At 39.1% G+C, this 104,101-nt stretch overlaps 4 protein-coding genes across 6 annotated transcripts; 1 reads left to right on the top strand and 3 right to left on the bottom strand.

The window, feature by feature from the left end:
• Positions 1–15,379: 15,379 nt before the first annotated feature.
• On the bottom strand, positions 15,380–17,381 carry LOC104590495 (flavonoid 3',5'-hydroxylase 2-like). The gene is made up of 2 exons (XM_088892430.1): positions 16,443–17,381; positions 15,380–16,183 (listed from the first exon to the last, which is right to left on the bottom strand). The coding sequence occupies exons 1-2, from the start codon at positions 17,334–17,336 to the stop codon at positions 15,554–15,556; spliced, it is 1,524 nt and encodes a 507-aa protein (XP_088748556.1). The 5' UTR covers positions 17,337–17,381; the 3' UTR covers positions 15,380–15,553.
• Positions 17,382–35,745: 18,364 nt separating this feature from the next.
• Positions 35,746–36,566, bottom strand: LOC104590492 (RNA-binding (RRM/RBD/RNP motifs) family protein). Its single transcript, XM_010249178.3, has one exon. It carries the CDS (start codon positions 36,336–36,338, stop codon positions 35,964–35,966), a length of 375 nt encoding a protein of 124 aa, XP_010247480.1. The 5' UTR covers positions 36,339–36,566; the 3' UTR covers positions 35,746–35,963.
• A 1,604-nt stretch (positions 36,567–38,170) lies between these two features.
• Positions 38,171–40,595, top strand: LOC148790195 (uncharacterized). 2 transcript variants are annotated; one of them, XM_088891258.1, is made up of 3 exons: positions 38,171–38,314; positions 39,515–39,721; positions 40,349–40,595. In XM_088891258.1, the coding sequence occupies exons 1-3, from the start codon at positions 38,186–38,188 to the stop codon at positions 40,409–40,411; spliced, it is 399 nt and encodes a 132-aa protein (XP_088747384.1). In that variant the 5' UTR covers positions 38,171–38,185; the 3' UTR covers positions 40,412–40,595. The 2 variants fall into 2 exon arrangements, with proteins under 2 accessions (XP_088747384.1, XP_088747385.1); XM_088891259.1 differs by having other exon boundaries at positions 38,190–38,314; positions 39,518–39,721.
• On the bottom strand, positions 39,940–96,463 carry PYD2 (pyrimidine 2). 2 transcript variants are annotated; one of them, XM_010249180.3, is made up of 14 exons: positions 95,940–96,463; positions 95,685–95,840; positions 93,798–93,849; positions 82,872–83,141; positions 82,514–82,725; positions 80,664–80,784; positions 71,423–71,510; positions 71,254–71,332; positions 62,794–62,881; positions 62,639–62,679; positions 62,477–62,529; positions 60,816–60,972; positions 41,388–41,467; positions 39,940–40,245 (listed from the first exon to the last, which is right to left on the bottom strand). In XM_010249180.3, exons 1-14 carry the CDS (start codon positions 96,090–96,092, stop codon positions 40,242–40,244), a joined length of 1,554 nt encoding a protein of 517 aa, XP_010247482.1. In that variant the 5' UTR covers positions 96,093–96,463; the 3' UTR covers positions 39,940–40,241. The 2 variants fall into 2 exon arrangements, with proteins under 2 accessions (XP_010247482.1, XP_010247481.1); XM_010249179.3 differs by lacking the exon at positions 39,940–40,245 and having other exon boundaries at positions 41,022–41,467.
• Positions 96,464–104,101: the final 7,638 nt, after the last annotated feature.

The raw sequence follows: 104,101 nt of genomic DNA on the forward strand, positions 1-104,101 counted from the left end.
GCAACATTGATAGATGTCAAGTGTGCTCACTTTGTTCCATCTATAGATAGAACAAAAAAATTATCTAATATAGTCTCACCTAAAATACAATCATCAAATAGAATACCCCATAAAAACTCTTTCTTTCACTCACCTAACTCTCTTTAAGAAAGTGCTTAAGGCATGGATGTACCAAATGCATATCCAAGTGAGCCTTTCAACATACTTATTATTATTGTTGTTGTTGTCAGTATTATTATTATTATTACTATTATTATTATTATTATTATTAAAAGTGTAAATAAGAGTGTGGAACTTTTGTTTGACTAAAATACTCTAATTTTTGAAATTGGTCTCTCTATAATTATAAAGACAAAAATGTAATTTGATCAACTACCTTTCTCTTCATTCAAATCCCCCTCATTAAGTCTTATATTTATGGTATTAATTTCTATTCTTCCATTTAACCATATATTAATCAAACATATTAAAGAAAAATAAGTGTGACAAGGAATAAGTGTTATTAGTGATGGTAGAAATAAAATATAAATTTAAAACCAACCCAAAAAATGAAGTTATTTTCTAGGTGTCAAGTCAACAATTCAACATTCTGGGTCAAATGTATCAACCTTTGATATCATAATTAAATAATAATAAAAATTAAAAAGGATGAAAACACACAAAAGTATAACAAACTATAAATAAATTTGTAAAAACCATGGGCACATCTCTAATATTGTATATTCATTATACTAAACAAAAGAAAGTGTGACAAATAAGAATAATTTTTATAGACATAGAAATACAAAAAAATATAGAAATTTTAGAAACATATTATTTACTATCATCACCAATAATTGGAGTTCGAATCTCCTGCCCACACAAACTCTGTCCACGTTTATCGCAACTACACATTGAGAACATCTCATCCTCTACATAATATTATGCAGGGGAGATGTTTCCAATTCACGGGGGTAGTGTATTGTGGGTAGACATGGGCAGAGTTCTCATGGGCGGCTGATCCGGAGTCCAAAAATTGTTACTTGAAAAGCACATGCATACTGACTAATCTCATAAAATGTACAAATTAGTTGTTCAACTTTCCAAAACCCCATTGTCCATTAACTACATTCCTTCCCTCTTTGCATGCCATTATTTCAGTAGGTCCACCAACTCATCAATCGAGACAATTCACACAATGGACCACCTCATGAATGAGCCAAATGTAATTAATTAATTAATCATGTCTATTTCTCTTTTCAAAAGATCTACAACTTATGGTTACTAAATTGTAAAAGACCAACAACAGTGACTCACCATGTTAATTACATTCAATCAAACACAAAAAAATGATAATTGAGCCTATCCATATTGCAAAAAGGACTAAGGCTCCATTTGGAAGGAATATAAATATAAATATGTAGAGTGTAAAACTTTATATTTTATATTATTTTGTATATATTTATACTGTACATATTTGCATTTCTATTCCTTCCAAATTGAGCTTAAGAAACTAAATATTAGCATTTTTTTTTGAATTAGAAACTTTGATTGTCAGAGACTCAAAAGTGGTGATAGGATGACTTAAAAAGGAAGACAATGGCATGCTTTATTTTATTAATGAATGGAAACAATTCAAATGGTGGATTGAAGGGATGGAAGTGAAACTGCAATGCGTTAAAAGGTGTGCTAATTTATTTACAGATTCACCGGCCAAACAAGGGGTGGGAAGAAATCAATTGTTCTGTGATTTGTTGTAGCTCTTTTGTTTTCTCGGTTTTGGGGGAGAGTTAACACAGTTTACCTCTCTCCGCCTCTATAATTCCATAATCTTTTTTTTTTAATGAAATGATATGTTATTGATCAAAGAAAAATTGAGCTTATCCATATCCCTTTGCTGGGTATTCCAGTAAATTTAAAGTTGTAAGTACAAAATGGGAAAAATAAAAAACCAAAAGGAATCACACTATAGCAACATTAAGACTCTAAGATTAATTTAGTTGAGATCTTCTGTCAATAAAACATGTTGTAATACTCTACCAACTTGATCTAATACCGTATTATGGCAAAACATGTTCCAACCCTCTACCAACTTGATTTAACACCGCATCTCTCACTATGAGACTGAGACCCAGACTCGCCATGCATGAAATTATGTGGTATGAGATTATGGTAGAGGATTAGAACATGTTTTATTGGCAGGTGATCCGAATTCTCTAAGATTTCTATTTGTCAAATAGATGGGTGAGCTTGTGTCGTGCGTTGAAATTTTGATGTTTTGGCCACTATTATTTCCATATTTATCACATCTTATAGGAAGAGTCTTAGATGAATTTAGAAGGGAATACTCCACTTTTGAACTGATGCCATTTATTATGTGATGTTAGCTGCCTTTTAAATTTAATTAATCGGCTGGAATCTCTTCTATATTAGAGATATTCTTTTAGTAGTTGAGTCTTAAACTGAGAAATAATCTTTGTTTTGGCAAGGATTTATTCATAGTTTTTTCCTTCTTCAAAAGATTTGAAATTTGGATACCAAGATCTGCATGCATATCTGTTTTGAATTTTAATAGATTGGTTAGCCATTTGAAGGATCCACCCTAGGGACAAACGGTTTATACCCTTCAAGACCTGGGATCCTGGCATCCTGCTATAAAACACTAGGCCTGGGCGTGGCCCAACCCAAGGTAAAGCCCATGTTTTCCAACCCAGGCCCAACCTGAGCTCAATCAACACATTTAGGGCTGGGCTTGATCTTGGGCAGGTTTGTAGGTATTTTTTGAATATAGTTCATCTTTCTTTGGTCTTTGTAGCCCAATTTCTGGCTAGAATAGATTGAAAATATGCACAAATATCATTTGTAAGTGCATATGCACATAATTATACATGTATACATGTAGGTATATATACAGGTAAGCAAATATATTTTTATACAAATAAAATGCACAACATGTGTGTATTTGTATATGTTTGTGCACGTCTATGAGTTTATACTAATCATACACAGTTACACATATTACAAATAGCTAAATATAGTTTAGACCATATATATATATATATAATATATACATTTATATTTATATTTATACAAAATGTTAGGTGGTCTCGTTGAGTTTAGTTCAGGACTGAGTTTTATTGCCTAGGCCCAGTCTGGGCCCCGAAAACTCAAGCCTAATTCATGCAAAAGATTGTTGAGCCCGCCCAAGTTGCACTCCTAATAAACAGTAAACTAACTATAAGTCAACCCAAGTTAAATAAACACATCAATTGAGGTGGGACAATCACCAATAGTGAAACTAATAAGTTGTAAGGCAATCACAACCGTAATGATACAACACCATAAACAAATAATGAAAACTGTAAGAATAAATCATTAAGGATATGTTTGGGAGTATTTATGTTAAAAATAAGTGCTTATTCAAATAAGTACTTATTTGTATTTGGCATCCAACTTTTTCAAGTGCTTATTTAAAAAAAAAGCACTTATTTCATATTAGGCATTTGGTAGTTTTTTTCTCCAATAAACACTTAAATAATCATTCATGACTAATTTGCCTTCCGTTTTCTTTCAAACTTTACGAAAGCACTTTTATAAAAGTATTTTTACAAAAGCACTTTTATAAAAATACTTTTTAAAAGCACTTTTATAAAAATACTTTTTAAAAGCACTTTTATAGAAGTACTTTTCCAAAAGCACTTTTATATAGGGATAATTTTGGAAGAAAAAGCTGAAAATTTGAACTTAAAAAATAAGCCATTGTTTTTAAAATAAACACTTATTTCCCAAACACCGATAAATGCTTAATTGTGTAGTTCCAACCCAAATAAACACTTATTTTTAAGCAGTCCCTCATAAACCTCAATTAAGGTGAGACAATTACCAAACACCCCATTATACTCTTCCTTTCAAGAGGTCGTTCATGCATATTCTCTGGTTATGGTTGATCTAGTAATATGATATTCATATATATTTCCATAATAACGTCCCCAAATAATTGATCTCAACCCTCTCAAATGATAGATATGATGTTTCAATACCAAACCCTACAGATAAGGATCATATGGTAAAGATTTATTGGAAAAATGTACTTGAAAATAAAAGTCATGGAAACCATAAGAAAAATCTAAAGAAAATTGACTCAGCACTCAAATTTTCTTCTATCTATTTTATTTAACCAAGTTAATGTATGCAACCAACATTGTAGTTTAATTGTGCTGCACCGGTATATATTCATGATTAAAAAATTCATAATTGTTCTTCATTTCCTCCTTTCAATCAACTAAGGAGTTTATCAGAGAAAGATCTCTCTCCCCCTGTCCTCTCTCCGTCTCTCAACATATCCGAAGAGAGATACACACATAAATATCACAAGAGATAAATAATTGAAATGATCAAAGAGTAAAAACTGAAGAAGCAAAATTAAAACGTGGTTGATTATTATATGCTTCGCTAATATGCCAAAAGCCTTAAGATTGATGGAATGCATCAACCCAACCACTTTAATTATTTAGGACCGTAACATACCACCATGGTTCCATAGCCAACATCTCGGTGGCTTCACTCTAGGTAGTTCTCACTCTAATGGTAAGTAGTCATCTTCACGACGGTTCTCATTCAGGCAATAGGTAGCCTTTTCCATGATAGTTCACACTTTAGCAACAGGTAGCACTTTTCCTTTGGCGATTTTCACTATGCTCTAGATAGCCCTTTTCGTTATAGGTTTCACTCTACTCTAGGTAGTCTTTTCCATGATAGCTTTCGCTCTACTCTAAGTAGCCCTTTCCATGATTCAAATTTGAGACGTGGTTGTAGGTTCTGATTCCAAATGTTATGTACTTGACCAATGCGTTAAGAGCCTTAAGATTGATGGAATACGTCAAGCCAAGCACTTTAACCATTTAGGGCCATAACATAATCATAAAAATTATAGAATAAAATCACATAAAAATTAGTAGTAACAATTAGAAATTTGAAAATTATATTACCATTAATTTCAGACTATAGAGTCCATGCAAGTTGAGTAGAACGGAGGGGAAGTACTAACATTTTGGTGTTTAGACAGGCAAGGTTCAAAACATCGATACAAGATGATATGCCCGTAGGGCATATAGCCCTCTATCGGTACTATTTCTTGTGTTTTTTTTTTTTTTTTTTCGAAACTAGTTTATAGGGGACGGTTTAAGGCCGATCTACCTTTTAAACCATTTGCTGACCCGAAACACCCCTTATGGGGGTGTATTAGGAAGGCTCCGATATGATATGTATCGGCCGATATACGGGCTGATATGTGATGAAATTTTAATCCCTGCACAGGCAATATGTGATGAAATTTTAATCCCAACCATTTAATCTTTGGGAAGCTTGCTGCTATTTTGAAGTTTACAGTTGTTGAGACTTGGGGCATAAAGATATTCTAATTGGGATGCAAGGTCCAATTCTCTCACATGTAAAAGTCGTCATATCGGCTGCTCAGGTGTATGTTGTATGTTGATTTCTTAACTGAAACAGTATTGACAATAATTTGTCAATGGCATCTGCAATCAAGGTTTACAAACTTTTTGGCAGGTCAAGTATTTCTTCCTGGGCATGCTATAAAAATAACATGTTTTAGTTTTTAATTTTTAAACGGATGGTTGGATGAGTGAGTATTAATTGCATGTACCATGATAGGTCATAGGGTCCATTTAGTTTATAGTTGGAATCAAAATCAAAATCCCTCAAAATTAGAATTGGAATTATCTACTCATGGTCTGTTTTATTCAGATAGAGATTAGAAACTTCTGAAATGAAAATTTCATTCCAAAGGCTGAGTTTGGAAGGAGTATAGATGCAAATATGTAGAGTGAAAAACCTTATATTTTGTATGTATTTATGCTGTACATATTTGTATTTATACTTTTTCCAAACTGATTTAGAGGGGCAAATGGGGGAATGACATTCCACCACAAAATGGGAATCTTCTGCTCAACTAAACAATTGGAATTATGGGTGTTCATGGTTCGGTTATCCAAACTGTAGGTTTTTTTTTTTTAAACCAAACCAATTTGGTCGATTTTGTAAAAATTTAAACCAAAACTAAACCGAACTAACCGATTAACCACGGTTCATTTTTTTGCACTTAAAATCAAGAAAAAAAAAGGGAAAAAATTATGGCAGAGCTGCAGAGATGAGAAATGAGAAAAACAGCGACAGAGCCTAGGAGGTGGCGGTCTTGGCGGAGTTGAGGCGGTGATCGGTCTTGGCGGAGTTGAAGAAAGAGAAATATTTGCCGGTAAACATTTGGATGTGGTGTAAATACACAAGTACACCGTTGTATTTGGAAAACGGCCCACCACGTAAGAGAATGAATTCACATTACGATGAAAGTGTTTTCATGTAACTTGGTAAGAGATCATAAAAAATTAGAAATTAGTCCTTTTAGAATTCAGTACATCTCAAATTCATTAATTAATTCTCCAAATGTATTTATCCTCACCCCTAGAAATAATATCCCCTGAATTGGGAATTCCCTCCCCCATAGAAATATTAGTTAAATTGTTGGATTTTTTTTTTTTTTTTATTTAGGAGTCAGTTTTAAGCTTCATACAAGTGGGTTTATATTCATTTTTCAATGAAGTCAAGTTTATTTTCCTTTATTAATAATTTTATAATATTATTTTGATAATTTTTAGTTAATTCTTCTAAAACAATTAGGGGTTTTTTATTGTTCAGTCATTGATAAGTTATTTAGCCAAAAAGTCAAAAAGTGAGAATAGTATTATGATACTAGAAAGACATGAGATTTGTAAAATCTGTGACTAAATACCGTTTGGCTGTGTTTGTACAGATTTCTTACCATTCCCTCCTTACTCTACCTTTTCCTTCACAAACCAAACACAAATATAAAAGAGAATCTAAATACTCAAAGACAGAAGCAGCTGTAATTGTCCTTAAAAGAAGTAAAATTAGTTACTAAATATCATTAAAACAGAGGTAACAAATCCATCCTCTAACTCTAAGCCAGTGCATTTCATTCCGAAGATATCATTCGAAAAACAGAAAACGATGCCAATGGAAATGGTGAGTCACCTTTGCTATAGAAGCTAACAGACCTATTTGTCATGGTCAACAACCTCCGCGCAAGAAAATGGAGACGACGTTGAGGATCAATCCTTTTGAGACGGGGGAAAAATCTATGTTGCAGAAAAACCCCAAGAAAACCAATTCGAAATGACACTCAAGCGAAAATAAAACAGAAATAAAAAGAAAACAAATATAGAGAATACACAGATTTATGTGGTTCGGTTTATAATCTACGTTCACGGGCGAACGAAAAACATAAATCCACTATGTAGGAGGTAGTGGAGAAGAAATACAGAGTTGTGCTCTCACAGAAAAACCCCAAGTCCCAAATACACCAAATGTCTCACTCCTCTCTTACAAGACTTAGACTTCTGTATACAATAGAGAAAACCCCCGAAATACATGACTTTTCGTATTTGGTTCGGACCTATAAGATGAATATGGGTTGGGTCCATAACGCCCTACGCATCCACCACAAACCACTATGAAATTTTGTCTTTGCGTTTTTCTCAAATTAATTTGGAGCAGATTTATGAAGCAAGTTGCTACAAAGAATTCAAAGCACAAACATAACAAATCTCCACCTTAGCTTGAATTCTCTAAAGCATCACAAAACAATAATCTCCCTCCACCTCCAACAAAAGCCCTAATGAGCAAACTCAAATGCTGCAAACACCAATCAAGTCCAAGCAATGCTTGAACTTAGCCACAGGAAGAGGCTTTGTTAACATATCAGTTGGGTTACCTGTAGTACCAATCTTCTTTACATTGATATCTCCTTGTTCTACAATATCGCAAACAAAATGGTACCTCACATTAATGTGTTTCGTCCTCTCATGGTACATTTGATCCTTAGTCAAATGAATAGCACTCAGACTATCACAGTAGACAACAACCACTTTTGGACCCAAACTGAGTTCACCAAACAAACCTCTCAACCAAATAGCTTATTTAATTGCCTAAATCATTGCCATATACTCAACTTCAGTGGTACATAAAGCAACTATAGACTGTAAAGTAGCTTTCCAACTAACAAAACAACCACCAATAGAAAATACATAACGTGTGAGTGATCTTCTCCTGTCAAGATCACCTGTATAATCTGAATCAACATAACCCATCAAATTGTCACTACTCCCAAACTCCAAACAAGTATCTGATGTACCTTTCAAGTATCTGAAAATCCACTTCACTGCCCACCAATGTGTCTTGTTAGGACATGACATATATCCGCTCACCATACTAACTGCATGTGAAATGTCAGGACGTGTGCAAACCATGGCATACATAATACTCCCAACTACATTGGAATATGGGACATGTGACAATTTTTCTTCTTCATCTGTTTGTGGTGACAAATTTGCTTAAAGTCTGAAGTGGGCTGCAATAGAAGTACTTACTGGTTTAGCATCTTTCATGCCAAATACAACTTCCCTACTTTTCGATCCCTCTGAATCTCTATGTCAAGAATTTTCTTTGTTGCACCCAAATATTTTATTTCAAACTCACCACTCAATTGTGTTTTTAATTTGTTGATCTCAGATATTTCTCTTGTTACAATAAGCATATCATCAACATAAAGCAACAAAACAGAAGAATCATCTGCAAGTTTCTTGAAATAAACACAACTATCATACTTGCATCTAGAATATCCAAGAGCCATTATAAAAGAGTCAAATCTTCTATACCATTGTCTAGGAGACTGTTTTAAGCCATATAGAGATTTCTTTAACAAGCAAACATGGTCTTTCATCCCTTCAACAACAAAACCCTAGGATTAATGCATATAAATATGTTCATCAAGTTCTCCATGCAAGAAAGCAGTTTTAACATCTAATTGTTTTAATTACACATTATGCATGGTAACCAAAGCAAGAAAAACACGAATGGAGCTATGTCTAACAACTGGTGAGAAAACATCATTAAAATCAACACCTTGTACTTGACTGTAGCCTTTTGCAACTAATCGTGCCTTATATCTAACATCCTCTACACCCGGAGTACATTCTTTTCTTTTGAAGATCCATTTGCATCCAACAATCTTCTTTCCTTTAGGTGGTCTTACCAACTCCCAAGTTTGGTTCTTATGCAAGGATTCAATCTCTTCATGCATAGCTATCAACCACTTAGCAGAATTAACAAATGAGATAGGTTCTGCATATGTATTGGGTTCTGTAACATCAACATTCTCTGCAACTGACAATGCATAGGCAACCGAATCAGCATAACCATATCTCTAGGGTGGTATAGTCTCTCTCCTTGTTCTGCCTCTAGCAATAGAATGCTGCTCCTCCTCTTCTTCCTCTTGTACATGTTCTTCTATCTCAGTAGAAATGGGTATCTGGACTGATGTAAACTAAGGTGAGGAAGCACTTTTAACTTTTAACTCCACCTTGTTCTGCCTCTAGATATAGAATGCTGCTCCTCCTCTTCTTCCTCTTGTACATGTTCTTCCATCTCAATAGAAATGGGTACCTGGACTGATGTAAACTGAGGTGAGGAAGCACTTTTAACTTTTAACTCCACATTCTTTCCTAAATCTTGTGTTTTATTTGCATCACAAGAATTTGAAGACTCATTTCTTGGGTGAAGCATAGCAGATTCATCAAAAGTAACACCTCTGCTAACTATAAATTTTGGTGATTTTGGATTAGGGCACCACAATCTGTATCCCTTCACACCTGAAGCATAACCAAGAAATATGCACTTCTTGGCCCTAGCTCAAGCTTGCCTTCATTAACATGTGCATATGTCGGACAACCAAATATTTTCAAATTTGAATAATTAGAAAGGTTGCCAGACCATACTTCTTCTAGAGTCTTACATTCAATGGTTGTAGATGGAGATCGATTTACCAGGTGGCAAGCCATATTAACTGCTTCTGCCAAAAAATCCTTTAAGGGCCCAACATTTGACAACATGCACCTTGCTCTCTCTAGTAGAGTTCTATTCATACATTCTACAACTCCATTCTATTATAGTGTTTTGACAATAGTACGATGCCTTACAATACATTCATTTTTTTGCAAAACTCATTAAATTCATTTTCACAAAACTCTAAACCATTATCTGTTCTTAACCGCTTGACCTATTTTCTTGTTTGCTTTTCAAGGAAAGTTTTTCATTGTTTAAAAGTCACAAATACATCACTCTTATGCTTTAGAAAATAAACCCATACCTTCCTAGAGTAGTCATCGATGATGCTAAGAAGATATTGAGCACCACCCTTTGATGGAACGTATGAAGGTCCCCATAGATCTGAGTGAACATAATCCAAAGTGCCATTTGTCCTGTGAACGACTGTATTTGATGAGGGCGGATTTGGCCCTCAGTGAAATTGTGACACCTAGCACCTCATGCCAATTAAGTGTAGCCTCTTGACAACTAGACAACTCGAGCTCACCACAGGCAGCTCGCCACAAGCAGCTCGCCATAGGCAGCTCGCCACAGGCAGCTCGTTATCAGGTAGCTCGACGTCTTGTGGAAAGCTTCCTACCTGACAGAACCGTACCTGCCAATCCTGAAGACTACACCCACGACCCTCGCCTGGCGGCATAGTATCTGCCAACTCTGAGGACTGCACTCATATCTCTCGCCTGGCGGCGCCGTGCCTGCCAACCCTGGAGGTTGTCCCCTGCCTGGCGGGACCGTACAATGGTCACATTAGCCCACCTGCTCCCCAGTTCTGATAAGGACGGTTAGTCACTCCGAAATGTTACCTGACAACGGATCCCGCCGTAGCAGGGATTTGCGATCAGCCCCACCAAATCCGTCAGGGCACCAGTATATAAAGACTCTAGCTTCCTAGGGGAAAAGGTATCGCATATTCATCACTCTCTAGCTCTTATCTTCTTGCATACTCATTCTCTTTCTTAGCTCGCTACCGAGTTCTAACTTAAGCATCGTAGAGTCCCCATCAGGTGTTCAACCCCAGGTCCCTTCGTCCTTCTCGCAGGTATCTCTTGCCCGTCGCCTGCTAGAAGCCTCGTCACTTCCAGCTAGGAGTGGCCGGATTGCGCATCATCATTTGGCGCCGTTTATGGGAAACATTTCAAAAGGCTTCTCTACCAAACTTTCACCAGCATCAATGACGTCTTCTAGCAACGCCGGGCTTAACAACGGAACAAACACCTCTGGGGGGCACCTCCAAGCTCCCACTGTACGTATTGGACAGTTTATTGTACCCCTCAACACCTTCGGAGTTCCCACACTGGACCTACCCTAGGTCGCCGAAGCTGTGAACTCCCCACTCCCTTCTGCGGTGAACACCACCTTCGCTAAACCCGTCGTGGTCCCCCCCGCGGTGGGGCAGAGCCAGCTTGGTGACTTACTGCAGTGCGTACAAGAGGACCAACAGCCCCCGCCGCCTCGCAGCAACAAGGCAGGTCGGGGAGAGCCCACCCCACCAAGGCTGGTCCATCCCGGCACGTGCAACCGGAAGCCTCATTGACGGGCAACCAGTTCGAAGTCCTGGCGACAAACTTTGGGCGAAGTCCTTCAGCTTGCGAAAGCTAGTTTCAGTCAGACTCTCACCTAGCCAAGGCCCAACCTAGCAGCACCAAAACAACCAGCACTAGCGCGGACTCAGCCAAAAGGCAGCGGAGGTGGCGTCCCAAAGCCCACCGTGCACTAATCCCTGAACAGCTCGCGGAGCTCGACCTGCTCGAGCAGCCCAAAGGTAAGGCTGGAGCGGACTCGGGGGTCACGAAGGCCGCACCCCTCCTTTCGGTACCATCTCCCCTCTCTCCTGACCTCCTAACGAATCCCATGCCAAAAGGCTTTAAAATTCCCCCTCTGGACAAGTACGATGGGTCGTTCGATCCGAATGACCATGTGGACTCCTTTCAGTCCCAGATGCACCTCGCCGGAGTTAGCGAAGCCTGCATGTGTGTCGCTTTCTCCACGATCTTCAGAGGAGTAGTGTGCACATGGTATAGAAATCTCCCATCCGGGACAATCCGGAGCTGGGCGTAGTTCGTGCAAGCGTTCACCTCGCACTTCATCACTAGCAAGAAGTGTCTGAGGTCGCCGGAAAGCCTTCTCAGCATCATCCAGAAAGAGGGAGAGTCCATCCGGAGCTACTTCAAGTGCTTCAACGACACCTGCCTTTTGATCCTGAACTTGGACCCCGCGGTTAGACTCGCTGTGGCCAAAGGAGGAGTCACTCACCGGGAGTTCAAGTGGCACGTTGAATCGAACAGGCCTAAGGACATCACTGCATTCCTCAAGCTCGCTGACCAATTCATCGAGACTGAGGAGGAAATTAAAAAGCCGGAGCTCCAACAGAGAAGAGGAGGAGAGACAACGGCAAAGACCGCGGCACCGCATAAGTCCCAGTCGCCTCTTTGGCATGGGAAAAGCCTAGGAGTGGACTACGAGTCGCTCCTCGAAGCCTAAGGGCCACGCTACTGCTTAAGACCCATTCGCCTCTACGGCATGGGCAAAGTCCAGGAGTGGACTACGAGTCGCTCCCCGAAGCCTAAGGGCAACAATACTACTGCTAAAGACCCAGTCGCCTCTACGGCATGAGCAACAACACTATTGCTTAAGACCCAATCGCCTCTACGGCATGGGAAACAATACTGCTGAAAGACCTAGTCGCCTCTACGACATGGGCAACACTGCTGCTTAAGACCCAGTCGCCTCTTCGGCATGGGCAAACGTCCAAGAGTGCACCATGAGTCGCTCCCAAGGCCTAAAGGCCACAATACTGCTTAAGACTTAGCCGCCTCTACGGCATGGGCAACACTACAGCTTAAGACCCAGTCGCCTCTACGGCATGGGCCACACTACTGCTCAAGACCCAGCCGCCTCGTCGGCATGGGCCACACTACTGCTCAAGACCCAGCCGCCTCGTTGGCATGGGCGAAATCAACAAAAGTGGACTATAAGTTGCCCCTAGAGCCTAAGGGCTACAGTACTGAACTGGTAGAGACCTCCTCACCTTACGGGCAGCTCGCCACTATAAGGTAGCTCGCCACTTACAGGCAGCTCGCCACTTGCAAGCAACTCGCCACTTGCAGGCAGCTCGCCACTATAAGGCAGCTCGCCACTTACAGGCAGCTCCCAGAGCCTAAGAAATTAGATCAGTGCTTACTAGCTTGTCGACTTACGGGCCAAAAGGAGAAATCTACTCCCTTCGCCGAGTTACTCTCAGCTCAGGAGTGGGGGGCAAATGATGAGGGCGGATTTGTCCCTCCAGTTAAATTGTGACACCTATCACCTCATGCCAATTAAGTGCAGCGTCTTAACAATTAGACAGCTCAAGCTCGTCATAGGCAGCTCACCATAGGTAGCTCGTCATAGGCAGCTCGCCACATGCAGCTCGTTATCAGGTAGCCTGGCGTCTTGTGGAAAGCTTCCTACCTGATAGAACCGTACCTGCCAACCCTGAAGACTGCACCCATGACCCTCGCTTGGCGGTGCTGTATCTGCCAACTCTGAGGACTGCACTCATGTCTCTCGCCTGGCGGCGCCGTGCCTGCCAACCCTGGAGGTTGTCCCCTGCCTGGCGGGACTGTACCTTACAACGGTCGCATTAGCCCACCTGCTCCTCAGTTCTGATAAGGACGGTCAGTCACTCCAAAACGTTACCTGACAATGGATCCCGTCGCAGCAGGGATTTGCGATCAACCCCACCAAATCTGCCAGGGCACCAGTATATAAAGACTCTAGCTCCCCCAGGGGAAAATGTATCGCATATTCACCACTCTCTATCTCTTATCTTCTTGCATACTCATTCTCTTTCTTAGCTCGCTACCGAGTTCTAACTTAAGCATCGGAGAGTCCTCGCCAGGTGTTCAACCCCGGGTTCCTTCGTCCTTCTCGCAGGTATCTCTTGCCCGTCGCCAGCTAGAAGCCTCGTCACTTCCATCTAGGAGTGGCCGGATTGCGCATCATCAGTACTAAAACTGGTTCTTTTCTGTTTCTCGAAAACACAATGTTCACAGAAGTCAAGATTTCCTATACTTTTGCCACAAAAACGACATTTCCTACATAACATAATAAGTCCCCTTTCACTCATTTGTCCTAGCCTCATATGCTATAATTTGGTGGTGTCAGACTTAGATAGAGATAATGTAGAAATTGCAATTGAACCTGTGATAGTAGTACCCTGTAGCACATACAGACTTCCTATCCTCATGCCTTTCATCACAACAAGAGTACCCTTATTGGTTTTTAGAACTCCACTTCCTGAATATTTACACCCTTCAACATCTAGAGTACCAAGAGATATGAGATTTTTCTTTAAGTCCGGTACATGCAGTATTTGTTAATGTTCTCACAACACTATCATGCACTCTGATTCGAATTGTTCATTTTCCCACAGTTTTACAAGAGGCATTATTACCCATCAATACAACTCCACCATTAATAGATTCGTAGGTGGAGAACCAGTCCTTGTTGGGACACATATGGTAGAAACAACCTGAATCTAGAATCCATTCATCCTTGGATCTGGTTCTATCATTTGTCATTAAGAGAACATCCACATTCTCATCCTCAACCACACTAGCCTCTGCAGAGTTATTCTTTTTCTTTTCTTCATTCTGGTTTTTATTTTTCAACTTATAACATTCTGACTTAATGTGCCTTTTCTTGTGACAATAGTTACAGGTCAAATTCTTATGTCTAAATTTTGATATAGACTTTGGTTTACTATTTGAGCCCTTATTCTTAAACCTCCTTCTTGAAAACAATTCAAGTCTTGACTATCACCCTTATTCATAGTCAAGTCTTTATCAGTCGTGTCTTTGACAAGGAGTACTGTCTAATTTAACCATTTCTTGGATAGTGCGCCTAATAATAACTTCTAAGATTTGTTAATTTTGTTTTCTTTTTCTTTTTTTTTTCTAATGTTTGTTGATCGAAACAAAGTGCTTTTTGGCTCTTACTTTTTTTACTTTTTTGAAATACACACTTGCTTTTCATAACCAATGCTAAGGGATAAAAAAATAAACAAGAAGCCACACAACCATTTTACATTGTTATTTTCAGAAAGCAAAAGAAAAAAAAAAAGAAAAAGGACAGAATTCTCATTTAAAAAAAATGGTAGCATACGATTCTCGAACTATACCACCCTATTTTACAACATAAACTTACCAACCATTCACCATTAATATTGCTCGGGGCTAAGAACTTCATTAATATAAATCTGCATTTTTTGTCTTAAAGCCACTTCAACCATTCACCATATATATATATATATATATCATGTGTCATGTTCATGTGATGTCACATGACACAAAACTGAGTTCTCAAACTATTTATATATATATGTTTGATTGATTTCGTTTACTCCTTACAAAAAGTCATTACTAGAGAGTAGAGAGTCTAGAGACAACCATTTATAGCACATAAATTAAGACGATGATTAAGACAACTTCCAAACTTAATTTGACATAAAGCAATAAAGAAGAAGAAATTGAAAAAGAACAGGACAACCATGCAAAACAAGAGCAGAATCGATCCATCCAAGCAGCTTGTTAATTACTGGGCGGGGCCGGGGTCAAGCGGCATAAGCGGTAGGGGCCAATCTAGGGGTCACCATGGCTGAGAGCGGCACAGCCTTCTGGAGAGCCAACCCGAAGGCCTCGTCCAAGTTTAGCTCAACCCCATCTGGCATTCTCCAGTCAAATGAGTGCACGAGTGTGCCTAGTATGTACTCCACTAGCACAATTCCCATCCGAGTCCCTGCACATATCCTTCTTCCTGCTCCAAACGGGATCAGCTCGAAGTCGTTTCCACGAGGATCAATCTTTGCATTTCTGCCGCTCAAGAACCTCTCCGGGGTGAAGCTCAGGGGGTTCTCCCACACGACTGGGTCCCGCCCAATTCCCCATATGTTGACACTCAGCCTTGTGCCCTTGGGTATGTAGTACCCATTCACCTCGCATGCTTCGATCGCTACTCTTGGGAGATTGAGCGGCGTCGACGGGTGCTTCCTGAATGTTTCCTTGCAGATGGCCTGTAAGTATGGCAGCTTGGCTATGTCGGATTCCTCCAGCCTGCGGTTCCTGCCGATCACTTGATCCATCTCTTCATGTGCACGTCTCAGAATGCTGGGGTTGTTCAGCATCTCCGCCAGCGCCCATTCGATTATACTCGATGATGTGTCCGTCCCGGCCGAGAACAAATTCTACCAAACATAATAAGAATTAATTAATGAAGCAATTAAGTTGTAAGCTAAAGAACTGTAAAAAGCTATATAGAAAATTAAAGAATGTTTAGGGATAATTTGTTGCTGTAACCCACATGCCGGAATTAACACAAATATCCTACGCATTACGCAAACAATAAATGAGATAACAAGAAACCACATATATATATATATATATATATATAGATGAAGCTAGATGCAAGTGGTGGCGTGAGAACATCATATTCATATTTCATACCAATAGTAGGGCCTTGATGTTGGTTTCAGTGAGCCTCTCTCCGTCCGAGTTATCCCTGTTGGCGTAAATTACATCAAGAAAGTCTGGCTTTCCCTTGCGTTCGTGAGCCGTGGCTTTGTGCTCGAATATCATCTTCGAGATGAGGCCGTCCCACCTCTTGTGCAGCTTCTTCATCCCCCCTTCGATCCCCTGCAAGTCCATCCAAGCAATCGATGGAATGAAGTCGCCGATGTTGAATAGCCCGGCCTTTGTCATCAGCTCCACGACCATGTCCTTGAACTCGTTAGATTCCGACCCCTTGGTCGCAAACACACGTCGGCTAAGTATGACCTGCCCTATCATGTTGGCCATGGCATACGTTAGCATCTCCGGAACGACAACTGGTTCGCCTCGGCGGCATGCGTCGTTCATGGCCCGGAGCATGTGGCCTAGTTCAATGGTCCTTACTTGAGCCCAGTCATCAAGGGCCTTGCCACCGAGCATGTGTAGATTGCTCAGTTTACGTAGCAATTTCCACCTCGGTCCGTAGTCGGCGAAGACCATGTCCTGAGCGTTGTAGGCAAGGTGAGTGGCTCCTGCATTGGGGGGGCGGTTGGAGAAGTTGAGATCGAGGGTCTTGAGGAATGCACGGGCAGCGTCCGGCGTTGAAGCCACAGCCATTCCGCAAGTACCCATCTTGAGGTACATGACGGGGCCATATTGCTTGGCCATTCGGGCTAGTGCGACATGGGGCATGCCGCCTAGCAGTGGGAGCGCCCCAATGATCGGCCACCCTTTGGGGCCGGGCGGAAGCTTTCGTGGCTTGGAGATGACTCGGCGTATGAAAAGGCGTGTAACGAAGAAGAGGATTGCCGCTGCGACAAGCTCTTGAGCAAGGACTATGTCGAAAGCCATGCTTATTGCGGCTTTACCGTAACTCGGCTGGTCTGGTCTGGTGTGTGTCGCTCGGACTAGGTTTATAAGGTTGGGGAAGGGTGGAAGTTGGGCACGTGGGGGGTTTCCTTCTCTCATCTACTTGTCTAGGGAAGAGTCCAATTTCCTGTACTTGCAGAAGGGAGATAGATAAAAGCTCCCTTTAGGATTTAGGTTGGACATGGATGTGGAAGATTTATGGATAAAAAATTAAATGGGGGCAGCAAAATGGGAAAGTCAAAAGTGGGTGGTTACACTTATTGGACTCGTCGTAGAGTAGAGATTTGAGAAAGCGTGGGGCATGCATGTCATCCAATGGTTAGCAATTAATATATCTGAATCTGATCAGAGCGAGTTCATCTATCTATGGATAAAGAGAGTTGATATAGAAACTTGTTTAGTACAATCTGTGTGGTCCTTGTACTTGGGATTCTTGATCCTTTATGCTATGTTTGGTTTGAAGGAAAAAGCAAGGAAAGGAAATACATAGATTGTAAAGGTTTCCTATCTTTCCCTTTCTTTCCCATCTTTTCCTTCAAACCAAACATAACCTATGAAGCATTTATTCACATCACCTATGCAATATGACTCGCTGCTTTCTTTTTCCCTCTTACTGCATGGACAGTCGGTTTTCACTTGGCAGCTTCTAGCTTGGTAAGATGGGCCCAGCTGGAATATATTTGTTGAAAATCCCAATCCCGAATACACTTTTAACTGAATTAATAAATTGGCCTCAAGGTGAAGCTAGTTTAGGGGTTCCTTTGGTTTATAGTAAGAATCAGAATCAAAATCTTTGAAATGAGATTTAGAATGGTCTATTCTCATAATTTGTTAGTTCAGACAGGAATGAAATAGAAATTGAAATCTGTAGAGATGGGATTCCATTCCTAAGGGAAGGAACGGGTAGAGAATGGCCATTATCTTAAATTTCCACTAGGAATAAAAATGAAATTTCAATTCTGATTTCAAACCACTATTCCTGCAAACCAAACAAGGCCTCAGTACGTAGTTTTTTCAAATAAGGTGTCAATATGGATTAGGTTTGGGTTGATCCCTTTCCCAATCAAAACCAATTTTGAACAGACTGGATGGTCCAATAACATATATTGAATCAGACCAATCCACCATTCTCTAATAACCAATGAACTCTGATCCATCGTCAGCACTCAGCACCCCCCGCCTTCTTGTGCCACCAACCACTTGTCGGGTTTCTCTTTGAAACAGGTATTTATTGCTCCGAACTTACTTCCACTTGCGATTCTACACCACTACCACTAGTATTCCCCTCTTCCATTATCTTACAAATGTTTTGTTTTTTTTAGCACGGTAGAATGCTTGAAATTTCTAGATTGAAGACTGAATAGTTGATTACTCATTCATCGATAAAATTTTGAAAGAAAAATCGGTGATATAATTCCTAGCAAATGTTGGAAAAAATTATAATATAATTTTGGTTAAAGATATCCTATTAACATGTTTGAAGAAAGTACAATAAACATTCGGTGAAAAATTTTCGACGAAAAATGTTGGAAAAAAGTTAGAACTAAAATTTGGTGAAATAAACCTATCAAATGTTGGAAAAAAGGATAATATAATTTCGGTGATAAGAATATTAAGCTATAAAATTTGGGGATAAATAATTAAATATACTATGAAAAGTTGGGAAAAAAATATAAGATAATTTCGATGATGGGTATCATATGAAAGGTAGAAAAATTAGAATATTAAGGTAAAAATATAACAATAAAATCATATTAAATGTTGGAATTATTTAATATAAGATTAAGGGATAATTATAAAAACAAAATTAGAATATAAGTTTGGTGATAATCAAATCAGTATAAAAAATCATACATTATATCCTATGAAATTTTAGAAAATAAAATATAATCATTCTTAACAAAGAAAAAACACCACACCTTACATACCAAAAATAGTGGAAAAAATAAATCACACATTATGTCCTATGATATGTTTGGATGAAATAATTTAAATTCAGTGTAATAAATCCGAATTTATTAGCTTGGATTTGCTTGAATGGTAGAATTTAAATTCATCGAAATAAGTCCAAATTTATCTACTCAATTGGGTAGATGAATTTACTAAACATGATATTCAGCTAGCCCGACACAGAATGACTATACAACCCATCATCAACACATATGACATCATGTAATACAAAGGCGTGCCTAATTACACATGTCGGACATTGTATTGCTTGCATGTTGTTGATGCAGCATATTTTGCTTAGTTCTTCTTATCTATTTTATTGTAGTGGTTCTATTATTTTTGTGTAAATATTAGTTGTAATTTTGAGTTTTTTTGGTGGTTTTATTAATACATTAGTATGTATGACCAATGGAACCAATATTTCGATGCTATTCTTATCTAAACCAATATTTCACTTGCTCATTTTTTTCATAAATATTTCTTTTAAAATTTTAGTTTATTTTTAATTATTTTCTAATTTTAAATAATTTAATAATTTTATGAATATAAATATCTTAAACGATTATCAATATAAATTTATGTTTAAATTACTTTTATTATTGTTTTTTGTTAAACTAATTTTTATTGGTTAACATGAAATTATTGATACTTTTTCTAATTTATTTTGGATTTAAAGTATAAGAATTATTCATTTATGGTCGACTATGTAGATTATCTCACAAGTTGTATGTGAGATGAATGGAATCAAAACATGTGATATAAATTGATCCACACCACACTTACAGAATGCCCCTATGGGTGTAAGCTAGTACTCTCGACAAGTTTGTTTATAGTTTATAATAGTTGTGGGCTGTGATATAGTGTGGATTGATACCTGCCATATTGGTGTGATATGAATCAATTAATACCCACCAATTTCTCATCTACGTAATAGATTACCTTTCCAAATTAAGTGTTCATTTGGGAGGGCTTTCATCCAACAACTTCTGGCATTGCAAGGTGGGCACTACTAGGAAGTGGTGAAGCTATGTTTAGCAAAACAAAACTAGGAAAACCCAAAAACGCTTACATTGAATTGAGAAATTGAATTCTATTGAAGCTAGTTTTGGTAGCTTCTTTGCAGTCGTGAAGTCAACACAACTTGATGAATGCTGAAGTCCTCCTAAACAGTCAAATCATTTATATCATCAAACCACACACACATTCATATAGGATGAGGTGTTATGGTTTGGCCTGTCCAACCCAAACAATTGAACCATTCATATCTATAATAGATAAAACTGGTTCAGCCTCTGGGGTCAGCTTTTAAAGTACAAACTCATCAAATTGTTCGCCATCTCATGACAAAAAAGTTAAAATCAAGAAAAAGGGTGTGTGTGTGTGAATTGTGATAACAATGTATTCTTGTCACGTACGTAGAATAAACACAATACATGGACCGTTCGTCATTTGCTTATACGCTGGCTACCGGTCCATACCTATTGAATATAATAATTGGCGCCGGTCCGGCGGTTTGACAGATTTTTGTCACTATCAAAAGATGTTGAAGGTTAGAATTTGCTTTTTCTTTCTGGTAGAAAGGTGGAAGGTTAGGAAGAAGGTCACAACTAGTGGGGTTTGGTGTGGGTAGAGCTCTGTATGTAGCAAATCGGAGTGAGTTCATTCTGGTACGGCTAACTGAACTCACCGTCTTCTATATAATGATTGGACTGAGGTGACTTGGGCATTTCCCTCATGGATTGGAACCACACAGTGTAATTGGGGTTGTACTCATAGTCTTGGTCCATTGTCCTAATTTTCCAGAATTAATTAGCTACATGCAAAATGTCTCCCCTTTTTTTATTAATCAACTTGGTTAATTGATGAGGCTAAATTAAGTTAATTCACATTAATTTGATTTAACTTAAATCAATTTGAGTTAATCTACAATCATCTAAGTTAAATAAATGAATTAATGAGTTAAGTTAATTGGGTAATAATTAAATTTACAGCAATTGTGTTTCTTAATTTAATTTGGTAATTAGGACTAAGCTTAAAATTAGATAATAATTTAATTAAGTAATTAAATAGTTATAGAGTAATATTTTAATTATGTTATTACTTAAATGTACGTATAGTAATGTAATTAGGTAATAAAGATACTCTCTCTCTCTCTACCTATCTATCTATAATCTATCTATGTAACATAGATGAAAAAATAAAAATATTTAAAAAACAGAGAAAATTAAGAAGGGGTTAGGAGGCAAGGGGAGGCCATGTGATGGAGCATATATTGCTTAATTTATTATACAGTTTATACTAACACATGAACCCATGCAATTGGTGGGGTTAAATAGGAGTTTGATAAGAGATCTACTTTAGTTCAAAATTACTTTATGCACATGTCAATTAATAAAGAAATGTCAAAGAAATAAAAGATTAAACAAAAGGTTATGGAATATCAGTATATATAAAGAAGCAAATAAATGATATATATAAATATTATTTTTATTAAATAAAAACCAAATAAAAAGAAAAAGAACCATCTTTCATGGATAGATTAACTATAGCTTTTTATAATTGTAGTGGTACCCAATTTATTATAAAGCCAAAATAAAAGATAACAAGTAAAAGACGAGTGAGAAAACTTCCAAACTTGAACAACCCGCACCCAAGCTTAATTAATCAAATCCACATATTCTAGCCTATCACAATTTGTGTTGGGCTTAGCTTTGGTGGGTTTGGATTGGCAAATTTTGATTTTAACCTTGGTATTGATACAGCCCTGAGGTCCAATGGAATTTTTACAGAGTATTAATAAGAAATCAAAGAGATTTATTTAAGAGAGAGATGGATTTAATGAGGGAGTGGAGAGTTAGAAGCATATAAACAATTGGGGAGGATTATGACGGATCTTATTATATAGAATTAAGGCATGAGAGGTTTTACTTTTAATTTTAAAATAAATAAACCACATGCGAGGAGTATGACATCTCGCAATGAATAAGAAACATATTCGTAATGGGCATTTGTCATGTCTCGTGGTGTGGGAACTTCTCGTGGGTGGTAGATCCTAGCTTGGTTTGACCATTGAGGTAAGAGGACTCCTCACCTACCCTTTTTCCCTTGTAAGGCTAGAGTTTTCCTCATTTGGCAACTGTATCTGAACCTACCCTCGTATTATTGCATGCCTGTTTAGAACAAGAATTTATCTTACATCAAAACCCATTGTATCTTTTAGTTGTATGCATTTTGTAGCGAGAAGCAATGGAGGTGTACACGTAGCAACAACCAACAAGCTTCAGTTCAATCTTTCTTTCTTTGGCAACGTATGGTGTAAGTGTAACACATGCCAAAGAAAATTTTCTTATTGATCCGGTCATGGCCGAGCTGGTCCTGTGAGACACGTGGCCATCCAACTATTATCCTGTCACATTTTCTTAATTTGGCCACATCAGCATAGCTCGGCCATATCGGTATAGCCCGGCTAAGCTACGCTATTATGGTGCCCCCCCCCCCCATCTTCTTCTTTCAGCCACATCAACTACACGTCACCTGGATGAGCACAACCACGGATAAAGAGGAATAACGAAGATGACTCCGTCGGGGAATGGGACTCTATCCCGAATACCTCGACGGCTAACCTCATCCCGACAACCCCGGAAGCCCAATCTGACCAGGACACGAATATTTGGCTATAAAAAGGTACTCCATGCTCAAGGTAAGGGATCCAACTTCAGACACCTACACAGCTACTTACCTCGGATCGGCATCCTTATAGCTCGGCCCGACCATCCTACCACCACCTACTGACTTGAGCATCGGAGTTCTTACCTGGGGATAACTCCTCAGGTCTTTGACTTCTGTTTCCTTGATCACAGATCTTGAAGCACGGCCTCGTCCTTGTAACTGAACCCCGCCCTGCCAACAAGGACTATCTGATCGCCTTCCTCGGTTCGTGCACTACCTCGGATTGAACAGCATCAAATTGGCGCCATCTGTGGGAAATGCATAAAAAGCCTTTCTCGAAAATCTCATTCCTCGTCATGCAATTAAGGAAGCGATCAAGATGCCTAAAAACCAACCTCTTGCAAGTCGGACAAAGAAAGGCGGAGTCCCTTAGGGACTACCTGGAGAGGTTCAACAAAGAAGCACTTCAAGTGAGGGACTTAAATCAATTAGTCGTGGTGACAACCATATAGCACAGACTCCGTCCTTCCTCGTTCAACTTCTCCATCTCCAAGAATGCTCCTCAAACATTGGCCGTGCTAATGAGCCACGCATAGAAGTATACCAACGTGAAGAGGCCCAGGCGCAACTTAGAGACGAGGATGAGAAGCCCGACAGAAAAAGGAGAGAGAACGATGAGCACAGGTCCGAGAGGGTAGAGACTGTTATGGGCCCGAGCGTAGGATCGCGTCACGAGTCGTTCCACCGCAGGAACCTCAGATCTTTCCTTGCCCTTGGCCTTGCGTGCAGGCCCTATTTTGACTATCTCGTGGGTGATTTGTCCAAGAGATCACCAAACTCTCCTTTACTCTCTTTCTTGACTGAATATTCGATGTCTTTATTCAATAATGACGTCTCCTTAAATAGGAGATTACAAGAGGAGGGTTCCTTGTTGGATTCGGCTAGGTTAGTCCTAAACGGACTTAAACTCCTACTTCTACTTAGACTACTTTACTTTTAATGGTACTACAATTCCTTCTAAGAATAGGGGATAAGATAAGGGAGAATGGGATAAGGGATAAGGCGCGTTCTCTTGACGTGTCCAGATAAGGGTGGGCTCACCCTATGAGATGTCGTGTTGGCCCCGCTCTGCTGCTGTTGCCGGTGTGCGTGCGCACGGCTCATGGTGCCGCCGCCGTGCGATGCGTGCAGTGCTGCGCGTGGTGCCGCTGTCGCGCGGTGCATGCGTGCGGTGCTGCTGCCGCGTGGTGCGTGCGGTGCCACTGCTGCGCAGTGCGTGCGCGCGGTTCATGGTGCCGCTGCCGAGCGGTGCCGGTCGTGTGCGCGCTGCTGCCTCAACTGCTGCCGTGTGGTGCGGGTGCTCATAACATCACTCCCCTCCTGGACTACGAGCTTGTCCTCAAGCTCGAGGTCTGGATAGGCGTTGTGGAGATCGGTCCAGGGGATCCAAGTCGCCTCTGCTGGAGGTAGGCCCTCCCATTCGACTAAAACCTCGAAGGTGCCTTGATGGATGCGGGACCGGATAAGGGCACAGGGCTAGAGGATGGTCTGCCATCCTGCAAGGGGGGTAGGGGTGGCACATGGTCGGGAGGAGTGCCAACATAAAGCTTTAGGAGGGACACATGGAAGATGTCGTGGATCCTGCTGTGCTCTGGGAGCTCGAGTTGATAAGCTACATTTCCTATCTTCCTTAGGATCTTGAAAGGCCCATAGAATTTGGGGGCTAGCTTAGGGCGCCCCCAGCGCCTGAGAGACAGCTGCCTGTATGGTCGGAGTTTCAGCCAAACGTACTGCCCTGGTTCGAAGGTGACTTCGCGGTGCCGCTGATCGTAGGCATGTTTCATTCGTGCCTGCGCCTGTTGTAAACGCAAGGAGACTTCGGCCAGGAGGGCATTGCGAGCTTGGAGGATGTGGTCCACTTCTTCCAACTGTGTTGAGCCCGGCTCGTAGGACAGAAGGCGTGGAGGATCTTGATCGTACACAACTCTGAAGGGAGTCATTCCAAGGGAGGAGTGATAGGATGTATTGTAGCAGTACTCAGCCCATGGGAGGTACTCCACCCAGTGCCACGGCTGGTCACCCACGAAGCAGCGAAGGTACATCTCAATTGTCTGGTTCACCACCTTTGTTTGGCCGTCTGACTGTGGATGGTAGGTTGAGGAGAAGGCGAGGGCCGTGCCTTGTAATCTAAAGAGCTCCTTCCAGAATGTGCTTGTGAAGATCAGGTCCCGGTCACTGACGATGGACTCGGGGAGTCCATGAAGGCGAAAAATGTGGGTGAAGAAGGTATGGGCGACCGAGACTGCGGTATAAGGATGGGATAAAGGGAGGAAGTGAGCATATTTGGAGAACTGGTCCACTACCACGAACAGGACCAACTTCCCCCCGACTTTGGGCAGCCCCTCGATGAAATCCATGGCAATATGGGCCCAGATCTGCGTTGGGAGGGAGAGGGGTTGGAGCAGGCCTGCGGGGTGCAGATTTTCCCATTTTTGCTGTTGGCAAACTGCGCAGTTCTGGATAAAGTCCCGCACCGAGGCCCTCATAGCTTGTCAGTGGAAGTCAGCATGAATGCGATGCAGCCTTTTTTGAATGCCCTCGTGTGTCGAGTGGTGTATGCTGGCGATGATGGAGGGAATTAGGGGGCAATCAGCGGGTAGGTAGATCTTCTTTTTGTAGAATACCAGCCCATCGTGGAGAGACCAGTTCGGGTTAGCAGACCCAGATTGTATTTGTTGGACCAGGTTGTTCCACTCTGATGATTGTGGTAGTGTGTTCCAAATGTCTTTTAGCAGGGTGGCTTGTGGTTGGGAGATCGCATGGAGGAGCATACTATCTTCTTCTCGCCGGGACAGGGCATCTGCTGCTCGGTTCAGGGATCCTGCCTTGTAGTCCACTCGGAAATCGAAACCCAGAAGCTTGCTGACCCAATGTTGCTGTGGGGAGGTGGTCAGTCGTTGTTCTAGCAAGTATTTGAGGCTGTAGTGGTCTGTTTTGACGACGAAGGGTCTGCCCCACAAGTACGACCTCCAGTGTTGTACTGCCTTGGCTAGGCCAATGAGCTCGCGTTCATAGGCGGGTAATTTGAGATGGCAATCAGCTAGCTTGCGGTTGAAGACGGCTATCGAGTGCCCTTGCTGCTGAAGGATGGCTCCTATGCTTGTGCCAGAAGCATCACACTCGACTGTGAACTCAAGATCAAAGTTTGGTAGCTGGAGGACTAGTGTGGAAGAGAGGGCTTCCCTTAGGCCTACGAAGGCTGCATCGGCTGTGCTATCCCAGTGGAAGGCATTCTTCTTGAGCATGTTGGTAAGTGGGGCTGCTAACAGGCCGTAATTTTGTATGAACTTTCGGTAGTACCCTGTTAGCCCTAGGAACCCACGGAGGGCCTTGGCGGACTGTGGCCGGGGCCGGTTCTTGATGGCCTGAATTTTGGAGCTGTCCACAGTTACACCTTGCCCGCTGATTACATGTCCAAGGTAAAGGACTTGGTGTTCCCCAAAGGAACACTTGGATCTTTTAAGGAAGAGTCGGTGCTGCTTTAGGAGCTCGAGCACGACCCGCAGGTGTTGAATGTGTTCCACCCATGTCTTGCTATAGACCAGGATGTCGTCGAAGAAGACCAGTACATATTTACGGAGGTGGGAGTGAAAGACTTCATTCATCGGGGCCTGGAATGTGGAAGGGGCGTTGCAGAGGCCGAATGGCATAACTAGGAACTCGAAATGGCCATGATGTGTCTTGAAGGCTGTCTTTTCTACATCTGCGGAAGACGTCCTGACCTGAGGTCTAATTTGGAGAAGAATTGTGCGCCGTGGAGTTCGTCCAATAATTCGTCTACGATGGGGATCGGGAACTTATCTTTGACGGTTCAGCTATTGAGTTCCCTATAATCCACACAAAATCGCCAAGTCCCATCCTGTTTGGGTACCAACAGCACTAGGGAGGAAAAAGGGGAGTGGTTGGGTCGAATGATCCCCTGCTATAGCATATCAGTGCATTGCTTCTCTAACTCATCTTTCTGCCGGTGAGGGTAGCGATAGGGTTGAACCACGACCGGGTCTGACCCTACAATTACAGGGATCCGGTGGTCGCAGGCTCTAGGAGGTGGGAGGCCCTTGGGTTCTTGGAAAATGGCTGAGTAATCGGTGAGAAGTCTCTCCACATCCGTTGTGCGCGAATTCTCCCCCTGGAGTGCATGTAGTTGTGTCTTGGTCCTTGTCCGGGTTCCTTGCCAAGTAACCGGTTTTCCATTTAAGTGGAAGGTCATGGTCAAAGCAGCGAAGTCCCACAGGATTGGGCCGAGCGTGATCAGCCATTTGATGCTTAGGACGATGTCAAATTTGTCCAAGGACAGTACAAATAAATCTGCTCGGAAGGACTCTTTTTCAACCTGAATTCTGGTGTTCTTGCAGATACTAGGGTTGTGGACTCTTTCCCCGTTCGCCACGGCTACCTGCAGTTGTGGTCTGACTTTCATGGGCAACTCTAATTTGCGGGCCGCCTGATTGCTGATGAAATTGTGGGTGCTTCCGGAGTCTACCAGAATGCGCACGGGTTTCCTCGTCACTAGTGCCCTTAGTTGCATTGTCTGGGAGGTCATGATCCCTGTGATTGCGTGAAGTGAGATCTCGGGTTCAGTTGGTGATGGCTCTTCCTCATCCTCTTCAGTCTCGTCTACTAGAAGGCAGAATAGTTTCTTGCATCTATGCCCTGTAGAGTATAGATCATCGCAATTGAAGCACTGCCCCTTCGCACACTGTTCTGCCATCTCGGCTCGGGACAGACGCCGGATGGAGGGTGACACCCTGCTGCTCCCTGTCTGTGATACTGATCTGGAGGAGTTACCGGTGTGGGTCCTTTGCTCCCTGTTGGGCGCAGGGGTAGACACTCCCACTGGCCTTGACGGTGCCCAAGTCGTGGCTGGCCGTCCAATGCTGAAGTGTCTTTGAGTAAGCTGCATCTTCTGTTCAAAGGTGCGGGCGAGGTTCATTGCCGTAACCAGATTTGGGGGGTGCTGCATCTCTACGTCTACCCTTAAGGGTTCTATCAGCCTGCTATGAACATGTCCACTTGCTGATCTGGTCTAACCGTGGCCGCTCTGGCAAGCAAGGTTTGGAACTGGCGTTGATATTCAGCCACGGTTCCCATCTGCTTGAGATTGATTAGCTCACCCATTGGGTTGCTCGTCATCGGGGGCCTAAACCTGAGGAGGCAATAGGACCTGAACTGCTCCCAACTGAGCCCGGGTTCTTCTACGAGCCTATGCTCCAGTTCATGGACTCTGAAAGACAGCGGCTCCTGTTCCCCCATGACGGTTGGCTCTGATACCAAGATGTTATGGGCCCGAGCGTAGGATCGCATCACGGGTCGTTCCACCACAGGAACCTCAGATCTTTCCTTGTCCTTGGCCTTGTGTGCAGGCCCTATTTTGACTATCTCGTGGGTGATTTGTCCAAGAGATCACCGAACTCTCCTTTACTCTCTTTCTTGACTGAATATTCGATGTCTTTATTCAATAATGGCGTCTCCTTAAATAGGAGATTACAAGAGGAGGGTTCCTTGTTGGATTCGGCTAGGTTAGTCCTAAATGGACTTAAACTCCTACTTCTACTTAGACTACTTTACTTTTAATGGTACTACAATTCCTTCTAAGAATAGGGGATAAGATAAGGGAGAATGGGATAAGGGATAAGGCGCATTCTCTTGACGTGTCCAGATAAGGGTAGGCCCACCCTATGAGATGTCGTATGGGCCCCGCTCTGCTGCTGCTGCCAGTGTGCGTGCACGCGGCTCATGGTGCCGCCGCCGTGCGACGCGCGCGGTGCGTGCGGTGCCACTGCTGCGTAGTGCGTGCGCGCGACTCATGGTGCCGCTGCCGAGCGGTGCCGGTCGTGTGCACACTACTGCCGTGTGGTGCGGGTGCTCATAACAGAGACCCCAAGAGGCAAGATCGTCAGACCGACCATACACCTCGCACCCCTCCGCCGACCTATCGGAATTTCACGCTGCTTAATGTTCCACGGTCTGAAGTTCTGATGCAAATCCATGGCCACAACTATGTCAGGTGGCCTGAGAAGATGAAGACGCAAAGCAACAAGAGGAACCGAGACAAATATTACGAGTTCCACAAGGACTATGGCCATGATATGGAGAACTATTTCGACCTACGCAACCATATCGAAGATCTAATTAGGCATGGTTATCTCAGCGGCTTCGTAGATAGAACGGAGAAGTTAGCCCAAGAGGAAAGAAGAGCGAACAAAGCTCGGCAGCCTCCGCCCGTGGCCCCCTAGCCGGCGTTATCCATGTGATATCGGGAGGAAGCGCCTCTGGAGGGGAAAGTAGCTTGGGACGCTAAAGATATGCTCAGCTGTGCGAGATCGATGATTGAGGTCATAGGAGAAGGCGTGGCACATCTATTACCTTCACTGACGACGACCTCTGAGGAGTCCAGACACCGCACGACGACGCCTTGGTCATCACAACCGAAGTGGCCAACTTCGAGCTACGGCAGATCCTATTTGACACAGGGAGTTCCGCCGATGTGTTGTTTGAAGATGCATTCGAAAAGCTCGGCATCGCCAGAGAACGACTTGCACCAGTTAGCACTCCCTTGATGGGATTTTCAAGAGAGTCCCTCCAGCTTACTGGGAGGATAGCTCTTCCCCTCTTGATCGGGGACGGCGACGTAACTGTGACGATGACGTAACACCGACGTAACTAATTCAACTTCGATTAATTTGGTTTTTCGATTGTTTTTGCTCACCCTTATTTATAATCATTGTGTATTCACTTTTGGGATTTATGTCCAACGACTCTCTCTTTAGCCATTAATGAAATCTTCTTGTAATCAATATGAATTAAGTAAAATCTATGGGCTGGAGATCTTTTTGTATCGCTTTTCAAAGGGAGGATAAGGTATTTACATCTCCCTCATTCTTTTTTTTTTGGTTCAATGAACAAAGGGAAATTGTCTAAAACTCACCATCACTTTTCAAAATCTCTTAAACTCACCATAACTTTTCAAAACGTCCAGGAAACACCATGTCGATCGATGAGTTTTTATTTTCCAAAACTTACCATCCGTTAGAGCAGTGTTAGTCTACATTGACATAAGTTGTCCACATCACCATAAATGCAATTTTTATGACCAAACTGCCCCTAAGTGTCAAGCCAGCCTTATTATACATATTTTTGTGACTAAAATTCCCTTAAGCACCCAACTGCCTTATATATACAATGTCTACTCGTTGGGAGACATTTTGCTCTCATTGTGCTGCTTGAAAGTATTCCAAGGAAGCTGAAAAATGGGTTTTGGGTCAAATAATAATAGGGGTATTTCTGGAATACTGAAAATGAGCCAGATATAAAAATGGTAAAATGGTAATCTATTATATTAAAACCCATTAGTCTATTTAATGTCAAGTTAATGACATGGGGTTTCCTGCATGTTTTGAAAAATAATGGTGAATTTAAGAGAATGCCAAAAATTCATGGTGAGTTTTAGATAATTTCCTATTTATAAAATTTCAGGATGCTAACATGAAAGAGCGTTTGGGATTAGAAAAAGATTGATTAGAAGGCATATATTTTTAAAATTTCAAATGTCAAAGAATAATTCATTTGCTCATACTCATAAGAATTTGACAAAAGTTTTAGTGTGGACCGTCAACTTAATGTAACCCACTAGGGCTGCAAGTTGATCTGGGTTAGGTCGGGTTGAGGCCAACCCTAGCCCAACCCTAAGTTCTAAACCCCCAACCCTAACCCTAATCCAATGCAACCTTCAACCCGATGTATACAACCCTAACTAAATTCCTTCAACCCTACCCCAACCCAACATTCTTCCCATCCTTTAAAATCTCATAAAACTATTTAATCTCAAATCTTAACTCACTTTTCACTATATATATTAATCCGGTGTTTTATTAGTATTTGTTTGTTGATGTTTTTATTGGTTCTTTTAGTACAAAACCGAAAAAAAAGTGTTTAAAATGACTATAGTTTACTATGATTATGACTTATGATAGATCTTTTATAGGCGCCAAACATTAGAGGAGTTCAGCTTCAATGAGGGCAAACTCTGTTCAAGCAGCCTTTACTGCCTTGCATTGAGAATATCTCTACACTTATATGCTTTATTTCATGCGGAGATATTCCCAATGCAAGGTTGGAAAATGCTATTACAACGGTGTGGGCATGGATTTGCCCTGACTGAATCCGGTCTCACATTAGAGAGGAGATGAAAAATAAAATATTCAAAAAACATAAAATATGTTATTAAGGTTTAAGACTTTTCATTTAGGATTAAGTGAAGTGATTATCTTAAAAGAAATACATGATAGTATGTAGTGAGGGTTATACAACTATCGTACATCTAAAAAATAAATGTATGATATATAATATATATATAACATATATTTATATATGACATACTATAGAGTCGAGTTCAGTTTGGATCGGATTGTCCATGAGGTCAACCTTAACCAAACCCGAAATAAAATCAGGTTTATGAATTTGAACCCTAACCCGAGCATCAACCCGATGCAACCCAACCTTATTTTTCGGATTAAGTTAGGGTTGGGTTCGGGCCAATCCAGCGCAAGTTGCAGCCTTACAACCCATCTGGATTTGGGGCCGGCAGCCTTACAAGTTCACACTAGTGTTTTCCATTAGAACTCCAATGATCTAAGGATACAATTCTACATTATATCATTATGTTATCAAACAATATTGCTGTTTTATTTAAATTAGAGGAAACCTTTCTAGATGGATAGATTTCCCGACATCTAGAAACTGGATTAGTAAGAGCTCAACTGTTCCAGCACCTAAGCCTGCGCACTATGTACACCAAAGAGCTCAGCTACCACAAGTCTGTCAATAATTCCATCCTTCACACACAATGTAATAATTGAATTATTTCTCTCTTTTAGGTGGTAATTGAGGGTCAATCTATTTTGAGATGGTTGTCCATTGAATGGAAATGTTTTGTTTGGCCTATCAAGTTTCAACACGATTCGGACTATTCAACAAATCGTGTGTGTGTTTTAGCTACAAGTCATCAGGTGCATTGAATTCACTGATTTGTTTTCACATCTATCCTTAGTCTTGCCAAAATTTTACAAATTTTAGTTTTGGTATCATTGTTGCTTTTCCCTACAAATCCAGTAAATGTACACCACCTTTTTTCTCATCTTGTAATACATCTTTCTTACATTTACCTATTCAGTAAGTCATGTGAATGGGAAGTTTCTCTAAATCAGTCCGATTCAAGCATTATTTTTTAGTTGTTCTTTATTAATTTTATTAATTTGTATTACTTTTACATAGAAATCAAATGGATTTTAAATTAGTAAAAATACTAACATAAATTTATAATTACTTTTAAGTGAAATTTAAATGGATTTTAAGTCGGTATTTTGAACCAGCCATTGTTGGATGGTCAAATTGTTCAAACCATCTCATGGTCATGATTTTGGGTTCAATTTTCCCAAAACCTAGGGTTTGGTCAAAAAGTTGTTCAACTCGAGAGGTTCAATTTTCACACTGAATGTATATGCAAGCTTCTAAAGACCATTGCTTTGCATTCGGTTGTCTGATTAGGATATCAATTTGGGATAATCTTTCAAGACCTATGTGTCCCAATGGTCAAATGTGCCTTGTCTTACTATTTTTGCCAAAAACCATTTTTTGGCCTCAAATCCCATTTTTGACATTTTTTAAAAGAAAAATTAAAACATGAAATATAAAAATATAATTTAAACATAAATTAATACATATAACATATAATTTATATGAAATATAATATACTTTATTTTATTGATACAATACTTGTTCATACACACATACATGCTGATGTGTTGTGGTCTGACCCATTTGACCCAAATGGTCAAACCAATGTCCAACTACCTGAAGGCAAAATCAGTTCAACCTCCGAATTGATTTTTAAAACATTGTTTTAAATTAATAGAAATTAAAATTCAGATTAATAATTATTTATTTTATTTTATTAGTAAAATCAATGTTATTAATTATTACTATCTTTTATTATTTTCAATTTTTAAATAGATTATAAACTATAATATTTATTAGTAATAATAGTTAATAATGATTAATTGATTATAGGATTAGTAATTATTAAATAATTATTTGTAAATGTTAAAATTGTGTTATGCGATTTGGTAGATAATCTTAGATGGTGGCCTTGGCCCCTTGAGTCCTTGACAGCATTCTCAACCTTATTTGCCCGGTGGATAAAATAGGTTCTGCGGTGGCATATTTTAATTCTTTTCAGTTTTACTTGCCATTTTACAATTTTCTTTGGTGTGTTTTTATTTTTTTATTTTTTTAATTTACATTCCCTTATACAATAGAAATAAAGTTGAAATTGCGTTCTCCTTTCCTGCAACTATAAGTCTATAACGCAATAACGGCAAAACCGAAGTAGTGTAGTGTAGCCTTCACATACACTTAGACGGTTTTAAACAATGTTTGTTCAAGAAAAAACAAATGCTAAGAGTACCAAAATGAACCAATGTTTTAAAAACCGGACCCAGAGGCCAAACCATTTTTGCTTCCAAGTCATATAGATCACTGGTTCAACCATCCAGGTTGAATGGGTCAGACCATGTCATGTATAAACATATATTTTATCAAAAAATAATGTATATTTATGTTCTACATGTAATATATGTATTATTTTATATTTAATTTATACTTTTAATTCAATTTTAAAAATTTTATTTGTAAAAACATTAAAAATTATGATTTGAGGCCAAAAAGGGTATTTTTTTGACGAAAAGTTGGAAGGTTGAATTATGATGAGGCTGCCAACAAGGGCTGTTTTGGCCATTTAACATTCTCTCAAGGCAAGTCCAACACTTGGAAGTTTACGAGGGCAAAAAAATGCTATCAGTCACGGACTCATAATGCAAGATAAGAGTTGCTTTTATAATGAAATTTGTTTTGGGGGTGATTATTTAGTGGGTATTTGGGTATTTAGTTCAGGAATTGGGTATTTGGGTACTCATAATGCAAGATAATGCAAGATAACGGTCACTAACAGTCACACTGCAAGATGAGATTTGGGTATTTGGTTCAGGAATTCTATGATTCTTATTGAATAGAGAAGGATAAGGAAGAGGTGAAAATGGAATTGGATCTAATGATTTATGTGAAGGCGAGATGGTAAAAATCTGGTCTACAGTTCTGAACAATAAACCTGGAGAGGTAGGGGGTTGTAACGAAACTGGAAGGGTAATTAAGGTATCAGGTCTAAATTGAGGGAAATATATTTAGAAGCCACTGGTGGTGGAGCAGAGGTTATTGACAAGAGGAAAAAATAAAGAAACATTGAAAGTGATTGATTAAAGGAAAAAGAAAGTTCTGCTCAAGATCGTTTATACCATTCCATTATTAGTGATTTAAGATCCAGTGGTTGTTGTGGCAGGAGAAGTGGTAATTGGGGGCTTAGATGCAGATGAGGTTCCACCAACACTCACAAATGTTGAAGCAGAAGCTTGAAAGATATGGTCAGGAATACATGCATTTCTTACATTATCACAAGTATTTGTAGACTCCTCGGTGTTGTGCAGTTCAATGGAGCTTGGTTTATATAATCTTCTCCCCAAATCAGGAAACTCAGGGAGATTACTCTTAAATAGACGGCAATGCTTCTCAGTCCACCTTGGTGAATGGCTTCCAGTCAGTGGATAAGAAGCTTGTGAGCTGAAAAGTGCCTTCAATAAGAGAGTAGAGTAAGGGAAAAATGGTCAATGTCCTGTAAGTTGTGACGTAGAAGTGGGAAAGAGGAAAGAATATTTTATTCTGATGAAGAAATTGCATTTTCTAAGGATAATAGTCAAGATTCATGGGGATCGCAGTAAGCACAATCAAGAAGGGAAAACCATGCTAGAGGTGGTTGCTAGTGAGCTGGCTCCAAAATCCTCAGTGAGAACCTCTCCCTAGACATTGTGGTTGCTGAAAAGGCAACAACGGAAGAAGATAGTCTATATCATCCATGGACTTTCAGATTCTTGATTAGAGAAGTTTGGTCATTCTCAACCACTATGAACTGTTCATTCGAGTGGGTACCAAGATCAGAAAACTCCCCCATCTGATAGGTTAGCCAGGAAGGTGTGGAAAGGACTGATCTGTTTTATTGATCAAAAAAAAAAGGACTGATCTGTTTTTGGAAACTAGGTTACGGAGATAATGCTTGCAGTGCTACTATGCAATGCAATTATATTATGGTGCTCTGTGGTCTTCACCATATGTGTCCCACAAGTAGAACATCTATGTTAGGGTTGCACCGTTTTAGCTTTTCATTTAATGTGCTTCCACTGATCCATTAGTGATCACCCAAAGAAACCTGAGAGAAGGTATGAATAAAAGAGGAACATCTAAGAACACGAATGAACAGGTCCAATATAAGGAATGCACATTGACAGCACCAAGATGAAGAAGTGCCTTGGATTAGGACATAGGAAACTAAGAAACTAAGAAGGATGATGGAAAATACATGGATCAAAAACAGAAATTGAATAAAAATTAAAAGTATTCCAAGGTTGGGATTTTCATCAGAGATATGGCCAATGATAAAGTGAATCACCAGAACAAAGATTCTTAAGCAACAAGAATAAATAGACGGATAGAAAGACTTGCATTCCCAATTCTTAGATTATTCAAGTGAACTCGCCTCCCTGTATGTTAATCCATCATAATCCTGAAAAGGGGGTGGAATTTTCTCCTCTATTCGCTCACAAATAAAAGCTAGTAATGACACTATCTGCATATACCAAGAAAAGAGGCAATGCCAAAAGTCTTTAAACAACAACAAGTGATTAATCAACAGAACAAACGAAGCTAATCCACAAATTTATGAACTTGTACAAATATAGTCCACGAATCCAACAGCCCAAGTTACATATAATCCAAAAGAAGCCTAAATTCATGGACGGGTATCCTAAATTCATTCGACTGAGAGTTCTACTTATCTTTGGTAGACACTCCATACTTCTCCTGCATCTTAGCAATCTCGTCTTCCTTCTTCTTCTGATCAACTTTCTTGCTCATCTTTGCCTGCTGGTAATACAACACGATGAGATACCGATTTGCAACGTTGAAGCCTGACAGGTGATCCACAGCAGTCTTGGCATCGTAGATATCTTCGTAAACAACGAAAGCTGTTCCCCTCGTATCCTTGTTGGTACCAATTCGTATCTGCCTTATAGCACCGTATTTGCCGAAGATATCGTACATTTCCTCGCTCGAGATGTTGAAGGGAAGGTTCCTAACGTAGAGAACTCTGTTCACTTCAGGTGGGAGGCGGGTGTTTCCCTTTCGCAGGCTGATGGTCGCCATTACCGTTCCTTCCTGCCTCGGCCTGCTGCGACGAAGCTAGGGTTTCGTTTCAAGACGAATTAAAGCTAGGGTTTTGAATGAAAAGAAAAAATGGAGAGGATGGGATGGAGCAGCTAGGGTTTAATCGAAAGGAAACAAGAGCTATGGGGCCTTCGGATCAACAAAATTCTAAACCCCCTGTGGCCTTCAGTTCGAATTGAGAGCCAAAGTCGAAGAATGAAGTTGAGGTGAACCCGGGGATACATACAGAATGCCAAAGGCGGTGGTTTGATCCGGAAACTCGGGATTCGGGAAGATACCGATCCGAGTTAAATCGTTGACTCGCTGGGTTACAATGATTTGTAATCTTTTAAAAGAAACGAATAGATAGACTTAAAAAAAAATAAAAATAAATATCTATTATGCTCATATTAATTATTCCAATCAAGTTAGTAGATTTTTGTTAATTTCAACTGTTAATATGAGCAAATTTGTTTAAATATTTAATGGTTTTTTTTTTTTATTTTATGGTTAAAGATTTAAAGATATATGAGGATTTTTTGTTAAAGGTTTAAGGGTATTTCAGTTTTCAAACATTTGATGATTTTATATAAGGGTAAAATGGCATTATGTTCAAATCCATGATATCAGTGGTTGTTAGATTTCTAAGGCCTGTTCACTTTTGGAAAAATTACTTCCATGGACTTAACTTTTCACTTGTGATATGGGCTATAATCTAGATATGGGCTTAGCTTAGCTTAGGTTCCGGGCATCAAACATAAGCTCAGGCGTAATTACAATCTTTTCTTTTATATAAATATTTTATATTAAATGGCATATAAATTTATTTTGTACATTATATGATATGAAATATTATATAGAGTATAGATTATAAGCGTCATGTTATAGTATTTATATATAAAATATATATATACATAAAATAAATTTTCAAGTCAGGATTAAATGATCACCCTTAGGGGAAGACACTTTGTCATCAATAGATCATGAAAAGTAATTCAAAACTGAAAAAAAAAACTAATATTCCAATCGAACAACTATAAAGTTATGGTCTTTGGAGTTCGGTTTGCCTTTACGTTTAAAAAATCAGAAAAATTACTGGTTAAACAGGCCAGATCAATGGTTTCGGATGGTTTTTAACACATTCCGGTTTGGGAGATATGACCAAACCGGCCAAGCGCCTTAGTCATGATTCAATCAGTCTGACCAATAGCTCTGATCCAGTTTTCCAAACATTGATCCACGCTGAATTTTGATGGAGAACGGGACCAATCAAATTGAGTTTCTTAATCTTTTTCATTGCATGACACATGGCAAGTTCGAGACCCCAAGAAGGCAGTCCCAACGAATTCATATCTGATCCAAAATCAAGGTTTTGTTGTAGGATCTCATCAGGAACCTAATCACCATTCATAGGATCAAGTTGTTTTTTTTTTTTTGGTAAAAATGGAAAAATCTATGATGCAGAAAAAATATGGTATGGGAAGAGTTTTGACCAATCAAAACACATCAATGAATTTTGATAAATAATACCTGATTGGCTACCACGTTTATGATTCCAGTAAATTGGTCAGAAGTTTTTCAGATATCATATCTTTTCCATATCATAGGATCAAGTTGGGGTCACGATTTCCAGATCCAACAGTGTGGCCCCACCTTGCTCACATATTAAACCGTGAGTAAGAATGCACTACATCACTGAAAGCTCTGATCCCACATAATATTTAGCAAATAAAAATAGTCTATAACAGAAAATGCGCAATTTCAGTTGAGGCCACGGATCAAAAGACGCCAAGTGGCAAGCTTTGATCATCTCCCAAGAAAATAGAAAATAGAAGCTTATAAATGAGATGAGGAGAGGGTGTTCAAGTCAGGAGAAGAGGATCGCAAGCAGGGCCATTCACAGATCCCACCCTCTGCACTCCTCTGATCCTCATCTTCTCGTTGCCCAGCCAGCCATGGAAAATCACAAGGAGAAGGTAAGGAGAAATGGGAAGTAAAGCAACAAAATAATTACTGTTTTAAATTTTATTCTGTTTAATTTTATTTGATTGTACTATAGAGTTCTTGGTTTCTCTATCACATTTTGTATAGAGATTTTCTTAATGAATGACTGATATTTTCCATTAAAATTATTGACTTAGGTTGTATTTGGTATAATTGTTGTTTTTATATGAAACGTTTTGGGTTGATCAATACAAATTTGTGAAAGAGAAGAGATATTTTATTCCCAACCATTTTGGGTTGATGGGTGCAATACCTGAAATGTCAAATAACGTTTCAATGGTAAACAACAATTACCAGTCCTGCACATGCATTGTTATTAGTTGAAATAAATAATGCATCTCTCACTAATTTGTATTGATCAACCCAAAACATTTTAAATAGAAACAGCAATAATACCAAATTACACCTTAAATGCTCCATGTTTGTGATCATTGAGATTGTGATTGGTCGTAAGAAACTGTTATAAAGTTTTCTGAAGAGATAATCCAAGATGGTGTTTTAATGCTTGCTGTGAGAGAGAGAGAGAGAGAAAGAGAGAGATTTGAGAATGAATGACACCATTGATGTGTTTCTACATGTAACATTTTGGGCCGATGCCGATCAATACAAATTGACGAAAATAGAAAAATGTGTATGTGGGGCTGATGATTGGCGTTTACAGTAGTTGAAAACATGAAATATCAAAATTGGTGTTTCAGGTAGAAACAACAAACTTGCATGGATCAATCTAAAATGTTCATATAAAAACAGCAATAGTATGAAGAAAGTACAACCATAAATCTCTCTTATATCTCTGATCACAATTTTCTGCTTCTTTCATCTCTATTAATGAAAGAATTCTTTTGTATAACGGAATTCTTCTATAACCTAAGAAGATTATTAGTCTAATATCACATTATGATCTTAATTAACTGAGGAAAGTCGAGATTGTATTTTTCAATGTGCGTTGACCAAGGAGAATTTAAATAAATACAAGGTTGATTATAGAACTCCAATTTCCCTCGGTGAAGAGATCATTTTTTGTGGTTATATATTAAAAGATGTTAATTACGCCATTTTTTTGAGATTTTTTTAATTACTGGCTTTACTAAGATTTCTTTTATTTTTCTTTTTTTTTTGATAAACGGCTTTACTAAGAGCTTGAAGCTAATCATTTTGATGCACTTCCCCAGAAGAATGGGTGGATGTCCGTTCCCCAATTTGGAGGGTGGGATCAGAAGGCTGGAGGAGCAACTGATTACTCTATGGTTTTTTCTCGCGCTCGAGCAAACAGAAAGCAGAACAAAGCTGATATCAAGCGCGCCAGCCTGGGAAATGAGAAAGAATTTGAGCAGAAAGAAGACCCTGTTGCAGCGGTAAAGACCCCAAAATTTCTAAAGGTAATTTGTTATACATACATACACAAACAAACACACTAAAATGGAGAAAGAATTTGAACTTTACTATATTTCCCCACTTAAGAGCCATTTGATAACAGCTGAGCTGACTGAACTAAATGACTTATTCTTTTGCATCTTAGTGAATAAGTTGTTATTAAGGATGTTGTCAACTCCTTAATAGTTGAAACAGAAGTCGGGTTGATTATTATCAATCAGGATTTACTGCTAACAAACTGACCGCTTACTATCAGTGTGAGCTTGTCATACACTGCAGGTCCCAAGTTAAAATAAAGGATAAGGGCTGCATCAGATGGATAACCAATACTAAAACTTTTGTCACACCCTTATGATCATGAATTCTGATTTGTCTTTTCGTGTTATCAATAGATGCCACAATAAATACATGGAAATGGCAAAACAGGATTCATGTAACCAACCAATAAGACTTAGATGATGATGAAATTGACAACAGACATGGCCTTGATTACTATACCCTCGAATGCTTTATCATTCAATTATTTTACCTATCAGAATACAAAACAAATATTTGTTAAATACAGCCAGTAGAGCTGTTATTAGACAACATATTAGACATTATTTCTAACCTATGATATTCACTAATTGCAGACCAAAAAGTCGAGAAAAAGGTCGATTCTCAGATATTTTACTTGCTGTGTAAGGCCATCGTGATTTTTTAACTACAAGTGCCTTACCAATGTAAATCCCATCTCTTCCTTTCTCCTTGTGTTCTGTACATCGTCATTTTGAATGGCTGAGCTTCATGTTTACCATTTGGTAAATGTATTCATTCAAATAAATGGCAATGGCTTTTGTAATCTAAATGGATTACAATGTGAATTTCAACTTCATAACTTATCACTTGCCAAAAAAAAAAAAAGAATTTATTATTTATCAAGTTTATGCATTCTTCGATCATATTAAATAATATACAAGTTTCTTAGGCCCAGAATGCAGGCCAGGCCACACTAGGTCCTAGGTTAAGCCCCTTATTCAAGGTTTCAAGCGCAAGCCAGTCCATGATCACTCTTTTCTCTAACCTTGCTAAAATGGAATTAGCAAAACCCTGGCCCATCCCTACCTGAATCTGGATTTACAGGCCTACAAATTTCATATATCAGCTTGCACCCCTAGTTAATCTGGTCTTGCAGGGTTAACATAATGAATGCAACATGTGTGGGTTCTTTGAAAAGAAATTATGTTTCAACCAGGAAACAAAAGAACGAGGCAAAAAAATAAACATATGGTTCAGCGCATAAGATGACAAAAATAAACAAATCTGCGAGAGGACTTAAGTAGTCATTTAATATCATTATCAGAACAATGTCTAATGTTGCAAACACTAAACAATTTTTTTTCTTTTTTTTTTTGTGTAGTAAACACTAACCAATTTGCAAACACTAAACCATTACCAAAAATAGTAACTTCTTGGAACGCAGTCCACAATCTTAATTTATTTATTATACAAGATGGCACTGCATTCTTTCCATCCCCCCATGTGCTTCTGTCTTGCTTCAAAGTAAATAATACTGCAACTCAAGTTGCAGCTTTGAAGCGCTGAACAGGAGCCCGCAAGGAAGAAAGGTATGTAGCATCAGCCTTGTCAATACCATTGAAAAGATAACTGAAAGGTGGCATTTCTATGTACCTTCCAGTACCAGGTAGAACCTTCAGCTCACCATCTTTCCACACAACTCTTCCTCCTGCAATTGTCACTTCAACTTTTCCCTGGGCAAGAGACAGAAAAAAAAATAACCATTTCAGAGCCTAACCCTACTAAGATTTTCAATTCAATTTGGGCGCTAAAAGAAAATCAGGAAACTTTTAGTTTATACACACAAGAACAGCTATATAGTTCTAATAATATCCACATGTACCGGTTATGTGAGTTGGTGGATCGTGGCCATGTGATGTGGAAACTGCAAATGGGCCAATAACAAATATAATGATTATTTTGTAAGCTGTTATCTGCAACATTTTACCTTTTGGAGGACAAGATGGATTTTGGCAAAGATTGACCTTAACTTGAGGAGGATATTTTATATCTTATGTTCAACAATCAGCAGTTGCAGGATTAACAAGAGAAACACAGCATACTGAAGGGCCTAAATAGAGCACTAACGTTTTTAAGAAAAAGGATACATAGAACCCAGCTAGTTCATTGGCTTCTCTACTTTCCATCATGATTGCTAATTGTTAGTTTCAAAGAAATAAACAAAAATTTGCTAGTCATCCCGATTAGCACTGGCATCAATGGGCTTCTGGAGGAATGTTGTAATGTTTCAACTAACACTATCAAATTTAAGGACTTTCAGAAATGCATCATTCTTGCAAATTGGTTACCATATAAATCACATAGTCATACATGAATTGCCATCTTTACATTTGATGCAAAGTTCTAAGTATTGGAAACACAAAGAGTATCAAAAAGGCAACTTTAAGAGATGTATCACGATGTGCTTTGGATATGCATGGATACAATGGAAAAATTAAGATATACAAGGAAAACACAAAATAAATCCTAAAGAATATATCAATGACAATAATATGAGTTTTAGATGACAATAAATAAGTTGTATACACATAAGAAACACATCTTTAATAGTTTATGTGAAGTGTGAACTATTGAGATACACTTGGTAAATGTTAAAAAATGGTGGAAGAACTAAAATATGCATGCATATATGGTATATCTTAATTCTCAAAAAATCAATATGATCTGTGTTAATATTTATAAATATATATATATATATTAATTTTAATAATCACTTTTTCAATTATTGACAAACATCAACTAAGAAAAGAAAATGTCTAAAAATTAAATTAAGAATAAATGCAATTACTACAAGTAATTGAAGCAGGGTATAATGGTGGATTTGTTATCTTTCAACCAAAAGAAAAAGGTTCAAATCTTCTTATTTGTGGTTTTTACACCAAAAAATATGGGTTATAATAGTTGGGGGAATTCAATGGCATGCAAGAAAGTCAATTAGACAAATTTGAATAGCATAGGAGTTAATGAGAGAGAATAATCATAGGGGTTATATATAAAAATTAACGTGAGAGAATGTCCTAAAAAACGGAGTGTGTCAGATATGCCCACAGTGAAGTACCAGGAGCAATTAAGATGCGGTTCTTTTTCTTATTTTTAGATAAGTCACAAAATTGATTTTATTGAATCAGTGAATATGAAATATATACAGCATGCCAAGCGTTCCAAATGCCCATAAATTAACAATTGATATGGCATTGAACAGGACAGAATGGCGAAACAGGATTCATGTAGCTAAACCCATATAGTTGGGGCAAGGCTTAGATGATGACAATGATGCCAAGCATCCCAAATGAGAGACCGGTTTCCACTTAACCCAATAGTTAAGACCTCATAGTTGAGGCAAAATAGCTTATCCCTATATACAATTGCTATGCTAACATGTTAGCCAACTGTTGCAGACCAACATTGAACAACTAAGCATAGTTGTCAAGGCGACGCCTAGGCGACAAGGTGCCCTTTGAGGCTCGCCTTGCCTAATCGCCTAGCAGTTTTTTACTTCCTACTATAAAATACTTTTTTGTTCATTCTTTTTTGAGATTATAATTATAAAATAGACATCATTAAACTAAAATAATCATTTTGTGTGTTTATATACTAATTTCCTTTTATTGTTTTCTTATTTATTAGGGTTTAATCAAAACAAACGTTGCTAAATGTTGTATTAAACCCTCAAAGACTTCAAAACCTGAACCAATAAGTAAGGAAGAACTTAAAATTTTATCTAGTTAGCACATTTTATTCTTCCATATATTCTTCTACTTCTTCTTCTTCTTCTTCTTCTTCTTCTTCTTCTTCTTCTTCTTCTACTACTACTACTACTACTACTACTAGTACTAGTACTAGTACTACTACTACCACCATTACTTTTTCTTTTCTTCTTTTCCTATAACAAAAATAAGGGTTCATCCCCTATATTTTTTGAATTTTATTTTCCTTCTTTTTCTTCTCATGAATATGTTGATTTTCTATACTTTAATATGAACCTTATGCTTTTCTTATGAAAATTATGAATAATTATTAGGGAAATATGGTTATGGTACCTAGGGAACTACCCTAGGATCTATGTTTTTAACATAAAAATATCCATCGCCTAGGCGCCAGCTTAGGCGACTAGGCAACAAGGCACCCCCTGTAGCCTAGCCTCACCTTGGCGCCTTGAAAACTATGCAACTAATATACAATTATTTCTCAACTAAATAGAATTTCTTTTCTTTCCAAATATGCAAAATGATACAAAAAAAATTGACAAAGAAACTGAAAGCTCTTTCATGGAACTTGTTTTGTGGAGCCATATTGACAAGGAAACCAAAGGTCTTTCAGTTTGACCCGAATTTACCATCAATTACACTAAAATATTTGACAACATGATCAACTCTCTATTTATATCTCCTCCATCAATAACTCAATCTGGATTCTGGTAGATGGACTTATTTACAGTCCTACTATACAGAAAGGCAAAGCAGCCCTAGTATCAGCTTGTAGAGAGACTGGGCTGAATGGGCCCTAGTGCCCTTCTTATTACTTGTCTTTTATTAGTTATGTTTTTTGTTAGTGGGCCTTGACACCTTGTCCATATGGGCCTGTTAATTCCTTTTTATGTTATGTTTATGAGCTGGCCACCCCATCAAGGCATCTTTGCAATTCTGTTTATTACAACTGAATTAATAAAAGGTAATTAGGAGAAAGTAGAGAGAACTGATCGAACTCTCTTCTCCTTCTCCCTTCTTCTCTCACCATCTTGTTCCTCTTCTGATTTCTTCTCTTTCTTTCCTTTTCTTCTATTTTCAGATTGAAAACTTATTTTTCTTGGGTTGATTTTCTTCTTGGTGTCAAAGCAACCCTTTTCTCTTCTTTTCTTCCAATCCCATACACCCTTCGATTGGAAGAGTGTATGGAGTTAGACTGCTGATTTCTTTTGGTTGATTGCCGCCTAATTGGAGAAGGGTTTGGAGACCTAGAATCTGGTTTTTAGGACGACAAGAAGTTTCTGTTTTTCTCCTGCCCGAAACCCTAGCCAACTAGAGAGAGATTCTACTAAGGGCCAAGGAAGCTGAGTTAGGCTGGCGCTCAGGGCTTGTCAGGTCCTATTTGACTCCTAGAGGAAATTGATTTCAGTTGGGAAGCTTTCTGGAGTGTTCAGTTGGAGTGACTACAGTTCTACCAATTCTCTTTGGTTGCAGGGTTCAGTGGAACTCTAAATTATTGTGATTTCAGAGACCCTATAAGGGTTGTTCTGGTAGGGTCTCTAGAACCTTTATTGAATGCTGTGACCACAATCAACTTAGATGGAACAAATTACTTGGCCTGGGCACAATCTATATGGATTCATATTTGTAGTAGAGGCAAGTTGGGGTATCTAACAAGTAGTAAGAAGAAACTAGAAGAATATGGTCCTACATATGAAAAATGGATCTAGAAGAATTATACAGATATTGGGTGGTTAGTCAATTCCATGTAGCCCATATAAGTCAACATTACCTTTGGACAGATTCAGCCAAGGAGATTCAGGGTAGTGTTCTAGAAACATATTCTCAAAATTGAATGTTACTAGGGCCTATAAATTGAAGAACAATGTGAATAATCTAAGACAAGGGGAGAAATATGAGGCCATATATTATTCTATGCTAAAGTCCCTTTGGCAAGAGATTGATGTAATGGAAATTATTGTGTGGAAAAGCATCAATGATGCCGAAACTTATAGGAAGCTTGGTAGAAAGGAATAGGGTGTTTGAGTTTTGTTGTAAGGCTTGTTTAATTGTTACTTTATAGTTGCTATTAATAGGTTGTCCTCTTAAGATACTGTCAGTTAGTTATTTTTCCTTTTTTCTTATTAGTTTGTTTCTAGGGTGTGCCGCCAGGGGCATACTTGTAATTTCTATTCTTTTTTATTAAGTTAATATAAATAGTGAACTGGCGGCAGCCAGAGACAGTTTTTCTTTTTCTCTCAATCGTATCTCCCTTTCCTTCTCTTTCTCTCTCTCTCATCTCCCACTCTCCATGAATGATTACATGGTATCAGAGCAAGTTTTTGGGCTGTAAAAGAATTTCGGTCCCTCCTGCTTTGAACCTGCTTCGCTTTTTTTTTCCTTCTTTAAATTCTTGGATGTGGAAAACAGAGAAACCCTAGCAGATTACTGGCGGCACCTCCTGTGGGTTCTCCCTTGGTTGTAATATCAAGGAAACCCTAGTTGAAGAAGGGCGATGCTGATAGAGACTCCCTTTCTTCTCTGTTCGATGCTGTGAAGTCGATTTCTGGTTGGTACCTTCGTACAGGTGCTGGACAGGTGTGTTCTTGTTTTTGTTTTTTTTTGGCCAATGGTGTGAAGGCCTTATTCCTTGGTTCTATACATTCGTTTGGATGCTGGATTGTTAGACTGTATGGGCTGTAGTCGGACTGATAGTAACGTCTGCTTTGACTGTGTTGGACTGATTACCGGGCTGGTTTAATGACTGAACCATCACAGAGTTGATTTCAGCAGTTTCTTGTTTTCTTCCTCACATCCCAGAAGTAAATTTATTGAGGGTTGGTATTCTGCTTGTGACTGTTGTGTAGTTGTGTGAGATTTGGACTGTTTTCAGCAGTATTCTATGGCAAATTATGAATCAACTTCATCGGGGGTTACACCGACCCGCAGCACAGCTGGTATGGGAGGTGAAAACATGATGTTTCCCATGCCAATTACCCCTTTAAATGGTCTGAACTACCTGGAGTGGGCTAAAAGTGTAAAACTCTATGTAACAGCAAGGGGAAAAGCTGGTTACATAAATGGAAGGGTGAGACAACTGAACATGATAGGTGGGACCAAGAAAACAATATGGTGATGTCTTGGCTCCTTGCAGCCATGGAACCTGATGTGAAGAAGAACTTTATGTGGGAAGACACCGCTAGTGAGATCTGGGAACAGGCCAAAACTACCTATTCTGAGCAAAGGCATTATGCCAAGGTTTACCAGTTACAAGCTGAATCTTCAACTTGTAAACAAGGAAACCATAATTTGTCTTCATATTATTCAGTCCTTACCTCCATATGGAAAGAATTGGATCATTATCAGGATATAGAGTGGAAACACGATGATGATGCTAAGGCCTATAGGAAGCTGGTCTCTTAGCAACGTGTGTTTGCTTTCTTGTTGGGACTGAACCCTGCCTATGAACCTCTGAGGGTTCAGATCCTAGGAAGCAAAGAATTGCCGTCGGTTCACGAGGTATACTCCCTTGTTCAATCGGAAGAAAGTAGGCGGAGTGTGATGGTTACAGCTGAGGGGGAGCAACAAGTTGCTTTGGTTGCAATGAATAATAACTCCACGGGGAAGAAAAGTGACACTAAGAAGACTGATGATAAAGACAAGTTGTTTTGTACCCACTATCGGCGTTCACAGCATACACGTGACACATGTTGGGACATCCACGGGAAACCCAAGTGGGCAATGAAGAACCAAGAACAGGGTAAAGGCTAAGGTCAGAAGAAGATGAATACAACACAGAATGCAGCACATGCGGCAACCCAAGATACTCAGGTTGCCGGTACTACCCGGGACCACCTTAATAATTTTGACCCCAAGGAAGATATAATGAATTCCTTCAGAGAACACCTGGAGTCTTATTGTAGGGCTTTGCGACAAATGGATAGCTCAGTCACTGGTACTCCCTCTACTTCATTTGCATCTACATCAGGTAATACGGCTTCTGCATTCCATGTCACTTCCACGGGTTCCCCTTGGATCATTGACTCAGGGGCCTCCAACCACATGACCGGTAAGCCGAAATTGTTTCAAACTTATAGCCTTTTGTCAGGAAGGGATAGAGTGAAACTTGCAGATGGCTCATTTTCCTCCATTGTAGGCCAAGGATCAATATCTCTTCCCCATGGCCTTAACCTGAATTGTGTATTGCATGTCCCTCAACTTCCTATAAATTTGCTTTCAATTAGTAGTATTACAATCTCTTTAAACTATAGTGTAACCTTTTTTCCTGGCTCATGTGTTTTTCAGGACCTAACTTCTTGGAGGACGATTGGTAGAGGGAGCCTAGTGGATGGTCTCTACATTCTCGATAACAAAGCTGGTCTCTCGGTGTCATCCTCAGAGTCACATAGTCAGTTAAATAAGAGTCAAATTTTTTGTGGCATAGTCGTTTAGGTCATGTTTCTTTTGAAATAGTAAAGTCTTTGTTTCCGGTTTTATTTAAGTCATGCTCAGTGTCAGAGTTCCAGTGTCAAACGTGTCAGTTAAGCAAACAATGTAGAACTATTCACTCAAGTAATAAAAGATCAAGTGTTCATTTTCATGTTGTGTATTCTGATGTATGGGGGCCTACTAATGTAATCTCTAAGGGCGGACATAAGTACTTTATCACATTGATCGATGAATACTCTCGCTATACATGGGTATTTCCTATGCGTAGTAGAGACAAAGTTCCAAAGATTGTGAAAGACTTCCAGAGGATGGTATTTACGCAGTTCCATATTGAAATACAGATCTTCCAATTCGACAATGCAAAAGAATGCTTTCATGGTGAGCTCAATGAGTTCTTTGTCTCCCACGGATCTATTCATAGGAGCTCATGCGCCAGAACACCACAACAAAATGGTGTTGCAGAAAGAAAAAACAGACACCTCCTTGAGGTAGCTCGCGGGATGATGTTACACATGAATGTTCCAAAAAGGTTTTGGGTGGATGCTATACTTGCAGCTACTTATGTCATCAATCGCATGCCCTCCAAAGTGCTGAACTACATGGCCCCTCATCAGTTATTGTACCCTCAATCCCCTTTATTTTCCATTCCCATGAGTCTTTGGTTGTCGTGCCTTTGTCCATGATTTGTCTCCATCTCGAGGTAAGTTAGACCCTCGGTCCATTCCTTGTATCTTTCTGGGGTATCCCTCCTCTCAAAAAGGGTATTGGTACTTTGATCCCATTAGTCATAACTTTTTTGTCCTTTTTTGAGTCTGAGTCATTCTTCCCTGCTTCTCCTCAGGGGGAGAGTAGTAGTGTGGAAGAGGAGAAGCAGGTTCAGGTCCGCCAAGTATCTCTTCCTTCTATTTCGGACCTTGCTCCCTTTCGTGTCTTCCAACGTACACGCTGTAGAGATCAACAATGTGATAGAGATGTGGAGTAGCCAAACATTGAGCAACCGACACCGTTAGACTCCCAGGAGGTAAGTCCAATCCCTGTTGCACCTACTGATACCCCTACTCCTACTGTGGATGACCTTGACATTCCTATTGCTCAACGAAAGGGAGTCAGGTCATGCACTACCAAACACCCCATTACCCATTTTGTCTCCTATGATCACATCCCCCCCTCATACCGAGCCTTCCTATCTGCAGTTGATTGCATCCCTGTTCCCAGAAACGTTGCAGAAGCCTTAAAATGCCCCGAATGGATAGATGCCATGAAGGAGGAGATTAATGCTCTTCACAAAAATCAAACTTGGGAATTGGTGGATCTTCCGAAGGGGAAAGACCCCGTGGGGTGTAAATGGGTGTTTACGGTTAAACAAAAGGCAGACGGAACAGTTGAAAGGTACAAAGCAAGATTAGTAGCCAAAGGGTACACACAAGTGTACGGGGTTGACTATGATGAGACTTTTGCTCCAGTAGCTAAGATGAACTCAATTAGGGTTCTCCTGTCATTAGTTGCTAATCTTGACTGGGAATTGCATCAACTGGACATAAATAATGCTTTTCTGAATGGTGACTTAGAGGAGGAAGTATACATGGTTTAACCCCCTGGATTCTGTGCCAAGGCAAGTGAAAATAAGGTGTGCAAGCTGCAAAAGTCTCTTTATGGTTTAAAACAATCTCCCAGAGCTTGGTTCAGTAAGTTTCACATGGCAATTCAGCAGATGGGCTTCAAACAATGTCAGTCTGATCATGCACTCTTTGTGAAGAGATGTCAGGAATAGGTTGCTATATTGATAGTATATGTGGATGATATCATCATTACAGGAAGTTGGAGTTCAAAAATACAAAAATTGAAACAATTCCTTGCATCTAAATTTGAAGTGAAAGATCTAGGTCCCCTGAAGTATTTCCTTGGGATTGAAGTCGCCCGTTCAGAAAAGGGTATCTTTATCTCTCAAAGGAAATACACCCTTGATCTATTACAGGACACAGGCAAATTAGGTGCAAGGCCAGCAGATACTCCCATGGATGTTGACCACAAGTTGGGTGACTGTGATGGTGAACCTCTGAAAGATGTGAAACAGTTCCAAAGGTTGGTGGGAAAGCTGATTTATTTGTCCATGACCCGTCCAGACATTGCCTATTCAGTTGGGGTTCTAAGCCAATTCATGCACTCTCCTAAGAAACCACACATCGAGGCAACAGAGAGAGTTCTTAGATACTTGAAAAAATATCCCGGAATAGGTCTACTATTCAGTAAACATAATCACCTAAAGGTGGAAGTCTTTACAGATGCTGATTGGGCAGGTGCTGTGGATGACAGAAAGTCCACGAGTGGGTATTGCACATTTGTGGGAGGAAACCTAGTGACCTGGAAAAGCAAAAAACAAAGTGTTGTAGCAAGGTCAAGCGCTGAAGCTGAATATAGAGCTATGGCACATGGGGTGGCTGAAGTCCTTTGGCTAAAGAATCTTCTAGGGGAGCTTGGAGTTGTTGTTCATAATCCTATGTCTCTTTACTGTGACAACAAGGCAGCAATAAACATCGCCAGCAACCCTGTCCTACATGAGAGGACCAAGAACATTTTGGTGGACAAACACTTCATAAGGGAAAAATTGGAAAAAAGAGAAATTTGCATCCCTTATGTCAACTCCAAGGAACAACTTGCTGATGTCCTCACAAAAGGGCTTCCATACTCGCAGCACAATGAGTTATGTGACAAGCTAGGCATGATAGACATATTCAGCCCAACTTGACGGGGAGTGTTGTAAGGCTTATTTAATTGTTACTTTATAGTTGATGTTAGTAGGTTGTCCTCTTAAGATACTATCAGTTAGTTATTTTTCCTTTTTTCTTATTAGTTTGTTTCTAGGGTGTGCCGCCAAGGGCATACTTGTAATTTATATTCTTTTTTATTAAGTTAATATAAATAGTGAACTGGCGGCAGCCAGAGATAGTTTTTCTTTTTCTCTCAATCGTATCTCCCTTTCCTTCTCTTTCTCTCTCTCTCGTCTCCCACTCTCCATGAATGATTATAAGTTTCTCATTGGACTCAACCCTGAGTTTGACATAACTAGGCAGAACATTTTGGCAAAGGATGAAGTCAGTCTTGCTCAAGCATATGCCATGATAAGAGAGTAGGTGGTAGGTACAATTGTAGGACTACCTTGATATTTGGAGCCGTTTGCACATCTAAGGATGAAGTCTAGGGGGACTGATGACTAAGAAAGAAGTGGTGTGTGAATATTGTATGAAGCCCATGAATACAAAGGACACTTGTGGGAAATTACACCCACATCTTTTACCAGCAAGGTTCTGAAACAACAATAGAAGTAAGAAAACTGGAAAGACGAGAAATGCAAATGTGGCTCCTATTCTAGAGGGTGAGAAAGGGTGTGGTAATGAGGAGTCAATCAGTCAACTATAGAACAAGTGGCAGTTGTAAAGGCAACATTTGAGAAGTACGAAAGACTTTCAAATCATTTGGAGACTACAACTACAACTTCCAATTCTTTAGGCAACACTTCTATATATGCCTTTGCTCACTCAGGATTTGCGCTTTTGCAAACCATGCGACTTTTTCAGGTAATCATAGAATCCCTTCAATTATAGATTCTAGTGCTTCTAATCATATTACTAGCATGTCTAACCTATTTATCTCATACCAACTTCTTTCTGTCCATGAAAAGATATCCTTTGTTGATGAGTCCCTTGCTCATTTTCAAGCAAGGGAGACATTAGAACCTCAGACTCTCTTGTTTTATCCTTTGTTCTGCATGTTCCTAGACTTAACACTAATCTTTTGTATGTTAGTAGCTTAACAAAGTCGATGAATTGTAGTATAACATTTTTCCTACCCATTTTGTTTTTTAGGACCTGATGTTTGGAAGATGATTGGGAGTAGTCATGATGTGAATGAGATATACATGTTGGATATGCCTAACAAGTGTTTAGTACCATTTCAAGGAGTTGCTTTGGAGTCTATTTCATTAGAGTTTGTCAATCAAGTGTGTTTTTCCAATTTCACTAAGATATTTGGAAAATTTAAAAAATCAGGAAAGTTTTCTAGAAGCATAGAATCAGTTAGTAAAACCTTCAAGAGATCATTAGGAGAAATACAATTGTACATTTAAGGCTCAAAACCATAGCAAAGAACTATATAAATCAAATAGGAAAGTTTAAGAGACTGTAATAGGTATGCTTCTCTCTATTTCCTTTCTAGTCTTTATCCATCCTCTCTTCTTTATATATGTCAATTATTTGCCATTTTAACTTTTGTCTTTATTGTTATTGAAAGAATGGTAGGATCCATCTAATGGACGCCATAAAGGTTGCGGAATGGGTGGGGCGAATTTCAAAAATTTCCTACCTTCTCCCAACTGGGAATCATATTCCCTGAATTTAGAATACAATATTCAAGGATCTACTTGAACCCTAATCAAACCAGATCTGTACCAAAAGATAAATGGGAGGATTATACCTGATCCGGAGAAGCAGTATCTCCCAAAGTTGGTGTTCACGCCCAAAGAATGCTCCAAGATCTGTCCCTGCTGAAGATGACACAGCTGTGGATGGAACAGAACCAGCAGGGTGCGTCCTACACACTGGATCCTTCACAAGAATCCCCTGGATGTACTAAACACTGAATTCTTTCAGTCTTTCTTGCAAGACTGATGTCAAGAACTGGTTTTTTGACTTTCTTTTCTGCAAAGATCAAATCTTGCAACAATGCAGATGGCGGCGGCAGGAGGAGATTTCCAGAAACGAAAAGGCTGAACTGTTTTCTTTTCTGGAGAGAATGAGATCTAATCTCAATTCGCAGGAACCTTTCTTGCTTACCAGAACCTCTTGGATCGAAATCTGATTTCCCTGTCTTGGTTCATTCGAAAATCTCCTCTCTTTTCTTCTTGATTAAGAAATCTCCTAATTAGGAGTTATCCCAATCCAAATCAGTATTTGGATAGGGGATAATCTTAATCCCTTTCCCAGATAGAGTTAGCTTACTCCTGATCTTATCAGGAGGTTACCAGATTCAAATCTGATTTGAATTTGGTCTCTAAGAGTGGATAAGGCTAAGAGCCCAATCCTTTTTGCTAACTTCAATCTCAAATTCGCCCCATTGATGGGTGATCATATCAGCCCACTTCGAAATGGGCTTTTGGCCCATTAAGTATTCAGTGTTTAATTAGTTTCCAATCTGCTGCCCAGTTGGGCTTCTTTGTATGGCGTGGGACCCAAGCATTGATCTACACACCAGCCACATGGGTTCGGCCCAGCCTTTAATACAAGGCCCAGCCAAATTCACTGAAAATCTCAATGAACCCCTTGAGTCCATCGTATGAACCCTATGGGCCCAACACTTACATTAAGTGGTCCCTGGGCCAAGCCATCTTATAAAAACCCAGGGACTGTGGGCAGGTGCAAGATTAGCCCATCAGGTATTATCCTAAATGGTCTTACACTTAACCTCTCAGCCCTTAATGATCAAGCACTGCCCGACAAGAGAGGACCTCTCCCTCGGCTGCAAGGAACAGTGCCGCACTCTCCTCTCACATGGATCCCGGGAATTAAAACCATTTGCAAACATTTTGAAACCGTACATATATATGTAAATATATTAATTTTGCAAAAACAAAATTCCAACGATTGAAATCAACTGCCGGCAGTTTGGTTTCCATCAGAGAGAGTGCATTCCCGATCATTACCCTTTGTCCGACAAAGTGGCTGATTCTGTCACTATGACCACCCACTCAGATGAATTCTCAAACTGCCCCAACATACCCAGGTTTTGATCCCCACTAAGGATCTCACTGATTGGCATATCAAAGGCAGCCTGATCCAGCACCTAGTGAAGTGTCATAATCGAGTCTAGGGGTCAGGTGTAACTTTCCAGTTTTGCCCATCTATCTCCAAGGTCCAGGGCAAGACTGGAAATCTGGTCCGGTTCAAGGATTCAAGTAATCCCATGCTGTATGTGCCTCGGGTCTTACCCTGATGGCTGAGACAGGCCATCCCAACACTTGGTGGCACACCAGTATCAGCCTTGGCAGGATAAATCTCCCCAGACTTATCCAACGGCTGTGAACATTTAAAACTAACATGAGTCTCTACAAATGTCCAGTTTTAGGGTTTTACACAGAATTAAACCAAACAACATGAATCAAACATGCACTTTATTTATTTCCACTAAATAACAAAAGTACATCAAAATGATTGAAGCTAAGGGCATACAAAACTGTCTAACAGTTATTATATGTTTTGATTAGATTGAGAATACTCTTTTGTAGTTATATGCATTTTTCTTTTTCTTTTGAATTATGATGACTTAGTAAGTGAATCATATCAAAGTAATAAGCCAATTATCTAATCATCAATTTCCTAATGTTTCTTTAGATTTTTTTTTTAATTATGATGGTCTTAATGAAATATTTGAAATTTTTTTTATAATATACTAAAATTTTAAATTTTAAATTGTAAATTGTAAATATATAGTCTATCAATGAAGTCTGAAAATATCGCTAACATATCGAAAAAACATCAGGGATATTTGAAAAAAAAAAGATTCCCGGAAGATTTTGCATCGCCACCTGGCAAATGGGGATATTTTGGGGATATATCACCAAATACTGTCAATATTGCGAACCATGTGCATATCCACACTGTTAGAGTACACAAAACAGGGGTATTTTGGTCAGTTGGGTTTATCTATTTGAGAGTGAAAAGTCTGTATTATTTAAGTTTAAGTTGTGTCCCATCACTTATGAGGGACAATATGGTCTTTCTTGTAATTATGTTATTGGAGATAAATACAAATGTGTCGACTAGAGAGAGGACTGATTTTCCTCTACTGGCCGAACCCCTCTACTGTAACCTAGGACTAAATAAGGTTCACATGGTATCAGAGTGCATGTAACAAGTTCAGATCTGCTCGTCTTGCTCTTTTATTCTGGTTTACCCAGTTTTTTTTATTGCCCTCCTCTCTAGGGTTTTGCAGATTTCTCAAGAACCACTGGGAGATTAAGGGAAAGGTTGAAAAGGAGTGGTCGTTTTTCTCTATAGGAGGCCTTTATGCCTCCGGTTTGTGGTGCAGTGGCTGTTTGTGGTGATTGGTAGGAAGCTCTCTATTTGATGGTATGAAGAGAACAGGTTCGGGTGAACAGTGTTCAGCTGAGTACAAGTTGGTTCTGCAGAGTAAAGTGTAAGTGTTTGGTTTAATGGCTGAGTGATTTCAGCCCTTGTAATTGGTGTGTGAATGGTTCTGCAGTGTGCAGTATAGGTGTTTGATTTAATGACTAAGTGATTTCAGCTCTTGTATTTGGTGTGTGAGTGGTTCTGCAATGTGCAGTACAGGTGTTTGATTTAATGATCGAGTGATTTCAGCTTTTGTATTTGATATGTAATGTGTATTTGACGAAGTTGGTGGTGCTGAAAGTGAGATAAGTTTTGTGGAAGTGCGTGAGGTTGTGCTGAATATTTGAAGGTGAATACTCTACATATAGCAGTGATTTCTTTGTGAGGTAAGGTGAATTAGTTAAGATGGCATCGATTGGAAATGGGAATGACAATAAAATAGGCATTATGATTTCTCCAGATTACCTAAATGTTCAAATGACATCTATTAAGTTGAATGGTGAGAATTATGTGTTGTGGGCAAAATCTGTGGAGGTGTTTTTAAAAGCCAAGAAAAAAGTAAAATAGGCAAAATCTGTGGAGGTGATTTCTCCTCTGATTCTCTAGGGTTTAGTGACAGGGAACAGGAAGATGCACAAATAATGACATGGCTGTGGAATAGCATGGAATCAAAAATTAGCGTGAACTTTATGTTCCTAGATACAGCTAAAGAAATTTGGGATCATGCTAAGAAACTGTATTCCGGGCAAGACAATACAACTAGGGTGTATCAGTTGTACCAAGAGTACTTTAATTTGAAGCAATGAAGTCAAATCTTGGAAGAATACTATGCAAGTCTGAGGAATATCCGAAATGAGCTCAATGTGTATCATCCTCTGACACAGGATGTTCTGATTTAGCAACAACAACATGAGCAACTTGATGTGACAAGGTTTCTGATGGGTTTGAAGGCTGAATATGAGCCTGTTCGAGCACAAATACTGGGGGGGTTTGCTCTTCCCTCACTTGAAGTTTTTGCCCGTCTTAGGAGGATATCTATTGAGTCTATAGAGCATTCTTCTCTTACAGACAGATCTGGTTTTGTGGTGACTAGAGGGGGAGGCTGTGGAAATAGAGGTGGTGGTGGTGGTCGTGGACTTCCAGGTAACCGTGGTGGTCCCATGTTTAACCGTGCAGGTGGCCGGAGTGGAGGTTGGGACTCAGGGGGAGGTCGTGGTAAAGGAAGAAGTAATGCCCCTAGGAAGTGTACATATTGTGGATTAGAGGGGCACACGGTTAATTTCTGCTATGATTTACATGGTCCACCCAACACTTGGGCTAACCATGCTGTGACTAAGGGTAGTGGTACAGCTACTGAAAGTCAACAAACTGCCCCGATCCCCTCCACATCTACCGGTGTTTCTAGGAAGGAGATGGTGAGTGTACCCCGTGCAGTATATGAGCAGTTCCTTCAGACATCTTCTCAACAGAACACAGCTACCCTTGCCCATTCAGGTATGGCTTGCTTGGCTTCCAAGCCTTCACACTGGATCATTGACTCCGGAGCCTCGGACCATATGTCTGGGACTCCTAATGTATTTTCTTCTCTTTCTCGATCCTCCACATCTCAAACAGTTACTCTTGCTAATGGTTCTACATCTCCCATCTGTGGTGTTGGTGATGTTGATCTCTCCTCCTTGTCTTTATCATCTGTTTTATATGTCCCCAAGTTCCCTTTTAATCTTATGTCTGTTAGTAGATTAACCAAGTCACTTAATTGTTCCATAACCTTTTATCCCTCTTCTTGTGTGTTTCAGGATCTCAAGACGGGGACGAAGATTGGTGGAGGGCATGAGGCAGGTGGATTGTATTACCTTGATGGTGGTGGCCCTCCAGTAGCTTTTTAGTCGTCTCTTACTCCTCTTCAAAGGCACTGCAGACTTGGTCATCCTTCTCTCAAGGCTCTGAAGTTGCTGGTTCCTTCCTTGAGTCATCTTTCATCTTTGGATTGTGAGTCATGTCAGCTTGGGAAACATCATAGAGTCTCTTTTAGTCCAAGAGTTGATAGTCATGTCTTAAGTCCTTTTTCTTTAGTTCATTCTGATGTCTGGGGTCCGATCAAAGTGATGTCATACAATGGCTATAAGTATTTTGTAATTTTTGTTGATGACTTTTCAAGGATGACATGGATTTATCTTATGAAAGATCGCAGTGAACTGTTCTCTATTTTTCAAAAATTTTATGCTGAAATACGTACCCAATTTGGTGTTCACATTAAAATTTTTCGCTTCGATAATGCCAAAGAGCACACCTCAATACCATTTTAGCAATACTTAGAGCACCATGGGATAATTCATCAAACTTCTTGTGCCTACACCCCACAACAAAACGGTGTAGCTGAACTGAAAAATCGACATCTCCTCGAAACTGCTCGGTCTTTGATGCTTAATATGAATGTCCCAAAGCATTTCTGGAGTGATGCTGTCCTCACATCTTGTTTCCTCATCAATTGGATGCCCATGTCCATCTTTGGAACTCAATCCCCCTTCTCGGTGTTGTTTCCCACCTTGTCTCCGTTTCCTCTCACCCCAAGAGTCTTTGGATGTGTTTGTTTTGTTCAAAACTTGGGGCCTGGTTTAGACAAGTTAGATGCACGAGCTACTAAGTGTATCTTCCTTGGCTACTCAAGGATTCAGAAAGGATATAAGTGCTATAACCCTAACTTCCATAAGTCATTTGTGTGTTCCGATGTCACCTTCTTTGAATCAGTTCCTTTTTTCTCGGATACTGTGGTTTCTTCTCCTTCCTCCGTAGTTCCTCTTCCTGTCCCTGTTGCGGATCCCCTTCCCGTGGTTCCCATTCCAGTTGCAGATTCACCTCCCATGCCAGTAACTACTGAGAGGCCACCAATCAAACACATGTATACTCACAGAAGAGCACCGGTCCCTCCTCCAATTCAACCCTCGTCGACAAATCTTGTCATTGCTTCTTCTTCCTCAGACCTTGATCTTCCTATTGCCCTGCGGAAAGGTAAACACACTTGTACTTCTCATCCTATTTAACACTATGTTTCAGCTTCTCACCTTTCAGCTTCTCATCACAAATTTATATCATTGCTATCATCTGTTTCCATTCCCAAGACTGTCCAGGAAGCCCTTACCTCCCCAGGGTGGCGGCAAGCCATGGAAGAGGAACTCTCTGCTCTACAACACAATCACACGTGGGAACTCACTACTCTTCCTCCTAGTAAGCATGTTGTTGGGTGTAAGTGGGACTACACAGTGAAGTATCTTCCAGATGGCAGTGTGGAGCGATTGAAGGCCAAGTTAGTGGCAAAGGGCTATTCTCAGCTGTATGGTGTGGACTATATGGAGACATATTCTCCTGTGGCTAAAATTGGTTCAGTTTGGGTGTTGATTTCATTAGCTGTTATGTATGATTGGCCTCTTGTGCAACTTGACATAAAAAATGCTTTCCTACATGGTGATCTCATTGAGGAAGTGTATATGGAGCAACTGCCAAGGTTTGTTGCTCAGGGGAGGATGGTAAGGTTTGTTGACTCAAAAAGGCAATTTATGGACTGAAACAATCTCCATGTGCATGGTTTGGTAGGTTCAGTGAAGTAGTGAAAGACTTTGGGATGAAACAATGTCAGGTAGACCATTTTGTGTTCAGCCATGACTCAAAAGATGGAAAAATCTTACTAGTGGTGTATGTGGATGATATTGTCATAACTAGGAGTGACAATAATGGGATTGACAGGTTGAAGAAATTCCTACAGGACCACTTCAATACGAAAGATTTGGGTAAGCTGAAGTACTTCCTGGGAATAGAAGTTGCAAGGTCAAGACATGGAATTAGCTTATGTCAAAGAAAATATGTTCTTGACCTACTTGAAAAAACAGGACTGTTAGGTGCTAAACCAGCAGAGACTCCTATGGAACTTAATGTCAAGTTGAGTGTTGATGCAAGTGAAGAGTTTGATGATCCTAGAAGATACAGGTTGGTGGGAAAGTTGAATTATCTGACTATTACCCGACCAGATATATCATTTGCTGTGAGTATGGTGAGTCAGTTTATGCAACATCCTTGGATTCCTCATTGGGAAGCAGTTCTAAGGATTGTTAGGTACCCGAAGGGTGCTCCAGGTCGTGGTTTGCTATACCAAAGTGGAGGGACTCTTGAAATAGTAGGGTATACAGATGCTGATTGGGCTGGTTCTATATCAGACAGGAGATCAACTACAGGGTATTGTACCTTCCTTAGTGGCAATCTTGTAACTTGGAAGAGAAAGAAACAAACAGTGGTGGCAAGTAGTGCAGAAGCTGAGTATAGAGCTATGGCTCATACCACATGTGAACTAGTATGGTTGAAGAACTTGCTACAAGAGATGGGGTTCTCGTTGACAAACCCATGAGACTATACTGTGATAACCAAGCTGTTGTTCACATCTCTTCCAGCCCATTCTTCCATGAAAGAACCAAGCATATTGAGGTTGATTGTCACTTTGTGAGAGAAAGTGATAAGTGGAGTGATAACCACATCTTACGTGAGCTCAGGAAATCAGTGGGCAGATCTCTTTACAAAGGGATTGTCTCGGGGCAGAGTAGATTATATTTGTGACAAGCTGAGACTATATGACATATACTCTCCAGCTTGAGGGGGAGTGTTAGAGTACACAAAACAAGGGTATTTTGGTCATTTGGGTTTATCTATTTGAGAGTGAAGGGTCTGTTTTATTTAAGTTTAAGTTATGTGTCCCATCACTTATGAGGGACAATATGGTCTTTCTTGTAACTATGTTATTGGAGATAAATACAAGTGGGTCAACTAGAGAGAGGACTGATTTTCCTCTACTGGTCGAACGACTAAATAAGGTTTTCACACACACCATTGGTGGAATCCTATCAAGTTCTAGCACTTTCCGTTATCTTCTTCTCAAGGCCTAGACAGAATTCCTTAAACAATTAAAATCCAACTTTTGAAATATTTTATTTTCCAAGGGCTTAAATATGGGAGTATGAAGTAGTGAGTGATGAAAGGGTAAAGATATTGAATTGTCAATTTTTCTACCAACTATAATCTTGGGGTTATGGCCAATCCAAGAAATGTCCAAACAAGGTCACTACTAAGACTAATGAGCACAAGTGTTGTCTCCTTGGTCAAATAGTATATATGCAAATCAGTCAAATAAATAACCAGGATAACTTAGGATGGGTCAAAACCTCAATTGAACCAAACAGTTACCTTTATTTTTGTTTCTGTAGTTTCAATGGTTGCAAAATAAGCAACTTAATAGAAGATTATGACCTTTTTCTTGGATTAATAATAGAATCTTTATCAATATAAGAAGAAAAAGAAAAACTGTGATACATTTGTCAAAAGCCCATAAACAGGGAGAATGACCAGCCATGACACCTCAGGAGGAAGCTCAAATGAAAAAGAGAAGATAAAACCAAAAGAAAAAAAAAAAAAAAACATACCACCAATGGAGAGATGAACTCCAGTTACTACTATTTAAGGAATATGGTCAACGGAGATGCAGCATATCAGGCTATAATTTAGTATAAATCAGAAGGATTAACAGCTTGAATAAGTAGGAGCCAAATATATGATATCGCCATTTCAATCAGAATGAAAAAATCTTGTCCCCCTCTAACAGAGATCATGTATATGTCTCATAAGTCATAATCACCCTAATGAATTAGATATTAAGCATGCTAGCCAACTAGATATAAAACTAGCCCACTATCTTCACAATAAAAAATCACTAAGACAAGAATTACCTTTCCTCTCCTTCCTTCATAGACATTTGTATCAGTTCTTGAATGGTGGGTCTCCGCAGTTATCTGGAAACTTGAATTTGGGTTCAGTATGATTATATCAGCATCAGATCCAGCAAGAATTGCTCCTTTTCTTGGGTAAATATTGAAGATCCGAGCACTGCACAGTGTTACTAAGTGAAGCTATTGTCCAAATAATAAAGTTCAATAAAATTGTAAAGGATGCCTTCCAAAAATGGGGTTTAATTTTTTTCCCATCAATCTAGTTTATAGACAGGACCCTATTTTCTTATGGAGATGACAAGGTAAAATTATTTACATTAAAATATCATTATTTTTTCCAAGGTTAGCTGTTATTTTAAAAATTGGCTGGAAGAAGATAAATAAAAGATTATATGGCAGTAAGATAAAAAGATACTGCATGGAATTCCTTGATTCCAGTCCAGCAGTGGATGGACATGGAAACATAAGTCTGAATCCAATGTGTCCAAGAACCTGACACAGCAAACTGAGAGAATATGGACTCATTGACACATCTATGGAAAAGTATATATTATTAAAATAGTTCCTTTTTTTTGTATTCTAGCATTACATACCTGCAAAAAATGTTGCTTGTTCTACAAGGTAACATTTGATACAAAAATGGCATTCATCTTGCACATTAGTTCTTCATTGTGTCAAGTAAGCCAGGAAGTAGAAAGGAAATCATACAGAAGCATCCACAAAAATCTGTGAAGTGCAAGACTCTGGTGTGTCCAACACAGACACATTGTCCATTTAATCTATAGCCATGCAACACTAGATTCCATACCATTTACCCTCTACACTCCACCTGTTTTCTTTTTCTTTTCTTTACATTTTTTTTTTTTGCTGAACAACCTGCTGAACCCGATTTCCATGCATGGGTGATTATGTGGCTGCTACATCCTTTGCGAAAAAATATAATTTCCCATGGATCCATATGATAAGATATAACCTCGGTGTATCTGAACATGGTCCGTTAACTTCTAAAAGTAACCATCAATAGAACTTCATAAACATAAAATTTCTATATGCAAAGAACCTCAATTAAATCAGAGCAATGGCCCTTTTAACAGGAGCATGCTTTAGTTGTGGAAGGAGATTCTTCCAATGTCATCTCTCGCTGTTCAGGTGCAGATAGAGGTCCATGCAGTTTAGTCCACTATCTCAATGAAGAAAAATAGATACCAGCTTCAATGGGCTTAGTTCAGATAGACCCCTAAAGAGATGAATTCTATAGCTGATAGTTAACAGTTTAGCTAGATCTTCTGTGGGGAGTTCCCTTTTTGTCTTTTTTAGTCAGAATTAAGGGGTAGATCTGTAAAGTATATGTCCTCTCATGTACTTCACCTTTTGGTCAATGAATGCTTATCAAGAACAATGGGTTCAGGAGTCATCCAATTCAATGGCTGATTGTTAAGATAAGCAAATGGGTTACAACAGATCTTTTGTTTTGGGTCAAGTTGTAATTTGTATAGTTGGGGAGGAGCACATGCATATCTAAAATCTAAATGTACATGTATGGTTAGCTGAGGCTGACTATCCAGCTGCTACTTTTATAATCATTAATTTATTCTAATCAAATAATACTTTTACCAGTATCAAAAAAACTTCTTTAACAAGGAAAAGGAGCCAATACGTACCATTCTGTGCTTGTTATTTGCACATAATCTGTAACAGATATTTTGCCAGACTCCTGCATCAAAATAAAATTGTGGAACAATAATAACAAGACGAAATAGGAAAAAATCCAATTCTGTCCACTTTGTTTAAGTGAAGCTAGACAAAAAACCACAGAAACTTACCACCATTGTGTCCCAGACTAAATGCATCCTCTCTTCAATACCTGGGAATTTCATGATTGTAACATAATTGCAGGGATTAAGAAATAGAATGACAAAAAAAATGACCCTTTGATTCATTGAAATTAAATATTGAGACTATTCAAAGCTGAAATTACCATTGACACCATTTGGAATTTTTCGAAAATCATCAATACCAAGAGCTTTCTGGGTGGAATTGAATGTACAATGATCAGTTCCTACAAGCTGCACAGAGCAAAAAGCCAAATGATTAATGCTTCTGCAACCACCTATCATATTAAATGCAATAGAATCAGAAAATTGGAACCATAAGATGAGGAGAGAAATCTAAGAAAACTTTGAGGTAAAAATGAATTACTATTTATTAACTTAATATTTAAGTATATGGCAATAAGTCAGAATAAGGGCTGATTGGGAAATTTTCAACTCAGATTGGACAATATGGGGTCTGAGTCAACCCAAAAATTTGAACAATCAAGCTAAGAATATTTGGTATGGATTTAAATTAGATTTTCTGAAACCAAAATTGGGGCAAGTTTGCAGGCTCAGCAAAGAATTTCCATGTTTAGACATAAAAATCTGAAAGACCCATAATATGGTGGATCCAACATTCACCTTTCTTAAGCCCATTAGCAATATATAATCTGATACCAAAAGAATATGATGAATAGGTTGATAAATATCACAGGTGCAGACCAATATCCAAATAAAGAGATCTCATATGAGACCCCTGACCCCACAAATATTAGAGAAATCTTGCAATTAGATATGAAGGACTGCCCTGACCTGACACAAGGAAGCCATGGAATTTTTTTCATTATTTGATTGGGATGGAATTGGTGGTTCCTGAAATATTGTGGATGTGCTAGTTCAATGGAGATCTTTGGATTAGGATCAAAGAAAAGCTTTACTCAAAATTCATTATATATGCTATCTTTTAGGGAGTTGGGGAGGAGATGATAATCGTATTTCTAGAGGAAAATTTACCTCTTTTGAATCAATGCAAGATAAGTTTTTCTACCGGTTAACTCTTGGATGCTGGCCACAATTCAATGGTATTTCATTCAATTTCATCCAAAGAGATTTAGTAGGGATCCTTGGATAATCCCTTCACATCCATCAGGAAACCAACCTCCTTTGTTCATCAGTAAAGAACATGTGAAAGGGAAAGCTCTACTCTAAATCCATTGTAGTTGTACAGGACTCCTATCAGTCTTGAACACTAAGAAGTTTCAGGTTCGAAAAGAAGAGAAAGTGTAGAGGAAAGAGGAGAAAGAGTAGAGAGAGAGCAGTAGAACACAAACTTTGAAAGGAAGGACAGAATCTGAATTATTCTGCTGCCGCCACTTCTATTTAATATTTATAGGTTATGCTAGTTACATGAAAGGACACATCTGCCCTTGGTATGTACATAACACATAATAATATAAAACTGAAAAATAAATAACAACTAGAATAACAGCAGCTAACCCTAGGATGACTAGGGACATTCTGCCCTATGGACAGAGTGGGACCACAGCTGTGGGGCCCACATCAGTGTTCTCTACACTCCCCCTCAAGTTGGGAGTAAATGTTTATCATTCCCAACTTGGATAGATCCGCCTCCAGCTTCTTTCTTGACACAGCTTTAGTGAGGATATCTGCTAGTTGCATACTGGATGTGATGTAAGGGAGGCATACTTCTTGAGATGAGACCCTCTCTCGTACAAAATGTCGGTCAACTTCAATGTGTTTGGTTCTGTCATGCTGCACTGGATTATGTGCTATGTTAATAGCTGCTTGATTATCACAATACAGCATCAGGGGCTTCTCATACTCAATACCCAACTCCTCAAGTAGAGATCTTAGCCATAGGATTTCAGCCACTCCGTTAGCCATGGACCTGTATTCTGCTTCAGCACTAGACCGAGAGACAACACTTTGCTTCTTACTTCTCTAGGAGACAAGGTTACCTCCCACAAGGGCACAATATTTTTTTCTTTTATCAATAACACTTTCATTAATTCATCAGTAGAAGACAAACACACTTATCTTCCAAGAGTCACAAAGAACTTCAAGAAAGGAAAGAAGAAAATACAAAGATACAAGGACACTAACATTACAACTTAGCCCAAAACAAGGAATCCCTTTCTGCCCCTTGTTTTGCTAAACCGTCAGCTAGGGAATTAGCTGATCTCTTAATCCAACATGTCTTAATTTCCATCTCCCGCACCAGCCATTTGACCCACAAGGGCACAATATCCTGAGGTAGACCTTCTGTCATCAACACTCCCAGCCCAATCGGCATCCGTATAGACCTCCACCTTCATGTGGTTATTGTTCTTGAACAGTATACCCCTACCCGGGCATCTCTTCAGGTAGGCTAAAATTCTTTCTGCCGCAAGAAGATGTGTGGTTCTAGGAGAATGCATGTACTGGCTGACAACACTAACAACATAAGTAATATCTGGCCGAGTGAGGCAGAGATATAGGAGCTTTCTTACCAATTGCTAGAACATAACCTTGTCTTCAAGAAGCTCCCCACTCTCTGCACTAATCCTGTGGTTCTGTTCAATGGGTGTATCTGCAGGCTTGACACCCAACTTTCCAGTTTCTGCCAACAGGTCTAGGACATATTTCCTCTGAGAGATAAAGATCCCCTGTTTGGATCTAGCAACCTCAATACCCAAGAAATACTGGAGTACACCAAGGTCTTTCACCTCAAATTCTTGATGAAGGAGTTGTTTAAGGGACTCAATCTCATGGCTATCATTCCCTGTCACCACAATATCATCAACATATACTGCCAGTAGTGTCAAGGAGGACTCTACCCTCTTGATGAATAGAGTGTGATCTGACTGAGCCTGTACGTAACCAAACTTCACAAGGGCTAGTCTGAATCTATCGAACCAAGCCCTAGGTGACTGCTTCAAACCATACAAAGCCTTGTTGAGCCGGCAAACCTTCTTACCTGTTTCTGCATCATAGAATCCAGAAGGCAAACGCATGTAAACCTCTTCCTACAGGTCTCCATTCAAAAAAGCATTTTTCACGTCCATTTGGTATAAAGGCCAAGTGTGACTCACTGCAAGGGATAATAGGACCCGAATGGTAGTCATCTTGGCTACCGGGGCAAAGGTCTCCAAGTAATCTATGCCATAAGTTTGTTTGAACCCTTTTGCAACTAACTGAGCCTTATACCTCTCAATGGAGTCATCTGCATTATGCTTCACCGTAAATACCCATCTGCATCCAACCGGTTTCTTTCCTTTGGGCAGATCAACTACCTCCCAGGTGTTATTTTTCAACAGGGCATCCATCTCCACCTGCATTGCATCTTTCCATTCCGGGACGGATAGGGCTTCTTGCACTGTTCTTGGAGTAGGGACATTGGAAATGGAACTAAGGTAGGACCTGTAGGTAGGAGATAGGCGATCATAGGATAAGAACTGGGAAATACAGTGGGCTGTAGATGTGGTACAATGTCGTTTCCCCTTACGAACGGCAATCGGAAGGTCAAGGTCATCTGTAGGAGGTGAAATGGTAACAATAGAGGAAGTCTCTGTGGGCCCTGGGACTGTAATACCTGGACTTGGAGCTGCAGATGAGATTGGAGCTGGCCTGGACTGCTGATGATCGAGATCAACCTGCTTGCACCGCCTGTGATAGACCCTCAACTCCTGATCCCTCTGACCACCCTCACCATTGCAGCTCTCATCACCCAATGGAATAGGTAAAGGAACTGCCCCACTCTCACTGCTCTCCCCCTGAAGACAAGGACTCAAACCCCCATTCTCACTGCTCTCCCCTTGAGGAGAAACCCAAGGATAATAGGGTGTCCCCTCAAAGAAAGTGACATCCATGGAGACAAACTTCCTCCCTGAGACAGGATCATAGCAGCAATAACCCTTTTGAGTTTGTGCATAACCAAGGAAAATGCATTTGGAGGCCTTGGGTTCGAACTTGGAGTGATGGGGTTCGAGAAGCTGAACAAAGCAAGTACAACCAAATGTTTTAAGGGGAATAGAAAACAACTCCTCACTTGGGTATAGAAGGGAAAAAGGAGATCTCATATCAAGGACCCGAGAAGGGACCCGATTAATAAGATATACCGCCGTGAGGATAGCATCACCCCAGAAGCGGATAGGAACATTGGAAGTAAACATGAGACTTCTAGCCACTTCCAAGATGTGCCTATTCTTCCTTTCTGCAACTCCATTCTGCTGAGGTGTATGAGGGCAAGAGCTCTGGTGGATAACCCCATGATTGAGAAGGTAAGATGCCAATGGTTTAGCAAAGTATTCATTTGTGTTATCAGATCTGAGAACTTTAATTTTGGCATCAAATTGGGTTAGGATCATTTGGTGAAAGTTTTGGGTAAGGGCAGGTACCTCATCTTGTGAACGCATGAGATAAACCCAAGAAAAACGGGTATGGTCACCAACAAATAACAAGAAATATCTGTACCCACCCCATGGAAGGGATGTGATAAGGCCCCCAAACATCAATATGCACAATATCAAAAAAATTATTACTCCTTTTATTGCTCAATAAATAAGGCTTTCTACAATGCTTAGCAAACTCAACTTTCACACTACAACTGAGACAACTCAACAGACTCAAATAAAGCTGGAAATAGATTCTTTAGGGATCGAAAGGACAAATGACCTAATCGGTTATGCTTTGGCATAACCGGACTCGCACTATGAGAAACAAAAGGCACCTTCTCTACTGACTCTTCCTGACGAAACCTCTCCCCGAGCAGATAGATCCCATTCGTTTCACGGCCAGTCCCAATCACCTTCTTCGTCTCCAAGTCCTGAAAAACACATCGGTCAGGGAAGAAGGTTACTAAGCAGTTCATATGCTTGGTAATACTACTGACTGAAAGAAGGTTAATGTCAAGCTTAGGAACATGCAAAACAGATGACAGGGAGATAGTATCTGATAACTTGATGTCACCCTTCCCAGAAATAGGAACCAAGGAGCTATCAACAATAAACACTTTATCCCTACCAGAAGACAAATGGTAAGTGGTGAACAGTGAAGGCAAGCTAGTCATGTGGTTGGATGCACCTGAATCTATTACCCAACAAGGTTCAGTAGTACCTGGAGCTGAGGCATGGTAGGCTGAAGCTCGAGTACCTGAATGTGCGAAGGCAGATGTGGCAGGAGTTGATGGTGACTGCGATGGCTGATCTGAATTTCCAACCTCCTTTTCTAACTATATTAGGGCAACCCGAACTACAGCTAAGGTCTCTAAAGATGTTCCTCTTGTGCTAGAGGAGGATGTTGAATCAGTGTTCACGGCCACATGAGCAGTGCCCTTCTTGCCTCTCAACTTCGCAGGAACCAAGTGAGGATGCAGTTTCCAACATGTTTCTTTTGTATGTTTGGGTTTCTTACAATGTTCACATACCACATCCTTCTTGTCTTCCTTCCTCCTGTCCTTCTCTGAATCACCTCCTGATTTGGGTGTGACCGCTACAAAGGCTGGTGTGAGGGGCTGAGGCTGCATCATAACTTTCCTTCTGGCCTCTTCACTGTGTACAAATGAGTATGCCTGAGAGAGAGTCACACTGTCTCTAGTCAAAATCTGTTGCCGCACAATATCATACTTTGAATTTAGGCCCGCAGAAACTCAAACACCCGGTTTGTCTCGACCTGCTTTCTATATATCTGTGCATCTTTAGGACTCTCCCACTCAAGAGTCTCTAAGTGATCAATTTCACGCCACAGGGACTGCAAGGTAGAGAAATATACTGAAACCGGTTTCTCTCCTTGTTTAAGATTTTTCACTTCACATTTCAATTCATATGCTCTGGCAACATTAAGGCGTTGGGAATAAGTTTCTTTCATCACATCCCATATCTCCTTAGATGTCTTTGCCCACAAGTAGTTGCGGCTAATATGAGGCTGCATAGAATTACACAGCCATGTCATAACCAAGTAGTTTTCTTGGATCCACTTGGTATACGTAGGGTCTCCCTTGGGGGGTTCTGTCACGTCTCCCAAGAGGTACCCTAATTTACTTCTTCCCCCAATAACCATCATGGCTGATTGGGCCCATTCCAAATAGTTTGATCCATCAAACTTTACGGTAGTAATCTGACCACCCGTCTCAGAAACACCACCATAATTGATGTTCCCAAAGCTGCCTTCTGCCTGATTTTTAAACTCCATCTCAGTCAAGTCTCAAAAACAGCACTTGAACTACCAATCACAATCAACAACAGTGTAGAACCGATCTGTATTCACAGTGTATGTGCACAGAATTGAGATAACTCTGATCTGAAACCAACTAGCAAACACAACAGCAGTTGTCCGTAGGGTTCTCACCCCTTAAGAGAGTTCGAAAAACCCAAAAGACTCTGAAAACACCTTAGAAGTAAGTCTGATATGCTTGGCAGAATTAGGGTTTTAATCAGTAATTAAAGTGAACAGTTCAGTTGCACAATCCAATCAGTACCGTATAGATAGACTTGCAGTAGGGTTAATATGAAACCTTAGAATCTGATCAATGCTAACAATAAACTTGAGGACAGCTCTAGGTAGATCGCAAGGTTCAGTCTAACACTAGGGCTTGCCGCAAGATCACTTTCAAACCCTAGAGCAGAGAGAAACAAAGTTGAGACAGTTCAGCCCAACAGTAGGGTTTGCTGTAAAACCCTAGAGAATCGAAGGGAGAAAACTCTAGAATGGTTCGGCCTCCCTCTCCAGATAGGTCCAACCTATCTTCTCTGATAGAACTTCTCTTAGAAAGTAAATAACTTACAAGGAAAAATTGTTCGTTGCCTTCTAAGGTTACCCGAACCCTAGTCTTCTCTGATCCTTCCTGACCACCAACACTCTGCAACCATAACAAGCTTCTAACAGCTGCTAGCACTTCTGGCGATCTCCAAGAATCAGTCTGCGAACTCCACCTTTTCTGCTTCTAGTCCTACAAGATTCTCATGTGGTCGGCTGGTATTAGACTCACATGAGAAACCCTAACTTGGCTCTGATACCATGTAGTTGTTCAGGACTGCTATCAGTCTTGAACACTAAGAAGTTTCAGGTTCGAAAAGAAGAGAAAGTGTAGAGGAAAGAGGAGAAAGAGTAGAGGGAGAGTAGTAGAACACAAACTTTGAAAGGAAGGACAGAATCTGAATTATTCTGCTGCCTCCACTTCTATTTAATATTTATAGGTTATGCTAGTTACATGAAAGGACACATCTGCCCTTGGTATGTACACAACACATAATAATATAAAACTGAAAAATAAATAACAACTAGAATAACAGCAGCTAACCCTAGGATGACTAGGAACATTCTGCCCTACGGACAGAGTGGGACCACATCTGTGGGGCCCACATCAGTGTTCTCTACATCCATTACACATGCCATCTGTTGGGGAGTTTGGAAGGAGAAAAATAATTGTATTTTTGAAGGAAATATCACATATTTTGAAGCAATGAAAGGAAATGCGGTCTACCTGGTTAACTCTTGTATTATGGCCACCGAAGAGTTCAAATGTATTTCATCCAATTAGATTAAAGAGATCTAGTGGAGATCCTCAAATCGTTCCCTGACATCCATCAACCAACCAGACCCCCTTTACTTGTCATTGAGGGACAGGTGAATCTTCACTTTAATGGCAGCTTATTTGGAAACCCTGGCCTAGACAGAATTGAAGGGGGTTTGTACAAATCTATTTAGCTGCCAAAAATGATTTTTCAGTGGCTTTTAATGCTAATGCACCCTTTGACCAGTCCAAGAATTGCAAAAGGGTTGCAATGTCCTCTCTTATTCCTTGCAGACTTCAAGAAATGTAATTAGATGGACAACGAGTGGGTGCAGGCCCATGGAAACTGGCACATTCCTAAATAAGATGAGGGAGAATCAAAAGTCTTCCCATCTTCCTTGAGTTTGGAATCCTAGAGAGCACAATGTTGTAGGTGAAAATCTTGTGAGAAGGGATGTAGGAAGGGTCTTTTGTTTGAGGATGGAACTTCTTCTGTACATTTTGTAAAAGTGGGCATCATTTCATGTACATTTTCTCTTCTTTAATGAAATCATCCAATTACTTGGACAGAAAAACAAAAAAGAAGAGGTGAAAATAAAATATTGACAGGATGAATCAGCAATAAAATGACAATATTGAAGTTGGTAAGTGTGGAGTATTTGAGAAACAAAATTATCCTTCATACAGGAAATAGTATACAACTCTGAAAAGTATCCAAATATATAGAAATTGTATTCTCAGGATTTTTTTGCTTGTGGAAGTTAAGACAATGGCCACCTAGAGCACTTAAGCTGTTACCCTATCAAAAACATGTGCTCATTCATGTTGTGTTTTCATTTTTGGAACAAAGGTGTAATTTAAAACTCTATAGTCCTGAGAAAGGTTTTAAATATCAATACACCTTATACACACGAACCTAGCATATTGGGTGTTTCCATGGCACGCATGCTTTGAGGGAGGTCAGCCTTAGGCCTGGCCACCCCCTGAAATTTCCCAAAACCCAAAATACCTTTTATTTAGGTGTATCAGGGTGCTATCAAAATGATATGATATGCCCGATACACCCCGATATGTAACAAAATTTTGAAGCCTAGTCCTGAGATGAGAAAGAAACCTGTAGAAGTCCTGTTGAAAGGGCAGCTTGAAGGGCTTTATTATGCCCCTGTTTCCTTATTGGTGGACTCATGACATACCTAAAACATTAAAAGAAGGTGTTATATGATTGGAAGCTTTTAAAACAGAAAAGATGGCAAGAAGAAACTGAAAGCTATATGGATTCTTGCTTTGCTGCAATGGTGAAGTCAGGGTCCCAAAGCCCGGAATCATCAAGCACAAGTCCAGAAACTACTGGTTCTCCAATAACCCTCTGTCCTGCAGTTTGGAATAAAGTGAGAAACCATCACTGTCTACATTATAAAAATCTTTGTAGAGTGCATCAGAAGTTTCCAGACATGAAACATAGCAATTTGACTTCATAGAAGATGGAAAATTGGTAAGGTATGTTTGCCTTTTAGTATCATTTTCCACACTTTAAACCAAAATTTATTGTATCTCACTTGGGATTAGTAGGTATACTTTTATTTCTTTTTGAATACCTAACTATAAATGGAAGTACAAGCACTGAGAGTCCGCAATTCAAGTAGATTCACTTGAATAAGTGGTAAACCTTTTTGTCTATAATAGTATAATATTAAAATTCATGGATGTATCATATGTATGTGTTCATGTATATATTTACATATGAGCAGATAAATGTAAAATGTGTGTAGCTGGTGTACAATATGCATAGCTGGAAGCTTCTTTTTTGCTGTAGTTGTATCTTTGTGTTCTGTAAATTGGCACTGATTGTTTCTCTATGTGTAGCTTTAGGTTTTCTTTTCCACAATAAGGAGAGAGATTGAATAGCTAGGACAAAAATTCACCTGAAAGAATTCTTCAACGTCTGAACCATTATACTTATCAAAGCAACCTTCTAAACCAGTGCAAAAATCACTAAAATTTCCATGCATACTTACATAAATTAGCCATAAGATAGCCTATACTTATATAAATCACTGAAGTAGATAGCCTATACGGCTAGCTGATAGAGATAAATTAGCACCCCTGAAGATTCATTCTAGAAAAAGAAGGCCTTGCAACAGGTCCTGATACAGTACAATCATATACTTGGGGTTTGGATTGAATTTGCCAGCAGAGATAGGTCTGATCATAGGGTCTAAATTTTTTCATCTCGGCCAGTGCCTCATGGGAATAAGAAAGAAAAAATTGTGCAGTCTTGTGTTCCTTTTGCAGTCAGTTGGGAGGTATGGAAAGAAAGAAATATCTCCTAGTTGTAGTATGATCAGCCACCTTTAGTGTCTATGTATATGCATTTATAATTAGAACCAAAAACATGGTAACTGATATTGGAATAATATTCGAGTAAGGGTGGTTCCACTAAACCCTAGAGTGACTCTAGGTGCCTGTTGAGTGATTTCAAATCTTTTCTATCATGTCTCTATCCCTGCAAACGAACCATTACAGCCACCAACAGCTCTCAAATTCTTCATCAAAAGAGCACATTAAACATCTTTAAAGGAATGAAATTGATTGAGGTACACTTATTCTTCAGTAGAAGAAAAACAGCCTTTTGAAAAGAAATGACTGTTTAAAAAGTTGCAGAAAATCAAAAGGAAGTAGCAGAAATCAGGTATCAAGAAGAGAGAAGAAGAAGAAGAAGAAGGTGGCAGCAACTAGGCTTCAGAGAGAGAGATTTTCGAACATAACCTTCTCTCTTACACCCCTAATTCCATTTCATTAAGTTAAACTTTAATAATTTACAGAGAGGCCCCTAGTTGGGCAGAAAACTAAAAAACATAACATAAGAAAGAATAAAGCCCAAATTAAGGCCCATTACATTCCCCCTCAAGCTAAGTATAGATGTCAATCATGCCAAACTTGCCAGTATCATGCTGAAGTTTAGCCTTGGGAATGCCCTTGGTGAGGAAATCAGCTAACTGTCCTTCAGAAATGATGAAAGGTAGACACACCTCTCCAGAAGCCACTCTTTCCCGAATGAAGTGTCTGTCAACTTCAATATGTTTAGTTCTATCATATTGCACTGGATTGTGAGCAATGTTGATGGCAGTCTGATTATCACAGTATAACATCATTGGCTTATCATGCTCAATACCCAGTTCCTCCATCAAAGATCTAAGCCACAGTAGTTCAGAAACTCCATGAGCCATGGCTCTGTATTCAGCTTCGGCCGAAGATCGGGCAACAACTATTTGTTTCTTGCTTCTCCAAGAGACAATATTACTTGCCACCAAGCTACAGTACCCAGAGGTAGATCTTTTGTCATCAATGTTTCCGGCCCAATCAACATCTGTGTAGGCTTCAAGTTTCATATGGCCACACTTAGCAAATAGAATTCCCATTCCGGGGGAACCCTTCAAATAACACAAAATCCACTCTGTTGCTGCCATGTAAGTATCCCTGGGAGCATGCATGAACTGACTAATGCAACTGACAGCATATGCAATGTCTGGTTGAGTCATGCATAGATAAAGAAGCCTTCCATGTAGCCTCTGGAAGACTCCCTTATCTTTCAACAATATTCCATCTGAAGCAGAGAGTTTATGACTCATATCAATAGGAGTAGCAACTGGTCTAGCACCCATCTTCCCTGTTTCAGAGAGCAAATCAAGTACATACTTTCTCTGAGAGATAAGGATCCCATCTTTGGATCTAGCAACTTCTATACCAAGAAAGTATCTCAATTCCCCCAGATCTTTGATCTCAAACTCTGTATGAAGGAAATATTTGAGATCATTAATCCCTGATACATCATTACCAGTCACAACAATATTATCAACATACACAATCAGGTAAACGGCCAAGGATCCTCTCCTCTTCACAAAGAGGGTATGATTAGACTGTGTTTGTACATAGCCAAAGCAGTCCATAAAGAGATTTCTTCAGCCTGCAGACCTTCCCTTTCATATTTGTTTCATACATCCCTGGAGGAAGAGCCATATAGACCTCCTCATGTAACTCTCCATTCAGAAATACATTCTTTACATCCAGTTGATAAAGTGGCCAGTCTGAGTGTGCAGCCAGAGATAGCAGAACTCTCATAGAAGTCATCTTGGAAACAGGAACAAAGGTCTCCAAATAATCAATCCCATATGTCTGTGTATAACATTTTGCAACCAGTCTAGCCTTGTACCTTTCAATAGTGCCATCAGCATGATATTTGATGGTAAAAACCCACTTACAACCTACTGGATCCTTCCCTTCAAGTAAATCAACCACTTCCCAAGTGTGATTCTTGTGCAAGGCATCAATTTCTATTCTCATAGCATCCCTCCATTCTGGAATAGTAAGAGCTTCTGACACAGACCTGGGAATTAGGTTAGAAGCAACGGAAGAAAGGTAGCCAAAATATGAAGGAGAGAACAAACTATAAGAAAGGTGTTTGGAAATGCAATGTGCAGTACACTTCCTTTTTCCTTTCCTAATAGCAATAGAGATATCAAGGTCTAGAAAGGATGACTCCGAAGGGGCTGTATCAGTACCTGTTGTCTCTTCTGTGACTGAAGGTGTAGGAGGCTCATGTACTGTAGGGGAAACAATCTGCTCACTTCTGGTTCTCTGCCATTGGTACAACATGGGATTAAAAAGAAGACGAGGAGGTAAAGGAGGGATAGGAACACTGGAATGAGAATGAAATGACTGATCCTCCCTTAACTCATTTGAAGGAGGAAGAGTCTCAACTGGGACAGGAAGGGGGAGAGTAAACAACTGTGACAAATTCTCCCCCTTTGGACAATGCCTTTCCTTAGAAGAATCATAAAAGGAAGAGAGCTTATCAAAGGTGACATCCATTGAGACATACCGAGTGTCAATCTTCGGATCAAAACAACAATAACCCTTTTGTGTGGGGGAATAACCAAGGAAGATACACTTGTGGGTTTTTGGTTTAAATTTATGTCTCCGGACACTTGGGATATGTACATAACAAGTGCAGCCAAAGACATGGAGAGGAATAGGAAAAAGATCCTTGTCCGATGAAGAAGAATGAAGGGAGACTTAAACCCCAAAACCCTGGATGGCATACGGTTGATTAGGTAGGTTGTAGTGAGAACAGCATCACTCCAAAATTTTGTAGGGACATGTGAGGCAAATAGGATACTTCTTGCAACTTCAACAATATGCCGATTTTTTCTTTCAGCAACCCCATTCTGTTCTAGGGTCCTAACATAGGAGCTTTGGTTAATAACCCCAAAATCAGTGAGATAGCAGGTCAGGTTTTTCTCAAAATATTCTTTTGCATTGTCGAATCTGAAAATTTTAATTCTGGTATAAAACTGGGTTAGAACAAATTCAAGGAATTGCCTTACAAGTCTAGAAACTTCATCACGGGAATTCATCAAAAATATCCAAGTGAACCAAGAAAAGTCATCAATGAACAAGATAAAATATTTGTAGCCGCCCATAGAAGGTAAGTGGTAAGGCCCCCACACATCAGAGTGCACAATATGAAATGGAGAAGAAGATCTTTTATTACTCAAAGGATAACTGCTTCTACATTGTTTTGACAATTCACACGACTCACAATGAAGACTAGACAGACTAATTCCCTTAAACAATCTTGGGAATAAATAACTTAATGCAGAAAAAGAAAGATGACCCAAACGAAAATGACATAACATGACTCGGCTGATGGACTCTGTAGATGTAGACCCAAAATCAACATGGCTCTGTCCAAGAGTGTCTAACAGATATATTCCATTCGCCTCATGGCCACTCCCAATCACTTTCTGAAAACCCAGATCTTGAAAAACACACTAGGAAGGAAAGAAGGTTACACAGCAGTTCAATGACTTAGTTAGGCTACTTACAGATAACAAATTTGTAATTAGCTTGGGTACATGAAGAGCAGAAGGAAGTACCAAGGAATCTGTAGCCTTGATGGTTCCCTTACCGGAGATAAGGGCAAGAGAGCCATCGGCTAGGGTGATTTTGCCATGACCAGGAAGTAAATCATAAGAAACAAACAAAGTGGAAAGGTTGGTCATATGATCAGAAGCACCAAAATCAATAATCCAAGGGATCCTACGATTACCTGAAATAGTTGCATTATTGGCAGAAGCCCATATACCTTCTAGGAGACTGATCATCCTTCCAAACTTCTCATACTCTAGCTTCATAGCTGCTAACTGCTCACTAGCAGTCATCTCTTCAGTTCGTATCTGTCACTATTTGGACCAGCAGCAATATTGGCACTCCCTGCCTTCATACTATCAGACTTCTTTTGAAACCGAAGAGGAAGAAGCTCAGGATGCAATTTCCAACACTTGTCTTTAGTGTGTTTTGGCTTCTTACAGTACTCACAAATAATTTCTTTCTTCCATGAGCTACTTGAAGTCCCTACAACTCCCTTGGGTTTCACTTCCATATTAGCAAAGTGATCATTTAGACTAGCCCCTTCAACCTTGACGAGTCTCCTGCTTTCTTCACTACTTACCAAGGCATAGGCTTGAGATAGTGAAACACTATCCTTGGATAAAATATTTTGCTTTGTGATTTGGATTCAGCCCTGACAAAAACTCAAACACCCTGTTTCTCTCAACAAGTTTCCTGTAGGTCTCAGCATCATTAGTGGTGTCCCAGGCTACAGCTTCTATCAAATCAATTTCTTGTCATAAAGACTTCAGTATTGAAAAATAAACAGCTAACGGTTTCTCCCCCTGTCTCAAATTCTTCACATCACTCAGCTTGTAAGCCCTGGCCACATTTAATTTCTGGGAATAGGTTTCAGCAACACTATCCCAAACCTTTGCTGAATTCATCCACAAATAGTGTTGACTAATCTGCGGTTGCATTGAATTCACAAGCCATCCAATAACAATATAATTTTCTTGCATCCACTTTTCATATGATGGATCATCTTCCAAAGGAGCTTTGCTCCCGAAGATAAAACCCCAATTGCCTCTACTGCAGATATTAATTTTTACTGATTGTGACCAAGTCAGATAATTAGTTCCATCTAGCTTGACTGTGGTCACAGCCAGTAGAGAGTCTACAGGGGCTCCCGGAACCTATCCGGATTCAGCAACATGCTTGTTTTCAACTTCTGAAGGGTTCATCTTCTTAAAATACTTCAAAAATAACTTCAACAACTTCGAATAACAACAAATGAAGACAAAATAAAAATTGTGTTGTGAGCCAACCTCTATGCAGCCGTACCAACTACCTACGTCACACCTGGAAGCCGGGAGAAATAGAGAAATCTCAGTCGCTCCTTGTAGACTTCACAGAACACCAATCCACTTGAATCGATCTTCAAGATGAAGGATGAGAAGACTTTCAGTCACTGAGCACCCAGGTCAAACTCCCTATGGGGCCCGTAATCAGATTTCTCCAAAAAATTAGGGTTTCGAGCAACACACTTGAATCTGTCAGGAGGATGACAAAACCAGCCCCCTTCTCTCCAAAAACCACTAACAACTAGGCTGAAATAGGTTTCTTTAACTATTCATACGATTCAGTTCTCCATACACACTGGGTATGGGAAAAAAGAGGTGAAAAAAGGAAAAAGTCGAGCCTGCTCTGATACCAAGAAGAAAAACAGCATTTTGAAAAGAAAGGACTGTTTAAAAAGTTGCAGAAAATCAAAAGGAAGTAGCAGAAATCAAGTTTCAAGAAGAGAGAAGAAGAAGGTAAGTTAAACTTTAGTAATTTATAGAGAGGCCCCTAGTTGGGCAGAAAATTAAAAAACATAACATAAGAAAGAATAAAGCCCAGATTAAGGCCCATTACAACAAAGAACATAAAAGATAAAAAGAATAAACAGCCTATGGGCCATTCGGCCCATCTTCTCTACATCAGTTTACACCAAAATCCGAAATTTTCTCATTTTGGGCAGTTTTTGTCCTTTTGTGCCAAAATATGTCCGGTTTCTCTCATATTTTGGATGCCCTATAGATCTTCATAATCTCTCACTCAACCACAACCTAGATTATTCATCCTTTCTACAAGTAGGGGTGGACATGAACCAAGCTTTTCACGAGCTATTCGAGTAAGGCCCATTACAACAAAGAACATAAAAGATAAAAAGAATAAACAGCCTATGGGCCATTCGGCCCATCTTCTCTACATCAGTTTACACCAAAATCCGAAATTTTCTCATTTTGGGCAGTTTTTGTCCTTTTGTGCCAAAATATGTCCGGTTTCTCTCACATTTTGGATGCCCTATAGATCTTCATAATCTCTCACTCAACCACAACCTAGATTATTCATCCTTTTCTACAAGTAAGGGTGGACATGAACCAAGCTTTTCACGAGCTATTCGAGCTCAGCTTATGAAAGGCTCGACTCGGCTCAATCTAAGCTAAGCTCGACCCCAGTGAATCTTGGGCTAGTATTATATAGAATATTCTTAATATTTTTAATTTTTATATGTATAATTTTATCTATATATATAATACTTTACATGTATAATTTTTTATTTTTTATATGAAGCTTGGATCACTATCAAGCTCAAGTTTTTTTACAGGAAATTGTAACTTTCATTGATGAAGTTAAATAAAGAGCAAATATCACCACCCAAAGGATGGTTGGATAAGCCAAAACAATATTACCTTACAAACAAGCCCAAAATAAAGCCTCCCTATTAACTCCTTGCTTAGCTAAAGCGTCAGCCATTCCATTTTCTGACCTTCTTACTCATCTAAATTGCACCCCAAGCTCCATTGCTAAGCTCACAATTTCTCTTAGTGGTTGTCTGAGTGACCACACTCCTAGGTTTCTAGCTTGCAACCACCCTATTACAGCTTAGAGTCTCCTTCCGCTTCTAAGTGTTACACTCCCAATGGTTTTGCCAATCTCAGGCCTTGGATAAGGCCTTGACTTCTACCCTTAAAGAGTCTCCCACCTCAATTGGGCTAGAGTATAGGGTCAACACTCTTTCTTCCTCATCTCTGAAAACACCCCCCAACTCCCGATGGGCCTGGATTACCTGAGGAGCTTCCATCAAAATTCAATTTCACCCTGAACTATGGTGGTGGGGACCAACTCTCTTGAACTAAAGGATAAGAGGAAGAGGATACAGCTGTAGTACTCCAACTTCTAATTAAATCAACTGGGGAAAAGTTCTTGAAAAGTTGCAAAGCTTTCAGCCAATATAGAATCTTGATGGTAATGCCCTCAACAAGTGCTTCCTTGGATTTTTCTTTCCCTTGGAAAATCATATTATTTCTCTCTTCCCAAATCAACCAAAGGATGGATGCTCTTGTTATTATCCACTATCAAGTTCAAGTTGAGCCGAGCTCAAACTCAAGCCTCATGCTTTACTATTGAGAAGAGCTTGAATAGCCAAATATTTGGCTTGGCTCAACTCAAATTCACCCCTATCCATAGATATACTCCAAATTACCAAATGCCATCACCTCTTACAACTACCCAGAGCAAGCCAATATACAAAGTTTCATTGCAAAATTCTAACCTAAAACCCCCAATTCGAAACTTTTCACAATTTTGAGACAAATTTGCACTTGTTATAATTAAGCTTTAAGACCCTTCCTAAACCATATTCTAGCTAATCAATACCTTAATATGTTCACTCTTGGGTCAAGGCAATCCCATACCACTAGCCAACTAGGACAAAAAACATAGAAGAAAACAATATTCAAATCAGTGTTTAACTTGGTTGTAGGGACCTTTAGAATCACTTTGGATGGACATAAACACGGGAGTTGGAACCTGCCATGTGTCCAAGAGCATAACTTGGCAAGATGAGAAAACATGGACTAGTAGACATGTCTATGGAAAAGTATATACTATTAAAACACTTCATATTTTTTTGAATTCTAACATTATATACCTACAAGAAGGGGTCTAATTAAAGTGTTGCCTTTGTCACTAAGTAGAATTTGGTATAAAAAATGGCTTTTATCTTGTAAATTACCTCATCATTTATGTCAAATAAGCTAAAAGGAAATTGTACGTAGAAGTGTCCTCAGGAATCCTTGGAGTGTTGAGTATCTGACATGGGGCAAATCGTCCATTTAGAAGAGTCCATGCAACACTGTTTTATAGTGATCATGAACCCCAGGGAACCATACAGAAATCTTAAATAGTAAAAGAAGATCACAGTCAAGAAACAACATACCATAAGCAAATCCATAGACCAAACCTCTCCAACACAACATGCTCTAAAATGCACAAAGGCTCCACAGTAGCAAGATTTGATGCAATAACTTACAATTTCTTTTATTCCATTTATTGTCTAAGTGTGGAAACGTTCTTCAAGGTAGAGACTAGGTCACAATAACTTAGAATCATGGATAGCACCAATCAAGTGTAACTTTAGGATCAAGGTTCAAAGATTGATGATATGCAGACATCATGGTCCCATTTCTAAGTAAATTCAAAATGCAAGTTATGCCCAATCAGTAACATGAAAGATTCTTAAAAATTGATGTCATCCCTATATGTATCTAAACACAATGAAGATAGAAAATGAGAATAGACCCTAACCTGCCTTTCTAGCTTTTGCTATCTCTTCCATTGCATCAATGCTCATGACATGAACCACATAAAGTGGTGTATTCACAAAACTTGCTAAACGAATAGCTCTACCAGTTGCTTCCCCTTCTAGCTGCAGAAGAATAGAACTAAATGAGAAATTAGATCAAAAGCATAACCTTGTAGGTATTACCAAAAAAAAAAAAGTGCTAACAAACAAAGTTACAAGTGTACCCTTGTCCAAGGATCACTAAAATAATCATGTTTTATGACTAATTAATCTTAATAACTAATTCAAAGACCCTCTAACAGAAGTAGATCAATTAGAAATGCAAGAATTAACTTAGAAGCAACTAGAAATCATCAAAACAGAATTGAAAACAATTAATTAGTGAAATCAGAGGTATGACAGTTTCCTCTTCTTGATCTTTTTTGGCTTGTCAATTGTCACATGCCTCTCCATACTTGAGTGTTGTGGCCTCTACATCAATCCCCTCCATTTGAAGAGGACTGGTCCCTGATTCTTGTAATGCTAGCATGAGCTGATGGTACTCATAAAGGTTAGCAACATTGAAAGTCCTAGATATATTCATGGGAGTACCTAAGTAGGTACGTCCACCACATAGGTATTGTTACTAATCTTCTTCAAGATCTTGTAACCTGTTGGCAATTTATCCTCCGTAAGAAACACAATCACCTCATTACCTTCTCTGAAAACTTTAAAATGCCTATTCTAGTTAGCTGCTTCTTTGTACTTGGCATTGGCTACTTCTAAGTGCTTTCTTTACTTCTTCATAAGTGGAAATAATCTTATCAACAAAAAGCTCTGGTGCTATGATATACCTCAACATTCTTGGAAGTGGAACCAAGTCCAATGTATGTCAAGGAGTATGCCCCACGACTTGAAAAGTTTTGGGTCATTCCTTTATTCCCAAAGTTGCAACAATGAATAGATTAGAAGTATGGACACTTCCCCTATACTTGCGCTGCTGTATTATGTGGCTGTGGCCATGAATTATAAGTATGGTCACTTCCCCCATACCTATAACACTTGTTCCCAATAGATGTTCCTAGGGATTGCTGTTTCTAGGCTGCTTTCTTTACTGTATAGGTTGGTTTTATTTCATGTGTGGTTGATTTTGTTTCTCCATAGGCTGATATTTTCACTAATAGATATCAGTGAATCGTGTAATAGGGGCTCCAGCTCTTAGAAAAGTCATGGAGGTGTGCTGGTTGTCTCTAACAACCTCCTTTCCCCTTTCAAATGTTGTCTCAACCCTGGACATCTCACCTAAGTAAAGCCTTCCAAGTTGTTGGCCTCTGTTTGGATAGCATTCAAGGTGCTTTCTAGCCTTAATAGCAAGGCAAATGGCCTCATTCAAGTCTCATACATCTCAGTCTGCCATTCTTTCTTGTATGGCTGATTTAAGGTCATTAATATAAAATGTAGCCTTTTGTTATGTGGTTTTAGCCAACTCATTAGAAACTGAAAGTCAAAAAAACTCAGATGCATACTTCCTAATACCACCTGTACCTTGCACACAATGCAGCATTGCTGAAACGAATATTGATCAAAACTACACAGAAGGAAATGAGCCTTAAGTAACTATTTCATTCTCGTCAAAGTTCTAATGGATTATAAGGCTGTTAGTTCATGTTATGTAATTGATGATGCCATATCACCCTCTCCTTTCCAGGGTTTGATGTAATTTTTCCTTGTTATAATAAAACTCCTTTTGCTTTTCCTTCACAAAAGAAATGCTTTCCTTACAATATTTTAGAAAGTCTAAAAATGAAATTCTAATAAATTTTCATAATAATATAAGCTTGTAAAAAAAAGGAAAAGATGTTTTAAGTCTTACCACAGGAGGCCTTGAAAGCACATGACCCTCTGGACCAGTAATACCAAGTTCTATCATCTTTTTCTGACCCTCAGCTACAGCATCTCCATTTTCTGCATGGACCATAGCTAAGGCACCAAGAGATTTGCATGCTTTCATGCCTTTCAGTAGAAGTTCATCATTAATCATAAGAGACCCTTTGTAGGCAAGAAAAAACTTGAAAGAGTTGATACCTATGAGCCACATGACAAGACTTAGAACTCTCCCCAGATGGAAATAAATAACTACATCAGGATACCCATAATAATGGCCCTTCAACATAATGAACTTCTGGTTGATAACCAATTCAAAAGGCAAGATGCAAGTAGCACATGCTAACCTTTCTCCTTAACCATAATCTCCATCTCTCTTTCAACATATTCATCCCATTTTGTGATGGCCATATGGAAACCATAATCCATGCATGATTTCTTTGCTTTTTTTGCATAGGCTTCGAACCCAGCAGATAAACTACCATTAACTGGTATTACAAAGTCAATGTGCATTGTTGTTCCCCCTGATAATGCAGCAGCCTGACCACTGAAGAAGTCATCTATGGTCTCAGTACCCATAAACTCCATCTCTAGATGCGTGTGAGGATCAATCCCTCCTGTTAATCATAGAAATCAAAACCACAGTCCATTATTAAGATATGAATAGTATAAAAAAGCACATGGTAGTGTTTATGCGATAGCTTAAGATTATAATATATATATATTGGAGATTTGAGATTTCATTTCATTTAAGAGTGATTGGATGAAAAGAAACCATCCTCAATTCCTCTATCCAATGCATGCCATGAATTGATAAGGGTAGGAAGACACAATTGTAGGGTGTCTTGACAGTAAATCTGATTGAAGGTTACAGTAAAGAGAAGAGAAGAGAAGAGAAGAGGATAGAAGAGAAGAGAAGAAGGAGGGAAGAAGTGTTGAGGCAATGGAACAGTGCTGGCGGCGCCAGCTTCATTATAATATATAGGGCGAAAAAATAAGAAGAGAAATGACCCTTGTGCCCCTACTAAGTGGTAGTACAATAATAGATTAAAATAAAAAAAGGCTTTAATCATCCAAACAGACCCTAACAAACATAAAATCAATTATTTTAACACTTTCAACACTCCCCCTCAAGTTGGAGCATATATGTCAATCATGCCCAACTTGTCACACAAATCATTATGTCGCACATGATGAAGGCCTTTGGTGAAAATGTCTGCAAAAAAGGCTTTAATCATCCAAACAGACCCTAACAAACATAAAATCAATTATTTTAACACTTTCAACACTCCCCCTCAAGTTGGAGCATATATGTCAATCATGCCCAACTTGTCACACAAATCATTATGTCGCACATGATGAAGGCCTTTGGTGAAAATGTCTGCAAGTTGTTCTTCTGAGCTGACATATGGGGTGCACACTTCTCCACTTACAAGTTTCTCTCTAATAAAATGCTTGTTCACTTCAATGTGTTTCATCCTATCATGGAGGACTGGATTAGCTGCAATGTTGATAGCAGCTTTATTGTCGCAATAGAGTGACATAGGGTGCTAACTGTAAAACTTAGTTCTCCTAACAGAGTTCTTATCCACATGATTTCAGCAACTCCATGAGACATAGCTTTGTATTATGCTTCAGCACTAGACCTAGCCACCACAGTTTGCTTCTTACTTCTCCATGTGACTAGGTTTCCCCTACAAAGGCACAATATCCACTGGTAGACTTTCGGTCATCAACTGCCCCTGCCCAATCAGCATCAGTATATACCTCCACCTTTAAATGTCCATGTTTTTGAAACAGCAAACCAGCTCTAGAAAACTTCTTGAGGTATCTGAGGATCCTCTCTGCAGCTTCAAGGTGAGTTGTCTTAGGATTGTGCATGAACTAACTAAGGACACCCACTGCATAAGCAATATCAAGCCTGGTCATAGACAAATACAAGAGTCTCCCTACAAGTCTCTGAAACTTCTTCACATCTTTCAAGAACTCTCCCTGACTATCTCCCAGATGATGGTTAGGTTCAATTGGTGAGTCAATTGGTCTAACCCCCAGTTTGCTTGTATCTTCTAATAGATCTAGTACATACTTCCGTTGGGAAATAAAGATGCCCTTGTGAGAGCAGGCAACTTCAATTCCAAGGAAATAACGTAAGGGGCCTAGATCTTTCACCTCAAATTGAGTGGCAAAGAACTTTTTTAGTCTCTGTATTTCAGCCTCCCAATCTCCTGTGATCACTATGGCATCCACATACACAATTAGAGCTGCAATTTTCCCTTCACCTTTCTTTACAAATAGTGTGTGATGTGTGATATGACTGGCATTGTTTGAACCCCATCTGTTGAACTGTTGAGTGGAACTTACTAAACCAGGCCTGAGGAGATTGTTTCAACTCATATAAAGATTTTTTTAGCTTGCACACTTTCTGTTCACTGCCTTTAGCACAAAATCCTAGAGGTTGGGTCATGTACACTTCCTCTTCTAAGTCACTATTCAAGAAAGCATTTTTGATGTCCAACTGGTGAAGTTCCCAGTCAAGATTTGCTGCTAGTGAAAGGAGAATTCTGACAGAGTTCATCTTGGCTACTGGGGCAAAAGTCTCTGCATAGTCCACTCCATATACTTGTATAAAACCTTTTGCCACCAGCCTGACCTTGTACCTTTCAACAATTCCATCAGCCTTGTGTTTCACTGTGAACACCCACTTGCACCCCACTGGTTCCTTCCCTTCAGGAAAATCCACCAACTCCCAAGTGTCATTTTTATGTAATGCATTAATCTCTTCCTTCATTGCATCTGTCCATTCAGGTTTGGATAAAGCTTCTGCCACATTCTTAGGAACAGGGATACTGTCAACAGAGGAGAGGAATGCACGATATGAAGATGAAATATGATCATAGGACACAAAGTGAGAGATAGGATGGTTAGTGGTACAAATCTAACACCCTTTCTCTTAGCAATAGGAACATCAAGATCATTAATGACAGGGGAATCAACATTGAGAAGAGCAGGCATATCAATAGAAGCAAGTGTACCTAGCTAATGGGAAGGATCAACCTCCGGTGAAGCCGATGATGTTGGTTGCATAGTGTCAGGTTCCACGGCTCTTGAACTCTGTTGGCTTTTGTGGCGGCGAAGAAAGACACAGAATGGAGGAGGGTCAGGTAGAGGAGGTATTGAGTCTGAGCCTGTTTCTCCTCAACCCTACTCTCCCCATGAGGAGAAACCGAGAAGAAAGGTTGATTCTCAAAGGACACATCTATTGAGACATAGTACTTACGAGAGACGGGATCATAGCAACGGTACCCCTTTTGAGATAGAGGGTAACCAAGGAAGATACAAGGAATAGCACGAGGATCAAATTTACCCCGAGTAGGTGACAAGTTATGAATAAAGCAACGGCACCTAAAAACACGCATTGGAATGGGGAACAATAGAGCTATAGGAAACAAAAGCTGATGTGAGACTTATACTCTAGTAACAAGCCACGAGTTACTTAGAGAAGATGATGGTTTTTTCTTTCAGCAACACCGTTTTGCTGAGGTGTCCTAGCACAAGAGCTTCGTTGAAGTGATCCACTCGAAGCAAAGAATTCTGTGAGATCACTATGGAAGTATTCCTTTGCATTGTCCGACTGGAAAATATGGATTTCGGTTTGGAACTGAGTGAACACCATGCGTTGAAAGTCTTTCACAATTTTAGACACTTCCTCTCTAGATCGCATAGGGTAAACCCAGGTGTATCTAGAGTAATCATCAATCAAGGTAATGAAGTACTTATATCCAACCTCAGTAGGTAGAGTAACAGGGCCCCAAACATCAAAATAAACAATATGAAACGGAAATTCAGATCTTTTATTTCTCAATGGAAAAGAGCTTATACAATGTTTACTCAATTGACATGTCTGACACTGAAACTGACTCACTAGCAAAGACTCAAACAACTTTGAAAACATAACTTTTAACGACTCAAAAGAAAGATGACCAAGACGACTATGCCATAAATAGGCTTGACTCTCACTGGACGAACTCAATGACTCTGTAGCCACAAGACCAGCTTTATTCTCCAACACGTAGAGGCCAAATCCTGAAACACAGATGAAGACGGATAGAAAGTAACTGAACAGTTCAAGGAGTGAGTAATAATACTAATGGAAAACAGATTTATAGGTAATTTAGGAGAATGTAGTACGTTAGAAAGGGTAAGGCCGAGTGGGAGAGATATGGTTCCTTGGCCGGCTATGGTGGAGAAAGAGCCATAAGCTAGTCTCACCTTATCTCTCCCAGAGAGAAGATTGTATGCCTGAAATAAATTTGACTTACCGGTCATGTGGTTTGAGGCTCCGGAGTCAATTACCCAAAGGGAATCAAAGGTACGAGATGACACAGGAAAGGCAGTGGCAGTGTTACCTGAAGCAGATGCAAAAGAGGTAGAAGGAGTAGGACCAGTATCCATCTGGCGAAGAGTCCTACCGTATAACTCCAAATGGTCACGGAAGGAGTTGATGATCTCTTCCTTAGGGTCAGAACTGGGATGCCTTTCCTGAGTTACCATGGAACCAGTCTCTTGAGATGCCATATTAGCTGAGTTATACCTTTTCTAATTCTGATGACTTGGTTTCTTGCCCTGATCAGTTGTTGACTTCTTACCCAAATCCTGTGCCCATTTAAGTTTTCCATGGAGATCCCAGCAAGTATCTCTGGTGTGTCTTGCCTTCTGGCAGTGACTGCACCAAAGCTTACTCTTATCATTTGTTCTCTTCTGAGAGTCACCCTTCTTAACCACCTCCAACATTAGTATCTAACTTCCCTGAACAGCTAGAGCAACTGGCTCCCCCTCTGTAGAATTCATCACATTTCTTCTACTTTCTTCTGACTGAACCAAGGCATAAACCTCCTGAACTGATGGCAAGTCTTTACTTCCCAAGATCTGCACCCTGATGGACTCATATGAAGGATTCAGCCCCAAGAGTAAGGCAAATACCCATTGCTGAGATACAAGTGATTTGTATGCCTTTGCATCCTCATCAAACTTCCAATTAACATTCTGATAGTGATCAAGTTCTTTCCATATCGATGTCAGATCCGAATAGTACACCGAGAGACTCCTTTCTCCCTACTTACAAGTGGACGATTCAGCTTGCAGTTTGTATATCTTGGCATAGTGTCTCTGCTCTGAATAGGTGAACTTTGCTTGTTTCCATATTTCACAAGTAGTTTCAGCCCACATAAAAGTTTTTCTCACCTGTGGCAGCATGGAAACCAAGAGCCAAGACATCACCATACTATTTTCTTGGTTCCATCTATCATATTCAGCACTTCCACTCTTCGGTTCCTTCACTTTCTCATTGATGTATCATATTTTTCCTCTAGCAATGATGTAGAGTTTTATTCCCCTAGACCATTCAAGGTAATTCAGACCATCAAAGGAAATGACAGCCATGGGGAAACTCATATCCATTCTCCACACATAACAAGTGATTAGTCCACCCACACTGCAGTTTTTGGACTTAATCTGAGCACAAGACCAGCACCAATTTCCAGAATAAACAAGATGACAGATCTGATTTTCAGACTTGTACGGAGTAGCAGTCCCAGCCAACTAGTTTTCTCAGCAGGTCTACAAGCAATAATCACAAGGGGAGATCCTTACACACAAGGCATCAAGCCAACAAGTAGAGAAAACAGGTCATACGTGACCTACAACAGCCTTTCATAGGTACAGGATCACACGATTCAAAACAAACAGAGGAAAAACCTCACAAGGGTGTACCAACATTCAGTGGTTCAGGTCCATTCGTTTTCCTCTTGGTACATGACCAAGGGAAGATAAGAAAAGAAAAGAAAAAAATGGGGTGGTACCAGTTGTAGGTCTAATTTGAACAACCCAGATGTACTCCTCTATTCCGCCCAGATTCAGCAACTTGGAGAAGACATTTGATCACCCAGATTCAATGGCCATGCTCTGATACCATCTTGACAGTAAATCTGATTGAAGGTTACAGCAAAGAGAAGAGAAGAGAAGAGAAGAGGAGAGAAGGGAAGAGAAGAAGGAAGGAAGATGAAGTGTCGAGGCAATGGAACAGTGCTGGCGGCACCAGCTTCATTATAATATATAGGGCGAAAAATAAGGGAAATGACCCTTGTGCCCCTACTAAGTGATAGTACAATAAAATATTAAAATAAAAAAGGCTTTAATCAGCCAAACAGACCCTAACAAACATAAAATCAATTATTTTAACACTTTCAACAGGGTGCATATAAAGGTGATATCCTAAACAAACCTGATCCAAAAACCAAGGCTACAACTGTCCAACCTGAAGATAATTTCTGGAAAATGATTTCATTCTTTGCCAACCATCCAACCAATGCTAGTCTCACCCAGACTAGATGGATAGAGACCCATATAATAGGGGAGCTTGACTCCAATTGATGTCGATGAATGTATGACAGGTGCAGAAGGTTAGTTTTTTCTCTTCAATCCCAGAATGAGGATATGTCTTATACTAAGATTTCAGTATAAATTGTGAACTTGTAATATTTGACAATTTAGGATAGTCAAGTTGATGGAAATCAATCAACACCCTTGGTCACTGGTCCTGATATGGCATAATGGTGGTACTTGGGATTTGGACTGAAGTGGACACCAGGGGTATTTTTTTTGTTATTTTACAGATTTTCTGTAGGGTCCAATGGTAGGGTCTGATTTGTTTATTTATAGTTTGTTTATGTTTAAAATTTCAGGGTCATTGCATAAGTAGGATTAGAGTTATTAAGTCCTGTTTGAATTGAAATAGGATATGACAGTTTAGTTTGAGCCCTACTGGGATTATTATGGGTCAATAGTTTCACTACTAGGATATGGATGTTTTACAAAAGATCAATGAAGTTTATTGAGTTTTCTTGAGCTTATGCTAATTATGGTGAGTGATTCCCATACCCAAGAGTGATTCTAGGCACCCCATGAGTGATTCTGGGTATTTTTTCTCTTCTTTCTCTCCCATTTTCTTTCTTATTCCTTCAACAAGCCATTACAGCCATCAACAGCCATAAAATTCTGACCAAAAATAGACCATTCAACCTTCTCTAAGACTGAAATTAAGCTAGTCCTACATCACAAGTACAAATTATTTTAATTGTTAGTGTTGTTTGCACTAATTTATGCTTCTATATTTACTTCTGTGTTCTAACAGCTATTCTATTATATATAAATAAATATTTTCTATAAAAATAAATAATGAAAATTCTCTATGTTGTAAGGGTGGGGGATAACACTAATATTATATACCTTAGTTGTGCTACCCATAATGCAACAACAAAATATTTAGTAGAGATGCAAGCGGATCAGACCGGATCTGATAAAGGGTATATCCGATCCGAATCCGATAAGAATCAGTCGGATTTTCAAGAGTATGATTCGAATATCTTATTGGATATCCGATTTGATTAGAATTGTAATAAAAAATTATGATATAACATAAACAATATGTTATATTATTATATAATATAATAATATATTATATAATACATAATATGTAATATACAATATATAATATATAATTATATAAATAATATATAGAATAGACATATATAATATATAATATTTCATAACTAATGGATTGGATCGGGTCATGGAAGATCAGATCGAGGCATATCCAAATTCGACCCGTGAACTAAACGGATCGACTTTCCCGATTCGATCCAATTGGTTAGGATCAATGGAGGTATCCAAATCCTGCTCTTATCAGATCGGATTCAGATTCGGATCAGATCTTATCTGAATTATTTGCAGGCCTAATATTTAGTGGGTCAAACTTGTTGCTAAGAAACCAAGAAACTTGAACAGAGGCAGCTGGATAATTCTTACCACCCAGCTGAAATGCCATCTTCTGCTATAAGAGGCATGCAGCTGGATAATTTGTGTTGCTTGTGTGGCCATGCAGATGAATCAGTAAATCATATACTGATACACCGCCCCTTATCTTATAGCTTGTGGGATCACTTTGTGAAGCTCTTTGTCCTGCAATGGGTGACACCTGGGATGCTCAAAGTCTATTCAACTCATGGCCAAATACCAGTTTCAGTAAGAGAGAAAAGTGACTTTGATCCATGTCTATGTTGGGTTGTATGGACTGAGAGTAACAGGAGGATTTTTGAGAATAAGGTAACTTCATTAGAAGAGATGATGGGTAAGGCAGTAAAAACTTTATTCAGATGGGCTGGCCTACGAAAGACTTCCTTGGCCTTAATTTCCACCTTCTCTTCAAGTTTGCATCAGATATGACTTGTATTCATTGATTTTTCTACATTGTTTGTGCATTTCTGCTTGAAGGGCCTGTACATGATAATTTTGGGTTTGCCCCTTAATAGAATCAATGATTTAAAATGCGGAGGCATGACACGAGGCGTTCCACTACCTAGAGGCGTGAAGCGTAAGCCTCCTGAACACAAGGAGGCATAAGCCTCCTTAAGAGGAAGAATCTCATTTTTCTTTATTTTTAATAAAAACATTTTATAATAAGAAAAATGAAGATGCATAAAAGAACATGGGTAAATGCACTTACCCGGGTAAGTAACTTACCGAAAAGCGAATGAGGCCTAATAGGTAACCTTCTCTTAGTCTCCCTTTCCATCTTTAAGCCATCTTCTCTTTATTAAATATGTCAATTACTTGCCACTTTGTCTTTTTTCTTTTCCATTACTATATGTTTTGATTAGTTTGTGAATACTCATTTGTATTTATATGCATTTTACTTTTTCTTTTGAACTATAGTGAATTAGTAAGTGAATAATATCAAAATAGTAAGCCAATTAGCCAATCACCAAGTCCCCATGGTTCTTTTAGGAAATATTTTTAAAAATTATAATGATTCTAACAAAATATCAAAAAAATTTTAATAATATTATATATCAATGAAATCTAAAATATCACTAGTTACCCATGGTTCTCTTAGGAAACTATTTAAAAAACATTATGAGGATTTTAACAAAGTATTGAAAAGTTTTTTAATAATATTCTAAAAATTAAACCTTAAATATACTGTCTATCAACGCAATCTGAAATATCACTGACATATCAGCAAAATATTGGAGATATTTGGAAAAAAATTAGATTCCTAGAAAATTTCGTATCACCACCTAGCAAAATGGGGATGTTTCGCCAATATCGTCGATATTGCAAACCATGGGGTTTGAAGGATAGTGAATCAAAATTCCTCAATGCCTATTTAAGTCTTTTCTTATTGCACATTATCTGTAGTAGCTGTTGGTGAGTATTGACTCTCTAGTTATACTTGGTTTGACATTATTTTTCAAGTGTCATTAAAATATACTCCATTTCTTTCTACATATTTCACCAGTTTCCAGAAATTTTTACCACCTTCAAATGGCAAAACTTTTAGCAAATCAACATCGTGAACCTTTCTAAATATCATTTATAGTCATGCCTAAAAGATTAACATGCTTCCATTATTACACCAATATAATTATTATTTCTCAGGTGAATTTCATATCATTTTTACTGTTTGTTAATCCATGTTTCAATGTGTTTCAATTAGAATTTGCTGATGATTTGCATCCAGTATATACTGAATCTTCTGGATTTTGCCCAAACTTAAATAAAATAAAAAAAGAAAAATAACAGAATAATCTATTAAAAATATATAGAACCAAAAGTGCATTAATATGTACGACAAACTTTTCCTTATATCATGTCATTGGTTTTCATAGTATTTTAATGAGTTTTTTATTATTAGAATCCTGTAATGAGTTTTGACTTCAAAATGTATGTAAGTGCAAGAATTCCCAAAAATATTTTTCCAACATCCTGAGAATTTCCATTATTTCTCAAATATCACCTAAAATTTTTCAACAAATTCACAGTATGTCTTGTATGGTTTCTGGAATAAAACATTTTCCAAGACTGACATTTTGAACCTTGCATATATTGCTTAATTTTCTAGGCTTGTCCAAAAACTAATAGCATACAAGGATATGAAATCCTCATTTAAAAATAAAGCATGCACTTCATCATATCTAAGGAAAAAAAAGTGAATTAAACAATTGAATAATTTTTAAGTCAGCCAAGTAGGTACTCAGAAAACTTCAGTGCCAAAACTAACTACATGATAATCATTACCTTTTAGTTACCCTACTATTTGGAAAGGCAAGAATATTATGCCAGCAATTCAGGATAAGTGACAAGTCTATGAACCAGATGCTTAATTTCTAATTTTCTATTTACCAATTTATGTCCTTTTTCAGAAATTAAGAAGAAACTTTATTGGCAAAAGATAAGGAGGTCATAACCCAATACACAAGCCTGGAAATGGCAATCCACACAAACCAGATTACAATCCTAACATAACAAGGATAAAAAACTAAGGCATTCTAATCATTACAGAAATTAGAAAACTGAATCTCTTGAAAATCATCGAGAATCATTGCCCAAGAAGCAATTATTATTTAAATTTCAACAATTCCTATCACTGGATTAACTTCCCAATGCCTCCCTCCAAAGATTATGCTATTCCTTTTTCCCATAAGCTCCATGAAAGAGAGAAACTCTAGAGGATACTGCCTTTTTCTGCTAAATCCTTTAGTCAGACAGGAGTCCACAACCACAAGGCAAACCATGTGACCAGGTATGACCTACTGATGCCTCAAGAGCAAGGTTCAAAATATTGATACGCCCGATACACTGGTAGAGGCGTATCGAGCGAATCGATACCTTTTTTTATTTTTTTTTCAAAACCGGTTCAGGGGGACCAGTTTAGGGCTCCTCCACCCCCTGACCCGGTCAGACCCCCGATACACCCATTGTAGGGCGTATCGGAGGGGTCCCGGAATGATACGTATCGGCCGATACGTGTCAATACTTTGAACCTTGCTCAAGAGCATGATAAAATGCCACCATACCACCAATGAGAATCTAAAACAAATTAGAGATGCTTAACAAACTCTGATTATATGCTCAAGTTGGATGCTTACCTGCTTTGACTTTTTCTAGAAAAGAAATAATAATAAGATAACACATATAGAAAGTATACTAGTATATTACTTTTTCTACAAGTAATATTTGCAAAAGTTGAACAACGACTTTTCTTAAAAACAAAGCATATACTTCATAATTTCATACTGAAAGGTCTGAGTAGTGCCAATGTTTGCTTCTTGAATGAGGCCAGATGTATGTCCCACATTTACTCTATTAAACCCCATGATATAGGTACTGAAAACCCTCAATTTTGTTGCCATTTGCATGGAAATATGAGGTTTTACCTGGCATTACATACTTCCCAGTGGCATCAAGCACAGTGACATCATCACCAACCTGCAGATAGCAAGTGTTTAAGAAAATGTCAGGCTAAGACAAGGGCCTCATAGGAACAGAACAAGGTAACCAGACAAAGGAGGTAAAATGTGGATACAGGTAAGGATGATATACTAGTTCAGTTTTGGAGCAGTGTTTCCTAGGTGAAAACTAATTCCTCTTCTCACTTCTCTAATATGGTATTGACCTTCTTTACTGCAGTAATTGGTTATAAAGAAGTTGATTATGAAGATGTTAATTTTGGAATTTTTGTAGGGAGAAGTGTATGAAGCTTTCTTATGACAAAAGATTTGGGGTTTTTAAAGTCAAGAAATATTTATCTAGTAGGTACAAAATTGAGAGGCATTGGGAATTTAGGCGCTCCATGGGATGAGAAATTGATCTATTCATTTGGTGGTTCTCCTTCAGGATAATGTGGTTTTCCTTGGGTTTGGTGTTCATTATTGTTCATGATTGGTTGCCTCAGGTTTGGGTTCTTGGGTTTTGGTGTGTGGACAGTGTTGCATGAATTCTACTAAATGGATGAAGTGTCCGTGTCAGACACACTTCTAACACCAACACTTCATGGATTCTTCAAGGACACTTCTATGTGATACTTTTCTTTCTCTCATTGCTTATGTAAATGAACAGTTAATGTACACATTGAATGTCATTATTCCTACAAAATGTTATTAAGTAACAAAGATAAACTTTTAAAACTTTTTCTGTAGGATTATAATATTAAAAATCAGCCAAGTATGGAGTGTTTTAATAGTTTATACTTGTCTATAGACATCTCCATGAGTCCTTGTTTTTCATCTTGCCAAGTCAGACTATGAGACATGCATCAGATTTTGATTCTCATGTTGTGTCCATGCAATACTGTGTATGGATCCTTCTATTAGGTAGGTGAATCATCTTCTTTCATTTTGAGGTAAGATGATTGCATCTCCTAGGGAAGGAAGAACAATGATTCTTAGATTTGGCCAAGAGTACCTCTCTTGAGAAGAGAAATTGGATCTATATAATTTTTTGGCTTATTAGTGGATTCTTTTGGACGAATCTTCAATAATGGATGCAAGCATCTTGCTGAACTGGATAAGTTTTGTGTTTATGCATTTTGTACTTTTTTGGTTTCTTATCTTGTATTGACATCATCCCGTGGTCTCATTTTTGTACAATAAAGGCATATAAGAATAATTGAAATAATTAATGCAGGAAAAATATAATAAGGCACTACTGTATGAAGAAGAACTCAAACCAATATGCACCAAGGAAGTAATAAAAGACGTTAAATATAGCATCATATAACACACATAAACACATTATCACAAACAACAATAGAGAAAATCCTAAATTTTCATTTTCTAAAAAAAAAATCAGCTAGACGAAATTTTTTTCATTGGTATATCTTAACAATTAAAAAGAAAAAAAAAAAATCAGTATGCCTATGGTGATCCTAAAACCCATTCAAACCACTGCTCAAGCCTCATCATCCTCCGCCTAAAGTACCAAACCATAGATGATGGAATTAAATCATTCACGCCCTGCCCTATCCTTCCATCTTCTTTACCTATGCTATATAACGAAATCCCTTCATCCTTCAAGGAAACAGTTGACTACATGACTATTCACTATTTCATTCACCACAAAATTGAATTATCTTAAACATTCAAAGAAAAACCAAACCAATACATTCAATTCGCCAACAGAAAAGATGAACACTACTCACTAGAGTGCTTTACACTATTATTGAGAGTGCTCGTCATCCTATAAATATTCACACTGTTATACAATTGACAAAATTCTCAAATTTACCAGTCAAAAAGAAAAATTACAACAAAATTCGACTATACCTTGATATTAGGCTGCACAGAAACAATGATCCCATCCTCAATATAAACATCCGCCACTTCCTGACGGTCAGCATTCACAACAGTTCCTCCCTTGATCAACAGTTTCGAAGAAGACGACGGTCCACACTCGGACTCTCCATATCCCACAGCACAAAACTGTAACCCATCCAATTCATACAAAAAGAACGACAGAATTCAAATTTTGAAACCAAAAAAAACCCTGAATTCACCTAAAAAAATTCCAATTCCACTTACCCCCGGAATCTCGTTCGATACGGAGATTGAAGAACGAATGAAAAGAAGAAAAAGCACACAGAACAGGTCAACATGTTGGATTCTGAAGCTGGAATCCATCGATGATCTATAACCGATAATCCGCCATGAGCGACTGAAACGAGGCTCTGCCATTCTAAGTCAAGCACCTTATCAGCAGCTGAGCAGCAGTCGCAGACAAGCAAGTAAGCGTTCGCCGATGCTCAGAAAAGACAAAGACGATGATGCACCGTTCCATTGCGGCTTCGCCTTTTATATTTGAATCCTCAGGAATCTATGACCATGACTATCAGTCTGCAACTCTGTCCAAGTATTTTCATTCAACTAGACGTCCGACGTGTCTTGGAATCTTCAATAAACTAGTACACGTGGCAAACACCAGCAGAGTCGGTCTTCAGTAGACGAGATCAAATCAGGTCTCGACAAGATCTTCAGTAGACGAAAAGGATAACAATGACCCTTGCAAGATCATAGCTATCGAAGTCATTCCGTTTGTATGTATGACTAGCTTTGGATATCGAGTGGTCATCGATAAACAGGGATGGCAATTTTCCTCCCATCCCATCCTCGCGGGATCCACCTGAATGAATCTAAATTTCCTAGTGACTTTCTCTCACAAGCACATCCATCGTGCATTAAGAATATCTCCCGTAAATAATATACGGGAGATGTTTTCAATGCATGATTGGATGTGCCTGTGAGGTGCCAGGTGTAAGGAGCAGATTTAGTCTCATTTTCTCTACTTGCACTCTCTACTCATATTGTCTTGTAAGGGTGAGAAAAAAACCGAAAATTTGATTGAAATTGAATCTAAAAATCGATTAAATAAATTGATTGGTTTGGTTTTGGTTTGGTGTTTTTAAAAAATTAAAAATATCGGTTCTTTTTGGTTAATTAATATAGAAAATCGATTGTTAACTAAATCCACTGATATACATATATTTCTATATATTTTATATATATTTATGTATATTATATATATTTATATATTATAAATTAATAAAAATGTATTATATATAAATATATATTATATAATATATGATATATTATTTATTATGATTTAGTTAATTGACTAAATGTACTGTTTAAAAATTTACTGACGCTATTATTGTCTAACTGTTAGCATCGTTAATATTTTGTCAAAACCCGTACACATGTAATAGGACATGACGTTTAAAATTTTTTAAAACCCAATATTACCCTTATCCCCTTCCTCTCAACCTGCACCCCCCTCCTCCTCGACATCTCTCTCTTCCCTCTATCTTCCTCCGACCGTAACATTCTTATCAAGATCAACCCTTCATTGAGCTCCCGAACTAACAAAGACGACGGGCCACCAAAATCCTCTACTCTCATCACTTTGTTCTTCGTCGAAGACAATGAACAGTTAAACTCTCACGAAGTCCTCGCCTTTACCGCCTTTTGTCTCTCATTTGTTGAAGTACACAAAGACCAGCAAGGAAGGAAATGGTTAAACTCGACCTCAAAGGCTCTTTAGAGCTTTGCAAATCGTTAAAAGCAAATGAACCCATCTCTGTTTCTTGTGCTACAGGCAATCCTGATGTGGTTGCGGATGAATCCCGGCCTGGGTTGGGTCTATTCTTCTGAAACTCTCATTCCGATGTCATTCTCATCTTCTTCCCCTGTTTCTTCGTCTTGACACGAACCTAGCCAATGCAAGTGACTTTCAGGGATGAGGGCTCGGGAGTGTCGAATGTAGAACCTTAGACCGTGCTTAAGATGAGATCTGGTTCTCATCTTCTTCTCTCAATAATAGAACAACTCAGTCTCCGGCTGAGTCCTTGCTGTCGCACACCAGTTGATGTTGGTCGTCGATGGTCTTGTATTAGCTAGGATTCGCATGAGAGAAGGTTGGAGGGGAATTTGAATGAGAGGGAAAAGTCCAACCCGAGTGGGAACAGCTGGGCGTTTAAAGGACTTGGGTGAAGGGTATCGGCAATAGAGGAGAAGAAGGGTTCCTTGTAGATCAAAGCGGAGAGAAATTAACACCCACCTATCGAAAGAAATCATCATCAATGATGAGTACCTACATTGAATTGACAGATGATGGGCCAGATATCAGATCTGGATTCCTTGCAGATTTGAGATCTCCAACCTTTCTCACCGTCATCTGGAAATTGTAGTGACAAGCGTCACGGGCGAAGGCGATGGTCCTCTCTATTCTTGGGCGCTCTATTGATCGTTATCCTTTGGTGGGGTTTGAAAATCTTCTTCTGGTGGAACATTTTGAAAATCCTCTATTGAACTCCATCTTAGCCTATCGGGCAAAAGGCTTTCATAGCAATCTAAGGTTAATCCAACAGAGATTCGCAGCAGTTGATGTTGTAGTGTTTCCTTCGAACAGAGATCGGTGGTAGGTCCAACGAGTAGAGATCGGTCGTCATCGGCGGCCACTCATCCAAGCTAAGTGAACCTGCACATATAGGTTAAAACGAGGGATAAAAAGGTAATTTTGTCAATCAGTCAAATGTTTGAGTTAAAGGGCAAAACTGACATTTTAGACTTTCCGTCCATGTTTAAGAACATTGATAAGACATAGACAATTGTTAGAAACAATAAGAATAGCGTGAGTCAATTTTCAAATAGTAAGGGTACACTTAGTCAATTAGTTAAACTATAAGGGTAGTTTAAGAAAATTACCCTAAAATATAATATTTTATATATATTTATAATATATATTGTACAAATTAAAAAACCAAAAAACCGATGAATTGAACCGATGGTTAATCGAACTAATCAATCGGTTAACCAATTGGCTTCGGTTCGGTTTCGATTATCAGATTTTTAAAATCTGATAGCATTGGTTCGGTTATAAAAAAAAGGGTCACTGTTCAGTTAACCGAATCATGAACACCCCTAGTGCCCTACGGTCACACGTCTAAGTGTCTGACAACACAAGATGAAGATGTGTGACTGTAATTTAAAGGCAGGTAGAGTGTGGGTAAAGAGTAGTGCGTAGGAAATGGGGATGGAGATGATTTTCCTAATCGGAATGTGATAGGATTATTTTTCCTCTTGGGATGGGGATAGGAGAGTATTCCTAACCCCGTAGAGATCCATGCATTCTAATATGTATTTACATTAATTTTTTTAATTTGTATTAATATTTTAAAAATATGGTTGAACATGTTTAAATGTATTTAAATATATTTTGAATATATTTAGATCTATTTTGGTATAATTGTAAATATATTTTATTTAAAATTTGGAATGAAATGGAAATAAAAAATGAATTTAACATCAGAAAAAAATGAAGGAGAGTGGGATCATCGTGAGTACGGGTACTTAGAAAAACCCCATCTCCATTCATGGGGATGGGGACAAGAAGGGAGAGTGGCTCCCGATCCATTGCCATTCCTAGTGATAAAAATGAGATGTTATGCCATTTTTAAGTTGTTAAAAGTGAATTGGGATCTCCTGCCCATAAGAACTTTGCCCACGTTACCTACATAACATCGCAGCCACACATGGAGAACATCTCATCCTCCTACATACTATTATACATGAGAAGATGTTCCCAATAATGCACGGGGGTAGTGTGTTGTGGGCAAACGTGGGCAAGATCTGGAGTCACTAAAAGTGTTTAAAAAGTAATTAGATCACTCAACATCATTATTAATTGACATGAGATTCAAGATATTGTATCATAATTGGAGTCTATGAGAGATTCCATTTTCAAAAGTATAAATTACATACAAACACCTTGTGCTCAAGAGTTAGTGACACTTAGCCCCCGAATCTTTATGGAATATTCCATTAAGCATTTTTAAAATTCCAAACCAGCCTTATTTTTTATTAAACAATTTTTAAAATTCCGATCCTATTTTGTCAGATTCAGATATCCCTATTTCAGATTTTCGGATCAGATTGGATTCCGATTAAAAAAAACTGATCAAATTAAGATCAGCCCCTATATATATGGTATTTATTTATTTATAAATGTATTATTTACATTGCATTTTTGTAAATTTATTATATTATTTATTTTTTATAAAAAACATGTATATATGCTGAAAATAATTGAAAATTACTTGTATTTTTTGTTTTCTTTATTTAAATTGTTGTACTTTCTTTCCCTTTTAATAACTTATTAATTTTTTAAAAGTTAAATTGGATCGAATCAGATTTGGATAATTGATATCTTTATCGGATTCGAATTCAAATCAGTATTTGTGAAATCCGATCATATCCAGATTTAATCTGTAATTTATAATATTAGATGGAATTCAGATATACCTTTATTTAAATTTGATCCAATCCGTTTACATCCTTAAAGACAAATAGCAACATTGAACAATGAAATAATCATCAACATGATCTTGAGAGTTCATATGATTTAGAAGCCACGCTATAAAGGACAAGTCACGATTGAAATCATTCATTCTTAATCCTAAGCCCAAACCAAACCTAAATGCATCTAATTTTTTCACAAGAAAATAGTGCATGCATAATAGTTTCCTTGTCTCCTTCACATCTCAAGCAAGGAGATTGAATCACTTTCCAAAGGAAAATGTTTTACTTTTGTCTCCACTTGGGGCTTCCAAATTGCTCTCCAAACTTCCTTATTCTCTACAAGCCTCCTGTCACTATAATGAGAGTTCTGAGTGGTTTGAGCTACTAAGAAATAAGCAGACTTCACAGTAAAGGTATTTGAATTGTTTGCCACCTAAATAACCAAATCCTCCCAAAGGTTAGAAGCTAATCTTATTTGTAAGATTTTCTACACAATTGGTTCAGGGAACAACTCCTGAGTTCACATCTCCGCCCCACAAGGCACCACCCCACAACGTCCCATAACATATTCCTGCTGTATATTGGGAACATCTCCCAATGATAGTATGAGAATCGATGATGTCATCCTCGGGAGATGCTTTTGATACATGGCAGGGATGTGCTGTAGGGCGGCCCCTTGTGGGGCAGAGATATGTACTCAACAACTCCCTAATCTTGATCTCCTCCCAACATCTATTATTTAGCTGATTAATCAAGTCTGAAATGGATAAATTCGCAACATGGTGGGGAGCTAGACTAATGGGAGTAAAGCCTTCAATCCCTGAATTCCAGGGGTTCATCCAAGGTTAATATTAGAACCCTTGTTGACCTTCCAAAGGATACCCTTACTCAAGAATTTCCTAGCCTCAAGAATGCCTCGTCACCCCCAAGACTACCCTGCTTTAGGCTTGGCCTTCAAAAAATCAGAGTGCTGAAAATATTTTAATTTCATAACTTTAGCCCATGGGCAAGGTTGAAGGCATGTGGGTCTCCCCATGGTTTTTAAAATCGATCTGGTGACCGAACTGGTCAGGAGTCTGGTTACCGAGTCGAACGGTTCGAATAGTTAACTATCCGGTTCAGTGGTTTGTTGATCAAAATCAACAGTTTCGGGGGGAAATCCGGTTTTTGGGGAAATGGAATAGGTCACCTGACCGGTTTCCGATTTTTCTGGTCTGACCGTCCAGTCCGATTTTGAAAATCATGGGTCTCCCATACCTCCATTCAATTTGTTTTGCACAATTGATCCCAAGAGACCCAAGTAATTTTACCTTTCCCTTTGCTCTTCCCCCACCAAAACCATGTATGGAGTTTAGAGCTATCATTAGACACTTTTATTTTTAGCAATAAGAAGCAAGGCATACAATAGCTTGGAATGGATGAAATCACTAATTTCAAAAGGACATTTTCTTGCTTGAGAGAGCAATGAGTCCCTCTAACTCAAATCCTTTAAAGCAGCCCTCTCAGATATAATGGAACAATTGACATTTCTTTTTACCTATTAGGGGGCAGTTTTTTTTCGGATTTTGAAAGGGGGAAAATTGGTCAATAGGATTTTGGTTCCCATTGAATAAGAATCTCATGTTCTTTTTTCAGATTTATGTGGGGATCAGGGAAAGTTTATTTTCCTGGGTATCATTTACCCGGGTAAGTGATACCCATCTTCTAAGTGGGTAAATAATTTTCCCACCTAGGGGGAAGTTGCCAACACTTGAATGGGACAAAAATGCCCCTTTTCATAATGGACTTTTATGGCTAAAATGGTCATTGCCTTATTTACATGAGACATAAAAAAACATGGGTAAATGCACTTACCCAGGTAAGTGTTTCCCAGGTAAATGCACATACCTAGGTAACTACATTTACTTGGATAAATAACTTACCAAAAAGTGAACGGGATCAAACCTTTGAGAGTAAGGACCAAAATAGATAGAAGGATTATTATTAATCTTTTTAATATAGAGGGCACTAGAAATTATTTTGAGAATGAAGATTCCAATACACTTTGTGCTATACTGCTATCCATATCATTAATAGGTCAATAGCCGATATATCTCTAAACTTTACACCAGATATTGGAAAGCTCTTCAACTAAAAGACAAGAGAATCCCCTATTTTTTGTTGGTCCCCTCCAAAAATGGACTCTTTAAAGCTGAATGTAGATGGAGGTTTTTGGGCTCCCAATAAAGTTGCTTTTGGGTTTATTACGAGAGATTCAAACCATTGTTGCAGATGGGCTGGTTGTGGCTCCTTGCTAGCAAATTCCGCTTTGAAGGTTGAAGGGATAGCTCTTTTTCAAGCTGTAAAAGTTATAAAATCTAAATATTTTGCTAATGCTGATGTTGAATTGGACACTGTACAGCTTGCTAACTAGCTCTTGAACTCTAGTAGTCCTTGTCTCTTTGATATGATAATCATCAAAGATGATATTCTGAAGTTGTGCAAAGGTCGTCTCTCTATCAGGTTCCTTTAGGTGCCTTGAGAAGTCAACCGTGCAACTCATAATTTAGCTTAGAGGGGTTTTAGTTCAAATATGTTGTTGGAAGAAGCTTTTCCTATTTGGTTTTCTTCAGTTATGTAGTTCATGTCTTAGATTTGATTGGGTTTGTATTTTTTGTTGTGTTGTCTGGATGGTTTTGGTGTTGTCTTGTGCTATCTATTAATGTCCTTTTACCAAAAAATAAAAGAAAAGAAAAACTCTAACATGTTTCGTTCAACTTTCTTTCAACAAATTCATGTTGTGAACATATTGAGAATAATTGGTTCATTCGAAACTTTTGAATGGTTATTTTTATCAAAACAACACAGCAACAGAAAGAAAAGAAAAGAACAAGAACACAGAACCACAGAAAACTAAGGAGGATCAGAGGTCCTCTCCGCAAAGTCAGGCATCTGAAACACATCTTCAACACTAAAAAGCAGGAGCATCCAAGGCGGGGGATGCTTCCAGAACTCCTGAGAACCATTCTCTCCCATGGAAGCCAGCCTATGCACTGCTCCAATGGAAGCCCTCTTTGCCAAAATTATCTTCAAAGAGAAGTCAGATAAAGCAAACAGGCTCACAATCAAAAGATCTCCTAGTAATTACAGACAAGAGTAGAGGAGTCACAAAAAATATTAATAGATCTTAGGCCCAGCCCATAAAGGAACAAAATACACTCTTGAACTGCTATGGCCTTTGCATAGAGACCAGACATCACTTTACAAGGTCCACATTTAGCAAAAAATAAGTGTTTTCTGTTAACATAAACCCAAAAACCAAAAACACTACTGCCTTCTCCAAAGCTTCCATCAGTCATAGCAATACATCCCTCACACAAGAAAGGCTTATCCACCAACTTTTTATGCAGAGAAGAGTCGATTGATTTTGGAGGGGAAGCTCTCTTCAATTGTATCCTCAACCTGCGAATAGCATGAAGAGTATTAAAAAGGTTCGGGGAAGCAGACTCAAAAATGAAGTCATTTCTGACTTTCCAAATATTGCATAGCACAATAGCAGATAGATCCAGAGCACTTGAACCAACCAAATTGATTGCACTGGTTCTAGTTCCAAGATTTATTCTAATGGATCCTTTTTGGTTCTTGATTTGTAGACCCAATTATTTTTGGGTCAGGACTAGTTCTACCTTGTCTCCAATTGACTTAGACCCAAAACGATATATTATATAAAATTCATTATTATATATATATATATATATATTAAATTTTAAAAGTACTAAGCCATGAGGCATGAGGCTTATGCCTTGGGACAAGGAACATGGATTTTGCGTGGAAGGCTTAAGCCTCACAATTTAGCGTTTGTCAGAATGAGGCATAAAAAAGTGTAAGCCTCAATATATATATATATATAT

Source organism: Nelumbo nucifera, chromosome 7, assembly GCF_055504915.1.
Source record: "Nelumbo nucifera cultivar China Antique chromosome 7, China Antique-T2T, whole genome shotgun sequence".
Taxonomy (NCBI): Eukaryota; Viridiplantae; Streptophyta; class Magnoliopsida; order Proteales; family Nelumbonaceae; genus Nelumbo; species Nelumbo nucifera.

What these genes read in the sequence shown, in the direction of transcription:
- LOC148790195 (XM_088891258.1), top strand. Translation starts at nt 38,186, where the DNA reads ATGAGGAGAGGGTGTTCAAGTCAGGAGAAGAGGATCGCAAGCAGGGCC. An exon ending in TGGAAAATCACAAGGAGAAG is followed by an intron (nt 38,315 to 39,514) that starts GTAAGGAGAAAT and finishes GCACTTCCCCAG; the next exon opens with AAGAATGGGTGGATGTCCGT. An exon ending in AGACCCCAAAATTTCTAAAG is followed by an intron (nt 39,722 to 40,348) that starts GTAATTTGTTAT and finishes CACTAATTGCAG; the next exon opens with ACCAAAAAGTCGAGAAAAAG.
- PYD2 (XM_010249179.3), bottom strand. Translation starts at nt 96,092, where the DNA reads ATGGCAGAGCCTCGTTTCAGTCGCTCATGGCGGATTATCGGTTATAGA. An exon ending in TGGGAAGTATGTAATGCCAG is followed by an intron (nt 83,142 to 93,797) that starts GTAAAACCTCAT and finishes TATGATTAACAG; the next exon opens with GAGGGATTGATCCTCACACG. An exon ending in AATTCCAAATGGTGTCAATG is followed by an intron (nt 62,680 to 62,793) that starts GTAATTTCAGCT and finishes TGAAATTCCCAG; the next exon opens with GTATTGAAGAGAGGATGCAT.
- LOC104590495 (XM_088892430.1), bottom strand. Translation starts at nt 17,336, where the DNA reads ATGGCTTTCGACATAGTCCTTGCTCAAGAGCTTGTCGCAGCGGCAATC. An exon ending in ACATCAAGGCCCTACTATTG is followed by an intron (nt 16,184 to 16,442) that starts GTATGAAATATG and finishes TATGTTTGGTAG; the next exon opens with AATTTGTTCTCGGCCGGGAC.
- LOC104590492 (XM_010249178.3), bottom strand. Translation starts at nt 36,338, where the DNA reads ATGGCGACCATCAGCCTGCGAAAGGGAAACACCCGCCTCCCACCTGAA.